At 41.0% G+C, this 135,161-nt stretch overlaps 23 protein-coding genes, 4 long non-coding RNA genes and 2 pseudogenes across 37 annotated transcripts in view; 17 read left to right on the top strand and 12 right to left on the bottom strand.

Moving 5' to 3' along the window:
- LOC135675914 (uncharacterized) overlaps positions 1-383 on the top strand; it is a 1,564-nt gene extending 1,181 nt beyond the window's left edge. The window contains exon 2 of the long non-coding RNA XR_010514052.1: positions 1-383. This exon is cut by the window's left edge and continues 348 nt beyond it. This is a non-coding gene — a long non-coding RNA (uncharacterized LOC135675914).
- A 5,653-nt stretch (positions 384-6,036) lies between these two features.
- LOC135677669 (F-box/kelch-repeat protein SKIP20-like) lies at positions 6,037-7,688 on the top strand. Its single transcript, XM_065190039.1, has one exon. It carries the CDS (start codon positions 6,278-6,280, stop codon positions 7,460-7,462), a length of 1,185 nt encoding a protein of 394 aa, XP_065046111.1. The 5' UTR covers positions 6,037-6,277; the 3' UTR covers positions 7,463-7,688.
- A 417-nt stretch (positions 7,689-8,105) lies between these two features.
- LOC103987168 (uncharacterized) lies at positions 8,106-10,988 on the top strand. 2 transcript variants are annotated; one of them, XM_018827508.2, is made up of 13 exons: positions 8,106-8,313; positions 8,388-8,525; positions 8,597-8,678; positions 8,782-8,858; positions 8,960-9,075; positions 9,180-9,297; positions 9,381-9,497; positions 9,631-9,722; positions 9,838-9,904; positions 10,059-10,140; positions 10,214-10,305; positions 10,417-10,532; positions 10,658-10,988. In XM_018827508.2, the coding sequence occupies exons 1-13, from the start codon at positions 8,140-8,142 to the stop codon at positions 10,758-10,760; spliced, it is 1,374 nt and encodes a 457-aa protein (XP_018683053.1). In that variant the 5' UTR covers positions 8,106-8,139; the 3' UTR covers positions 10,761-10,988. The 2 variants fall into 2 exon arrangements, with proteins under 2 accessions (XP_018683053.1, XP_009403663.1); XM_009405388.3 differs by having other exon boundaries at positions 8,109-8,313; positions 10,417-10,560.
- A 131-nt stretch (positions 10,989-11,119) lies between these two features.
- LOC135675916 (leucine-rich repeat receptor protein kinase HPCA1-like) lies at positions 11,120-16,275 on the bottom strand. The gene is made up of 19 exons (XM_065186567.1): positions 16,067-16,275; positions 15,482-15,602; positions 15,334-15,405; positions 15,170-15,244; positions 15,007-15,078; positions 14,770-14,931; positions 14,619-14,693; positions 14,445-14,516; positions 14,291-14,362; positions 14,132-14,200; positions 13,957-14,031; positions 13,800-13,871; positions 13,581-13,712; positions 12,993-13,480; positions 12,722-12,874; positions 12,511-12,647; positions 12,216-12,435; positions 11,888-12,123; positions 11,120-11,794 (listed from the first exon to the last, which is right to left on the bottom strand). The coding sequence occupies exons 1-19, from the start codon at positions 16,152-16,154 to the stop codon at positions 11,327-11,329; spliced, it is 2,859 nt and encodes a 952-aa protein (XP_065042639.1). The 5' UTR covers positions 16,155-16,275; the 3' UTR covers positions 11,120-11,326.
- Positions 16,276-18,787: 2,512 nt separating this feature from the next.
- LOC103987170 (ABC transporter B family member 29, chloroplastic) lies at positions 18,788-24,387 on the top strand. Its single transcript, XM_009405390.3, has 10 exons — positions 18,788-19,484; positions 19,596-19,682; positions 19,771-19,878; positions 20,016-20,282; positions 21,147-21,230; positions 21,494-21,710; positions 21,853-21,938; positions 22,951-23,138; positions 23,238-23,367; positions 24,007-24,387. The coding sequence occupies exons 1-10, from the start codon at positions 18,852-18,854 to the stop codon at positions 24,157-24,159; spliced, it is 1,953 nt and encodes a 650-aa protein (XP_009403665.2). The 5' UTR covers positions 18,788-18,851; the 3' UTR covers positions 24,160-24,387.
- A 2,156-nt stretch (positions 24,388-26,543) lies between these two features.
- LOC103988270 (uncharacterized) lies at positions 26,544-27,751 on the top strand. The gene has a single exon (XM_018827265.2). It carries the CDS (start codon positions 26,933-26,935, stop codon positions 27,737-27,739), a length of 807 nt encoding a protein of 268 aa, XP_018682810.2. The 5' UTR covers positions 26,544-26,932; the 3' UTR covers positions 27,740-27,751.
- Positions 27,752-27,838: 87 nt separating this feature from the next.
- Positions 27,839-32,517, bottom strand: LOC135675917 (small ribosomal subunit protein uS11y-like; annotated as a pseudogene).
- Positions 32,518-33,701: 1,184 nt separating this feature from the next.
- On the top strand, positions 33,702-34,771 carry LOC135675918 (protein S40-7-like). Its single transcript, XM_065186568.1, has one exon. It carries the CDS (start codon positions 33,840-33,842, stop codon positions 34,548-34,550), a length of 711 nt encoding a protein of 236 aa, XP_065042640.1. The 5' UTR covers positions 33,702-33,839; the 3' UTR covers positions 34,551-34,771.
- A 3,216-nt stretch (positions 34,772-37,987) lies between these two features.
- LOC103987172 (vacuolar protein sorting-associated protein 55 homolog) lies at positions 37,988-41,683 on the bottom strand. 2 transcript variants are annotated; one of them, XM_009405393.2, is made up of 5 exons: positions 41,572-41,683; positions 39,674-39,725; positions 39,171-39,210; positions 39,011-39,095; positions 37,988-38,314 (listed from the first exon to the last, which is right to left on the bottom strand). In XM_009405393.2, the coding sequence occupies exons 2-5, from the start codon at positions 39,704-39,706 to the stop codon at positions 38,131-38,133; spliced, it is 342 nt and encodes a 113-aa protein (XP_009403668.2). In that variant the 5' UTR covers positions 39,707-39,725; positions 41,572-41,683; the 3' UTR covers positions 37,988-38,130. The 2 variants fall into 2 exon arrangements, with proteins under 2 accessions (XP_009403668.2, XP_065042641.1); XM_065186569.1 differs by lacking the exon at positions 41,572-41,683 and adding an exon at positions 39,808-39,868.
- A 1,377-nt stretch (positions 41,684-43,060) lies between these two features.
- On the top strand, positions 43,061-44,059 carry LOC135675920 (photosystem I subunit O-like). The gene is made up of 4 exons (XM_065186570.1): positions 43,061-43,220; positions 43,281-43,353; positions 43,438-43,617; positions 43,707-44,059. Exons 1-4 carry the CDS (start codon positions 43,139-43,141, stop codon positions 43,798-43,800), a joined length of 429 nt encoding a protein of 142 aa, XP_065042642.1. The 5' UTR covers positions 43,061-43,138; the 3' UTR covers positions 43,801-44,059.
- Positions 44,060-44,209: 150 nt separating this feature from the next.
- On the top strand, positions 44,210-49,167 carry LOC103988272 (small ribosomal subunit protein uS5c-like; annotated as a pseudogene).
- Positions 49,168-51,032: 1,865 nt separating this feature from the next.
- LOC135675921 (protein GL2-INTERACTING REPRESSOR 1-like) lies at positions 51,033-51,796 on the top strand. The gene is made up of 2 exons (XM_065186573.1): positions 51,033-51,141; positions 51,217-51,796. The coding sequence occupies exons 1-2, from the start codon at positions 51,074-51,076 to the stop codon at positions 51,656-51,658; spliced, it is 510 nt and encodes a 169-aa protein (XP_065042645.1). The 5' UTR covers positions 51,033-51,073; the 3' UTR covers positions 51,659-51,796.
- On the bottom strand, positions 51,479-55,531 carry LOC135675922 (uncharacterized). The gene is made up of 3 exons (XR_010514055.1): positions 54,215-55,531; positions 52,111-52,230; positions 51,479-51,614 (listed from the first exon to the last, which is right to left on the bottom strand). It is a non-coding gene; the product is annotated as an uncharacterized LOC135675922 (long non-coding RNA).
- A 2,568-nt stretch (positions 55,532-58,099) lies between these two features.
- On the top strand, positions 58,100-59,016 carry LOC135675923 (transcription repressor OFP13-like). The gene has a single exon (XM_065186574.1). The coding sequence runs from the start codon at positions 58,317-58,319 to the stop codon at positions 59,010-59,012; it is 696 nt and encodes a 231-aa protein (XP_065042646.1). The 5' UTR covers positions 58,100-58,316; the 3' UTR covers positions 59,013-59,016.
- Positions 59,017-61,474: 2,458 nt separating this feature from the next.
- LOC103987175 (uncharacterized) lies at positions 61,475-71,596 on the bottom strand. 3 transcript variants are annotated; one of them, XM_018828338.2, is made up of 13 exons: positions 71,374-71,596; positions 70,348-70,455; positions 70,130-70,203; positions 69,910-69,981; positions 69,796-69,824; positions 67,141-67,191; positions 66,653-66,703; positions 65,589-65,648; positions 65,408-65,490; positions 64,205-64,352; positions 63,891-63,941; positions 62,419-62,523; positions 61,475-61,888 (listed from the first exon to the last, which is right to left on the bottom strand). In XM_018828338.2, the coding sequence occupies exons 1-13, from the start codon at positions 71,559-71,561 to the stop codon at positions 61,751-61,753; spliced, it is 1,158 nt and encodes a 385-aa protein (XP_018683883.2). In that variant the 5' UTR covers positions 71,562-71,596; the 3' UTR covers positions 61,475-61,750. The 3 variants fall into 3 exon arrangements, with proteins under 3 accessions (XP_018683883.2, XP_009403675.2, XP_018683884.2); XM_009405400.3 differs by having other exon boundaries at positions 70,348-70,463; positions 71,374-71,524; XM_018828339.2 differs by lacking the exon at positions 66,653-66,703.
- Positions 71,597-72,380: 784 nt separating this feature from the next.
- On the top strand, positions 72,381-74,517 carry LOC135675924 (putative HVA22-like protein g). Its single transcript, XM_065186576.1, has 7 exons — positions 72,381-72,591; positions 72,671-72,702; positions 72,796-72,894; positions 73,262-73,318; positions 73,398-73,461; positions 73,540-73,740; positions 74,182-74,517. Exons 2-7 carry the CDS (start codon positions 72,671-72,673, stop codon positions 74,335-74,337), a joined length of 609 nt encoding a protein of 202 aa, XP_065042648.1. The 5' UTR covers positions 72,381-72,591; the 3' UTR covers positions 74,338-74,517.
- A 323-nt stretch (positions 74,518-74,840) lies between these two features.
- LOC103987178 (transcription factor E2FB) lies at positions 74,841-80,927 on the bottom strand. Of its 2 annotated transcripts, none has more exons than XM_009405404.3 (14): positions 80,312-80,927; positions 78,077-78,269; positions 77,785-77,844; positions 77,585-77,670; positions 77,426-77,514; positions 77,252-77,306; positions 77,055-77,107; positions 76,924-76,974; positions 76,788-76,836; positions 76,620-76,685; positions 76,457-76,533; positions 76,126-76,366; positions 75,487-75,553; positions 74,841-75,387 (listed from the first exon to the last, which is right to left on the bottom strand). In XM_009405404.3, exons 1-14 carry the CDS (start codon positions 80,507-80,509, stop codon positions 75,254-75,256), a joined length of 1,419 nt encoding a protein of 472 aa, XP_009403679.2. In that variant the 5' UTR covers positions 80,510-80,927; the 3' UTR covers positions 74,841-75,253. The 2 variants fall into 2 exon arrangements, with proteins under 2 accessions (XP_009403679.2, XP_018682674.2); XM_018827129.2 differs by having other exon boundaries at positions 77,055-77,122.
- A 749-nt stretch (positions 80,928-81,676) lies between these two features.
- On the bottom strand, positions 81,677-87,485 carry LOC135675925 (uncharacterized). 6 transcript variants are annotated; one of them, XR_010514060.1, is made up of 3 exons: positions 86,060-87,464; positions 82,040-84,057; positions 81,677-81,957 (listed from the first exon to the last, which is right to left on the bottom strand). It is a non-coding gene; the product is annotated as an uncharacterized LOC135675925 (long non-coding RNA). The 6 variants fall into 6 exon arrangements; XR_010514057.1 differs by having other exon boundaries at positions 82,040-84,060; XR_010514061.1 differs by having other exon boundaries at positions 82,040-83,379; positions 86,060-87,463.
- Positions 87,486-90,801: 3,316 nt separating this feature from the next.
- On the top strand, positions 90,802-97,577 carry LOC135675926 (transcription factor LHW-like). The gene is made up of 10 exons (XM_065186577.1): positions 90,802-91,107; positions 91,624-91,827; positions 91,944-92,025; positions 93,126-93,167; positions 93,274-93,333; positions 93,886-95,664; positions 95,781-95,882; positions 96,337-96,477; positions 96,558-96,683; positions 97,007-97,577. Exons 1-10 carry the CDS (start codon positions 91,010-91,012, stop codon positions 97,163-97,165), a joined length of 2,793 nt encoding a protein of 930 aa, XP_065042649.1. The 5' UTR covers positions 90,802-91,009; the 3' UTR covers positions 97,166-97,577.
- A 315-nt stretch (positions 97,578-97,892) lies between these two features.
- Positions 97,893-100,790, bottom strand: LOC103987180 (BEL1-like homeodomain protein 1). Its single transcript, XM_009405406.3, has 4 exons — positions 99,336-100,790; positions 98,899-99,248; positions 98,762-98,822; positions 97,893-98,666 (listed from the first exon to the last, which is right to left on the bottom strand). The coding sequence occupies exons 1-4, from the start codon at positions 100,041-100,043 to the stop codon at positions 98,160-98,162; spliced, it is 1,626 nt and encodes a 541-aa protein (XP_009403681.2). The 5' UTR covers positions 100,044-100,790; the 3' UTR covers positions 97,893-98,159.
- Positions 100,791-103,521: 2,731 nt separating this feature from the next.
- Positions 103,522-106,706, bottom strand: LOC135675927 (uncharacterized). The gene is made up of 4 exons (XR_010514062.1): positions 106,195-106,706; positions 105,704-105,836; positions 104,650-104,734; positions 103,522-104,030 (listed from the first exon to the last, which is right to left on the bottom strand). It is a non-coding gene; the product is annotated as an uncharacterized LOC135675927 (long non-coding RNA).
- Positions 106,707-108,514: 1,808 nt separating this feature from the next.
- LOC103987182 (uncharacterized) lies at positions 108,515-110,581 on the top strand. Its single transcript, XM_009405407.3, has 2 exons — positions 108,515-108,825; positions 108,914-110,581. The coding sequence occupies exon 2, from the start codon at positions 109,160-109,162 to the stop codon at positions 110,414-110,416; it is 1,257 nt and encodes a 418-aa protein (XP_009403682.2). The 5' UTR covers positions 108,515-108,825; positions 108,914-109,159; the 3' UTR covers positions 110,417-110,581.
- A 2,136-nt stretch (positions 110,582-112,717) lies between these two features.
- On the top strand, positions 112,718-116,926 carry LOC135675928 (uncharacterized). The gene is made up of 2 exons (XM_065186579.1): positions 112,718-113,080; positions 116,305-116,926. Exons 1-2 carry the CDS (start codon positions 112,733-112,735, stop codon positions 116,671-116,673), a joined length of 717 nt encoding a protein of 238 aa, XP_065042651.1. The 5' UTR covers positions 112,718-112,732; the 3' UTR covers positions 116,674-116,926.
- A 166-nt stretch (positions 116,927-117,092) lies between these two features.
- On the bottom strand, positions 117,093-119,372 carry LOC135677670 (WAT1-related protein At5g64700-like). Its single transcript, XM_065190040.1, has 7 exons — positions 119,200-119,372; positions 119,055-119,117; positions 118,845-118,961; positions 117,850-118,105; positions 117,622-117,780; positions 117,343-117,494; positions 117,093-117,247 (listed from the first exon to the last, which is right to left on the bottom strand). The coding sequence occupies exons 1-7, from the start codon at positions 119,370-119,372 to the stop codon at positions 117,121-117,123; spliced, it is 1,047 nt and encodes a 348-aa protein (XP_065046112.1). The 3' UTR covers positions 117,093-117,120.
- Positions 119,373-121,666: 2,294 nt separating this feature from the next.
- Positions 121,667-124,230, bottom strand: LOC135677671 (WAT1-related protein At5g64700-like). Its single transcript, XM_065190041.1, has 7 exons — positions 123,975-124,230; positions 123,826-123,888; positions 123,628-123,744; positions 122,555-122,807; positions 122,319-122,477; positions 121,949-122,100; positions 121,667-121,859 (listed from the first exon to the last, which is right to left on the bottom strand). Exons 1-7 carry the CDS (start codon positions 124,145-124,147, stop codon positions 121,730-121,732), a joined length of 1,047 nt encoding a protein of 348 aa, XP_065046113.1. The 5' UTR covers positions 124,148-124,230; the 3' UTR covers positions 121,667-121,729.
- Positions 124,231-127,838: 3,608 nt separating this feature from the next.
- On the top strand, positions 127,839-129,367 carry LOC135675929 (protein BYPASS1-LIKE-like). The gene has a single exon (XM_065186580.1). The coding sequence runs from the start codon at positions 127,975-127,977 to the stop codon at positions 129,130-129,132; it is 1,158 nt and encodes a 385-aa protein (XP_065042652.1). The 5' UTR covers positions 127,839-127,974; the 3' UTR covers positions 129,133-129,367.
- Positions 129,368-129,740: 373 nt separating this feature from the next.
- LOC103988275 (monooxygenase 2) lies at positions 129,741-131,445 on the top strand. Its single transcript, XM_009406824.3, has 5 exons — positions 129,741-130,015; positions 130,108-130,170; positions 130,240-130,411; positions 130,485-130,713; positions 130,796-131,445. Exons 1-5 carry the CDS (start codon positions 129,792-129,794, stop codon positions 131,323-131,325), a joined length of 1,218 nt encoding a protein of 405 aa, XP_009405099.2. The 5' UTR covers positions 129,741-129,791; the 3' UTR covers positions 131,326-131,445.
- A 711-nt stretch (positions 131,446-132,156) lies between these two features.
- LOC103988277 (exocyst complex component EXO70C1-like) lies at positions 132,157-134,376 on the top strand. The gene has a single exon (XM_009406825.3). It carries the CDS (start codon positions 132,289-132,291, stop codon positions 134,374-134,376), a length of 2,088 nt encoding a protein of 695 aa, XP_009405100.2. The 5' UTR covers positions 132,157-132,288.
- A 682-nt stretch (positions 134,377-135,058) lies between these two features.
- LOC135675931 (protein RALF-like 34) overlaps positions 135,059-135,161 on the bottom strand; it is a 635-nt gene continuing 532 nt past the window's right edge. Inside the window, exon 1 of the mRNA XM_065186584.1 lies at positions 135,059-135,161. This exon is cut by the window's right edge and continues 532 nt beyond it. The gene's annotated coding sequence lies outside the window, so the exon portion shown is untranslated.

Raw genomic sequence — 135,161 nt, forward strand, 5'->3', positions numbered from 1 at the left:
ATCAGACTGACACAAGCTTGCTGGGTTGGTTCCATGGAGGGCAGAATGAGGAGGAAGAAACTGGAAAGTGGTGCAATTATTGGGCACAAGAGAACTCTAGCGCATGAGCCGGACCAAAGAGCTACTCCGACAGTCTATTTCAGCATGGAATCGTTTCTGCTGCTTCTCTTCCTCACTGCATCACTGCTGATACTCCCACTTGTACTGCCACCATTGCCACCTCCCCCTTCCATGCTGCTTCTGCTTCCCATTGGCCTTCTCCTTGTGCTTTTGATACTGGCTTTTATGCCTTCAGATGCACGAAATATCACATCCTCCTACCTGTAAATATCTTGTGAGCTTTCCTTTTGCAAATCATGAGTGAGTACATCTTCTTTCCTTAAGTTATTTTGAATCGAAACTGAATATTTCCTCCAACATGGCTGTGATTTCATATCACAAAAGCTAATGTCAGGTGGATGTGTTGCCATCTCTGAACATCTTCGTATAGAATTTCTCCATTAAGAACTACAGATGCTAACAGAGGAGATCATTTTAAGCAAGATGTTGAGAGAATTGTATTATTATGAGCTTGCAATGTTCCCTACTCCTGCTGATAAATATCGGAAATTTGCACTGAGCTTACAAGATCTCAACACTGCCGACAAGCAAATAGCTCCAGCTAAGAAGCTTGAAACAGGGAACAAACTGAATTTATCTGACTCATTTCTCTTGAGTTGTGACAGTGAAAAGCTTCAAGGACTAAAGTTGTCATAGAGAGATGCCATACCGACAAGGAGCTTTTGGTGCTCACGGGTTTAGAGAGACTGTATCACTTGTCTTCTGCACAATCCAAGTATAGTGATTGAGAAATGTCATACAAAAAGAAATTGAACCAAATTTTTGTTAACACTGTTCCAAAATACATATTTGAGCAAACAACACATCTGAATTTATTTGAAAAGACTCTGGTTGTCAAATATTAGTTTGATCATTTTGTTTTATCAAGAATGCAAGAAATGATGTTTCTAATGTAAATCTATGAAATAAAGCATGGTTATCAATAACACATACAGCTCTCAGAAAGATCTCTGAAAGATAAAAGGACACTCAGCCTCACTACACCCTTCCTATTTTTTCTTTTTTCTTTTTTTAAATAGACTATCAATATCATTTCCTGCTACCCTCCTTGTAAAAATTTCTGAAATAATATAATCTTATAAAAAGTTTATTTTGCTTGTTATCAGCCCTTGCAAGTTGCAACCACAGTCGTTGTTCAGGCATCGCGTTTGCTGCTTGAAAGGTACTTCCCTATATTCTATGGAAAAAAACCTGGAACGAATGATTGTTGATTACAACTGGATGTATATAAGTATGGAGTAGAGGAGTTAATATCATTGTAAGGTGAGAGGACGAGAGTCAATAGTTTTTGCTTAAATCTGATTAATTTATGCCTTATTTTTCATATTTTACTTCTTGTACTGTTTGCAAAATCTGATTAATCAATGCAGCTAAAGGATCGACATCCTATGGTCACTGGAGACTACTTCTTGATATCTTTGGCAGCATTGTAGCTTCAGGAAGGCTTCTGAGAGTATCCAAACGTACAGAGCATGCACAAAGGTGGCAGGAAAGACTGCAGCTGCTGGGTTACAATTGTTATCTTGGTAGGTGCAGTTGCTTTTGCTATATCCTGACATGCATACTGTAATCCATCAATTCAGAAACTATTTGGCCCTCCCTTGGTGCAACTCTGCATCTTACCTTTGCTGTGAGATGAATCCACCATTGTCTTGCAGTCGGAGATAACCTGAGTTTTTAGATCCTCAGACACCTCCTGTGTCTGTGGCAGTATACAGAGGGTAGTCAGTGCTATCAGGACACTAGGTCATCTGTGGTATCATTTTCCAAGCTATAATCATCATCTTTTTAGCCACTTCTATATCCATCATGCCACTAAGAATCAAATCAACCACATAGAATTGATGCCTAACAGCACAATTATTTGATCTTTTCAAAATTTTCTTATGTTTAACAGGCAACAATGGTGTGTCAACTGTTGACCCAACTTTAATCCAATTTCAATGCTTCAACTAATTTCTCTTTTTTTCATTCTCCTTTCAACTAATTTAGTATGTAATAGTTTGTATATGTTGAACATCTTATGTTCTTTCTGATGAATATTGATCACAATCAGTTTAAATCTTTACCAAAGCTTGATGGATCTTATTCAAAGATTATAACAAATAGGTCTTAAGGGACAAAATGTCTTTTTCTTAGTATTAGTATCACATGGTAAACCGATGTGTGTGTGTGTATAATATATATATGTATATGTATATGTATATGTATATGTATATATATATATATATATATATATATATATATATATATATATATATATACGTTTAAATATTTTATATTTACTTTCCATATCATAGATTAATCTATTATTACCAAAATAATTATTTTAGTATATTACTATATTATGATTATGGCCATCATGGTTAAGCTAAATTTAATTACTATACTTCAGCTTTTCTGACTCCTAAATTTATGAACCAAACATGTCCAAGATTTTATTATTCTGATTTAGGTTCCTGTAAATTTGAATTTAAATAATGAGCCATAGACCACTTGTGTCTTTTAAATAAGATTATAGCTGGTATAAGATCCACAGTCATGTTTTGCAAGTTTAAGCTTTTGCATCCTCACCAAAAATCTTCTTCTTCCAAATAGATTTGAGGCATTGGTTTGTGAGTACATTCTACCCAAACCTGATGGATCAGTGTTGTGACTGCATACAGATCATCGGTATCCACTGGTCTCATCTTGAGAATTTTATTTCATATGTATGGGTAGTGAAGTGGTCTAGGGAATTGGACATTCTTTCACCCAGGTGCAGTTTTATTCAATCCTGAACATACTCAAACTGCACACTGCGGTGCTGGCTCTTTGTTCTAATAACAATTGCAAAAATGTCATCTCCCAGCTTCTTGGGGTTTGTAATTAGATTCTAACAGGAAAACAAGGATGGTCATCTCAGCTGTAATCATGTCCTATAACCTATCTAGTTGCATGAAGGGATCAACAGGATTAATGCACAAAGTGGAGCATCTTAAAGAAGAGGTTTCTCTGGTCTTAAATCATGGGAAGCGTAAAAGAATCGCAATATGGACTTGGTACAGATGAAGATACTTATGCTACAGATGTACATAAAGCAATGAGATGCTAGGTTAGGACCTCTTACATGGTTTAAGCAATAGAGTGTGGTCAACCAACAGCATTGTAGAGTGTAGGAGAAGGGGCATGAGCTCTTGTCTTTCAGGAAGGGACCGGGCATGAGATCTTAATTGTTTAAAAGGTTCCACTGTTGTGTAGAGATAAACAGGAATCAAATATTTTTACATATTATTATTAGAAATAAGGTAAAAGACCCAGTTTCAGTGTTACAAACAAATAGCGACAATAAAATGAAGGAATACTTTATTAGTCCATGGGTTTTCCCAAGATGAAACCTTTTTTTTTTTTTTTTTCCAGAATATCCAAAATGACAGAGAAAAAGAATATCCTCTTTAAGTTTCCTGCCATGGACAAACAATTACAATTGAATCCAAAATAATAATATTAAAAGCTGAGGAACAAGTTAAGATAGAACCTGATTCAGAAGAGAGAAGGGTGCACACCTTAGCAAGACTCATTCTCATTTTCTCTTTTTTAACCAATCATGTCATAAGAAAAATCAAGCAGAACAAGACCAGAGCCTGAAAAATAGAAAACAAGATGCCTGTGTCAATTGTAGTTTGAATTACTTGGTAGATGAATTGATAAACTTGAAGATGCTCGACTACAATTAAATCCATTTGACACGCTCATTAAGTTGAGAAATTCTTGTCTCTGAATTAACTTTTTGACTTTGAGCTCACCTAGATTCCTGGAAGATGTCCCAATTGATTAAGAGCTCTTCATCTCCTTTTCTCTTTCTCTCTGTGGCTGAGAAGATACTGGATTCATGCTTGACAATTTGTTCAATTTCTATGCCTGGAAAAGGAGTAATCGAACAAATAGAGATCAGAGCAGCCAGTATTGATTTGTTGCAACATACTTGGTACTAATTTCTAAACAAAAGAGGTCTAAATATTTGCAAATGCAGCCAACATCTTTCCACTTAAATAAAACTTACAATAATGAACCTAGAATCTAGCTCTAGTGTATATAAGTAATAGTACCAACCGTTTAAAATTTCTTTGAATTTCCACATCCATGTGCTTATTGTAAAAATGGTTAATAAAGGTGACTGAAGGTTCACCAGATTCTCTCTGATCTTTATTACACTAAGATTTCATTCTAGGTACTGCTCCAACCTTACTATAGAACCACCATAAACATGTTGTTCATTTATATACAACTAACACAACAACAGATCTTCTGATCTATCTAGAACCCTACAAATATTGGTTGTAAATTCTTGGTGCTACCAAGAACTAAAATATAGAAGATTTCATCAGTTACATTCTATACACAATACGGCAGGTCCATCCTATGGCCTTATCTAACAAATTCTCCAACAGTATTAAGTACAATTTCTGGATTCACCAACTTAATACTGGAGGTGTCATGCTTACACCCCAAATTACTAGGGCTTTCACTGTCCATTTTTGCGCAAACTAATAGTCAAAACCAACAAAAGTCCATTTAGGATCAGTTGACATGGCAACAACCAGGCATGTACTGCTACAGAGGACTAAATGAAGTAAATTCGACATCTTCATGATTTCTTCTCCTATTATTGGAAAAAAAAAAAAAGTTTCTGTACATGATGGCTTGCAGAAAAAGTCATCCTGATATCCTCTTCTTCTCATTCACTAGCTAGAAAGAAAGTGGAATCAAAATACAGTATCTCAAAAGGAAGAAAGGACATGAGAATGGACATCTATAAAGAAAAGTGAGGGATGTGTGTGGGAGGACCAGGAAACACCTTTTGTCGGATGGTCCAGGCTCCACCACTGATTATTTGATTTCCACTGCCAAATTTTCTAGAGAAAGAAAAGTAAATGATCTGTTGAGGTCCAATAAATGTATCAGTTGCATGATTTCACACTACCTATGAGTTGTGATTGGCCATGTCCATGAGGACTTTTTAACTTTTATGTATTTTGCAAGTTCTCTATTGATACTTTTACATCTAGTAGGCTTATATCTTGCAGTACTGTCATATACAAGACATGAAACATACCAAAATCATGTTTCCATCTGAGTTCTCTGGTTACATATCCTGCAACTGAATCTAAACTAATGAATCCTCATAAGCTGTTTCCTCCACAGCTTAGAAAAGTCGAGTTCTGATAAGTAAAACTCTGAGATGTTTGAACTCAATAATGTTGACTTTTCTCCTTCCTACTATTGTTCATCAATTACGTCAGTTGATAACAAATTTATGTGTCAAAGAACTGCATTGAGGACAGCAATGTGGTCTTGTGCCAAATGAATATTAAGATGAAATATTTACATGGTTTCACCTGCCATGAAATTTTCATCTGCTTATATATACAGAGACAGCAAAAGTTGAGCTACTGACAAGTCTTTTCTTCTGATTTGATCCTTAAATATGTTTTGATCACAGTATATCTCATGTCCACTTACATATAATTGCAAACTTAAATAAGTTTGAGTCATGATGACAAAATGGTTTAAGAAGGAAAAGTAACGGCAGAAAAAGAAGAATTATCATTCCACACAATATGATCCCCCTATGACATCAAATTTCATGTGAATGGAAGACAAAGTCTCATTTAATGACCATTGGAACTTTTATAACCCCAGAGTCTCTCATATACTCAGTCCAAAACCTTTCCCTTCTTCTCAAGGCAACCAAAAGGCCTTTGTCTTCCGCTATCACCTTTAGATTCTTCAAGGTCAATGGTGATAAAGCTTATGACTTCTCCATGAAGTGTTTCTAGAATCATTCTTCTCTCTTCCAAACTAAAATCTCTCCTGTTCAAACCCTTAAATTATCCAATCCTCCATATTGACTAGAATGCAAAACAATTCACCTTAGCATTTTGTTCAAATTACGGATGTAAATGTCAACCCATGAACAGCACATTCAATTCATTCATATCCACAAGAATCTTCCAATCCCCATGCACTCAACTTGCCCTTATCTAAAGCTCTACATAAACCCCCAATCCCCTTCACATTCAATTGTCACCACAAGGCTTCAGTCTTATAGTGAGAGATTGCTAGAGCAAGATATACACATAGAAAGGCATAGCTGAAAGAGAAGAGAGAGATTAGAATGAAGGAAAAAAGAGGAAGAGAGATGGAGAGAAAAGAAGAGGGAAGGCAAGCTTTGATACCGGGATTACCGGACGACATAGCTTTGGACTGCCTCGCCCGAGTCCCGCACCGATTCCACTCGGGTCTCCGACTCGTCTGCTATGGTTGGCGGGATCTGGCCACCGGCCCGTGCTTCTACCAGCACCGGGAGCGTATTGGGGCGGCGGAGGACCTGATCTTCCTCGTCCAAGCCCTCGTCAAGAAGGGCTCCGGAGACGGCGGCGAGGCTAAGGAAGAGGATGAGGCGGAGAATGGCTGCTCCGCCGCAGTGTGCAGCCCGCCGACCTACGGGCTGAGCATGTACAACGCGACCGAGGGATCGTGGCACCGGGTGGTGATGGCGGAGCCGGTGCCGCTCTTTGCCCATGTCGTGGCGGTGGGCGGAAAGCTGGTGATGGTCGGGGGTTGGGACCCTGTGACCCTCGAGCCGGTGGCAGAGGTGCGGGTGCTGGATCTGGCGCGGGGGGAGTGGCGGCGGGGTGCGGCGATGACCGCGGCGCGCAGCTTCTTCGGGTGCGCGGCTGTGGCGGGGAGGGTGTACGTCGCCGGGGGCCACGACGCGGGGAAGAACGCGCTGCGGGAGGCGGAGGCGTACGACGCCGCGGCGGACCAGTGGGCTGCGATGCCGGCGATGGGGGAGGAGCGGGACGAGTGCAAGGGGGTGGCTGCGGGTGGGCAATTCTGGGCGGTGAGCGGGTACGGGACGGAGGAGCAGGGGATGTTCGGCGGCGCGTCGGAGCGGTACGACGAGGCGGCAGGGGAGTGGCGGAGGGAGGAGGGGGCGTCGGAGGCGGCGGCGGAGGGTGGGAGCGGCGGCGGCGACGCCGCGTACGTGGGGGTGGCCAGGGGTAGGATGTGGAGCGTGGAGTGCGGCGGGGGGAGGAGAGGGGTACGGGAGTACGCGGGGAGTGGAAGGGGATGGAAGGAGGTAGCGCCGCTGCCAGAGGGTGCGATGTCGAGGCCGTGCGCGGCGGCGATGGGCGGCGGGGAGAGGGTGTTCCTGATGGCGGCGACGGCGGAGGGGAACGGGAGTGGGCCCCACCGGGGGTGGATCCTGGAAGCGGGGTCCGCGAATTGGGCCCGAGTCGAGACCCCGGTCCGGTTCTCCGGGTTCGCTTACTCGGCCGCTGCGGTCCGGCTTTAAATCATTAGACGTCGGTCGAACCGGTCCACTCCCCCATCCCCAAATCCTGTAAATTATGCCTCTAATTTGGAGACTCCTTAATCATACTTATACTATAATCACCGTTAAATCCTTCAATCTCAAGCAATTTGTATTTGGGTAAAAGCCACCTGTTGCTTTGATCACTCTCCACATGTTGTAATCTCAATCTTGTCATATCTCATATTAATTCCTTCATTCGAGTTGAGTTGAGCCCAAGACAAAATTAGGAACCAGAGTTGAGTCGATTGCCAGCGTCGAAATAAGCACTTGAATCAGATTCGAATATCGACATGCGTACATTACAATTCAATTCGAATCTAATCTAATTAATCTTGCATCTCCACGTCGAAGATGCAGAAGCTTCGTCTCCGTTTTGCATGATTCCCCGTGGGGTAACTGCTAACCATGCAAAGACAACAGCAAGATATATATGATCCAGCATTTTATATGATCCATCAACTGATGACCCGCGAACGAACGCTTCCAATCTCCGTATAAAACATGCAGGTCGCCTGTCGCGGCTCCGTTCACCCACCGCAGCCTTCGTCATGCCGATCCCACCTGTGAATGAATCCATGCGAGACTTAGTTGTCGTTTGTGCCGGACGGCCACATTTCTATAAATTCCCGGCTTTTCCTTCTTGAGCTGGAGGAAGAATGGAAGCGAAGAAGGAGATCGAGGTAGCAACAGAGAGGGACGCCGAAGTCGTCCTACAAGTCACCGGAGAAGGTGGCAATGGTGGTAAGGAGGAGGAACGAGCAGCCATGGACGTCAGCAGCAGAAGCAGGAGAGTCGCAGCACTGGATGCATTCAGAGGCTTGACTATAGTCGTACGTGCACACACGCACATACACCTCCTTTAGGACGTATGGAATTCGTCATGCTTAGTTTTGTGTCGATGTAGATGATGATTCTGGTGGATGACGCCGGGGGAGCGTACGAGCAGATCGATCACTCGCCGTGGAACGGATGCACGCTTGCGGACTTCGTCATGCCCTTCTTCCTCTTCATCGTCGGCGTCGCCATCGCTCTCGCACTCAAGGTATGGCAACAAGGCACACCTGCAACCTTGTTCTTGTGTTTCAACATATGATCCTTTCCAAATGTTTGCAGAGGATAACACAAGTCTCCGCTGCAGTAAAGAAAATTGTGATTAGAACACTGAAGCTTCTGTTATGGGGATTAATCCTACAAGGTGACAGATCCAAGCATTTTTCTGCATCCCGTGAAGAATTGTTTGTTATCTGATGAAGGTGGTTCTTATCATGTTTGGACTGTGGGCTCTGTATGTGATGAAGGTGGATACTCGCATGCTCCTGATGACCTCTCCTACGGCGTCGACATGAAGAAGATACGATGGTGCGGCATTCTCCAGGTCCCAGATTGCAAACCTAACTGTGTCAGATTCTTACAAGTTTTGTCCATTAATATTGGTTCTTCTTCTTCTTCTTCTTCTTCTTCTTTGTTGTGGAGTAGAGAATAGCACTGGTGTATCTGCTGGTGGCTCTCGTAGAGGTTGTGACAACAAAGATCCATCCTACCACAATAGGCTCCGGGCCTTTTGCAATGTTCAATGCATATCGTTGGCAATGGTGATGATCTCAATTCAATTGTTCTTATAAGTTAGAACAAGATATAAATGATTGATTTAGCGTACTTTCGACGTGGAACTAACTGAGATGTTACATCGTATCAGGATATTTGGATGCGTTGCCTTTGTAGTTTACATGGCCACAACTTATGCACTTTATGTTCCGGACTGGAGCTTTGTTTTCCATAGAGAAGGTGATGTCAATGATGGAAAGAGATTTGTGGTATGTTTGACACTGTTTCCTGATCTTCTCATGCTATCTAAAGCAAACAAGAGTTGCCTGCACAATCGTTGCGTCGTTTTCAGGTGAAATGTGGTGTGAGAGGACATTTAGATCCAGCATGCAATGCAGTCGGCTATGTGGACAGAGCAGTCTGGGGAATCAATCATCTTTACACACAACCAGTGTGGATACGATCAAAGGTAAGTCTTGAGCAATGCAGATTTGGCTTTTCAATCTTCTTAGTGGGAAAAAGGAGTGTGGATTTCAAGTTTATCGAGTGTGAATCACCCCAAGAGGCTTTCCTGCCCATCCCATGTTTGACAAAATGACCAGGACTGTTCACAAAGTTCACCTGATATGGGTCCACTTAAAGAAGATGCAGCTTCGTGGTGTCTTGCTCCCTTTGAACCAGAAGGCTTGCTGAGGTATCTCAGAATTCCCATCTCAAATCATCACTGATGCAGCATTTCTATTTTCTGTCAACATCAAGTTTACAGTTCTTATTGTACTAAAAGATGCATTCTTATCTTCGGCCTGCAGTTCGGTATCAGCCATCCTTTCTGGAACAGTTGGAGTTCATTATGGCCATGTTTTAATCCATTTAAAGGTGCTACTTATTTGCACATCAAATTATGGCTTGGAAACTTTTATCCAACAGTAGATTTCAGTTTCTTCAATGTTCTCTACAATATCTGTGTATCTTTGAGATGCATTTCATCCAAGCATTGATCATCATACATTGGATTTCTGAATCTAATTAGGGTCACTCGGAGAGACTTAAGCATTGGTTGCTGACGGGGTTTGGTCTTCTTATTTGTGGCATCACCCTTCACTTCACAAATGGTACTACTCTGGTGTTCTCTCATAACTAGGCTCTGTTCCCCTTTGCTAACATTGATTTGGCTGCTTGACATAGCTATTCCTCTCAACAAGCAACTGTATAGCTTTAGTTATGTCTGCTTCACAGCTGGGTCAGCAGGCATTGTTCTCTCAGCATTTTATGTAATGGTATCTCTCTATTACAGATCACTAAGCTCAATTTACCTACATTGCTTGGTAGTACAAGCATGGAAGTATCATCAAATCCTCTGACCATATATGATCTTTAACTACTGACAGATTGATGTATGGGGTATCAGAACACCATTCCTGTGGCTGGAGTGGATTGGCATGAATGCAATGCTTGTTTTTGTTATGGCAGCCCAAGGAATCTTCCCTGCATTTGTGAATGGATGGTATTATGAAACTCCAGATAATTCTCTTGTATGTGTAGCCAGCCTTAAGGATCATTCTCAATATTTCATTAAAATTTGGCAGGCGAAAAACATTAATTTTTACCACATATTTCTTCCATCTGCAGGTCCATTGGATCCAAAGGCATGTCTTTGTTAAAGTTTGGCATTCAGAGAGATTGGGGATGCTATTGTATGTGCTATTTGCTGAGATTGTCTTCTGGGCAGTAGTAGCAGGCATCTTGCACAAGCTGGGTCTCTACTGGAAACTCTGAAAAGTGTACATTCAAATGATTTGGACTGCTTTATTCTCACTCTTTGTAATGTGTCCAAGTTCTTGTATCTTACAATCATATCACCTGGTTCATATGGCAAGACAAAAAAGCACAATTCTATCATGAGATCTTTACCTTGGTTGTGTATCTGTTAGTAATGAATGAACTAAAGTAAGTTCATGTAGTGTGTATGAGAGATTTTGCTCACTATACGACATGACCCGATTCGATCGGATAACCGATCCATTAGATAGATTTGAATCATTAGCTCAAAATACTTAAACGGAAGTCAAGATAATGAACTTTTTTAGTCCTTATAAATTCATTCAAATCTACACTTACTTTCGATACGAGACTAAACTAGAATATTATTTATGCAAACAATTGTTAAGTATTTAGCACTCAGACTAACACCATCCGAATCATATACAGCACACAATTCAAAGACTCTCAAACGAGCACACAATCTATATCCACATGGCCGACTTAGATCTCGAACTCAAGATGCAGCTTCCGTTCCTCTCACTTGGGCTCCACTTTTGGTGAGTACGGCCCACCGCTGTAGTCAAAGGAAACATCACTTTGGTAAGGATGGCTCCTGCGTTCCCCTCCGAAGCTTGCAGAGTTTGATTCAGATGCAATGTACGGGTTCATGCCGGCCAACACCATGATGTTCTCGATCTCTTTCGCCACCTCGCTCATCCATGGCCGGTCGGCGCTCGAATCCTCCACGCACTTCATCGCCAACTCCACGAATCGATCGAGTCCCGGCAGCGTGCTGTTAATGCAGACGGCAGGATCGAGAAGCTCACGGAGGTCGTGCAGGTCCGGCGACTTGTTGATGGCGTTCCTCACCTCCCTCACGATGAATCTCCCACGCTCTATCGGCTTCCTCGCCGTCACAAGCTCCAACAGCAGAACGCCGAAGCTGTACACGTCGCTCTTCTCCGTCAAGTGCTGGGTCATGTAGTACTCAGGATCCAAGTATCCCTGCAACAAGAACAAGCATTTGTTGTTCTTTGAGATCCTAAGGTGGATTCTCACAGCGACATGATCTCAAGTTCCACTGTTTCCTGCACTCACCATCGTGCCTTTTACTTGCGTGGTGATGTAGCCTTTCAAGTCGTCGTTCAGTGGTTTGCAGAGACCGAAATCAGAAACCTTTGCGTTGAGATGGTGGTCGAGAAGGATGTTGTTGGACTTGACATCCCTATGGATTATTCTGGGGTTTGCGAGCTCATGCAGGTAGGTGAGACCTCTGGCTGCATCGAGTGATATTCGTAGTCTCTTCTTCCAATCCAAGTGAACTCCAGATTTCCCTGAACGTTAGCAGTGGCAAATCTCAGATCAGAACACAAAGAACCATCCGTGTCTACTTGTTCATGGAGTGAGGAAGAAGGCAAGAAAGTACCTGAAAGACTATCTCTTAGCGAGCCATTAGGGATGTACTCATACACCAGTATCTGTTCATTGTGGTCGAAGCAGAAGCCAACAAGGCCCACAAGGTTCCTGTGATGGACTCTGCTCAACATCTCTATCTCAGTCTTGAATTCATGTTCACCCTGCAAAGATCCTTGTTGAGCTCTCTTTACAGCAATCAGTTGCCCATCATCCAGTGCTCCTCGGTAAACCTGTAAGCGTCAAGTCATTGGACTTCAATACTTGCTAAGATTCACTGAGACTGGAGACAAAAGTGTGCAGATTACTTTTCCATAGCTTCCGGTCCCGAGCACATTCGCTTCTGAGAAGTTGTTCGTGCACTTGGTTAGTTCTTCAAACGAAAACAATCTTGATCCTTTCAGCTGGGGGACGCCGCTGCCACTTTGGCTAGGATACCATGATCCTGTCCAGAGCATGAGAGAATGTCAAGTTGGGGTCTGCAACACCTGAGAAGAGTAGAAGCTGCCACTTCCTTACCAGAAGGCAGACTTTGTTCTGTGGCCTTCTTAACCTTTCTTCGTCGTCGTCGAATTCCGAAAATGATCAAACCTGCTAGCACAGAGGCTAGTAGCAATCCTCCAACTGTAATTCCTGCGATCAAACCTGCATTTTTCGATTTCGAACCTGATTCTGCTCCCATGAGGAGTGACATATCAAAATATCATGTATCAGATTGATTCAGTATCAACGTTAGATATCCAAAATTTGTTGACAGAAAAAGATAGGATGTATGGATAAGTAATTTTACCAGCAAAACTTGGATATGGTTTGGCAATGAAATAATAAGGCCCAAAACCAGGAGGAGCCTTGAAAGTGGTGTTGCTGAATAGGTTTGCAAGTAGAACAACCTCAGGCTCATCAAAGTGAACTTTGCTAGAAGGGAAGATCCACATATCAACTTCGAAGTAATTGTAGAGATTTATTTTTGGGTTTTGCAGGGACAGGGAGCCGACAGGAACCTGGTTGTCCTGAAATGACCCGTAAAGATATCTCTCTAGAGTCTGATAGTATGTGTAGTTCTCTGTATTGGAGAAGGTCAAGAATCTGAAAACAATGGTGCCCTCAAATGGGTATGAACAGATGCAATTGGGGCTCATCTCCTGATCTGAGGTGCAGACACTGGCTCCACAGTTTTGCATGGGAGTCGAATACGTGGCTGCCGGATTCGATTGCTGTGCAACATCGCAGTACTTGCTTACTGATCCTTGTTGATCGCAGTAAGGATTACCTTCAAGTCTGTGAATCCCAAACATGAAGCAGGAAAAAGAAAGTTATCTGAGACCATAAAACAAACATTTCAAGTGCAAAGAACAAATGTCGAGCGCAAGCATCTTACAGCAGTTCATTAGAGTACCCTCCATAATACAGTTCTTGAACCCTATTGTCCTGCACATCGATAAGAGTAAGCTGCTTGCTGTATTGACTGCCCAGGTCCAGTGTGCCATTGATGAGGTTGCTCCTCAGCCGTCTGCCCCGACCAAAATCCTCAGCTCAACAGCTCAAATCATAGTCTCACAAGGCAAACGGAACGGTGGATCACATGAATCATACTTACGCCTTCTGCATTTGGGGAAAGCCGAAAAGAGATGCCGGTATTTGCCCTGAAACCTTCAAGAACTCCAACATTCTGCAACCAGAAAGGATGGTAAGTCATAGAAAGAAATGTATGGTATCTGCCATGCATGGAGAGGAGGATACAGAGCGATCGATACAGGGTCGTCAATGATGGCAAGGTGGAGAACCAAGGTGGAACATCTGATACATCAAATGAGTTGTTGCTCAAATCCCTGCACAACAATTATCGTGGTTAGTGCTTCAGGTGAGTGAAGACAGCCGAGTCACAGCAAACCATCAAAGATGTCAATCTAACACAATATATGTACTCACACATAGGCAAGCGCATCCATTCCTGTAAGGTTCGGCAAGGGGCCACTGAGCTGGTTGTTTGATAGTTGCCTGAGAAGCAAATGTGATAGATACTCTTCAAAGCACTACAATTGCAGCAAAGAAGAGACCTGCTGCATGCTGAAAGAAAGAAGCACTCACAGTTCTGCAAGTTTGGTCAGGTTATTGAGGTTGGAAGGAACAGCTCCAGTCAATTGATTCCTGTCAAGCCGCCTGCGTAGAACATGTATCAGACATCAGATGCGATTGTGAACAGTGTTCATTGCCTATACTGTCACTTCATTCATCCACTCACAAAGCTTCCAAAGTATCCAGGACTCCAATGGTTTCCGGAATGCTGCCTGTCAATTTGTTGCTATCAAAGAGCCTGTGCACAGAAACTGATCACTGGCTTGCAAAGAAGCAATCTTACTCTAGAGAGAGAGAGAGAGAGAGAGAGAGAGAGAGAGAGAGAGAGAGAGCATCATACACATGGCGAACACTGGTATTTGATTGGAAGAGTTCAGGTGGAATGGGGCCGGATAAATTGTTCTTTCCAAAATGGCTGAAACCCAGAAGCAAATTGCTCACTCAAATTGTTGGAAGTCATGATCAAAAGCAAAAGATATGTCGTCACATACAAATGCTGGCATTTCTTGAGCATGTCCAGGCCAAGGTTTGTGCCATCGGAGACAGGGATAGAACCAGAGATCTCGTTGTCTGTGATATCAAACCAGATCAACGATGACAGATTCCCGAGCTCTCCAGGAATGGATCCACGTAACTTGTTGGAGTTCAGAGATCTGCAAAACCAAGTGTAAGATCCTCTGATTCACTTCAACGGTAGTGGGCAAACTGTGATGAGTTCTGGAGCTCACAGAAACGCCAGACGTGAAAGCTTTCCCAACTCCGGTGGAATGAAGCCACTGAAGCTGCAACCAACAAGGACCCTGGGTAGAACAAGACAGGAAAGCTTCAGTTCTGAGGTTTAACTACACATTTCAATCACGCAGCATTTTTTATTGGCCATTCATTACTTACAATCTTCTCAGCTTCACCAAGTTCCCGATGGTTCTGGGAATTGGTCCACCCAATCCTGGATTGAATGAGAGGTCCCTGGCACCATCGACGATGGAATTACAGTAGGTAAGATCTGCTGATTGGACTGAATCTTCAATCTAAAATGCATGAACCAGTAGACTTACAAGTGCACCAACTCAGGCAGGTTCTGGATCTCCTCAGAGAGGCTCCCACTGATGCCCCACCCAGATAGCACTCTGGAGAACAACAATTGCCATTAAAATTTCCAGCTTCTGATGCTTAGGGGATGAAAGAAATCTTTTCAGAACTCACATGTAGATGATGTGGGAATTGGAACAGTTGATTCCAACCCAGTTACTGCCACAGGGATCTGAGCCTGCCCAGTTTCCTGGACTGGCCTGCCACTTACTAGCCAGGCTTTGTAGAGCAAGAGCTATTTCAACAAGGAAAGGGCACATAAGCTGATGATTGTTTTTGAAAATACATCTTTAAGATGAAAAAATATATCATAAAAGTACATCCAATTCAAGGATGTGGGTGTTGTTCATGTAGAATGATTTTGAGGAAAAACAAGTAGATTTCTGAGAGATGGAAAGGACAAACAAGCTAAAACTTGAAATTTGATGTTGGCATTTACCCTCAAAACCTCTGCTGTAATTAAGTTCTGAGTATTATCCTAAACCTACATACCAAGAGAGCTCTAGACTTTGTGATTAGCTGAAGCAAGAGGAGTTTTCAGATAAATACAAGTTAGTTTGAGCTAAGAACCCGATATGTAGTTAATTTTCCTTCATTTGTGCAATTGCAACAGCTACATGCCATGCAATGGACTCTATCTAAACCACAGTTACCAGAGAAAATGAAGACCTGGGATAAAAGAAATAGCATATAACAGACCTTCATCAGGAATTGTTTCTGCTGAAATGCATGAACTCCAAAGGTTTAGGATCAGCACTATCACCAGATACCTCAGTTGCAGAGACATTGATTCTAAAGCTTTAACACCAAGATTCTTCTGGTGAATACCAAATGCCGGTTCTGAGCACTTTGAGCAATATTAATACCAGAGCTGAACTCCATCTTCCTCCATTGTCTGAGGGAGTAGTATGAAAAGAACTACAATTGCATTCTATAATCAGCTATAAACTTTCTCATCTGACTTTGAGTACAAAATATGTACCTCTGGCACAATTGTTTTTGCTGAACATTTCTTTGGACCAATTGGAGACTTGCCTTGGATGCAAAAGCTTCATGTCATGTTTGATTGTTTCAGCATTTCCCCCACCTTCTCTGAATCATTTGTTTATTGCCAGTATCATAAACTAAAGATTTGGGGTTTGGCTGTAGTCTTCCATCAACAGAAAAAAAAAGTCAGAAATCCCAAACCAAGTTGCAGCCTTAAACCAAGTCTTACACCATATTAGGTTACAATTGAAGTGAAAGTCAGCTCCTGTAATACAAACCTTATATTGTTCAGCCTAAGAATAAGGCAATCAATACTTGCAATGCACTAAGTCAATGTACATGGGATACTGGCATAACAAAAACAAGAACAAGAAAAGACAAACATTAGATATTGTAATAGCTACATCAAATGGCTGTGTAGAGTTGACCTTTTATGCATGTGATGTAAGCAATAGGAATGGAGTGGTTCATAAGTCAAGATGACTGTAATGATAGTGATGCAAAATCCATGAGTGAGTTCAGGCCACTGAGAGATTTTAGATGGTGTCATTTAACTAAAGCTCAAGCTGAATGATTCAAAAGCGATACAGTTTCTGATAGAATCAGCTGATCCTATATTTTTGGATAAATGTGAGTCATCCACAATAAACAATGCTCCTTTATAATCCAATTCTTTGTGAACTTTAGTACCAAATGGTGAAAACTGTACATCAAGAAGACATGAGATAAGGATGAAGGAAACTTTCAAGGAAGTTACATCAGAATAACCTACTTTTTGTGACAAGTTGCTGAGTAATTTCCAATGCACACACATTCCCAGTTGGACAAGAAAGGAGAGGAGGCCTGAGGTTGTCATCCTGGCTTTTAGGTTCAGGCTACAGCCAAGTCAACTATTGTTAATTGTAAATATTTGATTGATCTATCACAAAAACAGCAATCAAAACACATCAAAGAAGCATCAAGTTCATGCTTTATGCAGTCAATGAACTGTTGAAAGCTTTTCTTGTTCTTGTTTTATTAGACAAACACATTGAGCCTTCTTTCCAGCACTGCATTAGAATAAAATACCAGAGCATATGTATTTCTGGTGATGTCTGCTGCCTTTCTCATCTGAGACAAGGAACTAGGTTTCCATGGCACAGATGGTTGACTCCTGAGATTGGGAGACAGTTCCAATGAGCCTGACAAAACTGGTTCCATGTTCAGTTTCTTTGCATTGTGATGGCAAATCAAGACAAAGTTACTTTGTTGTGATCATAAGCAACTTTCTCTTTTTTTCTCATTAGACCTTTGTTTCTTAGCACAATCTCATGTTCATAAACCCTAAAAAGAGTTGATTTACACCTAGTGAAGATAGTATTACTCTGCATTGTGATGAGAGGCAACTTTAACCAGAGACAAGAGACTATTACTCTGCATTGAGATGAGAAAGAGACAAGTCTAATCTGATTCCAGCTTTTCTCATTCAGGATGGATGGCATTAAACCTCTTACTGTTGCCAATCTGATTTCTTCACTGAACAAATGTTCTTCTCTTCTCCACACTCATATAAGAACAAGATGATCATCTTACTCTTATTACAGCACCATCAACAGCCAATCTTTCCATCAAACAGGAGACTTCTTATTGATGATTAGGAAAAGAGAGAGAGGAAAGAAGGTTTTTTCCCAGCCATTTTGCAGTGTAAGGACATGCAAAACCACTGTGTAGTTCCATTTCTAATGGTTTGGATAAGGTTGAATCAATACTTATAGATGAATAATGGATGTATATGTTATTAATTTTTGTCAATTTCAATAGAAACATTAGTATTTTGATACATGATATAGTTAATATATATATATATATATATAACTAAATATATACTGTATTATTAAGCAAAAAAGAAAATTTGAACTATAAATTTGGAAAAAGAAACTTCTAAATGCAAACCTCTGACTAGTGTATTTGAATCTCATTATATCTTAAGAATGTTTTTCTTTATTTTAATTTAAAAATTATCAAAATAATATCCTTCATGATCATATTCGAGATCTGTTTACAACATCAGAATTAGATATTAGAAATAGTGACCAAGTAGGAAATTTAAATTAGGATTAACTATAAAGTCGATTAGGAGTAGATAATATATATACATAATTTAGGATTAATTATTAAAAATCATTTTTTTAGTATTTTGGAATTCTCATTAGTGAAAGTATCATTTGATATTTCGTACGGAATCTCAGCAGTTGTGCACGCGGAAAGCATCGCATCGCAGGGTCCGATGCCCAGATGTGGATCCGGTGGACCTCTCTTGGCACAGTCGACCCAAACTCCGCCAACCGCAGAGGCTGGGTCGGAAGTAAGCTGTTTGACTGGCAATGGACCCCACATTTACGAGTAAAGACAATTGGTTGTTTAGGTAGACTGCGCTCTGTATTGTGTACCGAATCAGCACACGCCCGACCCAATTTCCACAACCCCGACCGGCGTTTCGTAGGCGACGTCGGCCGCCATGCTTCTCCGTTCCGCCGTCGCTCCGCCGTCTTGTCACCCTCTTCTCTCCACTTCCCTCTTCTACGGCCCTTCCAGAACCCTAACCCTAACCCGAACAACGCCTCGTCGCTTCTCTTCCCTACTCTCATCATCCATTGCCCCTTCCCAGCCCTTGCCTCTCTTGGCCGTCGCCGCCTCACGCGAGTCCCATCCACGGATCATTACCCTCCCCTTTCCCTTCTCCTCCCCGCTCTTCCAGATCGCGCCCTTTCTCCGTGTCGAGTGGGAGGCTGTCCTGAAGGGATGGCTCTGCAGCATCGTCGCCGTCAGCTGCCTCTGCCGCGCCGTTCCCAAACTCGGCTACCTGCCATCCCTCCTGGCTGACATCCGCTCTCCGCTGGTGCTCCGAGAGGGGGCCGTTCTCGCCGCGCTGGCCTGCGCACGCTCCGCCGCTGCCTACCTGCAGCAGGCGTACCTGTTGGAAGCCTCTACGCGGTCCGTGTGGAGGCTCAGGGTTCACGTCTTCGATCGGGTGCTTCAGAGAGACATGGCGTTCTTCGAGGGCAAGGATGCCATTCTGGCGGGGGATGTCGCATATAGGATGACCGCCGAGGCGGCCGATGTTTCGGATGCTCTGCATGCCCTCTTGAATGTAAGCTTTCTATCAGGAAAAGGGTTTGCCATTATCGCCGTCGTACTTGGCGTTGGTTAACATGATATCTAGTCGCTCTATGTCAATCCATTTTGCTTGATTCCAATGTAGACTACGGTGCCGAACGCTTTGCAATTGGTGGCAATGGCTACTCAGATGGTGGCTGTCAGCCCATTGCTTTCGCTTTTAACGGCATTGGTGAGTAAAGCATGGTGGATCTTGCTATAGCTCTGTTATGTGTTTTTGTTGTTGATCAGAATTGCTATCTGTGTGTGTATTTTTGTAGGCCATTCCATGTGTGTTGCTTGCCATCGCATATCTCGGTGAGATCCTTCGGAAGATATCTAAGAAAACAAACTTGTCCTCCGCTAGACTCTCAGCCTACCTAAATGAGGTATATTTAATTTCATTAGCAGAAGTTTTTGGATGGATTCCTTTGCTTGTATTTTGTCATTAATGAAGAAAAGAAATTATGTTCATTTGACCGCACTAGAATCACTGATGACCTGGAATTTTGGTTGAACTTTCTAGGTACTTCCATCGATGCTTGTTGTAAAGGCCAATGTTGGAGAACCAAAGGAGAGCTTGCGATTTCAGAGGCTTGCTTATGATAATCTGGTATATCAACTGAAGAAGAAGAAAATGAAAGCACTCATACCTCAACTTGTGCAAGCCTTATATGTAGGAGGGCTGCTAGTTCTTTGTGCTGGTTCGGTGGTAGTCTCCAGGAATTCCTGTGACTGTTCGAGTTTTCTCTCATTTGTAACGGCACTGACACTTCTCATTGAGCCTATTAAGGTACGTAACCATCTTAGTGGTGTACCGCTAATTTACACTTTGGGATAACATGCATCCTAAATAACACCACAGAAGTGTACTGCTATTTATGGAATCAGCCCCACTATGAAACATTTTGAAGATTCTTTGAGCCGTCGATTACTAGGTCAATGCTCTTACCAAGAAGCAAGTTTCCAACATAGTGATTTTTGGGTTATTATGTATGGCAGGTCTGCATGCAATTGATTGATGAGCATTTACTGATGAAATCATTCCTCGCAAATTTTCTTAACAGAAGCAACCGTGGTGGCAAACTTTAATAAGCATGTGTTAGTGAAGGATACCAAGGAAGTGAATGCCTTTGTGCAATATGCAGATATTCTTGAGTGTGTATCAGAATGTGTTCTTGCTTAATGGCATCAAAACAACATTAATTTGTGATGACCACCGCAGAAATATGGGGCCAACTCTATGTTCTGAGATAGACAGAGTTCATATTGCCCCAAAAAATTTTAGATTACTGTTGATGAAAAATGACTTGTTACATTTATTTTCCTTTCTTTACAGTCTATGATTATCTGATCATGGCGTCCATGTTTTTTGCTTTATCAGAGAGCTAACAACTATGTATAAGAAGATAAGCCTTTTATATCAAACATCTTTCTCTAGCTTACATGTTTATACATGAGCATGTGAACATGAAAACACAGCTCAGGAACGTGGCCTTTTTTTTTTTTTTAATTCTTGAACCATTAATAGGAAGCTAGTTTGGCACTTGACGGGCGGATGGTGATGGTATTCGATGCTTATTGTTTATCTCTTTTTGTTCATTCTCCATGAAGTATTTTCTTTATGAATGTTATGTGTAACTTTTGAAACTTATAGGGTGTGGGGAAAGCATACAATGAACTGAAGCAAGGAGAGCCAGCAATAGAACGCCTGTTGGATCTGACAAGGTTCAAACCCAAGGTATTTATCATCATAGGATACCACCTATGTTCTGCAAATTTAACATTTTGTGCTTCCTATAGTTAGAGTTATTTGCAGTACTGTAAGAGTTTTAAGTCATTAAGCACGATTGCTTACTGATCTCTAAGAAGTTACAGGTCCATATCTTGCTAATGTTTAGTCAGAACATATCGGAGATTAAGCACAACTTCTAGTTTGTGGCATATTTTATTTGTTCGGTGCATACCTTCATATACTTGTTACTGATCACTTTTTGAATTTAGGTGACTGAGAAATCAGATGCTATTGATTTGGGCTATGTCGATGGAGACATAAAGTTCTGTGGTGTTTCATTTAGATATGGAGATGACATGCCATATATCCTTGATGGACTGAATCTCCACATAAGACCAGGGGAGAGGGTTGCACTCGTTGGGCCATCTGGAGGAGGAAAGACAACTCTCAGCAAACTGCTCCTTCGCCTATACGATCCTCAATGTGGTTGGTGATCTATACTGCTTCTTCATGAATAATTAATTGCCAATTCTAAAAAAGTCAAAGTTTGCTAGGTCTCTTGAACGTATATATGCTTTGCCTGTTAAGTAGAATTCCATATCTTAAGCTATGTGTATCTTGTTTCTAGGGTCTATTCTTGTGGACAATCACAACATTCAAGATATCAAATTGAGAAGTTTGAGAAAACACATTGCTATTGTGTCACAGGAATCAGTAAGTCTATGAACTTCTTTCTTTGAAGAGAGCGGAAATATATGGCTCGTCATTGTTTAGCATCATAATATACATTCTAAAGATATGCTTGTTTATTGTACTTGGACAAATTACCATAGCCACCTATGGTAGGTAGAAAAGCTCATTGAAAGTTATTGGACCAAAAATGACTGATTTTGTTGCTTGATCCTTACAAAACTTTCCAGAATCATATTTTCAAGATATGAGGATAAGTATAGCATGCATCTTGGTTGAAATTTACCACAAAATAACCAGCATATTATTATTAGGTAAGAATGCATCTGGAAAATCTACGGATGACTTTTCATGCTCCAGATAAGTTAGAGGATTAGCCAAAACTGTCTGTATGTATGAAAATAATAAACACTAGATTTGTTGTGATAATATTACTTGAAACATCCACATGAATGCACAAAGATATAGAGCAAATTTTGATGAGATTTTAGTTGTCTGTCAAGTTTTGCATATAGGTCATTGAACTGGTATATAGACAATGTTAAGGTAGCAGTAGATAAGTTACAGGTGAATCACAACAGGAGGGGAAAAAAATGAGAATATGGCAGAAAGAAGTTAGCCGAGTTAATGGTTTCTAGTGATGCGTGAGCAACTAATGTTCTACTTTTCTGTTTTTTATTTCTTGACCTCTTAATTCTTAGTTATATCCGATAGTGTCACATGGATATATGCTGACCCTGCAATTGTACCTGTATGTGAGCTCTGGGCGAGGCTTGATCTGCACAAGTCTCCGTTGGTCGTCCATTTTCAAAGACAAGGCTAAGACCTTTTTCATGTTTAGCTTCAAGCTGCAGATGCATGTTTGTCTTGCAACATCAATATGCGCATCATCCTTTTACTGTTGACTGAAAAATTAGATCTACTTAGCAACTGACAGTAACAGATGACGTCTTTGTTAACACGTCATTGCATGTCATTTCATGTTAAACACTATGGTTTCTGTTTTCTTATATTAATGTCCAATTTTGTGTTTTAGATGCTCTTTTCAGGAACAGTGGCTGAAAATATTGGCTATAGGGATTTAACAGGACAAATCAACCAGAGGAATGTTGAAAATGCTGCTAGGATTGCTAATGCTGATGAATTCATTGCAACACTTGCGAAAGGCTATGCAACTAATATTGGACAAGGCGGCTCTCGTCTTAGTGGAGGTCAAAAACAGAGGTGAATAAATTGTTAAGTGTATTTGTGTTTAGCACTGATACCAAATGTTGGGAAAGTTCTCATGGCATATACATTGGAACTTTTTTCACTTGTTAACAGGATAGCCATTGCAAGAGCACTGTATCAGGAAGCATCAATACTAATTTTGGATGAAGCAACTTCCGCTTTGGATAGTAGGTCTGAGCTGCTCGTCAGACAAGCCTTGGAGCATTTAATGGCAAATCACACTGTAAGTCTTTAAAATATCCAATCTTGTGAAGATGTGTATTCATTATTTTTTGCTGAATTTTCAGTTCATTCAGCATCCATATCAAGATATATACTCACATCACATGCTCTGTGTGAGTCAAATAGGAAGCTTTTCTCTTGAGAATAAAATGTAGATAAGTCTTTGATTCTGCTAAAGCAATTGTCTAATTTTCCTATATGGCAAATGGAATGCTGATTAACTCGTGTCGTATTTGGTTCTTAAAATTAATAAAAATTTCAGATGATCCAATATAGTAAAAAAATGCTGGTTGTGGATTTACGATGAAGATTTCATTGCACAGAAACATTTGAGATTGGATATTGCAATTTCTACAATTATCTATTCTTTTTCCATGGAAGTTGCTAAATCTTCCATTAGAGGAGTGCATCTCTCATAAATTCATGCTATAGTTTAGTTCTTATGCTTTTTTTTTTCTTCGTGCTGCTTATTAATGTTAGGCTTATGACCAAGAAAGAATTTGAGTTGCACAATTTCTTGCTTTACTGTAGCCCATCCCAAAAAAAACCTTTCATACTTTACATGCTCACATTTTCCTACCGCATAGGTAATGCATAATGGAATCATAAACCGCTATGATGTTATCCAATTGGATTTCAGGTTTTGATAATTGCGCATCGGCTGGAGACAGTTCAAATGGCAGATAGAGTTCTTGTGTTGGATAGAGGCAAGCTGACAGAGGTCTCAAAGTCATCTTTCCTTGGACGAGGTAGTCACTGCGACTCGCATGCATTGAACGAGCTCATTATTTGATGGAGAGAGTTTGAAGGAGATTGATTACACGACATATTTCATCGACGGCTGAACCATCCAATCTTTGGTGGATTTATATCCTCCACATTGCTCCAACTTAGGATAAGTTCTTGAGATTTACACATCACTCACAGCATTTTTTATCAGTTATCCATATTATTTAATTAACTGTGGTATTTTGTGTGTATGTATCCATATATAAGAAGAAAACATTGATGAGATGAATCAGATATGGTGTGAATTGCTCAAGTTCACAATTTACTTTTGAACTACTAACATCCGATGCATGATTCTACTCGATGAACCCTAGATTTGTTAGATCACTATAGTTAACAAGAAGATGCATTCATCAGGAGAATAATCCTATGAACTATTTGAAGCACAATCAAGAAATCTCGTTACGAGGCTAAATTACATGCTGACAATTAGTAGGTGTTCTCAAAGAAAACATAATCATATGATGACGAAATTATAATTCATTTTGATTATATATATATATATGCTTACGTAATGTATTGATTTATAATAAATTAGTAATATAATGATATATAATTTAAGTTAAAAGAAAATATATCTTGTCGATGAAGAGAAAGTGACGAAGGTCATAGCGGAGAGACAAAGGTAGAAGAGACTAGAGGTGGAGGTGAGGGAGAGCTAGACTATCACGTCGTAGGCGAGATGGGTAGGGGCACAGGAGAGGACGAAGTGAGAGGCGATAGGGACGAAGATACTCAAGAGGAGGAAAAGGGATTAGGAGACTATTGCATAGCATCGGACTAATCGACGCACATGCACCTGAGGTAGGATCGAAAACTCTTGAGCTTGTCGTCAGCACGGGAGAGGCTATGTGCATATAATGCCCTTCTAGACAATAATGGCTTAATGCTACTGTTGGTGGTCGCTTCCATGATGATGCATTCTCTCGCCATTGATGGTGGTATCAATTTTTTTAATTTAAATTATACGTATTATTATATTAATAATTTATTATGAGTCAACATGTAATGGAAGCAGACTCTAACGTCTGTTAACTTAAACTTAACAAGAGGAGCTTATATGTTGTGCTTTTGAAAATGTAGGAGTTATTTTAGATATGAGCAAAACCACAAGGCTTAAGTAGTCCATGACCAAAATCACAGAGGTTAAAATAGATATTTTTTAAAACTTAAATTATATGTGTCATTATATTAATAGTTTATTATGAGTCAGTATGTCACGTAAGCATACTTTAACGTCTATTAACTTAAACTTGACGAGAGGGACTTATATCCTACGTTTTTTAAAATGTATGGGTTATTTTAGACATGAGTAAACTATAAGGGCTTAAGTGGTCAATGACCAAAACTACATGGGTTAAAATAGATCTTAACCCTAAATATACGCTAGACATAAGCCTTAATATATATTATATAAGCATAAAAATATATTATACGTATGTATATATGATGACATGTGATATGAGAGTGTATGGATATATTACGACATATGATGTACGCATATGGTATAACATGCGGTGTGGTAATATACGTATATATTATAACATGTGATATGAGAATGTATGTTATGAAATGTAATGTGAGAATGAATGTATATATTATGACGTGTAATGTATGAATACACATATATACTATGATGACGTACAATATGAGAGTGCATTATATGTCATGATATGGGGTGTAAAAGTCTATGAATATTCTATGATTCCTATATGTGTATATAAGTACTTTGAATTATTTCAACGTAAAATTTTATTAATTTATTATGCATAAACTATGTCACGAGGTTATGCTTACTAATGAAATCAAGATGTTTATCGTTAAATATCTTATACCTATGATTTTAAAATGTTATATATAAAACATAATGCATACTCATCTAAATAAAATTATAAAAGCTTATACTTACTGAATGATTACTCGCTATAAATATTATTTTATATTTAAATATATTAGTATCCCATCCAAATAATTGAGCAGGGAAATGAGTCCGTGTGAGCCATTCAAACATAGATATGAACAATTATCTATGAATATTTTTTAGTATAAAATTTGAACATACTATATGTGTGTGTGTTTTTTCTTAGAGGTTATAATTATCCACGGAAGTTAAAATCTTTTGTGTATAGGGAAACCTTATTATTTTATTTAATAAATTAACATATTTTATTTTTAAGACTATTTATCTATTTTTACTATACTTCTATTAATATTAGTAATTAAACTGAAAAGTCACATCCTACCTTAGTAATATATGTAAGGTACATGTGAGAGTAGAAGTAAGGAGTTACATAAGCATACATAATTTGCACACAAATTTATATTTGTAAACTTGATAAGAATTTATTGAGTCGATAATTATCATATATGTATTACTAATCTTGATAAGAAATCATTACCTAATCATATGTTTATGATTTGTAGGGAGGATGGTCTCTGCATGCGTCAAACCCACGTTGGCACTCTGTTGATTCCATGGCCTCTCGGTTGACCTGCTTCCCCTACACTTTTATATACTCCGATACTGCGCGAGCTCGGAGTTGATTCTCTTCTGGAAGAAGCAACGGAGGAACGAGAGAACAATGCGCGATGGCGGGTAGGCGTTTATAACGTCGGCAAGCACCAAAGTCAACCTTCCATTTGGCTCAACAGAGGCCGATCGCACGGCCAAAGCTCCCAAGCTGATTGAGACGTCGAGAATACGCTTCAGTGCTTTAAAACTCCCGCACCCTCTCCCGTCTTTCTTCGTCTCCGGCGTTGTCTTGTTGCCTTGTCTGATGTCGATACCGCAGGTCGACCGCGAAGCACTCGCCTGCTGCGACGGGAGCGATCCGACGGTAGCCGACCGCATCGTGGACCTCCAGCTGGAGTCTATCGAGGCGCAGATCGGCCGCGGCGAGGGCGCCTTGACCAGAACATTCGCCCCCGTGCTTGAGCGCAAGGAATCCGCCAAGGCGCAGGCTCAGCAGCGGCCGAACGCCAACTCCATCCCCAACCCCAAGCTGCCGTCCTACTCGCAGCGCTTCTCCGGCTGCCTTCAGGCCATCCTCCCTGGCATCGACCTCGGCCGCAAGTTCCAGCATCTCGGCGGCCGCCTCGGCCGCGGCAGGCGCCGCATCAACAACGTTTCCATCTTTCCCAGGAAGCTATTCCGCATCAGCGGCAATGGCAGGCGGACCTTTGTGGTGCCTGACGAAGAGCCCGGGTCACCCAAGGTTTCGTGCTTCGGGGAGGTCCTGGTCGAGGGGGACGGGGTTCGGAGGCGGTCCCGCCGATCGTCGAGGGAGGAGGGCGGGGCGGAGCATGCAGGGTGCTGGCCGAGCTTACCAGCGGCGTTATGCTGCGGCAGCCGCGTCGGAGACGGGCCGTCCGTGACTGCCGCTACGGAGACGCAGCCGGCGGAAGTGCCGGGGACGCGGAGGGTGGCGGCGGAGCCGGCGAAGGAGCCGCCAAAACTGGGGCAGATGTCGCGGTTCGCGTCGGGCCGCCGGCCGACGACGTGGCTTGGGGACCTGGACTCGAATCATGTGGTATTGATTGTACTCGAATCAAATGATATAACGAAGCTTCCCAAGTTCTCTTGATAACACGGACGACACACTTTGATCCAGTCCGAATGATACGATGCAGATTTAGAATTCATGGCTTGCAACCAAGCAGTCACTGTCAACATTCATTCCATGTTTGTGGAGATCGATCGACATGAAATTAGGATTATGCACATTTCGGTCATAGCTTCAGCTAAATTACAGATTTCAAAGCGTTGTTCATCGTTGAACAACTAAAAACCCTTTGGTAGCAACTAAAATAAGTTCACCAAGAAAAATGGAAGGGAAGAGAACAAAGGTTGATGAACTACAGTCTCCCTCTTCTTCCGCCCTTTCTGCGGGTGCTGCTGTCTGTAGGGATGGGAGTTACATCCTCTGCGATGCCACATAGAAACACAAAGTTAATCCAGTTTGGATGTGAACGGGACATGTAATGTTCATTAAAATTATTCTGTACAAGATACAAAATTCTGTACAAAAAGGAAAAAAAGGGTTCTACAAAGACCTTATGTTATGCTAGCTCGGAAAGGTGTAAATGTCAAAACCTTATTCTTTCGAGTAATCAGTAGAAAACACTTCTTGCTGGATGCAAAAGCCAAAGCAGAAAGTATATGATCCAAAATGACCCGATAATGAAACTACTACAACAATATAGCTCTTAATGTCCCAACTACGGAAGTCACATAATATAGAGCATGTTTCCGAGATTACGTTGGAAATTAACAACTTTGATCAGACCAGCGACCAAAAATATATATATATCTAGAACTACAATCTTGCTGTCCGTCTCAAATAGGCATGAACCATCACCTCAACTGTAAAATAATGTTCAAGACACGGTAATCGTACTACGACATAGAACAACAAATCAGAAGAGCAAAAAATATGACATTTTTATAGGGAATACAAACTGATAACAACAACTTGACAATGCAGAACAGGAACCTAATACTGATGCCAAAAAAAGCAAGCTGGCATTAGTAGGCTGTATATTCTGACAGGTGGAAAGCTAGAAGGTGGGTAACAAAACACAAGTGACCATAACACATCACAAGCTTTTAATGGTCAGTCATACAGTTATAGCATAGGATCTTACCAATGGATTGCATCACTAACATAACTGGAAAAATACAAATTGACAAGTTAAAGTTGGCATAACTATACCAATTGATTAATGTGTTTTGGAAAATAACAAACATGTTAAGCATAAAAAAACCATCAACAACCCAGATAACATACCAATTGTCTCACACAACACAAAGAAAAAAGCAATAGTGAAAACATAGGATCTTACCAATGCGGCCAATTTTCATGCCAGAGCGAGCAAGGGCCCTAAGAGCAGATTGAGCACCAGGACCAGGTGTCTTTGTCTTATTCCCACCAGTAGCTCGCAGCTTAATATGTAAAGCAGTGATCCCAAGTTCCTACAGGAAAAATGGAGAATGAACACCATTTCAACAAGTCAATGGAAGTATCAAGAATGTACACTACAAAATGGCAGACCTTGCATCTCTGTGCAACATCTTGTGCTGCAAGCATGGCTGCATATGGAGATGATTCATCCCTGTCAGCTTTGACCTTCATAACACCTGCAAATGACAAAACATTCACATTACAACACACTTGCAATAAAAAAATAACACAATCAGAGAAGAGGATAGAGACAGCCAGAGAAAACAGGTGTCCTGTACGTGATGTGCATGCCTTATGCAAACAAGATTGATACACAGTGAGACATCCTAAGATTGACCAAGACACCAATTACATATTATGTGTGTTATGTCATGGACGTATGTTATTAAAATTACCCAACACATTCTACACATTGTTATTCATTTAAAGATTTTTTTTAACCCTATATACTTGCATCAAGAGAGAATGGAAAAGGTAGTTTTAACTTTTGACAAATTTAGTACAGTGAAATTTAATGATTCTTCACTGTCACCGGAGAAAGGTCTTTTCTTTGTCCCTGGTTCCTCTGTGAAGCAGATGTTATTTGCATGTATTTATTACAGCACTTAATGTTGCCTTCCAGGAACTCAAATTCAATCACCAAGATGACCCTATATCATTGAAAATGCCAAATAATGGTAGAATTTTATATAAAAAATCATTTATTGATAACTTACTCTACACGACCACTTGATCTATCAAATCACCATAAAATTGAACATTTTAAAGTAACAGCATAAACTAGCTTTTAATAACATACACATATCTTATTTAAATTACTAAAAAAAGATTCTATTTGAATCTAAATGTCTTCCTATTCCACAAAATAGGCACTTCACAAGAGCATGGCAAGAGAAATCCACTGTGACAACAGATGAGCCATGGAAAAGAAGTGCAGCTAACTCCATCGTTCACATTTGAGGAATATAAAATGCCAAAATAGACAGCCCAAGATTAAATGGAATAAGGAAAGGTTTCACAGAAGAACTCTTTGATACCATGCCATTCATATTGTGTGACTATGGCTCAAAATGCTTCCATAAGGTATGAGGAAGGTGATCTTAAGGGCCACGCTTTGAAAACCAAGCACAAACATCAATTACATAAACACGTGCATGCATAAAAATTTTATATTATATTATATTATATATATATATATATCTTGAATAAATGCAATACATATTTACTATTTACACATCAGCTGACATTCATGACTGCTTAATTATCACCTTTTTTTTTCACTTCATACTATACTTTCACAACTATTTAGTCTACTAATTACCATCTTACACTGTAACCAACACAACTTTCTTATTACTATCAGCAAGATATTCAAGGCCAGTACAGAACACCGTAAACATGATTCAACAAGCCATTAACATTAAATGTCATGGATGACCATGTTACACTTCTTTTTCACTTCATGGACATTTCTGATGATCATGCTTGATTATCACTTCTTTTTCACTTCATACTATACTTTCACAACTATTTAGTGAAAGTCAATTATTCTTCAATGTCACTGGAAAAGACAGTTCTTCCACCAAGCTACACAATTTCTAACCTTTCTTAACTGTCAGTCCCTGGTTCGGCTGTGAAGCAGAGGTTCTTAGCTTGCTTGCATGCATACATATATATATTTATCACAGAGCTTAATGTTGTCTTCTAGGAACTCAAACCCAATCACCTAGCGGATCCTTCCAAATTATTTAAAACTACCAAATAAAGGAAGACTTTTGTTAGAAACAAAATTCATTTACTATTAACTTACTACACAGCAACCTGGTCTATCAAATCATCATAAAATCAAACATTTTAAGCCAACATCATAAACTAGCTTTTGATAACATACACGTCTCTTTTCTATATTACTAAAAAAGGTTTTGTTTGAATATAAATGTATTCCTATGCCACGAAATAGGCACTTCACAAGAGCACTGGCAAGAGAAATCCACTGAATGACAACAGATGAGCCACAGAAAAGAAGTGCAGCTCGCTCTAGTGTTCACATTTAAGGAATATCAAATGCCACAAAACAGAGCCCAAAATCAAACGGAAAACGTAAAAGTTTCACAGAAGAACTCTTTGAAACCAAGCTATTCATATTGTGTGACTATGACTTGAAACGCTTCCATAAGTTGGGAGGAAGGTGATCTTAAGGGCGACACTTTGAAAACCAAGCACATACATCAAATTACACAAACATGTGCATGCATGAAAATAATTCACATAACCCCTTGATTGAACTTTCGAAAGCTGACACTATTTAGATAAATGTAATATATTTACTATTTACACATGAGAAGACTTTATCACTGCTTAATTATCATTTCTTATTCACTTTATACTACACTTTCACTATTTAGTCTACTATTTTCCATCTTACACTGTAACCAACTCAACTTTCTTGTTACTATAAAAAAAAAAGATATTCAAGGACAGCATAGACCACTATAAGCCTAATTCAACAAGCCATTAACATTAAATATCATGGATGACCATGTTGCTGACTTGCACAATAATAAACTGACTAATCTAGTGAAGTAGGTAAATATTTTTCATCCTATCTCATCCAAGGTAAAACATTGTAGAAAGCTAGACATAACCTGTAATACGAACTGAGTGTTTCCCTCCCCGATAAATCTGTAACATGCTGCAGATTTACAAAAAAAAAAAAAAAAGAGAATGTTAATAATGCAGAATGAATAACATTCATTGTATAGAACCATTCATTTAGAAGAAGAAAAAAGGCATTGTGACCCACAATGAAAGTGTCATTGAATGATGCAAAGATATGAGCAACCCCGAATACTTGCTCTCCTTCCCTCACAGCTGGCCCAAGCGTCACATTTTCCTCCTTCGGCTCCCTAGTCTTCCTTCTTCCAGACTGCACATCCATATCCAATCGATAAGGAATAGAATTAATGCCAAATTATACTTAAATTAGATTCAAGCAAAGCAGAACATATGGATTCATCTAAAGATATAGACCTCCAAATGCCATTATAAGCACATAACTAGACAACACTAATGGAAACAAATAACGATCCATAATCCATCCAAGGACGAAAATAACAAACAAAACTGAGAAGATGTAGAACCCCACTATGGATATCCAAGCATATCAGAGGCTGAGACACGTAAAAGTTGTTACTTGGAAGATTGAGATCAAGCGCACTGTGGATACACAAAGCGGCGGAGGCCACAGAAGAAGCGGAACAATTGAATACACGCGATGAGACGATTCGGATCGCTCACCATGGTCGCGGCGGGAGGCAGGAAGACGACGCCGACAAATCCAGCGTTTCCCCCGCGGGAGCAAGGGCCAAACCCTAATCCCCGACCCCTTTTATCCGGCTCGCCCTTCTTTGCTGCATGTAAGGTGCTTCAAATGACCATGATACCCCTCCGGAACATGCGGCCCATACGTCATATCACGTTGTCACTACGGAAGCTGGGCTATAGTAAATGAGCCCATTCCGGTGCTTAAATGACTATAATACCCTCTCCTGTGATCAGCATTATGTGATGTTAAACCCCTTCTAATCCATAATTTACGAGGCTGATAGGTCATTAGAGTTGCTTTGCGACGTTAGGACTCTTAAAGATTTGCATTAAAGACTGTAGACGGCCTTTGGACATTTAATATTCCCATAATATAATCGACAACCCTTTCACATTCACATCCAATGCATGATGGTGATGTTTTACGAATTAAATGGCACAAATGAGATAAAGAATTCCCACCACCAACATTTTGGATTAGGTTAACATCCAATTGTTTTTTGGTTTAATCTTGCATTGTTGGAGTGCACAGGTCAGGTGGCATGTTACCATCAATATCATCTCATGTTGAAGTGGTCGATGTAATGCTAAATAAATTATCATTTATCCATGCAATTTATGAATAATCTATAATTTCGAAAGTGACACAATTGGATAATATGAGTGTCATTTTATTGGTTCCCATTGCGACACGAATCCGCCCACTGCATGTAAAGGCCATGCACGGGGATGCGTCCCGCACGTCCTCTTCTCCTGCACACAGCACAACCGTTGATTCATGATCCGACGGCGGCGAGGCTGGGGACAAACGATCTGAGCCGTGCGCGCTCCTCGGACTCACACCTCCCGGGTGACGTAAGGTCAGCTCGCCGTTGTATCCGTCTGCTTGCAGCGTTCATGAAAACATATGTACGTGGCTCCGAATATGCAGAGAAAAATTGTGGGCCCAAGCTTTGATCGATTGAGATTAGCACACGTTATGCATCGAAAAAGAACGCTGTTCGGGAACAGACAGATGAGACGGGCTTCCTCGGTTCCAGGGCCAGCGAGAAGGCACCGTGCACGTGAGATTATATGCGAACAAGATCGTCGCCGTTGGTGACCTCGAACGGGAGAAAGGGAAGGCATATGATGTAACCGCGTATTGGTTGATATGCGGACGTTGTGATAGAAGGCGTACGTGGAGGGCCCCGCGTCCGACGCCTCTGCTTCCGCAACACGTCGGATGATCCCCTCACATCCGGCATTTAATCCCCGTCTCGGTCCCCCCTCCGGTCCGTATTCCAGTCTCGGTTCACGTCTCCTCCGCCCGTCCTTTCTTATGATGGTGGTGGAGCGCAACAGGAGCGCCACCGACGGAAGCCAGAGACGCCGCCGCTGACGCCGGAGGGCGAGGGTGATGGAGACATTCCGCTCCCAGCGATCCCTCCTCGCCGACCGCTTCCTCGGCCTCTTCGCCGCACCTCCCCGGTCCTCCGCCCCGGCCGGGGACGAGCTCCATGAGGACGACGTCTTCTGGATTGGCTCCGAGGCCTCCCCCTGCGACCCGATCCGCGACGGCTCCCCCAGACCCGTCCCTCCCGCCGTCGTGGGGACCCGGAAACCTAGCCGTTCCCTCTCCGCCCTTCCCGGCGCCGGACCATGCCACATCTCCCTCCTGAGCTCCGGCATCCTCGCCGCCCTCTCGGAGGACGACGAGAAGCTGCATCCGTTTGTCCACCGGAAGGCCGCCGTCGCTCCGTTCCCGCCCTCGGCTGAAGCGTCCCCTGTGACCTCCGCCCGGATGATCCCGGTGACGTCCAAGAAGAATTTGAATTGCTCGTTGTCGATGCCCGCCGGGAAGATCTACCAGCAGTCAGCGCCGGTCAACGTGCCTGCGGTGTCGCCGAAGGTGAAGAAAGGCTGGGAAGAGTTCCAGATAGAGGGAGTGGACGGAGACGGGGACGAGTACGAGATGCTTCCGCCGCACGAGATCGTGGCGAGGGCTTCTGGGAATGGACCGTCGATGATCCCATTCTCGGTGTTGGAGGGAGTCGGGAGGACGCTCAAGGGGAGGGATCTGCGCCGGGTTCGCAATGCTGTGCTGCAAAAGACAGGTTTTCTTGATTGAGTTCCGAGAAAAAAGGTTTCTTGCACGCTCTAAAAAATTTTGACTCTTTTAGTTATGGAAATGAGGAGTACGTGATGTTCTGGGGAGAAATTGGCGAGCTTTCGATGATTTAGCGTAATAAACGAGAATGCTTGGCCTCTACCTCCGTTTTCGTTAGGCCTCGATCTCCATTTTTGTTCATCAAATCTCATAAATGATAAATGCTTGGCCCCCTTCCTCTATTGTTATAATTCACCCTCGTTCTTTGCATTATTTCTTCCATCCTTTAAATTGTTATAGGCCATTTGGAATTAATATGCAGAATGGTATAAAAAGAGTTCAAATTTCTTGAAATTTTAGGGTAGAGAGAGAGAGAGAGAGAACAACTTTCCTGTTGGTGATTTAGATCCTGAGGAAGAGCCATCATGGTTAGATCGGAGAGTGCTTTCTTGCGCTTGCTTTAGTTATTCAAAATTCAAATACAACATATTCCTGTTTATTGTTTCTGAATTATCTATCAACATAATCTACCCTTGATGTAAAAGTGAAAAATGTATGAACATGGTTTTGCTCAATGCTAGAGGAGACTGAAGAAGCTTACATTTTTATTCTAATAAGAGGTTACTTACCTTTGATAACCAATGTTAGAACATGAAAATTCTTCTAACTAGGGGCTCATTGCCTTTGAAATGTTTAGGTAATGGCCTCTCTGTTACATATAGTCGTGTTGTGGTGGCATGTGGTTGGACATAGGATTTTTGGAGGATAGAGAGAAAAGTGTTTTCTTTTGTCAGTGAAACTTTGGTTTTTTACTTGTGTTTTTAATGCTTTTCTATAACTCTTCATTCCTGTCGCAATCTTTTCATTCAAATTGGTTACAATTCAGCTACTTTTGTATTAATCTTAAAACAACTGTTTCCATTAGAACCTTAAAAAGTATTGTGTATGTAACTTTACTTTTCAATGTGGTCTAGAAACCAATTATATTTTTGCCAACTTAGTACTCTAGTCATAAATGTCTACTGTAAAATTTTCTTCCCAGCTAAGATACCTTTTTGCAAATATCTTCATGAATTAGAATTATCTGTTGCCAGTTGAATATCAAAAATATCAAATGCCCAATCTATAAGACGAAAGAATGAAAATGAGGCCAGGTTTCCATTTGACATCTCAAATAAGGATCGCTGGCTTGGAGAGCTTGAAATGCAAAGATATTTCGGTCATCTATTTGTTACTGAACCATGATAACCATCGGATGGCTTGATAGTTGATAAAACAAATATTTATATCTTCTCATATTGTAAATGCCTTCTTGGACTGTAATGTCTTCTTCTAATTGAAGATGCCAACAAATATATTATGCAACGAGTTGGATGCTTCAGAGCAGGATAAATCGCAATATCTTGGCCCCACTCTCTGGAGCTTCTTTTCATTTTTACGTTGAACTAAAGTCATAATTTTTATCATTGATAATTTTTGTTGTGATTGATGAAATTATCCTTATACACACAAAAATGTACATCTGCATGGATTTTGGTGTTCTAGAGCAGACCGGATAGCCATATTCTTACCTGACCTTTTGACTGGAGCAATTTCTTAAACTACTTGCAGGTTAGTCATTAAGTGTCTACAATCTATATATATTTTATAAGGTTATTAAGATAACCAGTGTAGGCATTAAATATATTGTTTGTTGCTGCTCATGCACACACATGATGTTCATATGTTTAAATAACTAAAAGCTGTCAACAATGCTCAGAATAGGTTAAATTGTTTAGCTGAAGTACCATACCAAAAGCTTGACAGTGTTATATGGTTTTCTGATCGCTACTGTTCAATTTGGATCAAAATTTTGAATACTTGGAAATCACAAATACTCTCCTTTTCAAGCACTAACTTTCTTTGGGTTTAATTGTGAATTTTTTATGACATGAAGACAACCGCATGAGCAAAGATATCAGTGTAAGTCTTAAGTTTTTTCTTCATTTATCAGATCAAGAAAAAAAAGACATTTACCTTGGTAACTTTTGGCTCCAAGAGTACAAGAGCCATGATAAATATGCAAGTAAATGTTTATGTATCTTTGAAGACCTCAAGTAAGTTGCCAATTACTCTTCATTTGTTATCACAGATGATACAGAATGCTTCAGTATGTGATTTTCTATTATCTGACATGCAAAACTGGGTCTCTTTAAGAAGTCATATCATCTGTACCTTTGTAGCCATGTTTCTACTGTTGGTCTCATGGATCAAGAAGTATCAAGGTCTCTAGTCTGAGCTTTAATTTTTTTCCTCTTTTTGTTTTTTTGCTGGAGTTCTATCAATGATATTGCATTCATTGGAAACAATAGAACCACTTCCTTTTATTGTTCAAGTAGTTGGGACTTTACAACTTCTTTTTATTTTTTATTGTTCCATAAATTGTACGCTTCAGTTGGCATGTTTTTTCAAGTTATTCAAGTGTGAGTATCTCCATGTTCTGCTTTTGGTGATGGATGTCACATCTAGTCTTTTATTTTGCATGTGTTGTAGATGCAAGATAGTTAAACAAGAGGTGCTTCTGAGACTATTGTTATTGCTGTAACCTAACAAGCCTTGTCCCATATACATGTCTTCTATCTGTTGTCATGAAACTCCTTCATGCTTGTGACATAAAATGCATGTATTTGTTTAAAATGTGATAACAAACCAATCATACATAAGATTCTTCTTCACTTCTTGCCAACAAGCTCATGTAAAGTCCTGACTTGCTCAATCTCAGGTTAATTCATGGTTCATTAACACCTTTATTATGTTATTTACTGGTGTCATATTAACCCTATTTGCTTAATATCATAGATGAGCTTTTGGGTAACTGCCCTGCTAATAATTTTGTGACTGCTGTAAAGCTATCTTTAGCATTATCTTCAGCATATGATAACTGCTATGGTTGTTCTGTCAAGTGTAATTGTTGATGGATCTGTGGCTGCAGCTGGAGGTTTCATGATGGGTCTATTTATGTTTCTATGGCAGAGAAAACATGATCATATGTGCAGTCAGTATCCTCAGATGGAACAACATTAAGGCATAGAGGATGAAATACTTAGGAAATTTGGACCATGTCCTACTGGACAAAACTTGATTATTCTGAATCATCATATGTGTTGACCAAAAGCTACTATCATTTGATGGACAATGCCAAATGTAAATTTATGGCATCCTTATCCTTTCATGTATCAAAGAATGGTTTGCGGGTTCATCACAAGAGATGCCTAGGTCAAAATATAATCAATCTATTTCAAACCCAAAACATGTTCCATGAACAATGAATAGAGCAGTGGGATGGAACACTGCTGTTCATTGGGAGGATCTTAGATGGATGATGAACCTATAACACAAGCACACCACCAGACTACAAACCATACGTATCATCACTTGCCATTTTCTCTGCTGAAACATGCATAAAACTTGCAGCTTAGTTGATGCAAACACCATGATAATTTGATGATGAAGTTTTGAACAGGCTCTCTGGCTGCTAAAAATTGGGTACATTGTCGACCAGAGTCACTGATACATGGAACATGGTTCTAGTGTTTTTCTGTCATTGGACTCAAGTACAGATTTAGAAGTCTTCATCAAGACTAACACGATGGAAACAAAGAACAGTGCAAACAAGGATGAAGAAAGATGTGAATTCTATTAACATGGCTCCTGTCTCGATTAGGTGGGCATGCCTCAGGATTGCTGGAATTGCTATGCTCCCCATAGCTGATGCCCCAGTCAAGAACTTAGCAGCATTAATCCAGCTGCAGAAGAAGAGAGGCAATGTCAAGATAACCCAACATGAAAAGAAATGAAATGAAAAAAAAAAAATGGAGATATCTCACTAATACGACCAGTAAAGTTTGTGAATTATATGAACAGTTCAGAGTTTGAAAATCTGCTGATATTGTAGTTGCTAGTTAAACTGTAACTGGATGGAACATGGAAACATTGGAAATTGACAAAAGCCATGCGCAAATTTGCAAGTGCTTACTACAAACCCTGTGGTTTTCTTTGATTAGTCATGGTCACTGGCTTAGCTTATATCATGTAATTCTAAAGACTCAATCTATACTGAAACTATTGCTTTCCATAAAGAAAAATGCAGCTAAAATTCGGGTTGAAGTGGTGCCACAACTAGATAGGATTGAGCTGTTAAAAATGGTAAAACCAAATTTCCAATAAGTTGACCTAACCAAGACTCCTGCGATTTTATGAATGGCCTTATTAGGAGAAAAGCCTAATGTGCCAAAGTGAAGTTGACCCTGGAGTGGGCTAAGTATCCCGTCCCCCTTCTTTCCAAATACATGAGCCAAAGTGAGGGAGCAAGAAAAAAGATATCATCATGCTATCCAGATTGATGAGCTCAATTGCTTGATCAAGATGAAAGAAATGCAAGCTTTTTATAGCTCAGAAATTCCGAAAATAATGTTGAAACGATGAGATCAAAGTAAACTAACCCCCCTCCTTCCCTGGTAGTCAGGAAATGTGTTGAACCATCTCCAAAGAACAGACATGGCATCGGCAATAGCACATACATGAGTGCTGCAAATCAACCAATAACATTTTATCAACACAACCATCCAAACAACCAAACCAAGCAATGTGTTTATCTTTCACCTGATAACATAGGCCACCAATTGTTGTATAAAGCACATGCCTGCAACATAAAAAACATCCACAGAAACATTGGTTTTAGAAAACTAAACCAGAATATGCCGCAGCAGAGATGGTCAAGTAATCAACAAAGCCTGTAACAGAGAAACAATCAATTGGCTACAGATTGGCTCATATAATCAAATTTCGAAGATAAATGAATCTAAGCTTTCTTGGGCATTCTCAAAATATTAAAATGAGTGGGGCCTGCAAAGTAATTTTAATGTTATTTAAGGAAATTAACTGATATCTCTATCAAAAGGGTTAGACTGCTACAGACTCTATCATAACAAATTAGTCTGGAATAAAGTTTAAAACTTCAAGGAAAAAAAAAAGAAACACGGAACAGATTGAAGTTTTCAATGCTAAGTGACAGTTAACCGCCTAGAAGTTAAGCAATTGAAATTTCAGAAATCAACAGGCCATGTTGCTCAAAATTTAAACATAGTTGGAGAAGGAAACTATACCAGAATTTGCAATAAGATGCTAGCCGAGAACATAAAAGCAAGGCCAGCAAGCCTGCATTTAACAAGAGTGAGGTAAATAGTACTTGTCACACGGTTAACAAGAAAAATTCATGGTATCAGAATCTTGGGCTTACACTGAAGCAGACAATCCGTGTCAAATGATCAGCCAAGGCAGCATAAACAGAGGAGGAAAACAATACAAGAATTAGACCAGATAACACAAATAATAGAAAAGAAATAAACCAGACAAGTAACTATAGTATAGCAGATTGGAGCTTGTGCATGATATACAAATGTTCCTAATTGAGAATTTGAATAGTTAGGTAATAATGCACTTAAAAGTAATAAACTTTCAACAGAGTCATTGGACATGAGTTATCACTCTTTCCAACACAAATAAAGGATTATCCAGGAATCTGAACATCAACAACTGCAGAGCTGTCTATGCCCTTAGTTATCAATCAAGGTTCACATGCAAATTAAACATGGATTTTGCTGGCTCTGGTTGACAGACAATACAGCATTTTCAGATTTCCCTCTCAAAATATCATGTTCGATTACAGATAATTTGGTGATATTATCCTCCTCCTTGACATTTATTGCAAATTTAAGCTCTTGTTTGTGCCTTGCTTACTGTTCTGACAGAGCACAAGATACTGGTGGCAGAGACCATGACCAGTTGGGCCATGTTAAAACTCACAGCCACCTGGGCCAATATTGAGATAAATTAGCCATTAGAGTTATTTATCACATTAGATAATTTTACTATAGTTCCACTTATTCTTTAGGGTGCCCATTGCTGTGGAAGTCCTATTTTAGTTGCAAGTCCAAAGCTGCCTAGAACATACTTTTACACCCGTCTGTCCAAAATTTCCCCATGCAATAACATCATTTTGCTTGGTTCCGCTTCATTGTCCAACCATTCAATATATAGACTGTCAAGGCCCTAAATATTGTCTACAAGGTAAACTTATTAGTTTTTGTAACTAAGTCAACCAAAGATATCTTTGTAACATCTATCAATCTTATGGTTGGTTAGGAGGGAATAATTTCTTTCTGTAATCAGCTTACATAAGGCCATTGCAGTTGCACACAAAGCTTGTAAGCGCCCATATCTTTGTCCACCAATGTCAACAATGATAACATTCACAATTCACAATTCACAAGAATCCATCACCAGAAAACAATGATAACATTCAAGGAGTTCATCTTAAACTATTTCACTAATTCAATTTAAGTAGAGCACATTAAGGAGTTTTCTCCTTTAGTGTGAAAGCCTCGCCCATGACAACAAACAAAAACATGAAAAAGGTCGAAGTAAGACAAATCAACATAACAAGTGATGATGTGCATTAGATCATCAACCTTTGAGAATAAGATACCCAAAATAAGATTGGAAAATCACGGAATATGCTGACAAGAATTTCCAATCAAAGTCCCAAACATGATTGAACTCAGAAGCAGCTCAGAATCCTAGATTTCCACTTCAACTATGAAAGAATTTCGGTAATGAGAATCCATATTTGACCAAAATAATCAAGAACGTATCGGATTATGGTGGTTGAAGTTTCACCAACAAAGAAGGGAGGGAAAAAGAGGCAATTTGATGGGATTAATGTGGAGCGATTATACATATAACCAACGAAAGACACATTAATCCCAAGATCAGCACAAAAGGAAACCAAGCAACAGAAAGGCGCTCCAAAATCCAATCTTTCGACCTCCCAATACCCCTACCGATCCCTAAGATCACCATAAAAGAGAAACCCTAATCGTTCCAATGACAATCGATTCCAGTCCATAAATTCTAGAACAAAACATACAAACGGATCAAACTACGAAACCCTGGAATTTTTGCAACGACGTGGAGGAGGAGGAGGAGAGATCGAATCAATTACCTTCGACGGTCATCGCCATCTTTTCTCTCCACCAAAAGTCCGAAGCTGAGGCGAATGATCGAAATAAAGCGCAGCACGGTTGGGTTTGGGTCGGAGACTTGTGCGACCGCAAGTACCTCTCTGTATGCCACCGTATACATATACATATCTATACATGTATATATATATTAATTTCCTCAATTATTCCCCTAAATTCATAGACTATTACAAATATATATATATATATATATATATATATATATATACATATATATATATATATATATATATATATATATACATATATATATATATATATATATATATATATATATATATTAACTTGTACAAAAATCGAGATCGAAGGTTTTTGACGTGATCTCTCTAGTCAATCTCAAAACGGAAAGTGAGAATTTTAAGTAAATAGTAATTGACCTTAATTACTATGGTATAATATTTTTATAATTAATTTAATTAAAATTTTATAATATAAGTAAAATATTTCTTTGATATTTTATATTGAGCCTAGATTGTAAAATATTTTACAATCTAAGATCTTATCTTTTTCATCCTAATTACTAATTTTGCTGTTATATGTCGAATCATAATTGGATGAATGATAGAAAAAATTTGATGTTACTCAATATATATATATATATATATATATATATATATATATATATTTATTTATTTATTGAGCTACATATATTACTTGAAAGATACTTTAGCTACATTGGGTGATAAAATGATAGAGAGTCGTCTAAGATAAAATTAAAATATGTTTTAGCTGGAAGAGATATCAAAATCAAGGTTCGCAATACTGTATCGTACCAGTATTTCGACCTGGGCTCGGTACCGGTACGATACAGTATAACGAGCGGTACATCCAGGTGTACCGAGTACTGTAGCACTGTTACAATACTACAGTACTCTCGGACCGGTACGTACCGCCCGTATCGGGCAGTACGGCTCGGTACGACAGACCCTGATCAAAATTAATATTAACGATATTAGATTTTTGATCTCTATATTACTCCTAGATTGTCAGGACATTATTGTTTGTTGTTGTTAGTTATATGATTAGTCCTCTCCTTGTTGCTGAACATCCTCTTCTTTCTTTCCATCGACATGAAGAAACCAGCAGATGCTCGTATATCTTTCTGTAGATGGTGAAGGAATGAGCTTCTTCGTCATGCATCTTCTCACCATAGTCGTCGAATCACACCATAGTCATCTTCTCCAATATGGTTCTCGAACTCACTTAGACAGCAGAAATGGTGGTCATCAATCATCCTGAACACACATTGGATGAGCCAAGGGGACCCAGCAATTTAGCAGGGTGAGATATCCAAGCGCAAAGGAGGGCGACAAACTATGGAGCACATCTTATCCATATATCCAGTTGCCATAATCCCATTCGCCACCCAGCTTGCGGTGAATCCACAGCATCCATGAGAAGTGATCCACATCACAGAAAAATGCACTTCTCTCCATATCTCCTTCTTCCTCGCCTCCACATGCACACACATCTTACTTCTTTAATAGCTGGGAAGGACCAAGTGACCTGCAACGAAGGCCACTCGCAGCCATGGCAGCGACCTCCTGTGTTGCAGGCTTGGGATCTCCTCTCTCCCTCGCACGCCCTTCGTCAAAGCCTTCCCTTGCCTCCGGTACAACCACTGATCATGGCCTTTCGCTATCTTGGATAGATCTAACCATGGATTCAACAGGTTTCATCGGGACTCGGGGGGCCGCAAGGAACCCTCTGAAGCTGAAGCTCGCTTCGGGTGGAAGGTTCACCTGGTAAGGATCACACTATCCCCACCTTTGAGGACTGCAGATGGATGTTTACGTGTGATTTGTCCTTGTGCATGGCTGTGGGAGAAGCTTCGAGAGGAATTGGCTGCGCACCGACCTCAACGTGATCGGGTTCGGTTTGATCGGGTGGCTCGCGCCGTCGAGCATTCCGGCGATCGGTGGGAAGAGCTTGACGGGGCTCTTCTTCGAGAGCATCGGCACTGAGCTGGCTCACTGGCCGACAGGCCCGGCTCTCACATCGCAGTTCTGGTAAGAACTGGTTCCTTCCCGAGGACGACTAGGTTAGATTCATGGCTCATCTTCTTGCTCTGATCGAGTTGTCTGGGATGATGCTGCAGGCTGTGGATGGTAACATGGCACCTGGGGCTGTTCCTTTGCCTCACCTTCGGCCAGATTGGATTCAAAGGCAGGACCGAGGACTACTTCCCATAGAAAGATCTTGTAGACTCGGTGGTGGTTCCTCTCTTTGTATATGAGACTTGTTTCTCTCTTCTTCCTCTCCTCCTCTTCTTCTTCTTCTTCCTCAGTTATGCCATCTCTGATATGTTGAGATGTAAGGAGATACAAATGGACTGAATGCATACTACAGATGAGAAGGGCATCAAATCTAAGACAGGTGTTGTGAGGTGTTATTTTCCACCAGTATGTGTGTATCTCTTGGCCTATGATAATTAGATTATTGGTTCCAAGATGCTTCAGATTCTTCAAATATTAGATCTGGAAATGCCATATCAATGGATGTCCAAATAGAGATCAAAAGCCAAAATGAGCAGATTACATCTTTATTAAGATAAATTATTGTAGCAGCCACCCACAGGTTTTCTTCATAAGCTCATCAATCTGAAGAGTCAGATTAGTGCTTTTAAGCTTTGAGAGATGTGAGTGACAATTTATAGATTAGGCAATTTGGATTTCATATTTATGGATTCCAAACATTGCCTGATTTATAGATTAGGCAGTATGAAATCCAAATATTTGGATTTGGATTGTTAGGCAATTTATAGATTTAAGTAAAATTCGTGAGTATTTTATCCATTACAATCAAATTTTTATAAAAATAAATAAATAATTTTTGAGATAATTAAAAAAAATTCCTTTAGAAATTAATTAAAAACCTTTCTAAAAATATATATTTAAAGAAATTGTGGGTTTAAAATGAGGTATTGAGATAAGACAGTCTCTCTGCTTTCCAAAACATTCCCACGCCCGACTTCACAACACACGATGGCCTCTTCTGCAGCGGCCATCGCCGCCGCCCTCTCCTCCCTCTCCCTTCGCCCCCCTTCCCATCGCAGCAGCCTCCTCCTCAAACCCCTCCATAACCCCCCGCTCCTCTCCTCCTCCGTTCCCCACCGAATCCTCCCCAACTTGGTCGGCCGACTTTGACACCTCCTTCTTCGACAACGTCAACCCCAACGCAGACATCGTCTTCGACCCCCCGGCTCCTCCGGAGGGATATGTCCCCCAGCCCGCCTTCGACGAGCTGCCCCATGAGTCCGAGGAGGAGGTCGCCGCCGCCCATGAGGAGATCTATGGCCCCGCGTACAGCGGTGAGTCCGTGCTCGGCAACGACGTCTACGTCATGGAAGCCAAAGTCAAGAAGGCCTGCGGCCTCCTCGGCCGGAAGAATCGGGACAGGCCCAATGACGGGTTCGAGGAGCGAGTCGTCCAGGTGAGAAGGGTCACCGAGGTCGTCAAGGGAGGAAAGAATCTCCCCTTTCGGGCCATCGTGGTGGTCGGGGACAAGAAGATGCAGGTTGGCGTTGGGGTCGGGAAGGCCAAGGAGGTGGTCGATGCCATCGCCAAGTCCGCCGTGAACGACCTGAGAAACATTGTGTCGGTGCCCGTAACCAAGTACTTGACCTTCCCTCACAGGTGAATTTCTACTGCAAAGTTAGAATTTTGATTCATGATTTCTTGTTACAATGTTTGCTTCAAATTGCTTGTTATGTTTATTTCAAAAGAAATTGTTTGTTGTTATAGTTGATCTGTTTGGAGGAATCATAGAAGTTACATCTAAAGCCAACTCTTTTATGTCAGTATGGTGAAATCGCACTTGGTGTCAATGCCAAGATGTGTTCGATATTTGAGTGTTAGTATCATGTCTTTATGTTGTATCTGATGATTTTGGGACTGGAACGAGAGCAATCTTGAGGAAAATAAAATGCGATGACTGATGCTTAGGTATCACGCCGCTAATGTCTTTAAAATGTTACAATACTTAATCTCATATATGTTACAAAAGCTGTAGACATATCTCAATATGTCTCGTGAAAATGATTTTTTTGCTTCTGTTGCATATTTTTTATTGTTCCATTTTGAATGACTTTTGCATGCTATAAATTTCGATAATGTTGGGCATGAGATAAATAATATGACTATTTGAAGTTTTGGGTTTTTTTGTCCATTCTATTTTATTTCTATTTCTTTCTAATCATTGATATTCTTATTCTTTCCCCGCAAAGTGTTTCTATATTCCAAGTTACTATGGTCCTAAAATAACTTCTTTGTTCACACTAGTTTAACATATTGCCAGAATCATATTGTAGTTTGGACCTCCTAATTAGTCCGTTTTGCTTTAGCACATTTGAGTGATGAGATTTCTTGCATCTCTTTTGGATAATGATTTAGCCATATAGTGAAATCAATTAAGATTCAAGCTCATGAGTTTTGATAAAAGTTATATGCTTTCATCAATAGCCTAGGAAAAACATAGGTGAATGTCATAAAGAAAGGGAACAATTAAGGATTTTCATTTGCGTGGACATTGTTCCAAAGATCTTTATTCACCAACATAGATCCAAAGGCATCCTCCCCAGTCCAAGACTCGGCCTAAAAGGCTTACAAAAGCTAGGTCTATCAGTCAAAATTGTCAGCCCTGATCCTTAATGGGCACAACACTTTGGTGGTACACTGTAGTTCTTGATGTCCATTCAGTACTTTTTATGACGCAACGGCCTCATTATTGTTATGTCCATCTATGCTCCTGATAGGATGATGATCAGACACCAGTTGATATGACAGCAGAGCTCAGGCTTACAAAGGCTAGGTCTAACAGTCAAAATTGTCAGCCCTGATCCTTAATGGGCACCACAACACTTTGGTGGTACACTGTAGTTCTTGATGTCCATTCAGTACTTTCTATGACGCAACAGCCTCATTATTGTTATGTCCATCTATGCTCCTGATAGGATGATGAGCAGACACCAGTTGATATGACAGCAGAGCTCAATTTTACCCGGAATAGAAGGTTGCAGCATGATCTTTCTTAATTAGATGAAGCCTTCAAATTGAGTCTAAAGCTGATAAGATGGGAACATAGTTTATGCCACTTGAGTGGCACTCCTACTCAAAAAAAGGCTGGTCAACCCTTGTAAGAAGGGTTCCAGCCAAACCAGGAGAATTGACTGGGTGCTCACCCCTCCCCCACTCCCAGCAAGAGAAGCCGGCACACAACCCCTGCCTTAAAAGACCGTGGTCAATAAAGATCAGTAAGTGTTGGCTAAGAGGATGAGGTAGTGGCTATTAGTCCCACTTCACTTGGAAACATGCGTGAGTTAGAAAGATAGTTCGTAATGAAATCATTTTGTTATCCTATGAGGCATCACAACTTGACACACTTCTAGTTATCAATATTCTCTTTTTTATAATTCTTCTCTCTCTCTCTCTCTCTCTTCTATCCAAAGAAGAAGGTGCTTGATATGTGGTGTTATATGCTGTCATTATGTCTTACCATCATCATGCACATTAACAACTTCTGTCCTACATGGCTTGGGTAGCAAAAAACAATATACAAGAATTTCAAGCAGCCAGTAACTAACTGTTGGAGTTGAGACCCGACAAGCATGAATATGATGAATTCCTATTTTGTTTCATCAGTGTAGCTACCATAAAAGAACTTGATGTGAAACCCAAAATGTGAGATGCCCCAATCCTAACTTAACATTGCATTCTATGCTGGCAAAACTGATGCTACTTTTATCTGTATATCTTCACTAATTAGACATCGTATGATAGACGGATTTTTTATCATTTGCAGTTGGCACATTATGGCTTGTTGTTATTGTTGTCGTCATATTTTTTTATCAGTTGCATTTATTTTTGCTTTAACTAATAGCTGGAATCATCCGTCTGGGGTGCTGTGCCCATGCTTTCATAGTAATAAGTTATTAATAGCTTTTCTTTACTATTTGCCACTTCAGAAGTTGATAAAGTATCATAGATCCTATGGATGAACATCTCCGAACTTTTCATTCAGTTAGAATATAATAACAACAACAACAAAATCGTAAGTCTGACTATTTGGGGTTTACTACATGGATCTTTTGTTGCCACTAAGATCTGTAAAAAATTATATGTTTAGTTAAGCTCATAGTACTTAAATATTTATTTATAGTTTCTATTAAAGTCTTCTAGGTTTTCCTCTATCACTCATTGTACCACTAACATTAATTATTTTACTTTTTCTGACCATTGCATTCAGAGATCTCCTCATCACATGCCTATACCATCTTAAATGATTTTCATTTATTTTATTCTTTATCGAAACGATATCTAGTTGTTCACAAATAAAAATATTTCTTTTCTTATCTTTCTTAGTAACTCCACACATCCATCTCAACATTCTCATCTCGATAACACAAGTTTTTTTAATATATTTTTTCTCAACTGCTCAATACTCAATTAGAATAATCTTATAAAATTAAATCTTCAATGTTGTGTAACCGTTTGTTTTGCTTTCGTGGCAAGTGAATGCATTTTATTTTTCTAATTATTTAATGTAGGTAATTATCTAACACATATGATGCATTTGATGTTTCTAAATATTTTTATTCGTAAACAACTAAGTATTGCTTCGATAAAGGATAAAAAGAGAGAAAATCATTTAAGATGATATGGGCATGTGCATATGAGACATCCGATGCGATAGTATGAAATAATTAATGTTAATGGAACGAGAAGAGATAGAGGAAGACCTAAAAGACTTTAATAGAAACTATAAATACAGATTTAAATAATCTGAACTTAATTGAAGATATAGTTTTTTACAGATTTCAATGACGGCAAAAGATCCATATAGTCAACCCCAAATAATTTGGACTTACAGTTTTATTGTTGTTATTATTGAATTATCTAACATACAGAACATATATTATGCATGATAATTGTTTATTTATTGCATTTGAACCTGTGGATGATATAGGTGAATATGCAAACTTTCTTGACAATCTTGGTACTTTTGATGTGAAAAGAGTTGCAAAATGAACTATTCTTCAATTTCCATACGAGGGCACTGCAATTTGCATCAAACATCTCTTGATACAGGATCCTCAATTTTCATTACAGGATCCAAGCGTTGTCTACTCAATGCGGTTATGCAGGAACACAGGCTATCTGTAACATTCTCAAGAGCCTTCCTGGGTTTTAGCTGAGAATAACTTTGAAATGGAAGTTTGGATTATTTCCTACATAGCATTTTATGCGTGATAGATCCATGTAAGTCATGTAAAGGAGGTTAAATTTGAAATTATTGAGCTGCATATACCTGGATGATGGTGCTGATAATATGACATTAAAATGCAACAAAGACTAGACTATGTAAATGGTATGTATAGTGCAAAATGAAAACCCTTGGAGCTCTGTGGTAACAAAACAACAGCAGATGTCAAATATGTAGCACTCTTTGTTACTCCATGAAGGAGATGATAATTTTCTTGGCATACCTGGATTTGATATCCTTGTTGCCTAAAGAACATATCTGTTGAATGCTGATGATGTCCAGCAAACTGTGTTTTGTGATTTCTTTTGGTCTTCCACAATGAATTTAATTTGGTTTGTATGATACCATAAGAATCTGTTTGTTGAATATGAATGTCTAGCAAATTGTGATTTATGGTTTTTGTTTTTGACAAGGAAAAACTGTAACTATCTAATATTCTTAATTTTATTCACCATCATTATCAGGAGATCAAATCTAACAATTACTAACACCTATATAGTAACTAATATGACCAGATTATTGATGAACAGGAGAAATTATTGAAAACTAGTTCCACAACCACAAGTCATAAAACTAAAAGATAAAGGTAGTTACTTAGCTAAAGCTTTTGGATTATGATGACATCCAAATATCTTTTGCTTTTGTTTGAATCCATATCTAATGCTTTTAAAAGCTGCCTAGGATGAACCCATTTAGTTAATGCCATGTTTAGCCCTCTCAGTGACTCCCTCAAATTTCCATGTATTTGCATGCATGTTTACAAGTTGTCATGAGGTGTGTTGCCTTCATGGGGGAAAAGATGACCTTCTACCATTAGTTCAAGGCAAAGCCAAATAGATCTGGACTCATGATGAACTTTTTCAATGCTTTGCATCTTGGAACCATGCAACAATGCAATCCACTCAATTAATGGCTCATCAAAGTTCATCAAGATAAAGAAAGATTGAGGCCAATCAATGCCTTGGAAGTTTTCCCTTCCCCTCACATTAATATCTTTGGCTCACTACCCCTTGATGAGCCATCTACAACCAATGACATTCACATTCTATATGTCCTTCCACCACTACTCCTTCTCTACCCCCAAATTAAGTTACACCTCCAATTAATGCCTTGCATGTTTTTTATTCCCTTCCACCATTAATCCTCTAATTAATTTCCTTAAGTCTTGTGGAGACATAATGGATAGCACATGGTGGGTTTTCCCCAATATCACCAACTACATAAATACCCACTATTTTACCATTTCCATCATCAACTCAACAAGTGCTTGAGTAATGAGGATGACTTGGGGGGGTCATCTTTAATTTCTGTCCTAAGTTGATGAATCATGATGGGTGACATTAAAAAAGTTTGGCCTCATAATGGATGTGCTAACCTTAATTTTCCTTTTTGTTTTGTTTTGTTTGGGGACTAAGTACTGATGCCTCATTTAAATGACTAACTCACCCCCATGCACTTATCATAATTAATTGATCACATGGAATGAGACATGTAAACATTATTTTTTTAAAACTCTATAAATCTTGGAATTGATTGGAATATGAATCAAAACAAATGTCATGATATATTATTTTTTTATTCATTATTTGAGAAATCTCTCCATGTGAAGGACTTTTTTTTTATTTTAATCTCCTACATGATCTTTGACTTTTGATATATAGCTTATAGGCCTATCTATGCAAATGAACAAGGTCAACCTTTGTGTCCTAGTTGCACTTGGTAATTCAACTCATGGCTTTATTTGTGATACCAAGAGAGAGAGAGAGAGAGAGAGAGAGAGAGAGAGAGAGAGAGAATGACCTGGCTTTGCATGCACCAAAGTCCACACCGAGTGACATTAATTAGTGCTCAGAGAGACAGAGAGAGATTGACTTGGCTTTGCATGCACCAAAGTCCACACAAAGTGACACTAATGAATGCTCGTCACTTCATCGATAAGAGAGGACAAATCGAGCAAAGCTGCACGACTTTTAGCGCTACATTAAATTGGAAGCAAAGACCCATTTGTTGGTGTGCATAGCTCATTGATTGATCGAGTGATGCATGCTCTACACAACAAAGAAGACCACATCCCACGCTCACAAACAGAGAGAGAGAGAGAGAGAGAGAGAGAGAGAGAGAGAGAGAGAGAGAGGGTTTCTTGTTATGATTGCGTGACTCGAAGGGAAGTCTTCTTTTTTCCGTTCCTTTTCGTGAGAAAAATGCATGAGTCAACTCTGCACGTTGTTGTTGCATGAAGAAGGAAGGAAGGAAGGAAGGAAGGAAGGATGGAGGTAGAAGAAATGGAGTACCTGTAGCTTTGTATTTAATAGAAGACATTGACGCCTTCCATTTCCCTCTATATTAAGGCTGGCGTTCTTCTTGGATGTGGAGCATTTCCGCTTGGTTGTGGATTCAGAGGGAGGAGGAAGGATGAGCTGCAGCCGGAGAAGCGAGAAGGTGGACCTGAAGCTGAACCTCTCGCTGCTGCCGACCGCCAGCGGCCGCGACGAGGCCTCTCCTCAGGGGTACGCTTCGTCCTCATCGTTGTCGTCTCCGAGCTCGTGCTTGTCCTCGGAGGCTGAGCTGGGGCTGAGGTCCCCGGTCAGCCCCACGGCGGCGCCGTCCATGGTGCTCGCCGGCTGCCCGCGCTGCCTCATGTACGTCATGCTCTCCGCCGCCGACCTCAGGTGCCCCAAGTGCAGCAGCACCGTCCTCCTCGACTTCTACGGCGGCGGCGCCGCGGCCACCACCACTACCACCACCACTGCCACCAAGAACAAGAAGGGCAGGATGAGCTACGATTGTTAGCATGTCTCTTCGATGTAAATGGGACCTTTGTGTTTGCTTCTGCAGGAGTCAGAAAGGTTTTCCACAATAGCAACTCTCTTATCTGTGTTTGGTCTTAATACTGTGATGCAGGATTCATGAAACGAGCACTTCTCTTCATATTCGTGCTCAGATTAGATTTGTAGAAATAGCTGAAAGGAGAATTGATGCATTCAAGAAATCCTTACAATAATATAATTCATGGATGCAATGAAAAAAGACATATATTTCTTAAGCTATATAAAGAAGAGAGATTTATGTATAACACAGATTGTTGTGTAAAATGAGATGCAGTCTGGAAGATTAGGGACACTGAAAACTTTAATGGAAATCAATCAAAAAAGAGAATTTAATGTGCTAGCAATGGACAGACAGAGTTGAGAATATTATTTGTGTAGATCAGATGATAAATTCAATCCATTTGCACCCCTCACCTTTCTTTCTTCTTCTTCTTACACTCCACTTTGGATATATACAAAGCAACATCATTGATTGCATGTTGTTGGTGTTCCACAGTTGAACAACAGCTCAGATTTTCTTCCTTCTTCACCTCTCTGTATAAATCCAAAAAAAATAAAAAAAATCTAGTTTTGACTTTTGAATGCAAAATAACCCACAGCCATAGATATCCATCCTTTCAGGCAGTGCCTAATTTTTCTTTCTGCTATCCTCCCCACAAGTAGTCTTTAATTTTTTTTTTCTTTTTTTGTCATTGTAAACTACAAATAGAATAACAGAAAATACAAGGAAGATACATTTTCACCATCTATATACTCTCAGATTTTCTTGACAATTTTCCCTAAATAAATCCTCTTTTGATCCAAAGGGCATCTTTGTCACCCACCAACCCATATTTCTGCAAACTGCCCCACTTACCAAGACTTTGGTTGGACCATAAGTAGATACTTTTGACATAACAAAACAAGTGATGCAGATCAAAGAGTTCTAGTCAAAGAACATAAGTGGTATATACAGGATATTTTTCAAGGAAGAACATGAGCAAAATTATAGCACAGCTGTCTGAATGTAACATACACAATGTAGTTTTCAGAGAAGACAAGAGACAAGTGAAGTCACATCCACCTTTGAATATTTGTTATATAGGCATTCATTTCACTGGAAAATATAGCACCACATCAAGATAGGAAAAGAAAAGGAACTTCTATGTGCACCACAAATCAACATAAGATTAGCTGATAAACCAAGAGAGAGCCACATAGCCAACCATGCAGATGACTACACACACCAACTAAGAAGTCCCTTGTAGGAAACGTATCTGTTTTATCTGGCTAGTGATGTGTTAGTTGAAAGAGAGAAATCAGAGACTTCAACTCTCCCCCTAAGAATGCATGTCCCTAACCAGCAGTTGTACAAACTACAAAGTGCCATGTCGCCAATAACTTGCAATTTCGATTTCATCCTTCTATATAGTGAAGGTCAAACTCCTGATTTCATCCACACGAATTTGATATGGATGATGCCAGAGGCACCACATGAATCACACACACATCAGCATAAGCACATCAATGCATCACATTATGCCAAAGAATTGAAAGAGGAGGTACCAATTGATTATTCATCCATTTGGAGCATTTAACAGGAGTTTGACCAATGGTAACATAGATGTAAATAATAGAAAAAGTTCTATTTGGTCATAACATTAAATCCAAGTTGCCAGGATGACAAATTAATGGTTGATGTGACATGACAGTGGAAAATCACAGAAAAAAAAACAAAAAAGAAGCATGAAAGCAGGCTTAGTAACAGGTACAAGAGTAGATACCAGAGACATTGAAACAGATAAAGAAATTCGTAATAACTCATCATATCAAAAAGCTTCTAATCATTTAATTTCACTTGTCCTTCTCTCAAAATGAATTTGTTCTACTTCCCTAATCAAGAAACACCTTAACTTTTATATATAAAACAGAACAGATGTATATCTAACAAGTGCATATATTTGAGAAATGATATTGCATATATAAATCCTTTTTCTCTTCATTCAGATCGAGAATTTTAATACTTTCAAGAGTGACCAAGTAAAGTTGGTTCAATCTCTCTTAAGAGTCATTCTCAATTGACCCCGTCACTTATGAAGAATACTCATGCTTCTTCCCTGAAAATAGGCATGTTTACTATGGATTGTCTTATTTAATATTATCCATCTAGAAGGGGTTAGGCAAATTCACCATTTACCTTGGCAACACACTCAAATTAGGACAAGGAACTAACTGGTCATAGGAGGCACAAGCGCAACTGGACTATGAGCTAGTTTCATGCAGCTAGGGAGAAAAGTAAAAAGGACTAGATCATCAAGATTTAAATATATATCTGGTTCAGGCTGCTCAAAATCTTATGAAAGGAAACAAAATGGATGGAAAATCTGCCTTGCAAAAACTGCAGTTCACAAGTCTTATAGGCAATGTCATCCAAATGGCTATCACGCTGATCTCCAAAATATGAAGTTTCAAAAAGGCTTCTCATCCGGTATAGGAACTTACATTCTTAATTGAATTAGATCACAATATATTCTTTTACCTGATAATAGATGAGGATTGCAGACTCGATGAAATTTGATCTACAGGCATCAAAAATCTCCTCGTTCAGTTTCTCTTCACCAATGGTTCCCTTTCTCAACTGCCTATAGGTGATGGCTGCCCACTGGAAAATATCATCAAAGCACTATCTACTATTAAGTGTGTTTGGCCCTCCTAGAGTTCTTCCAGCTCAAAAAATCTCAAAGCCAAGAACTTTAGCTCATTACTTTTAAGAACTGATTGCCTTCCCTTTGTAGCTGCCAGTCGAACTACAAACGGAGGGTTCCATGCTGGTCATTATTCCTTCTTGAGTGCTATTTTTGCAGCAACATATTCCAGCTTATTTTGTGGGTCAATGATCCAGCACCTATACTTGCATTTGGCCTTACTTTTCCAATTAAACTTGTTACTTCTCCCTGTGGGTTCCTGCTCTAGGAAGATAAATGCTATTGCAAGCTCACAATTATAGGATATTTCCTGGGTTTTTCTAGAGGTTCCTGTCAGAATCATCATTATAGTTCTCTCCGCACACGAAAAACCCCACTTTCCCTGGATCAATACAAGCTATCATCTGGATGTTCTGATTCCAATTCCCCTTCCAACATAACGATGATAAGATTCAGGATGGTCAAATTCATTCCATCCTTTATTTTATGATCATACATCAGCTTGATCAACAGTCAAGACCATTTACATCACACTCATTTAATAGAACCCTCTTCCATTTCTACGCATTATCTTCCTCAACTTCAGCGATATCTTCGATTTTTCTTTTGGGTCCATGGAAACTGCTTCTGCTAAGCACTACTATGGTTAATTCATCTTCCATACAACAGAAAGCAACTTATATGAATCACAATACCATATTCCAAGGAGAAACGAGAATGGTATATATAGAATTGGAGTAACAAGACGTGATAAAAGCTAAACTTTCTTCTTTCCAGATTCCTTTCTTGCAACAAAAAAATCAAAATCAAGCTTCAAGATATCTCCGCGAGAGGGACATATCCCCAAAAGAACCCTTTTTTATTCCATCTTCATGCATCTTTCCAAGAGTTCCGATCCACGAAAACCCTAGTTCTTGTCATCAAAGGAAGTATCTTTTGCACCCCCACTTCCTCGACGAAAGATTGACGTCCCTCTTCTTCAAAGAAAGCAAAATCGATGTGTAGTGGTAATACCTAGTAGACCAAAGGTAAAATCTTTTCGAGCAAAACCCTAATCAGACAAATCGGCGACGTCGGCGGCGGATGGAAGGAAGGGCGCAGCGCAATCATTCCTTAAGAGGCCTTCGCATGGCCGTGAGCGAGTGGCCGAGTCGAAGGCTCGGAGCTCAGACAACCTCGGTTCGGAAAGCAAAGCATTATAACGGACGTTATGATCGTTACTCATTATATCGGCCGTTATGTTCCAAAAAATTAGTGTTACAATTGTTGAGGTCGAAGAAATGATGCCATGTAGAATAAATTGGAGCAAAATATTTCTCATCCATTATTAATTCTCCCGATCTTAATATGATATGGAGCTGAAATGATTACATATTATGACCATTGTCACAAGTCATTGGCTATGATTTAGATGGGGAAACCTACTATATATATATATATATATATATATATATATATATATATATATATATATATATATATCCTTCAGCCTTACCAAACACAGAGTTGTTTAATTCACCAAAGAACATAACACACTTGATAATATGATCAAGTGGATGAATAATCTATTCAGAAAACAAAGGCAAAGGCTTGTCTCATCTTCCATACAAAGCATGATGTTGATGAACAGAGAAAATCTTTGTTGAGCTCTCAAAAAATGCTGAAATGAACTGTTTCCTTGGTAGTCCACTCAGATGAAGATGTTGAGAAGTTTTCAGATACAATAATGCATTAGTTGTGTGCTTGTTAGATGATTGATTACAAGGAGAAGGAGAAGAAGTCAGCTCATGCTGCATTGAGTCTGATAATGGCGCTTGGCATCACCTGCAATTGCATCAAGCTCAGCTTGCAGAATAACTTCTTCCTGAATCAGGCAATGACTGTTCTACCTCAGACAAAAATGTCTACTCCAAAAAGAAGTGTCATGCCATGGAAGAGTAGAATCTCATCTGACTTGAAAATTACCTGAGCTCAGTCTTGTATGACAGAACATTGTGCCTACTGCTTCTTCCAATTGTTTTACTGTTCTCTCACCTCTGCCCAAAAGAATGCATTCATTTCAATCAACCATACATGGATGGTCAACTGAGCATGTGGCAGAGGAAGCATGTTAAAGATGTCTTTAGGCTGCTGCAGGACACTCAACATATGTGTGTGTGATAGAGTTTCTTAGCTCACAAGAGAGTGGAATCCTGCAAAAAAAAAAAACACACAGGTGGCCTCTCTGTCCATGAACATCTTTTCCTTTTGAACACATGATTCCTAATACAACTCCCTGTATCTCTACTGGATTTGAAAGCTTTTAAAGTAGAAGAGTTATTTGAGTTGTGTACTTGTCTCCTTCATGGGGTGTAGTTTTGTACTTTCTAGGAGTATCCAAGGCACATCCATGCTGCCAATGTCATCTCAATGTCATTCATTTGATGCATGTGATGCTCATGACCTTGAAACAAGCAAATCACATGCAGAAATGGAACTCTTGTCAGGAGATAATTAGGATTCAATTTTTTGTATTGTTGATCCATAGATAACAGAGATTCCACCTACTGATATGTTAAATATGGAATTGTGCCACTGTTAGCCATGACAAAAGGAATTTTCAATTGTAATAAAAACATGACCTGTAAAAAGCAAAAAAGGAATTAGTCTTGTTCTTCCACAAATATTCAGAACATAGAATCATCCATGAAGAAGATCACAAAATATAAGATGGTGTGTTGGAAGAATCTCACTATGTAGTTGAAGAAAAGACTTGAGGTTTTCTTTTCATGATCTCTGTTTCTCTTTTTCAGCTTGCTTATCAAAGATGAATTCTTCTTCATATCTGAGTTGTCTGATCCATAGCTACAACAGGATGAGAAGTAGGATGTGACATATACCTTACAGTGGTTTAATGACCAGGCCATGAATTAATTGAATATTCTAAAAGGAAATAAGTTGGAACAGGGCAAGAGAAGGTGAAGCAATAAACTCTTTTTCTCTCATCTATCCATCTAACTCTCATTAATGCATCAGAATCTGAGTGCACAGAAGCACTCCTTTGGTTTTCTCAATCTTCTTCTTCCTACCAACTTCATACACAAAAGAAAAAGAAAGTTAAATGCATTGTCTCACAACATATTCAACTTTTCCTGTTCAGACACAAATTGAAAGCCAGGCAAAAAATTGATGTGCCTTGAATGCTTACTCAGAAGAATGATTGCAAGAGTCCATGATCACAACATTCAAGCTGTTACTCCATTTGTAACATTTGGATTAGATGAAGACTGATCAATAGAACTTAAGCTATTGCTACATTTGTAGGGTTTAGAACAGAAAATCCATCACAATAGTCAATATGATCCATCTTTTTTCCTGTCCATCACTGGTGAAAGTGATCACATTTGAGGAAGTGAAACAATGACTGCCCCTTCAAGACCCTTCTTTGTATGTGATTAAATCCAAACCTCATGCACTTGTTTTGTAGGAATATGTTCCTACGATTGAAAATAATGTGATTGGTGAAAAATAAGCATGCAAAAGAGGACAAGATTGTACAGAATCTGAACTGAACATGATTGGATGAAATAAAATAAGTTGGCATCATTGATGTTCTTACCAAACATTTGGACTTGTAGACACAGCTCAAATCGATGGCTGAAATAGATAATCGATAACCATTGCAACAGCTTCTTCTTTATCATTTGCCAGTAGTACTCGATGATGTATTCAGTCCAAATGAAGTCCCCAACACCACAGTTAATGCTCACACGAGCAGCATCCCCACCACCCCTCCTGCCTCTCTCTCTCACTCTCTCTCTCTCTCTCTCACCCACCCCTTCTGTTTTAAAGGCAAATAAACTCAAGTTTTCTACTCCTTCACACCCTCCATTAATGCATGCCACAGCAAAACCAACTTCTCCTCCTCCTCCTCCTTACCGTCTCTGAGAGAACCAGATGGGCAGGAAGCTAGGCTTGAGCTCTCTCTTGTTCAAGCTCAGGGACACACCGAAGCCTTCTTGCTACTCGTCTTCTTCTCCTTCTTCTTCTTCTTGGTCGTGGCCCTCATGTAAGCAACCGAAGACCAGCTCCTTCCGGGACGTCGACGGCGACGCCATCTACAAGACCGTCAACTCAGTGTACTTCGACTCCAACGAGTCATGCTTCTCCCGTTCATCGGAAGAGCACGAGAGCTTCTCCACGGTGTCGGAGGACTCGGGCGGTGGCTCGCTGGAGACGGTCGTGCGCGGGGTGCGGTCGGACCGGCTCTTCTTCGACCCCGGCGGGGCGAGCTCGATACTGGAGGAGGCGAGGGCCAGCGAGCCGCCGTTCGAGGGCAGCGTCGCGCTGGCCGTGGAGTCGGACGACCCCCACCGCGACTTCCGGCGGTCGATGGAGGAGATGGTGACGGCGCACGGGCTGAGAGACTGGGAGCGGCTCGAGGAGCTGCTGGGTTGGTATCTGCGGGTCAACGGGAAGACGACTCATGGGTTCATAGTTGGAGCCTTTGTGGATTTGCTTGTAGGCCTCGCTTCTTCTTCTTCTTCTTCTCCTCCTCCTCCTCCTCCACCTCCTCCTCCATCTTCTGCATCATCTTCCAACTCCTTTAAGATCGAGGAACTCAAAGAGGAGGACGCCAGTGGATCAAGTTAGCTTCCTTTAATCCAACAAAAACATATATATATATATATATATATATATATATATATATATATATATATATATATATATCATTAGATGAGCACAGATGTCTCCTTCATCTCTTTCTGCTCTCGGATATCAGAGCACTGAGACTATATGCTATCTAAGCTGATATTATTTATTGGAAGAGTCGTTAGATGAGCACCTTGTGTTCATGGCTTCCAACCTCGTTCTCTGATGGAAGAAGCCAGCGGTGCGTTGTCTCCTTGTAGAGTCTGCTGGAAGGGCCACCACAGTGGTTCTGTGAATCATAGACATCGGCATGTCACCAGATGCTTCTATCAGAGCAGGACAAGTGCTGCCATGGATTAAATGAACAACACTGCTGCTGCAGCAGATCATGACAACTGCTTGCACTGCTTCTGGTTGATGATTCCCATCAGGTTATGGCCAGCAGGGACAGATGCGAAAGTTATTGGGCTAACGTCCTTCTCCAGTAGGAGTTTGGGAGAACTGTAGAAGTTAGATGGATAGACGATATCAGTTGTACAATTAACATGTCCTCTGAAGAGAAAAAGGAGTGCACAGTGGGTAGTGATTGCCCCCTTTCTCGAGGAAGGTCGCTTACCATTGCTTGTAAGTTTTCATTTCATGGTGGTAGACTTCTTGCAGGGTTGAACAAGTTGTTTGCCTGATTCAACATCATACCGAAATCTTGAAACCAAAATAGCTGTCAGACAACTGGATTCTGTACCGAGCATACCTCTTGTTGTTGGATGCATGCAGCACAATTACCAGCTCATCCTAGAAAGCCAGCAGTCAGATGTTCATTTCAGTGCCAATAAAATGTATATTATTCTCTTATCCTATAATAACAAAGTCAATTATTCTATATGATATTTTTACACTTTTAAGATAATTATTCTGTTATACCATACATACATGGAAATATATGCCACAAAAAGATTAATTAAGATGAACTATCCAATTCTGTCAGAACAAGTTATCACAAGTCAACTATACCAAGAGTTCTACAAATATCTAAAAATAAAAAGAGGAGGAATAATTGCATTTAAATAGCATGTGAATGTCCAGAAAAAAAACCTTTTCTTAAATAGTCAAAAAAAAAAATCTTGTTTTTATGACTAAAAAAAGGAGAATTATCTGAGTTCAGAAAGCAGGACAAACTAAGGTGACAGTTGCTCTTGCATTATTGAAGCTGCCTCAAAACTTTTGCCTGGTGCCAGCGACTTGACAAAGCTTTGCACATGGAGCCTCTGTTAAACTTTTGAGTGCATGAATCTCCATGACTACTTTAACTCGGAGAGAAGGACGAGTAGGCCAATATAAATTGCATTCTTGTCTGTGGTTTCAACTGCGAAGCTTCTAAACCCATGCAAAACAAGCCGTTGTTTCCTGTGCAATTAATGCTTCTTGGTCTGACTACCTTTTCAACATATGACAACACTGCTCAAGAAACCTTACTATATTCCACATCTCAGCTCGACAAGTTGCAACATTGTTTTGATCACCTTGGAGATCACACAACCATCTGATGATGTACCACTTGTTGCATTGTTCACATGGCGGTGGATGCCTCCTGTGGGTTCTTGATAGACATGGGCATTGCATCTTGATTAAAGTAAGGTGCCCATTATGACTGCTCTAGACCCAAAAAGTATGTTGATCTCCTTCCGTATTTTGCAACAGGTTGGAACTGCAGATGTGTGTTGTGAGAGCCAAAAAAATTGATGTGAATGTTGATCACGAGAACTGTCCCTGCAAAAGACATTGAAGGGAATGGCTTTTGATGAAGACTGGAATTATGGGAAATCACTGTGACTGAAAGCAGCTTCCTACCCCCACCTTGTCACAAGAGATATCCATGCTCGACAGCAGAGAATCCAACAAGTGTTGGGCTGCACAATGCAGTAATATCAGGGCCAGTTCTTGATATTTTAGGTTGCAGTGTGGATAGTTTGAGATCGAGTTTACCTGAAGAAACATGAAAGAGCATGTCTTCTCCTTCACCACCCCTTGCAGGATAGAGAACAGCTTCGATGAATCTGATCGCGAGGAGATAAATAGCACTGTGGCTTTGAAATCTTGATTCAGCAGGCCAGTGTTCAAATTTGAAGTCTTTATTCAACAAGTAATCACAGTGGCTCAAAATGCCAAACAGGAAATAATAATTCATACAGGAACATTAAATAGAAAATAAATGCCATAGCCAACCTGCAAATACTGAAACAGTCAAAAGCCAGCACTTGAAACCACTGCAGGACCAGAGGTTTAGGAATCATAACATGGGTGGTAGGGTTCCCCTAGGTAAGTATGCCCAGAGGTGCAATGTTACATTTATTGCAGGTAAGAGAGGACCATTGACCATGACCAGTCAAATAAATTGGCCCATTGCATGCAGATACCAGCCTGAACATGTCACAGACTTCAACAACTCCATTTAACAAAAGATCTGTATCTTCAGTTTCCATTGACCCAAATTTGTCTATATTCCAGCAATAATTTTTTTCTGAATAAATATTTAGATAGGCATACATAAAGAGTTCACTCTACAGCAATTTGCTGGAATGAATGATGCTAGAATCAAGGCATAGGCGGGCTTGCCCTGGTGGAAGGGGAAGAAACGCAGCCCACAGCTTGATAGAGCATCAATTTGCTGGCATTTCTTCAGCACCATTAGTGATAAATCTTGCACAAAGAACAATGAAATTACCTTTCATTGTCTCGTTTCACTTTGCAATTTGATTCTTGATTAAGGTTGCTACATGGTGGCCGGCCCACGAGGAGCCAGCTTCAGTGCAGCAGAAAGCATGCATGTGGCCCTCTCTTTCGATTGATAAAGCAAGACCTGGCACCATCCGGGAAACCTGCAATCATCCAGACAATAACTTCAATTCTATTCAAATAAATAGCAAATAGAATGTATGCAGATAGCAAATAAATAGCAAATAGCAAATACAATAACATCCTTGTGGTTAGTGCACTTTTGCATAAGTGACGGGTTTCTGGTTCGAGTCCATAATTGAATATTTTGTACAATGTTTAATGTGATGAAAATTTCTAATTATTTTTTTAAATTATATAGAAAATTTAGTATCAAATAAAATAGATATCAATTATGATACAAGTCAGTGCACGTATCCACTGTGCCGAATTCCTTTTCACATAAATACAATTGAACTTCAAGCATCCTCTGTTTGTCTAATTTTGCCAGCAAAATATTGAATACAAAGCAACCTTGATTTGTCAGCAGACATTGAATACAATGTAACCTCGATAAAGCATAAATATATCCGACAATAGTTTCTATTGCCAATTCCAAAAACAGTATAAAGAAATTCAGGTACCCAATTTGATAAGTCTATCTAATAAACTGAAAAGTGAAGTATATATTCACCTCTTCAAAAAGTGAAAGTGGGCCCCAGTGGTCATCAATGCCAAAAAGAAGAGAGATTTGGTTATGTTTCTTTTTCACAAACATCCAGTCTGGCTCTTCTGACAACTGAAATAATAAAATAAGTAATGAGAAGAGAACTTTAACATCCTATGTTATGTACCTACAACAGAAAATACTCTACATCAACTGGGAGAGTACATGATCGGAGTCTGACCAGTCACATGTTTATGAGTCATGAGACTGAGACTGAAAAAGAAACCTGTTACTAAGACATTATTGAGACTTATGATTGGATGTCTTAATATTGTTTTATTATGTTACATATTTTATTATTTACTAATATTTATTCATGATATGTTATTTGTTTTGTTATATGTTTTGATAGTATGTTTTGTTGGTTCCTACTTTTGTTTCGAGAGTGTGTTTTGGAGGTTTCTACTTAGCATTGATGATTTCAATTATTTTCGTTTTCCAGAATAATCTTTAGTTTCTAGTACTAATTCCAGCATAAAGAGAGCCAACGTCTAACTACTAGATAGCGCTGGGTGGGAGACTTTAGCTCTTTATGGTTTAGTATTAGCCATTGAGTATTGGTTTCTCTATTGTCAAACTTTATTATTTAAGATACATTCGAAATTTAAATTAAATAAAATTAGCTATTTTATTATCTCATTTTAAAAGTACATATTTTTTTAAAAAATATTGGGCACAGATATGACAACGATATACATAACAAAAGAATATAATACAATACAACCAACAATGGTTAATCCCATGGTTTACCGTACCGGTGTACCGCCCGGTACGGGCGGTACATATCGGTCCGACAGGCTTTCGGTACGCGGACCGCCTGTTACCGGTCCGGTACTGTAGCACTGTAGCACTGCTACAGTGCTCGACACGCCTAAATATACCGCTCGGTACACCTGGGTGTACCGAGCGGTATACCGTACCGTACCGGTACCGAGCCCAGGTCGAAACTCCGGTACGGTACGGTATTGCGAACCTTGGACTTAATCCTATCAATATAAAAAAGCACATAGGCATACATTTTTTTTTTAGCAACATAATCGAACCACCATCATAGCAATAACAACAAAGTTGTAAATCCCAATCATTTGGGATCCTCTACATGAATCTTTTACCACCATTAAGATCCGTAAAAAATCATATGTTTAGTTAAATTTAAAGTATTTAAATCATTTATAGATTCTACTAAAATCTTTTTCTATATTATTTGAAGAAGAAAAAATCAGTTGATTATCTAATTCTTTCATAGTTGTTGCAGATAATCTTCAAGAAAATTGTATCAAATAAATGGTAAAAATAATTGAAGAAAGAAATATTTGCCAAAAGAACTAAGCATATACCAATCAAATTGTTAAATCAAATATACAACAAAGACCTGCAAAGAAGCAACGACAATCTTTTTCAGGATAAATGATCCAGTAAAAAAATCAGTTTAACAGTACCTTCTCAAACTCTGTCATTGCCATGAAAAGCATATTTCGCATCGTATGATACTGCAAATTTTAAAGCAAAATTAGTAATGCTATGGTTTAAGTGACAACTTAATGGTGTCTAGGTTCAAAGATTATAATCCAATATTTCTTTCTTCAACACATTATGACAGCACTAATAAAGATGCTCCTCATTCAAGGTACAGTAAACAATTAAAAAAAGAACAACAACAAAAGACAAGTGCAGAGTGTCCTCTCTCAGACATTAACAAACTTTTTGTCTTACGAGTGAAATCTCACATCTAAATACAGGAAGAAAAACCAACCTGCAAAACATGACTGCAAGTAGCATCAACAGCTGTAGAAGACCATGACTGCCCAAGGCACTTTCTCACCATAGCAACTTGAACCCGGGTTGGTAATGACCCCAAAAATGATACAAAATAACTAATGGTTGTACTTACAATGGAGGATCTGGAATTTGCAAAACATTTACAATGCAATTAATGTAATATTAAAATATATAAAAAACCACTGGAGCAACAAAAATTGCAATCAAGTTTAACCATCATCCAACATTAAAAAAAATTGTCATGAATATATAGAATGCATAGATGAAGATATGGGATTCAGGTAGGTCACCTCTTAGATTTGTTTAGTAGACTAGGAATGCAGTGGCCTATATAGATAACATCTAAGGATCCATATCATGCTGACAACATCTCAAAAGCTCCACCAATATTTAAAAGCTTGACATGTGGACCAATCATAATGCTGAAGAAACAATGCTAAAGAAGAAGCTTGACAAGTGTGATACGACTTTTTCAACGAAAAAAATGTCATATGACTAACACATAAAGAAGCAAAGTAAAGCATCATCAGTTCATTTAGATAACTACCACAGGTCTTTTTCTCTTTTGGCTGTATGTTGGTTGAAGAAACAAGCAAGCAATTAATTAATCTGCATAGCAAGACATATCTAGCATCTATGTCATGATGACTTTAATTTCATTTGCTTTCAACAACTGCAACACTGCTCTGAAGTTCCATAAGCTGCACATAGAATGGGATATATATACATTTTGTGTATGTACACATGCATTTCTTATTTGTGTTCTCAGAAAATATTAATAAAGATGTGTTAGTCTAGATGTCAAGGCACACCCATGAAAGCCAGTGTACAATGGCAAGTGTAGAGAATTAGAATGACAAGGATTTTGTTTTCTTAATTTAGTAATGTCTGCTTTAGAAAACCTAATATAATTAGCCTTAAGCTAATTTGAGAAACATGAAACCATGCTTGAGATAGAGTTAACTCAGTGTAGAAAGATAGAGTAGACTAATAAATGCATTAAAAAATAAGCACAAATTTTATTATCCGATGACTACAGAAAACTTCATAAGTCTTTGTTTGAGATTCAATGATAACAGAACAAAAGTCAATTGAAGGAAAAATCTATAGTTAGAGTAGGAAAAAAAAAAATTTAACTACAAAAGTTAAAGCAATAGAAACCAACAAAAGAAAATACCTTGAAATTAAGCCAATCATTGATTGCTTCAAAGAACTCTTGTTCAGTGACAAAAATGGATAAAGACCTATAACATATTTCACCTTCAAAATCCATTGAAATATCTTCACTGGTCATTTAAATGTTTTAGCAAAAAGTATAGGTATAAGAAATTGAGCGTATGTAAAGAAACATCTTTCACCTGTTGTTGAAGCCTCTTAAAGATTTCCAAACATATATATGATCCAATAGAATGTCCAACCTTTGCAAAAAGGAGAAAATAAGGCATATAGAATAAACTTCGGACAAGAAAATAGCACAACTATTTTCAGTACATAGCATAAAAATTATTTGTTGCAGGTATATGCTCAATATGTAATATGCAACAGATGGTTCCAGCCCTATGACAAAAGATGACATATTCAGAGAACTCCATAAGAAAGAGTCCTTAAAACTTCAACAGCAGGTTCCTGTTAAGTAGCTGTAGTAATAAATTAAAAAGAAATTCAGAGTTATAAATTGACATCTAAGAGTGACTAATTAACATCTAAAAAACTTCAACAGGAGGTTCCTGTTAAGTAGCTGTATTAATAAATGTTTTAAAAAAAACTGAGTTCTAAATTAACATCTAAAGAACTCAGAGTTCTAAATTAACATCTAAATTTTTAAAAACTTGTGTAATTAACTTTAATCCATGAGCATCTAAAAGTGACTATACCATTATGGTGGCTCTAAAGTATCCTCTGATGATTTTGAACCACAATTTGATACATTAAAAAAAAAATCCTATTCATTGGTGTTATCTGTTAAAATTAGGTCAACAAATTCAACATATGTTCCTCTTCCAGGAGAAGCACATAGCACAAGAATGGTAAAATAAGATATTAAAGACTGAATTAATTCAATTTATCATATTACTAAGGCTATTCATATTCAATATGCCTTGGAACGAGGTAAATTGAAACTAAGTTCCATACTAAAAAGCAACATTTAATTCAGGATTAACGTTATCCTAACAAACATTCATAATAAACCTCAACAACAATCAAACTAAGCATCATTAAGCATCAGTATCCATTCAAGATATTCATTGTAACAGGTTGAATCGGATGCTGTGTGCAAGTCTAATTCCTTGTTGAACCACAATGGATGCAACTTCCGTGGTTAAAACAAATTACATGACAGTTCCAAGTTACAACAATATATTAGTTAGCAAAAGCAGAAAATCTTCTTGTAACTGAAGACGGTTGATCAGTAATATACTACCAATATAAGTGGATGTTCACTATTCTGGTACTCTTGTTCAATAAAGTCCACCTGAAATGTTGAATACACATGTACTGGATCAGGGAAAAAAAACTACTAATGAAAAGAGAAAAACAGTAGGTTCTGCTAGTTATGAAAATCAAGAAAGGAAATATACACAAGCTTCATGTAACTCCCAGTGCAGGAAGAAGGCATGAAATTATAGCTTACATACAGGAAGCAAAAAACTAATTTTCCTATAAGTAAATAAAATAATAAATCAAAATCACTATTTTCAGATTCTTTTGGATGAAACATGATGGCATTCGGAATTCCTCCATCAAATATAAGGCATATTACAGTATTACACAATATTACAGCTTCAGATAGAAGAGAAACAAATATTTGATCAAACACAATAATATGCCTGTCCTTTAGATTTATGCAAGTGGTCATCAAGTAACAAAAAACTTTTTGCTAACCGTAGCTATAAGGGATATTGAAAAAACCTTATGATTAATTTGTTCTTCCAATGAAAACATCCTTCCATGCTCCCGATCCTGGTGAAAAAATCATACTCATCAACTAATGTGTGATAACCAAGCATCAAATGCAAATAGAATAACAATTAATAGCAATCATCTCATAAAAATCAAAACATTTATTGTGTGGCTTTTATCTATCTTAACAAAGAGAAAATGACATGTAAAGCGCATCGATGCTTTAAGAAGACAATTAATAGAAATCCTTTTATAAAAACTAAAACATTTATCATGTGTCTTTTATCTGTCTTAACAGAGAGAAATATAAAATGCAAAGCACATAGATTCATGAAGAAAAAACAACACACAAAAGAAGCACATTTCAATAGTAATAGTGACTCCATAACCTACAAGTTCTATCATGGTGATGAAGTTGGCATCTTAGCAAATTGTATATTCATCTGGTTCCTAAGAATCATAGATCCTCAATCCATAATGAGTTTTAGACTTTCCCATCTACCAACCTTCATTCAGGTTACTCTACATCTCTTGTAAACTCCTCCCCCACATATTTGAGAGTCTAATACGATGTTTTGAAAGGCGCTAGGTGCTAAGGTCTCAAAATATTCGAGGTGCTAAGCACTCACCCAAGTGAAGCGAGTCGTACTAAAATATTAAAATATTAAAATATATATTATAATTAATAAATATGATCATAAAAATAAAAAATGCCATATTAAATTGAAATCAAATAGCCGACATGAAATATATATTACAGGATATAATTTTTGACTACTATGCCTAAGTTGACTCATAATTTGAGCTCAATCCCATTCGGTAGGATGATTTCTAACCCAAATCTAGAAATGGATTAGTCAATTCGCATCTTGACGCAATGAAATTAGAACAAGAGTGCTATTTATTGCGATTTAATACTTAATGCACTACTTATTGCTACTTAGTGCACTACTTATTGCTTTTTACAGCGCACTAAGTACCACTTATTGCTACTTAGTGCACTATTTATTGCTGCTCACAGCACACTAATTGCTTCTCACGTCAATCATGTGTCGGGTCTTGGGTGTGAGAAAAGGTAACCATGAAAGGAAAGTGAGAAGAGAGAGATCACATCAGCCTTCTGCCCTCCCATCCGCCCCTTCAAAACCTTATCTTTTCGTCTTCCAACAAGATCACTTTTGCCCTCCCATCTGTTGTGTATTTTGACCTCCCATCCTGCCTTCAAAACCCTAGCTTTTTGCCTTCTAATGAGATCACATCTTCTGCCCTCCCATCTGTCTCCGAGCATAGTTCGATTCTCCACCTTCAAGCACTAATCGATTTTGTTGTATTCGCCTTCAGATCAGTGCCCTTCTTTTAGCCTAGACCCTTTTCTTTTCTAATCTCATCCTTTTTCTTCCAATTTCTTATGCTACGCCACTTTCACTCGGGCACTCGCCCAAGGCACACAACGCCTGGGCTTAGGCGAGTGCCCAAGCAACACTTTAGTAAATCACTTCGCTTAGAGGTCATGCGTGGCACTTGGGCCTCTCACCCAAGCGCCTATTAGCCAAAAGTGGTAATTAGTGCACTATAAAAATCAATAAGTAGTGCACTAAGTAGCAATAAGTAGCGCATTAACTATCAAATCGCAATAAATAGCACTCTTATTTTCATTCTGTTGCGTCAAGATGTGAGCTCAAATTATGAGTAAACTCAGGCATAGCAGTCAAAGAATTGCATCCCATAATATATATTTCAAGTTGGCTATGTGATTTCAATTTGATGTGATACTTTTTTATTTTTATGATCATATTTATTAATTATAATATATTTTTTATATTTTAATATTTTGAAGCGTCTCGTTTTGCTCGGGCAAGCACCTAGGCGAGCACTTAGCGCCACGGGCATTTTAAGACCTTGGTGCCTAGAACTTTTCAAAACACTGCCTTCTAGATAAGAAAGGATCTAAATGAGAAAGGACTATATCTTCCATGAAGAAGCCTAATCCATATTTATAACAATCATCATAACTAATAAAGAAGAATAGTATGCACAATCAAATAATGAAATAATGTAATTCAAAATAGATAAAATAATATCAACTTTATTCTGATAATTACCAGTTCTAGATAACATTTTAACTATTTTACTGAGTCACACATCTCTAGATGTTCAAAAGATATCAAACGTGAAGACAATTCATTAATATACATACAAACAGCATGCTAAGTGACCCATAATACGTTGTAGCATGTTTATTCTGGATAGCATGGTACAGAAACAAATCTGCATACAGTAATGTGAGCTAGCAGAAACATATCACTTGTGATGTTAGATTGCTGCAAGTGATATAAGAAAGCAAGTCAGAGGTTCCACAGATGCAATCATGAAGCATTAAAAGCACACAGCCTAATTTGCCTTAGAACTAGGTCATGTACAAGATCTTTGTTTTTACATAGTTTTCTAGTTTGTGAGTTGAAGTAGCAATCAGTTATTGTAAAAGCCGCTTAAGTTAGAGAGAGGACTTTAACAAATAACAATTTCTTCTACACAAAGGCCCTTGATACATGGAAAGTTGACACTATTGCAGTTAAGCTTAAATTTCACTCATAAAACCTTTGCTGCATGAGAGATATGCCAGAATACTGATTAGAAAATAAGTTTAGATTGTGCTCAAGATACCTTTGCTGCATGACAAATATGCCCAATTGCTGAAAAAAATATTGATATTAGAAATCTCATCAGCAAATTTCTGGGTTCAGAAAACTTTGAAATGCCCAAGTTGGTAGTCCTTGCCTGTTATAGATGCCTGCCCTTCCAGTAGTTGATAGATTGCTTCGACAAAGTCCTTATAGTACAATACAATACCTGTTATGCACCCATATACAACTATTTTCATTCGAGAGAATTCACGACCATAATAAGCAAATTAATATTTAGAATGATAACAACAACAAAAAATATCAGTAAGTAGCTCATTAACATTTTGGAATTTAAGTGTCTATATCTACAACACCTGGGTTTCCGGGGATTAAAAGAATATGCAATGAGGATTCTTCAGAGCGCATCTCAAGCAACTCAATGGGAAAGCTGCAAAACAAGAGTGATTATTCCTAAAACTGTCATAGTGACTTGTTACTTTTTTATTCCAAGCGGTTACAAACAATTTAAGAGTAAGAAAGCAAGCATTTCTTTAGAATTCAACAGATATAGCAGGATTAGTTAGAACCATACCCAGAGACGGTGCACGTTCGCACTGTTGCTTGCTTTCTCCCACAATGTGACAATGTTAATCTATCCATTGACCCTGAACACCTTGGAGAGATATCCTTTCTGATGGACCTATAGTGCTTTAAAGTGTTTAAGGAAGAAACATTAGCATTAATTAGAACGTATAATTACATATCACACATAAGTAGCTCATGTTGAAGAAGAAGACAAGAACTGTCGAGACTGGAAAAAAATAGTTAACAATCGCATCTCATCTCGTTGATGATTGTTTTTTCCTGGTTGCGCACAGTTGGTCAAAATTGATATTGACACTAGAGCTTCAAGTGTATGATTGAGAATACAAGGAAAAAATTTTTAAAAGAAGCATATAGTCAAAAAAACTTTAAAAGACCACACTTGACACAATTTTGATTTCCGAATAACAAAAAGGGAAGCCTGGTGCACAAGACCCTCAGCAATGCACGGTCTGAGGGGGGTTATTTATACGAAACAAAGTAGAAACTTTGCCACTTAACAAAGAAATAAAAATAAAAGGTGAATATCAGTTCTCACAACATAACAAAGAACTTTGTTGTGCTCGTCAGCAGATCCTCATATTGACACGACAAAAATGCTTTAATGATTGAAGGCGTTCATTATTCCTTCGACTACAACCGATCGAACTCCAATACTTCCCTTTCTTTTCTATTAGGGTTAACAAAATCTTGATTGGGCACCACTAGTCAAAGAGGGATCTCCTTCCTTCCGGACAAAATCTTGATTGGGTTTCGAAAATCCCAAAAGCTTTAACTGTTAGCAAAGGATCCAATCTTCTCATCCAACAATCACATTAACCCCGGAACCTCGCTTCAGTGGAAACAAGCGCCGATTCATGACGATCCAAACACCAAATTAAATTGACCGTAAATTTAAAACCCCAAAATCAAGAGACCAAAACACTAAGGAAAAGTCACAATGGAAACGACGATGCTACCCTAAATAACAAGAATACGAGAAGCACTAGAGAATTCACAGTAGAATTAGCGCTACCTAAATCGATCGGTGCCGAGAGATGGTTTCTTGGTGCCAACCAAATTCTTGTTTATAAAAGGGGAGGAAGCGCAAGAAGAAGAGGAGAAAGCTGGACGCATATACCGCGGCGATCTTGGAAAGAAGGTTGTGCGGAGAAGGCGAGAAGCGTGGCGGACGGCGACGTCGGGAGAGCTCACGCGCCACATCGCTTCACTAAGAATCCTTTCTTCCCTTCAATCACTGGGCCGAACCCAATCAAACGACCATCGGGCCTCCGTATTATTGAAGATGTTTTTCCATCTCTGTCCTTGAAAAGTTTTAGAATTACGAAACTATCTCCATATTATATATATATATATATATATATATGAAGGAATGAAAGACAAGATGAACAATGGAGGAGAAAAAACAGAGGTCAGTCAACCATCAAGATTCATAGACTGAGATCACAACCTTAGTCAACGTTGATGTCTTCCACCTTCATCTAGATCAAGCTTACAACACTTCTAGAAAAATCTTTGGTAGAAGAATTCAAGGACCACAATTTCCATTTTTAAATCATAAAAGGAGAAAATACACAGAGCAAATAATCCCAAAAATTAATTCCGAGATTCCTAAATGCCAAGGCATTGATTTTGACTGAAAGTCCAATGGCATAATCTAATTTGAACGATTCAATTGTAGATTCCTTGGGTGGCAAGTTGACCCGGACCAGGTCAAGCACACCCAATTTGATCGAACCGGACCATATCAATCTGAAATCAAGATAGGCCGAACCCAATTGGGCTACGAACCGGGAGAGGAAGAGTCGAACCGTAATGCAGAAAATTACAAATTTACCCTAGTAGATGGTATTTGAGTTAAGTGTTGGGGGTAATGTGGGTATTTTAGTCTCAAAGGTGGTAGATCTGACGCGATCTATTCATCCTTGCGTGTGGATTTTTCGCGGGAAGCCGTCCCGCGAAAGCAACCACCGCTTCTTTCTTCCCTTCTCCGCTAAGTCAACCCAAAACAGAGTCAGAGTCGAGAAGAGGAGAAGGAAAACAGATAAATATAGCAATTGTTTGGCTTCCGGCTTCGAATTCTCGACCCACCATTCCCTCTCTCTCTCTCTCTCTCTCTCCCTCTTCCTCTTCCTCTTCCTCTTCTCCTGATCTCCTCGAGCTCAGAGCCAAAGACTCACGTCGTCTCAGAAGTCAACGCCAACCAACCAGAAGACAATTCCTCTGCTTTAAGGTGCACACGAAGAGCTTGGCTTAATTCTATTCTTCTTTTTCTTCTTCTTACAAATTTGGGTTTTCATGGTTCATTGAAGATGTTGGCAGAGTACATAACCAGACTTCTCGTGTGAGTAATCAATGTTTCCTTCATTCATTTTTTTCATCTTCAATCTCAATATATGAAAGCTTGAGCTGAGGATTGCAAGCACAACCATGGCAGGGTGGTGTTTGGATATGCTTATCCAGCTTTCGAGTGCTTCAAGACATTAGAGCAGGGTCAAGGCAACGCACAGCAGCTTCGATTCTGGTGCCAGTACTGGTAATTACTACATCTCTCTGATGACAGAGGAACATAAAACTATCATTTTTTTTGTCTGTCCTGTTCATATGGTTCATCAAGCAGATCATGATTGAAGATAATGCAATACTTTTGGATCCTTCCTTTATCTTATACAAGGAATAAAGTCAGGCAAAAGCTCCTAAAGGGGGTTGGTTTTGGTGAAGGGAAGTTGGCCATCCTCTGTCGTATAGTGATAGTGTGTCGTGTAGTTTATCTACCTCTGATTAGGTCTGCTACCTTCAATCACATCCACAAAGTCTTGGCGGGCAAATGTTTAACGTTCTTTAATCGTCATGTTTGTTCGATTCGGAAGAGTTCTGATGGCATGAAACGTAAAACTTTGCAGGATCATTGTGGCAATACTAACAGTCATCGAGATGCCAGGCAATTTCCTTGTTTCATTGTAAGGATGATTCACTCAGCTTTTACTGTTCTTCATATTTTTTTGCTATGTTTATGACTCGTTTTCGAATTCGATGAAGGTTGCCAATGTATGGAGAAGCGAAGCTGGCCTTCTTGGTCTACCTGTGGTACCCAAAGACGAAGGTAATTTAACCTGCACAACCAGATGAAGTGAAGAGATCAGCATTGGATGTTTCTTCCTCTCATGCGTGATGTGTGCAGGGAACTGATGTTGTTTATGAGACCTTCCTCCGGCCGCTGGTGATGCAGTATGAGCCTGACATCGAAGAGAGGTTTAGGAACCTGAGGGCTAAATCTGGGCAACTGCTTGTGTTCTATCTCAAGAACTTCACAGAGAAAGGGCAGATTTTGTTCTTGGAAGCCCTCCACTATGTGGTTTCTAAGTCATCAGGCAGTACTGAGGTAGCTTCTGATTGCCACTACATAGCTAGTGATAAAGATCTGCATGATAGAATCACAAGTTCAACACTGGAAATTTGATAGGAATCAGAAATCAAACATTGATAGATAGTATAAACATCTTTCTGAAATGTAGATGGCATCTCTCATCATTTTAAGAATTGAGTAGTTGGCTTTAGATTGGTTGTCACTACTGGCACATTTATCAGACAATTAGAATGCACAAGAAAAGAGACCTACTTGCACAGTTATCAGACCAAACCCATTATACATCCAACAACTTCACTGAAAGAATCATAAATGAATCAGTGATGGAGTCTTGCAATGATTCTTACAGCAACCACTCCACTGCTATCACAACATAATTTCTTACTTTTTTCTTTTTTTTGCCTTTTACATCGCTAAGGATTTTTTTTTCTCTTTTGCTGAATTTTCTTTCTTCAGAAAACAAAACGATCATCATGGATGAGCCGGTTAGTCGCCAACAAGAAACAAGAGAAAGAAGAAAAAGAGAAACCAGGAGTAGAGAAATTGGAAGAGATTGCGGATGCTCTCCTTGGCGCCAACCCAAAGCAACGGCGATCGCGTCCACACAAATAAGAGAGGAGAATAATGATAAATTTAGCGATATATATGGAAAAGAAAAGAAACATAATGTACAAAAATAGTTGTAATTTCACTTTTCTTGTGTTGCAGCCAACTTGATTTCTTGCAAACAATTTGAGTCAGTTAAAAAAACAATAGTTTCAGAGGAATATTAAACTTATAATTCCGACTTGAGACCGTATGCCAATGCTCGCATTATATGTGTCGATCAAGCCGTGTGATACATGCAGAGTACATGACTATGGAATTTGAGATCCATGCTAGAACAATCGATCTGTCTATAAAGGTGGCAGATCTATAGTTTTGGTTGCATGAAGTGCTCATAGATTTTAACCCTGGAAAGTTGCTCATAGAGAACACTCACTACTTAATTGCGCATGCATCACTCATCTCAATCATCAAAATGCACCCAGATAGTCACAACTATTGATCATCATGCAGGTTTTGAAAGGAAGAATAAGAAAGATTACATATTGAAATAATAAGAAAGCTTTCAAGAGGCCAAAGCACATTTTGAGTGATAGCTTAGATTTCATGAGAGCTACACATCATCTTGCTCGATCTAAAGTCTATATGATAAACAGTAGAGCCAAGGAAGATTACATATTTCCAACATGTTTTAATACGGACTGCTCAAGTTGAGCACAGAGAGATCTCAAGTGAAGTAAAGATGGGGATCTAATTTCATGCATGAACAATACACTGATGGATTACTCAACCATACACAACAACTGCAGCCGTTCCATCAGGTAATGGAACAGTATTCTTGCAAATAGCCTCACCGCTTGATCGCTTGATCGTCAGACTTTCGCAGCTTGACCTAACGGCAATGACATTGTGCATCTCGGTGGATCTGATTGTCCCCACCAGAAGACAGATCTTCCATTTCTACATTTAACCTGTCCTGTATTTATCTAGGAGTCGAATTTGCATTAGAGGGGACATCAGTAACACTGGATGGAGTTTGCGGCTGATATGTGCTAGCACTACCCATAACAAAGTCATCTGTGTTGAATACATCAATTCCATCCCATTGTACCTCAGCTAAAGACTGAGCTAAGGATTTCAAGCGACATTTAAAACATATTTTAAACAAGTACAGAAATAAGAATGAAACAAGTGATATCTTAAGAAGAAGGATACGTGCAGTCTTCCACATATCTGTAATGCTAAATCCAGAATCTGATAGAAGCCAGTAATCAGCATCAGTCTGCAAAAAAAGAAAAAAAAAATCACTTTAAATGGAAAAGGAACGTTAAACAGGTGATGCTGTATCTTATCCTTTTCAACAGGTAGGAGCAATAAATTGCAGATGACCATCAAAATATAAAAGAAATGAAGATCATCAAAAAACCTCAGATGAGCTTCTCTGATTTCACACCTTTGAGATGTTAAATTAAAGCAGCAAGGAATAGAGTGAAAATGTCCTAATAATTAATGACAGATCAAATGTTCAAATAATTGAAAGCCAAGCATATGCAAAGAAGTTATAGCCAGCAAAATTAGTTAATGACAGATCAAATGTTCAAATAATTGAAAGCCCAAAAATAAACAAATTAGAAAAAGCAATCTCTGTCTATTGAGATTGTTTGTTCCTGTTACATAGAGGGGATCCTTAATGAATGGTACAATACAATTTCTATGATTCAAACCACACAAGTGAGTTGCATATGTGGACAATGACTTAAGTGGAAATTGACTTAGGTGGTCCTTAGAAGTTGTCACTAATAGGCATAAATTATTAATAATGTCAGTATCTGCATATTCGAAAATTGAGCTTACATCAACATCTGAAGGAACGATCTTCATCATGCCGCTGCCAAAATCCTGTGAGGAGTTTACGTCAGGGAACCCCCTCTGACTATCTTGATTATTTACTTGCAGTTCCTTCTCTTTGCTCTCTTCTGTGGCAACAGCCAGCGTGGGGTTCCCAAGAGTTTCTGGGTTTGCCATTGATTTACCAGAATGGAGCTTTGGAGGTGTCACAACACCACTCACCTCCTCAAACTTCTCTTCAAATTGACTAACGACATAAAGTAAAATATCACCAAGGGGCAGCACATAAAAGACAGTTAATATTATAAAATGATAATTAAGAGGGAATTACTATTACCTAACAAGGTAAACATCTATCGGACCCATCGTACTTCTTAGGACAATCCTGTATCTCCTCTGTAGATAATCACCAGCCTGCATGCAGAGGAAACAGATGCTACCCGATGCACAAACATACTAAAACTAAAAAAAATCTTTGCCAAGACCTTCCCTCTTCTTACCTCATCAGGATCTGGAACTTCCAGGGTAGTACCATGAGGCGCTTTTATTGCTATTAATGTTTCATTCTGCATATAAGAGGCACGAATATAAGGTAGCAATAATTGTAATGGAGAAGCAGCCAGTATCTTATTGCCATTCTCAGAGTAAACGAGCCAACAGACCAACACCTGAAAGCATGGTAGACTTTTGATGTCATCTTCGGTCATATACAGCCACCTGAAGGTACAAAAACTTACAGCATATGGTTACTACATGGTTGGAAAACCAACAAATCTAAAATACAAATGCAAGAAAAACACTTACTTCTGATTGTTTACATCTTCACTAAGCACCCCTAATTTTTCACGCATTTCACTGTGAAAAGAATTGTTAGTTTCAGCATAATTGGTAGAATGTATGACAGCAATAACCTAGTAGCTACAACAAAAATTAACCTGATACGATCATCTAAACTGTGCTCTTGCAAAGCAAGTTTTTCAACTTCTGCCTGAAGAAAATGAAACTAGGAAAACTTAGATGAGTTGACTCATTTCACTATAAAAAATTTCACAACATGGGCTCAGATTAGACAAATCTAGAGTGAGAACAGTGCTTTTTAGTCCTGGAAAGAACATGCATGTGTGCATCATACCTGTAGTACTGAAAGATCATCATCAACTTCTCCTGGTCTTGTGTTATCTTGTCCTCTGTTATGCAACGAGCTAAGAATTATGTACCATGCAAAAAGCTCCTCATTTTGCAAGGAGAAAATTTGAGTATAATGGGAAGAACAAAATAAAACTCTGCCAGCAAAAGGATGAATTACTTCCAACGAATTTTGTTCTTGAGTTTCTTTTCTATAAGTCCAATCCCTTCAAGGACATTAGTTATGTCATAAATCCGCCTCTTTTGCACCTACACAATATAATCCTTGTTTTAGTATAAATAAACTTTAGGTAATTAAAATATTAGCCATCTGCAGTACCCCAAGTGTTTCCGCAGCATTATTCAAATCAAGGATGCCATCGTGTGCATGTTTAAGCAAATTAATGAACTTTTTGGTCAGAAGTCCTGAAAAGAAAATTACATCACACAATCGTCAGAGACAAGCAAAGGCAGTTCCCAGTATATTCTAAGATTCAAACTTTTCTAGACAGAATTTAGACAAGCCATGACTTTAATCACCTAGAGAGCTGTCATAACGGCAAGTACCAACAGGAGTGAGAGTATTGCCTGAAGGAGAACCTGCAGCACCAAAAATGATGCTGATAAAATTTGTATATGCAGATCAAATGCAGACCAGAGCCTTCAATTGGAAAGTAATCTTATCTAAGCTTGATAATTTAAATAAAGATAACAACACCAGATCATTAGCCAGTTGCCAATAGGTGCATGTATACCATAACTGACGAGTGAGTTTTCCTAGTGCAGAGATTAACCCGTTTTTTGATGGTAATGGAAGGGCGAATTTACTCACCAGCATTTGACATTGGGGTATGAGGGCCAGACTTATTGTACTTTGCAATTTTGGATCTCCCAGATGTCTTTCCTCCTTTTCCTGATACCGGTGTGAGAAGAAGATTATTAAGTCCTTCAGCATAACCAGGACTAGTCATCCACTCACTTGATTCTCCAGCTTCATTATCTTCGTGTTCACGCTTCCGCTTCAACTAACATGTGAAATATCATTTTTCAATGAATTACAACCAGTAACTCAAACTTTCAAATTGATTTAAAGACGATGCATCTCAGGAAATTTGATGGCACAATATTAAAGTACCTCATCATGTGATTAAGATGCACCTAGATGGGAAGTTCACATACATCTAAGGGGTATTAAGTATAAGATCTAGAATACTGATAAGAATCGCAAAACACGCACACACATAAACTAGACCAACAAGCATGATGTTCCATTCCTCAGCGTCGATAGATGTGGATAATTACCTAACAGCATGAGTATTCAAGACACTATATCTATCACACAAGAGTTTCTGCATTCTGTCATAAGGACAAAGACTAAGATACTTGAGATGGATCCCTATACTTTTCATTAAATAAACTATATTCCGTGCTGCATGAAGGTCAATGTCATAGTCATCTTTCCTGATGACAAGATGTCTTGGTTGAACAAATATAAACACTGTCAAATTTGAAGGAGCTCTACAAGTACTTTAGTCTCAACCTACTTCTAGAATGCATACATTTTCTTTTAGCAACGGGCAAAAACAGAAAAACCAAAACCTACTAGCAGTGTCTTCCAATCTAACCATAAGGAACTTGAAAACCAATCCTGAATGAACGTGTGCATTTGTTACACCACTATCAATCCTTGAAATTTTGTTAAACAGAGAACATTCTCAAATAAAACTTCGAATGCTTAAGCACAACTTGCTTGAGTTAGTTACATGACCCTTCAGAATCACCTATGATTGAGTCAAAAGATCAAGTCCAAAGATCCTTAATTTTCTGTTCTTTTCTAGTATAAAGCTAATATCAGAGTATTTGCTTCAAATCAATGGCACTGGAATGTTAAGCACAGAGACACGGTATAATGGTAATGACAGTTGTCTGAAAACAGTAACCATGCTGTTAGCTTAACCTATATGTTGCTTTCCTTTATGCTAGATCTTAAAAAACCAAAACCTGTGTGAAAATCACACATATTCTTATCCTCCACAATACAAATGTAAAGATGAAACCAGCCGAGATTTGGCCTTTTGGGACCTTATCTTGCTAAGATGGTCGAAAAGACCCGATCAAGCGGTGAGCTTGGAGAGTAGAGTCGAGGTAAGGTCAGGAAGGATAGCATACAAGTGAAGCCCACTTGAGAGAAGTTAGCTGGGGTTTTCCAGAAGGAATCGAGGATGTATAGAATGGAGATTCACTTTCTATGGATTTAAAAGTGGGGCAAGGACCATCCTTGCACATGCACAAAGGGGTGGAAAATGCGCTAATAGTGAGCGGGCAGAAAATCTCCGAAGAAAGAGAATGAACACTATTCTTTCTAATCGATTGTACACCAGCAGGCCTTAGGTAGTCCAACAACAACAACAAACTGTTATGTCACAACAATGTGGAACTGGTTACATGGATCTCCCTGCCATTGACTTCCATGTAGGACAAGAGGAAGTAACCATATAATGAATGATTTCCGACGCCATAATGTTCCAAACATTCAGAGTGAGCTACCCAGGTCCCTTGAAACATGTGATCAAGTCATCATATTTATTATACTATCATTTGCCAGTACCTTGAAAAAAACATTAGTACCATTTATACTCAATGGTGTCCTTCAGAAGCCTTAAAGTTTATACCTGTCTCTAATTTTACTTCCACAAAAGCTTAAAAAATCATTAATTGTTGCTACATAAGATGCTTCTGTGAAACATGGCCCAAATTTACGTATACCTAGATCCTAAAGAGGCTCAATCTATAGCATGCACAAAATATTAGACCAACAAAAGCTGCACATATCTTCACCATTCGCGTCAATTTCTCAGCTTCACTGAGCAGCAACAATAGTCCCTAGATTTAATATTTCAAAGAATCTTTAACCATGTTTTGGCGCTAAAACATCATATGAACACAAATCGTCATCTCTATTTCGCTCAAGTATCAAAAAGCCAAAGAAAAGGGGAAAACAATCAATTCCATCTGAAAAGACACAAAAGGGAGAAACAAAATAAGGAAACGAGACGAGAAAACTTACAGGCGTTTTGATAACCAGGGCATCGGCCGTCTCATCGCCAGCGATTCCCCGCCCGTCGGGGCCCGGGAAGCGATGGTACTCGTCCGGGGCGAGGAACGGGGGCCTCGTCGAGGGGAACGGCAGGTGCCGCTTCGGCGGCTGTCGGATCTGCCCCGTCGGCTGTGGCGCGCGACTCCCAGCTGCTCGGCCACCAGACATCGACCCCCAAGCCAAAACCAACAAAATCACAAGACGAAACCCCACAAATCACCGATCTCCAGGACGGGACAAGCAGATCGTTCTCCGATACGGAATCCGAGAACAAAACCCTCTTTCCTGGACCGCTTCCAGCAGCGGGGAGGAGCGGATCCGATGGCGGCGCCGAAGCGGCGGCGGCGGGGGATCGGCTGCGTGGGGGCGATTGGGGCAGGGTCTCGAATCGGGCTGTCTACGATCTGTAGATTGAGGAGTAGAAGGAGGAGGGAGAGGCAGTGGAAGGCGTGTGTGGAGGTGGGAAAGGTGGAGAGCAGGAAACGAAGGAAGCGGAGGGAGGGAGAGAGAGAGAGAGGGAGGGAGGGAAATTGTTGTGTTCGGAGTTGGGATGGATATGGAGGGAAGACGCGAACCCTCTCTCTCTCTCTCTCTGTCTCTGTCTCTCCTATTATTAATTAAGTAATTTAATTATTTAATTAATTAGTATTTCTCCGTGTAAAGCCATAAAACAATCATGTGTTAATTGCGTAAGTACGCCGCCGTAAGCAACGATGCCCCCCTTGGAGGTTCCATCATGTGGGGTGGACCCTCGGATCGCATCTCACGGTCGTCGCGTTTGAGATGGACTCGATGAACGGTCGAGATGTTCCGCTCGAGCAGGTTGCTCGTGTCACATCAGAAGCGGTGTGGAGATCAGCCGTTCGAATCTGCGATGCGCGCCAAATCCTCGCGAATTCTTTCTCTTTTGTTTCGTAACGGGTCAAGACCCCAAGGAGAAGATCCGCTCCGTCGAGCGACGACCGTCTGATGTGACCGCGCAGCCTTCCAGGACGGATCTGGACGGTCGCTGCTGGCAAAGAGACGCGTGCGCGGTCAAGGATCCATTTTGCTGGTTGGGTGGGTGGAGCAGCTTCTCGAACCCGTGATCGCACTGGGGAACATAGTCGGGCCCACGATGTAAGAGGCCGTTGAGAGGAGACCATGTCACCCCGGACATTTCTCGAGGGTGATTCAGTCGGACTCCACAATCTGGGGGCGAAAACAAAATAATATTTATTTATAGGGACAAGGATAAAAAAAATTAGTAAATAATAGTAATAAAAGGGGGCAAACATGTCATTTGGTTGAGTTTCCCGAAGATAATGCTAAATTATATGGGAACAAACCACACACTATTCATCAACATTTGAAGATTATATTTGCATAAGATCAATAAGAGAAGAGGTCATAGCTAAAAACTCTCCCAAATTGGTTTACAAGTTGCAATCACATTGTCTTCTGTGCCACTCACTAAACTTGCTTATTACCCCCCCATTGACAGCACCCAACAAGTGGAATCAAATCCAGAGCTCACTACTGACTCTCTTACCATAACCTACAGATCCGTACTCCAAGAATCTTCTCTGTTGCCTCAGAATGGAGAACAGCTTCCTCGAAACTTAAATCAGCAATATCTACAACCATAAGCTACCAATCACAACCCTTGTAATGTAGTCAGGAACTCCTGGCAGCCAACAGGATTATTTGGCAACAAACCTTGTTAGACAAGATTGTGTCAGGGGATACTACAGTGTATGCCAATCTTTTGAAGTGAGACATCAGTGCTGGGGTACTGATGTCCTTCATTGCAGTTGAGCAATCCACATTGTTGACAGAGCAGGCACTCCCGAGTACATGCAAAGTTGGTAAAAGAAGTATAATTGATGACCAAATCTTTTTAGAGTTTAAGATATTTACCTGTAGTGAATTACTGCAAACATGATATGATGATCCTGGCTATGAGAGCCATAGTAGTTGGGTGACCAGAAGCTAAAGAACAGTTGAAACAATTGGATATAGTTACACTACTATAAAAGAGAACAGTCAGGTAATTAGAATATTTCTCACTTACAAGAAAATAAAAGAAAAAAAGAAGGTAGTCAAAAAGACTCTACCAGAACATATTCCATCTTCGGACCTACATATTACTTTTCTGACTTGTGTTCTGCATTTCAAATAATATGATTGTCTTCCTCCTCCAATGTACTGTAAAAGAAGAAGAAATGAAGTTGCAGCCTATAATGTTGATACTCACTTAACTACCAGGGGAAGACACCTATGTTATTACTCGCATCATCAACTGATAAAGATGATAAACTAGTTAACCATATATTCCAGTTATGGATCATCCATGTCCAGTTCCAGGTGGCTTCATGGCATAAGGATTTCTGTCGACAAAAGCATGTAATCTTTGGTCACAAACCATCTATAACAAAGGCTGGCTTCAGTGGAGGCATGACTCTTACCAAGATTTCCTGGCTGTTATTTTCTTTCCTTGCAGGCTTATTTCTCATTATGAGATACCAGATTATGATTCTGCTGGAGCAGGAAAAGAGCAAGACATAAATGTAAAAAATGATGTCAATTAGATCCCCTTTTTACGTGATTAAAAGGGAAAGCTCGCTAGATTAAGCAGACAAAAACACTGACAAACATTTGATGCATCATTCAAAAATCATCACCAAAAGGAGCTTACATAAAACAGAACAAGAAGACTAAAGTTCACTTAACAGAAGAAGACTTGAGCATCATGAATATATAAAACTCTTCACTGAAACCATTAAAACTAAAGCTTCCCTATCACATAGAACAGCATGCTCATCTTCATACAACTCTATGTGACTTAGGCTGATTGAACTCTTATCAGAAATCTGGAGGTATCATCACGATCACTATTGGGCGCACTCCCAAACCAATAAAATAGGTGCAAAATTGCGGAGGGTTACGTAGCCTTACCTTGCTAGCGACAGTCTTGTGGCATCAAATGAGAAGACTATCGACCACTGTCAGGAATGGCCGAGCAGCTTTAAGTCGAGCAACCAAATATGCCAAGTGACCTTTTAGGTTATTACCAAAAATAAGTGAGTTATTTTGTCATGCAATTCTCACCAGGCTCATCATTTTGATAGAAAAAAAGCACACCAACATCGATTCCTATCTGTGAAGAAACAGATGTGACATCCTCTAAATCTTTAATCTTAACCCTCTTTTAAGGTATTTGTTAGTGTCCAACTATCGTCAACACTCGACAGGTTAACTTTGTACATTAAAAAGCATCAACTAGGCATATCCATGTTCTGAAACCAAAATGAAACCAAAAGGTAACAAGTAATCTCATACTTAACTCTATTATTCTTTAAATTGAAGAGTTAATAACAATCCCTAAGAAATATCCAGAATGACCAACGGTTTTTAGATTCATGATATGCCCACTTGTTAGGTGATATGGACTGCAGCAGTACCAGTTGTCAAGAATAGCCATGAGAGGCATGATCCAACACTGTGTGGGCAGAACCCTCTACTCAGTGGTAGTATGCTGGGACATTAAATTTGTGTACCAAACTGCATGATTTCTTGGGTTCTTCAAATCCAAGGTCCCAGTCCATTCTGTGCTGAGTAGGTCTGAATCCAATCAATTTTGTCCATTCTCATCTGTTCCTTAGAGAAATGGATCTTTCGACATGTATAGTGTTATGATTTGATGGACTTTAAGAACCCACATCGTATCATGCTTCCTGCTATAAGAGAAAAAAAATACAATTATTGATTTTTTTTATGTAGAGTTTATGCGTTTGGTCTTTCATAATTATGTGATATAAGATACTTGTTATTAGCAAAAAAATTGTTACTGTTTAACTTGGATCCATTGCCACATCTGCAACAGCCCACTACCATATCATCTTGTAGATTCACTATCATGTCATCGTGGACAGCTGACATAGTGGGCTGCCACTGGAGCCTATATTGGATCTAGGTGGACTGACCTTGAGTGGTTTAGCCCAGTCAGCCTTACAGCCCAAATTAATATAATAGGCTGGAATCAATTGAACCCCATTTAAATTTGTATCGAACCTTAATTGATGTGACTTAAGTCTGACTTGAACCTAACCTCAAATTGATTGAACCAAACCAATCCCAAATTGGTGGAATCCAACCCGAGTGCAATCAAACTCAGTGATCTGACCTAACAATGTTGCAAGTCGGCTCCTTGCTCGGCCCAACCTAAGCACCCTGGACCTGAGTGGGTCCCCACCTAGGCCATGCTTTTGTTGATGTGTCTCCAGTCCAGGCAAGAAGCTGGCCTATAGCTCGGACGGGCCGCATGGTTGAGCCTTAATGCCACCAAGTTCGACCACATTAGGAGTAGAATTCCATCAATTTGAGATTGATTTAGTTCAATCAGTTTGAGGCCAAATTCAAGTAAGACTTAAGTTACATGAATTAAAGTTCAAACAGATTTAAATGTTGTTCAATTTATTCCATTCCAACTTATTTACATTGATTTAGGCTATAAGGAGGATGGAACCAGACTACTTAACGTCGATCCACTTGATCCAATATAGACTGCAGTAGTGGCATGTTGTGTAAATGGTTTCGCTAACACAAGGGGTCTGCATGATGACACGGTAGTGGGCACTTGCTGATATGGCAGCAGACTCAAGTTAAATAGATTGAACCAGATCAATTAAGGCTGGTCCACTTAGATCCAATATAGACTGCAGCAGTGGCATGTTGTGTAAATGGTTTCGCTAACACAACAACAGGTCTGCGTAATGACATGGCAGTGAGCACTTGCTGATATAGCAGCAGACTCAAGTTAAACGGCAAAATTTTTTTTTCTAATAACAAGTATTTTATATTAAGTAATGATTAAAGTCTTATCATATAAACTTTATATGAAAAAGTTATGGATACCATAATTCCAACTTTCATATATTTTCAACATGTAAAACATAATATATAAACTTTTTTTCTTTTATAACAGGATGCACAATATACACACACACAAATACATACATACAAGGTGGATCACATCTGCTATCAAATAGTAGTTGTTGTTTTAACCAAAGATAAAACCATACTTTAAATGACTGATTTTCCTTTCCAATTATAAAACTAATAACAAATATTTGAAAATCATACATCAAAACTTGTCTCTATGTTGGTTTCATACTTAAAAATGATTTCTTGTAATTATAGGATTCATTCGAGTGCATGTTTATATATATATATATTTATTTATTTATATTTATATATAGCCGAAAACAACAAGAAAACAGCCAAATTTACAGAGACGAGATAAATCCTTTAAAAAGCATGAAAAATAACACTAAATTTAGCAAATCCAGAACTTGGGCATCAAATAGACCGTGGATTTGATCTGCCTCAAACCAAAAAAATCAATAAGCAATAAACCTAAAGAGAAACCATCAGAGTCTTCAACCCCAACCGAAGGATCACAAATGCGTTAAATTTGTCACCCATGAGCGAATTTGGAACATAGAAGACAAAGTTTCGAACATAGTGGTACGTGAGACATATCCGAAAAGATCATTTTTGTTACCGCAAGAAAGAAGAAAAGGTTAAATATTCTAAAATCCAAAGGAACAAGAAAAGAAAAGCAAGCATTTCATCCTACGAGTGGAGGCAGGGCACCCCATTTATCGGTATCCCAATACTACAAAGAGAAGAAAAGCTATATACGATCTCGTAGAGATGGATTGGGAAAACACTGACACAATTTGAAGAGGTGAGGGATGATGAGGCCGGCGATGCCTCCTCCTCCCGGATTGCTGCGAAACTTGAGGTATTGGACTTCCTTCGCTGGTAACCACTCAAGTGTTCTCTCTGTTCGTTAAAAGCAAATAAATCATGGGGGGAGTCGACGAACAGAAGGCGAGATTTGCAGCCCTAATTTCAAGCCGATCGAATGTGGCCGTGGAGGGAGAGTGGGAGCAGAAAAAGGTAACGGTTGTGCTGGATAGAAGAACCAATACTCAAATTTACACCATTGGCTACCCGCTTCCGTGATTGGATCATGCGCCGGAATCTCTAGGTGGGTCCCACTTTAATTTGCTTTTGAAGAAGGTGAGACTTTGGGCTTGTACCATTTTGTCGCCGTGGCTGGCTCGATCCACGCATCACGTTTGGCGGTCCGGCCCAGTGAAAGAGTCCGGAGGGTCGGGTCAGGTTGGGTTCGCGACATTCTTGGACCGACCGGGGACCAGACGTCGATGTCGTCGCGGCCATGGTAGACCGGAGGGATGGCGGGGGGGTAGGGTGATTTGCTGGTCCTGGTAAGTGGCATAGACGTCGCCGCCGTCGTAGCAGACGCCGACGCGGCCGTCGGGGTTGTGGAAGGAAACGGTGGCCTGCGCCACGGCGGAGAGGATGTTGTCGGAAAGGGAGAGGTTGAACTTGTAGACGGTGGTGTTCTTGAGGTGGAAGCTGGGCTTGGTGGGGCGGAGGACGAGCCATACGATGACGACGATGAGAAGAACGACCAGGACGAAGGCGCCGACGGCCCACGCGGCGATGGGGAGCGTGCGGCGGTCGCAACAGTCGGAGCATTTGCTGCACCCACAGCAGCTACTGCGGTGGCGGCCGCAGTACTGTCCCCATTGTTACACAGAGTGCGAAAGAGGTAGGTGGTGGAGACTTGGAGAAGGAGAAGAACAGAGGAAATGCATACGGATGAAGAGAATTAAAGAATAATATATATAGATACATAGATTCTCTCCCTCCTCCTCCTCCTCAAAGAAAAAGTTCAAGACCTTCTTCTCTTCTGTTCTGATGGACAAACAATTACAGCAATTCTACCATTTGTTCTTGTCATGCTTGTTTAAAGACTATTGGTGAGGAACAGCTAGGCATGTATTCTCCACTGTGCTCACACTCCTACCAACCACAAGAGACTTCTCTCGATGAGGAGGAAGAGTCGGCAGCAGCAACAACGTTATCAGATACAAGTTGGCCATCGCCAATAGCTGTCTTCTTGATCACAGGATCAACTGCTTGACATTCCCTGACACGAGAAGCCAAGATTTGCATCCTGATGCAGCTCATAGTTGCCAATTGACCTGCAAATTATTGCTGAATGATAGTTGAGGGATGACTTCTATTAGTGTCATGCTTCCCTAGTTTCTGGTTACCGGTAGGCCGCTCTTCCTTGCCTGTGATGCTGTTCTGAGAAATGATCCATTGCACATGGTGATGATGAGGTCAAAATTCCAGACTCTGACCCAAATGAAAAGTCAACTGGTTGAAAATTTTAAGATATAATGGACTGGTGGAGTTAGTGGAGGAGAAGATTTCCTACATTTCAAGGCACATCCATTCTTCTTCTTCTAATTCTTCTTCATGCAGATGACTTTGTTTCATGGATAAGGATCATTCAAGAGACCAATGTGTACATGTTCTTTGTCCTCAGATACCAAGTTTTCAACAAGGTTTGAGTTGATCAATAACCTGCTAAGCCTGTGGAGATACATATCATGCTGTGTCCTCACTAAAGCTTTCAAGCTACAACCTCTTTCCACTGGGCAGTGGATCAGCCACTAGGTTTCCATGTCACAACCTAATCAAATGACCTCTTTGTTGTGAAAGTAGCTAAGGTTGACTAAGACATTTTGGACTCATTGTGAATGATTGCATTCAACTTGGGTAGCATGTTTTATTTGCGGATTCTTTTGAGTGCCACAACAAGCAAGACAATATGATTCATGAGTATCTATGTTTGATGGTCAGATACTGAATAGCATTTGATGAGGAAGACTTAAATTCCATATGAACATTGAATTGAGCTTGAAGGGACTACACTAAGTGTCTTCTTGATGCTCAAAGTTGATGCAACATTGCCTAATATTCAGCTTTAATATCTAATATTGCTGCTTTTCCAAATAAAAAGATCATTTTACAGGAAGAAACAAAGTCACATAGGTGATTCTGTCCAGCTAGGCCAAAAAACCTGACTGATGGCAGCCAGGATGGTCCCTAACTTAGATTTCAGAGTACAGATCAAGAGATCCTTGTGATTTAGTAGGGTGAGCTTTTTGTCTTGTTGTCTCTTTACCCTCATCAAGGAGGATCCTTAGCTTTGCCATGACCACGCATGGTTCAAAAAATTTGCCCACAAAAGAAGACCCATTTTGCCAATCAAGTCAAAGTGGACCTCCATTTGTGGGCAATGCCATCAAAATATTCTCATCCATTAGAGTCTCCCCATGTCAATCCAAACACAATAGATCCATCTACCCATCAAGCACATGTAAGTTTCCTACTCCATGTCTCAAGCTCCCCTGTAGGAGTTTTGTTGTGGCTTGTCCCAAAGGATTTGGCATAAGCCACAGGGGGTTTACTATTTGGCAGAGAGAGAGAGAGAGAGAGAGAGAGAGAGAGAGTGAGAGGAGTAGGATTGGAAGACTGATGCAGCAAGTAAGAGGAATTGATTGGCTATCTTCTTGTTTGTATGTGCTAAATGAGTTGTAGAAGCAAACAAGAAACATCTGCCAAATTGCTGAAATCAAGAGATCAGACAAACCAGAGTGAGATGTAAGAACTGAATAATGTAACTTTACTGGAGGAAAAAGTTACACTGTACCATCAAGCATTTTTTGTCTTGATTGCTTATTTTGCCTTATATATTCATCAAAGTTTATCAAAATCAGACTTCTCACAAAAGTAGTAGTTGCTTCATCTTTGTCTAATCTCAACTACTGTAATTGTTTAACCCTACAGTAACTCCAGTCAACATTGCATTTTCATTTTCAGAATTTATATACTCTTAATCTTTCTTTTTTTGATCAATGAGCTTAGATAAGGTCCAGACAAAACATAGCCACATCTCAATCTCCATCATCAAACAGAGATACTTTTGGCTGAGACTTCACTGACAAATCTAAAAAGAAAGTGGGATCCATCTACTTGCCTTTCTTGTGACTAATATCACCTCTCCAATTCCTAGTGGGCCAAACATCAAATGACTGGCTTCACATCAAAAGGAAGGGTGTATAATTGTAAAAGCCAAGGTCAAGATTCTCATACAGATATGTCTTTTAGTTGGCTCTTCTCTTTAAAGATTTTTCTCTGTGTCCTCTTGCTGAAGAACTCAGCATTTTTGACATCCTTGACATCTCCATCATGATGCTTAATCTCTTACCTCCCACAAATGATGGTTCTTTTGGTGGATTAACGCAGCTGATGCCCATCAACTGTTCTATCCTTCCAAGGCCATTGCTGGATATGGTTTGACTCAGTTAGAATCAAATCTTCACCTTTTACGACATCAGAAGGTTTGGAGCTCCCCTTATTTTGGTTTCAGATCTCCTCCTCTTCGTTGGTCAGACAATTGAAGCTTATCTATTATTGTGTTGTGGCTGTTCAACTGCAAGATCTCTTACCTACTCAGGTACAGAGACAGAGTAGACATCATCTCAAACTTAACAAGGATTATATGTTCATAATTAGACAAACAAAGATGGTAGGAGAAGAATACAGGTCTACATGGCCACACAAACACACTCTTGAGTTCAGTGGCCAGCTGTGTCTGGATCCTATTCGCAAACCACTATCAACAGCGGTGCCACTCAGTCGTGTTTGCGTTCTTCCCTGATTCAAAAATGACAGAATTCCTGAATGATCCTATGGCTCAGGAGGCAGCTTTTCATGATAGAAGCCACTGTAATGACATCAGTAAACAGAGTCGTGAGAAGAAGAGCTACTGCTCTTTCAACCTTACATCATCAGGATGGGGGTTTAAACAAACACTAATCAAGAACAGAAGAACAGAAGCGTCACAAGCTTCATCAAAAGGAGAACAGGCAAATTGTTTTCAGCTAAAACTTATCAGTAGTTTAAGCAAAAGGAGGTGACAGCCACTGGTTGTGTGTCAGCCTTTCTTCTTTGTCCTCCTCCCAACACCTCAGCCATCACTCGGAATAATAATTAACCCCATCCTTCTGCATCATTAAAAGACTACATGGCTTCCTATTATTCAAAGCAGGAAAAAGACATGCCTTTTGAAGGCCCTCCTCAGTGGCTCCCTCGTAAGTTCCGCTCTCGCCTCTATCTATCTCCCCAAAGCCGCGCACGAGATAAGTACGTATCGATCTCACCGTTCATCATCGTCTGATCGAATCTCAAGCGCCAGTGAACGGCTTGGATGTGTGGCCGACCCACGACTGGAGCAGTGGCTATGTTAATTCGATGAAATGCGGGCTCTATTATTAGAATGGATCCGACGGTCTACATTTGATGGAGATTAATCCCGCTTTGGAATACTTTACTCGCCTTAAGTACCTGTTTTTCTTTTGGACAACAAATGTGGGGTCCAAGGGTTCTCTGACACTAAGGTAGGTAGGTTGTCGACTAGTGTGATTTTTTTTATGTATAATTTGTGACCTGGGTTTCCGGTTTTGCCCCAGTGGAGTTGGAACGATGGCGGTCGAGTCTTCAAAAGAAGATGGCCTCCGCTACTGTTGGCTTCTTCTCTCTCTCAACGTGCGCTTTTCGCGCTCTGAGAAGGTGCTCTCAAAGCTCTTTTAGGGGCGGTGGGCTGCAGGTGGGGTGGGGCTCTTGGCGCCGCAGCTAGGTCGTTCTTGATAACCGGAGATCTCTTTTGGTTGTTTGGATTCGGCGGCAAAGTTGGGTGTTTTTGGTCGATCGAGTGCGCTGGTTGGGGTTCTCACTATGGGGCTGCCGCCGAGAGAGGCGCTGAGGCGACTCTGCCTTGAGTTTGGGTGGTCGTACGCCGTTTTCTGGAGGGCCGTCGGTTTCGGAAGTCGGATGTAAGCTTCATCTCTCGATCATTGTCTTTTTATTTCGTTCGGCAGTAGGGTTCGTTAAACTCGCATTTGACGAGCTTGGTAAAGGATGGTAAATTACGAAAGATTTCTTCTTTAGGTTTGTTTCTCGAGTTAATTGATGGAGGCCTATTATCCAAACTTCTCTTCTCATGGGTTAGACAAGGATAATATATGCTTGTTTGTTTATCCTTGGAATGAAAAGAGGTGTCTTTTTTTACTTGATTTCGTGTTTCTTTGATTTTTCTTTCCATTTTAATTGGAAAACAGAAAGCTATACGGTGGTTTTGGGAATATCTTTGACAGAGGGCAAGTGAAAAATTGTGATCTTGATAACACCTCTTGCTTGGATCATGTGATGATAACTTTCTGTGGGGATGTTGTTTGTCTGTGGTTTTGAAAAGTGTGATGTCTTGCTGTTCTGGTTGAATCTTTTCTTTAAACCTTTAAATTAGATGTTTTGACATTTTGTTTTATGGAGAATATTGTGAAATTTGGCAGGCATTTGATCTGGGATGACAGATATTATGAAGAGAAACTGGGTATGTCAAGGTTGAATGTTTCAGATTTGCTACTAAAGGAACAGGCTGCGGCTAAAAATAACAAGAAGCATGATTTTTTGGAGCTAAGTTGTCAAGCAGATGATGCAATAGGTGTCCTGGTTGATAAGATTATGGCATCACAGGTTCATGTTGTTGGAGACGGGTGTGTGGACTTATCTGGTCATTCTTGGTTTGACATTTCTTTGAAAATTTCTTTATGGAACTTGCCATTGGGTTATTTTTTCTTGTTTATGTTACTTTATGGACTTCTCATTTCAGGTTAATTGGACAGGCAGCTTCAATGGGAAAACATCAGTGGATCAGTAAAGATTCCCTTGATAAATTTGGTTCAAAACCAGAGGTAGAACTCTTCATAATCTTGTTGTCTAGTTAAAGCTTAAACAAAAGATCATATAGCTTAAAATGATTTCCAAGATGCACACTTAATGCGAGACCACAGTTGTTGTTACCCATGTACCTCGGTCATATTGTCAGCGGTTTAACATACAAAACTTAAAAACTATTTTCTATTAGTTATAGCTCAGTGAATTTTTTCTGTCTAACATCTAAGGAATAGATATGCGGTGGTCTCAAGCCCTTAAGTGGGAGAGATTATAATATATTGATTTAGCTTTATACTGGAAGTGTACAGGAATTTGGATTGACTTAGGTCTAATGGGTGTTCTTTCATTAAATCAAGCTTAAGTATTTTGAACCAGTTGTTTAGTAAATGAAGTCAACGAAGTTAACCGGTTAGTTATCCCATCGATTCGGGTCGTGACGTGTACTATGTCCACGGATATCAATTTAAACTAATTTTCTTCCTCGGATAAAATCTTGAAGCTACATATGATGTTGTGTAAATGGATCTTGGTATAGTGAAAAGATTGTTCTCTTACGACCTGGGAGACTAGGAGATTAGAGTTCGAGTGACATAAATAGTCTCTAAATTTAGAGGTAAGATTACATTGACCCTCCCCACATCCCATATTCGCAGGAGCCTCGTGCATTGGGTATGCCATTTTTGCTGTGGGAATGAACCATGATATCATGCTACAAGCAATATAAGTTGTTTGCATCTATTGTTTCCATGGAGATTAACGACAATCACCGGATTCATTTCTATTTTTTTTCCATGGTTGTCTTATGCATTACTCAATGGTAGAAAAGATCCTAATACAATGCCAAATAGTTGGGACATAACGACTTGTTGTTGTTGTATGCCAATGTTAATTTATTATCAATCTGACATGAGTTTCTTTGATCAGAGATATGTGCTTTTCTAATTTATTGTTGTATGTCCCATTCTTTTGCATGTGTTTTCCTATATTAAACATCTGATCTGATAACACTACTTGCCCAAGCACTTACTGAATGAATCTTGTATTTCTTGTTTTGGACTAAACACTTTGATCAACAATATATTCTTGCATTCTAATGGATGTTATTGTCCACTGCCAGGGCTTTGTTGAGATAAACTGCCAGATTTTAGCAGGCGTGCAGGTGAGACAGTTTTCTCTTGAAACTTATTTTCACTTCTTTCTTCTTCTAACAATTCTAGTTATGGTCATATCATATATGAAGTACTGATGAGTTGCTTGCATTGCAGACAGTTGTCGTTGTTCCGGTGCTTCCATTTGGGGTGATACAACTAGGTTCTACCGAAATGGTATATTGACTTCCACTGTATTGAAAGTTTAATGTAATAACTGTGAGTAGATATTGATCGTTGTGAAAAGTGGCCCATCCTGTGTTTCCAACTGCAGTATATATTTTCTTGTTCTGGAGTCTGGACAACAATAGACACAACTAAAAAATGAAAAAACAAATTTTGGGGTCTGATCAATAAAATTTCATGGATGGTTGCACTTCCTTGCTGATTGGGAAACATATACTTGCTCATTTTTGCTATATATTTGGAGACTAGTTGAAACTATTCCATGGGACCTGTGATGGTTAGTCCCATATGCTACAAGATTATTTTTGTGAAAAATTTCATATGAACTTGAATTTCATTATAAAGAGTTAGCACACAGAAGTTAGATTCATTTTTCTTTTTGTTGCATTAATGAGTATGATGCTGATGTGCTGCTGGAATGGCTGCTCCTGTCCTTGAACAAATAGTCCCATGAGATTTATGCTGATGGATTTAGATGAAGTGTCCTATGCTTGGAAAAATGTTCTTCTCTGTGCTTCTGATCTTTGTATCTGTATCTTGCAGGTTCTGGAAAACATTGCATTCGTTAATCATGTAAAAGGTTTATTTTTGAAGTTAAATTGTGGATTAGGATCTCTTCCATCTGATACCACTCAGAAAACTCTAAAGGAAAAACGTTCAATATATTCATCATCTGGCTTGGTTTTAGGTGACAAGTCTACAAATGCTTGTACTAATGCAGACAACATATTGTGTGTTACTGATGATGGATGCAGCCCTGAGCTGGTGAGATCCCCAGCTCCACAATCTATTGCTGAATCCTTTTCTGCAGTACCATGGCGGTTGAATAAAAAAATGCAACCTAGTGCTTCTGAAGTGATGTCAAGCAAACAGATGATAAAGACTGCACATCCTTTGGGAAAAATTATTGTGCAAGGTACTCAGGACCTGTTTTCCAAGCCAGTTATAGAGTGTACCCGGAAGGTACTGCCAATTGATACAGGCTCCAAATGTCAAAATGATCCTTCTGTTTTGAACTCCATTCTATTGTCTAATAGTTTAAAAGCCCTGGAAGAAGAGCTCATGTTCACATCAGTTGTTGGAATGATAGAATCTAGTCACAACTTATCTAGTTCGTTTGAAGATACCAAGGGCTTTCCATTAAATGTTAAAGGTGAATCATCCAACAAAGCGGATGAAATTAGTCATGTTGGTTCTATTTCACGTGGCCTGACTGAATGTTCAAGCTCTTGTTCTAAGTTATCTGTAAGCGGGGTACCTCCAATTTTACACCAGAGAAGCTATTCACTCAGAAATCCTGGCATTTTAGATGATTCTAACAAGGACCATCCTTACCCTGTCGGTACAGTTCCTCTTCCTGTATCAAATGAAGAAGTGCTAAAAGGAAATGATGATTTTGTTCAAGATTCTCGTATCTTTTCCTCAGAGTCTGATGTGCCAATGTGTTGCTCTGAGATGCTTGCTGACATTGGTCAAGAAAGCAAACTCTGTTATTCAAATACTCTTCAGAGATACGAAAGATGTAAAAGTGTTAATTATGAGATCAATGGTTCTTCTAGATACAAACCTCTGCATACATTAAAGAATGACACTTCACTACTTTCTGTGGATTTTGCTTCAAGCAATGATCTCCTTTGCATGTTGGATTGTGACAGTAAATCATGTTGCTCAACTGGAACTTTGGATGATCTTTTAGTGCATAAGAGCAGTACAAATTCTTGTAATTTGGGTACCAACAGACCTAAGCTCCCAAGTGACTCAGATGCATGTCCTGTCTTTGATTCATTGAATGATCAGATTTCTTATTCTGGGCTACTCTTCCTAAATGACAGTGATCAATTACTGGATGCAGTAGTCTCAAAGATCAATTCAGGTGCCAAGCAGGTTTCAGATGACAGTGTTTCTTGTAAGACTTCATTAACACATATTCATAGTTCTCATTATGCTGGACTTCCCAGTCATAGTGAAACATTTTTGTCGAAGCACAGGAAAGATGATATTATTGGTTTTCCAGCAGTACAAGTGAAACCAGAGCCTGCATGCTCAAGTTTTGACAAGTCTTCGTGCAGCTTTGTGAAAGACGGAGAGTACTCTCAGAATACTGGGCTTTGTAAATCTCAGATCAGCCCATGGGTTGAAAATTATCGAAACGTTAAATATGATTATGTGTCAGATTCAAATAGTAAGAAGGTTGTGCAAGTAGGTAATCTGAACCGGAAGAGGCTTAGACCTGGAGAAAGCCCTAGACCAAGGCCGAAAGATCGACAAATGATACAAGACCGTATCAAAGAACTTCGAGAACTAGTGCCAAGTGGGGCAAAGGTGACCTTGTTCTTACTTGAAGCTTCAAGCATGCATTAACTTCTCAGTTATGCTTTTTTGGTGTTTAACATAAATGCTAACATTTTTATCGTTTCATGTTATTGTTATCGGAACAGTGTAGCATTGATGCTTTATTGGAAAAGACCATCAAGCACATGCTTTTCTTGCAAAGCATATCAAAGCATGCTGACAAGCTTAAGGTTGCTGGAGAACCCAAGGTATCTGATTTGACTGTTAACTTGTTGTTTGATGTATATCTTGACTCGTTTAAAACTTCTTAAAAATTATTGGCTGCACCTTCTTTGGCAGCCTGCAAGCTAAATAAGAAACACCAATATTGAAAAGCATGTGTATCATTTGTGGCACAAGTTTTTTTGCACGACGAAATAAGGTGTTTTTACTAGTGAAGACTTCAATGTTGGTCATAGTTTTCTTATAGCTAGAAGCATATTCAAAACTCTATTTCTAAATTGTGCAAATATTAGAGATTTGTGTAATTCCATTTGGTATGTATGGGGCTAGTTATGCAATTTCATTGGCAATTACCATTTGTTATTTATTTATTTATTTTGGTAAAGGTGGTTATCAACTCCATCTTTGGCTACACCTTTAGCTGTCACATGCTTTGTGATACCCTTGTGTAAGTGTATCATTAATTTGGCGTACCTACAGATCAGCAGTGAGGAGGGTGGTTTGCTCTTGAAAGACAACTTCGAGGGTGGTGCAACATGGGCATTTGAGGTAGGAACTCAACCAATGGTATGTCCCATCATAGTGGAGGATCTGAACCCACCTCGTCAACTGCTGGTAGAGGTAAATACAGTTTCTCTTGTTGCTCGTTTTTAATCACTTTACATCAAGGAAGAGAAAGTCTGATGATGCATTTCACATAGATGCTTTGTGAGGAGCGGGGTTTCTTTCTGGAGATTGCTGATTTCATCAGAGGACTGGGATTGACGATATTGAAAGGGGTGATGGAAGCACGAAAAAATAAGGTCTGGGCACGCTTTGCCGTAGAGGTACTTCCATGACTGTTCCAGGTTACAAGTAATTTGCTGTTAATCCGTGCCATTAGTCTGGTAACATGTAGACATACTTCAGCAATGCTATTATCCATGAGCATGCATACAACTTAGACATGACCTGAGTTCACATTGCACTGAATTTTTTTATTTTATTTCATGTTTACGTTTTTACTTTCCTACCATGATGCCACTGTGGCACCTATCATTTTCGAGCACACAAACACCAACACTTTTAAATTAATAGTTTATATCCAAATGCTTTTAATTCGTAAATCATGTGGCAATCACTTAAACAAGGTTCCTTGCTTTGCGCACAGGCAAACAGGAATGTGACTAGGATGGAAATATTCCTTTCACTTGTACAATTGTTAGAACCCACAGCTGGAAGCAGTATGGCACTACCAAGCGTCAGTGGTAACATAAACATTCCGCATGCCATTTTACACCAAACTTACGTCCCTGCAAGGGTTAATTGATCGTCTTCGGTGAGTCATATGCTCCATGATTCCACCTGGAAAGGCTAAGAGCGCGGAGAGGCTCGCTTGCCACGACCAGCGTTCTAGCATCGATACGGGAGACAACTAGAGTCGACATTTTTGTCTAGGGCTATTCCAGCTTCATCATCTGGAGGCATGTGGGCTGATATTTTGATACTTCTTGTGAATGTTGATAGCAAGCTAAAGGCTTTAGCATATTCTCTTTCCTTTGTAATAATTATCCGAGTATGCACCTCTTATTTGCCCACCTGTTTGGAATGCCAAAGATGTAAATACTAGGGCAGGACTCTGAGATTAGGGTTCTGTATGCTTATTGTTTTAAATTCCTGTACTAGTTTGGAAAGCAAAAGAAGTCAAAGAATTGAAAACTGAATGAAGAATGGTTGAAATATGACAATTTTTGCTCCCTTTTTATTTATTTATTTATTTATTTTTTTCTGTTAATGATGGATTGGAAGTCCCACATCCTTGTATTGTTTGTAGCATTAACCTCAACAAAACCTCCTGTTGTCTGCCATGCATTCTGTGTTATTAGGTTTTATCACCTGTCAGTATTCTGCTTCATGGTCTTTCCATTGGCATTATTGAGTCAACTTTACACTGATTTCTTGTAACATTTTCTATAATCTTATCTCAAATATGATCATTGAGTTTGCTTTTAAGAATAGATAGATCTACATTATGATCCACACATAAATGCACCATGTATACAACATATATCTGTATTAGATTCATCCATATCTATGATTGATATGTGTCTCATATGAGTAAGCTCCCTAACTATTATGTTCCTAAACCTTATGGACTAACCTCCTAACTCACACACCATATCCAATAACAAGCTTCCATGCAGTATGAGACCCTGTGATCAACTCCTAAAGCACTCAACTCTGAGGAACAGAGATGACATGGAGATTTCTGGCCATGAATGCTGCATTGTTGAACAAACTGCAGGAGTCTGTGGCCTCACTGCTCATCTCCATCCTCCTGCCCATACGCTCTCGCTGGATGGAATGGATGGCAGCGCTCCCGACAGCGAGAGGTTTCCACTGTTTTGAAGGCCAAGCGTGAGGGAGACGCCATTGCCTGAGAACCTCGAAGCAAATGTCGGATAGGCCTCATGATCACCTCCTTGGCTGCTGCTGCCTGCTATCAACGGGTATGCTTGCTCCTCAATCCTCTGCCTCGCGTCCATGAACTTCATCAGCAGCTCTTGGTTGCTCAAGGCGTCCAGCTTCGGCTCAAATGGTGGTGGTGGTGGTGGTGGTGGTTGTGCTGCTGCAGATGGTTGCTTGACGTCGTTCTTGAGGCTATCAGTCATCCCTGTGCTGGACTTGGATGTGGAGCGTCCATTGGCGTCAATCTTGGTTACAGTCTCATCGGCGTTGCGTTGTTCGTGGTGCTTCGTCTCTTCCAGGTAAATTTCCTCCACCATGGGCTTCCATAGGCGCACTCTCGCATTGATGAACCAATTCGCGACCTGTGGCCGTGAAAGAACACCACATTCTTCATCATAATCCTCAAACATTCCTACGAGAGAGAGAGAGAGAGAGAGAGATGTCTTTTGTGATCTACCTGACTCCTCGTGAGTCCTGTTTGCTTGGCCAGCATAAACTTGTCCGAATCCGTTGGGTATCTGCAATCCACAAGAATTTAGAAGGCGGAATGACATTTGTAATCCGCGGGAGGAGTTCTGCGACCAGAGCACTCACGGGTGGAGGAAGTGCTCGAACAGCCAAGCTCGGAGAACGGAAACAGAGCGTTCAGGGAGGCCTCGCTGAGGTCGCCAGGCATTCGGCTGGATCATCTGCCTCTGCTGTCTCAGATGCTGATCGATGAACCGAAGCCTCGAGTTCCCCAGCTTGGTGTCTTCCTCCCCCAAAGTCTTGCAGGTTGCTCGAATCTGGCCGACGATGGCGTCTCGGAGACACCGGAATTGCTTCGATATGGTCCGCTGAGCGAGGACGGTGTATGTTCTTGCAGATCCATGGCCAGCAACAGCTTCGAAGGAAGCGATCACGGTTTGCATCTGGTGGTTGTACTTCCTGTATCTCTGTTCCGCCTTCAAGTTTCAGAGAAGGAAAGCAGGACAAGTGAATTGTCAGCTAAAGCAGAGGAATCAATCAGGAAGACGACAATGAAGAGTTACCTCCTCGAGCATGCTGATGAGCTTGGCCTTCTTCATCTGCAGCTCCTGCCTCTCAGCTGTTGTCAGATCCGCTCTTTGCTTCGTGCTCGTGGTTTCTTCACCTTTCTGCTCTGTGTTCCTCGACTTAGGCCCCTTCGCTGCCTCGTCTTTAATCCCCTTCCCGACGTCGACCACCTCGTCGAGCAACTGTTGAGCTGCCTTCAAGTACTTGGAACCCATCAAGAAGCTCCGCCGGCCTGAGACGCCATTCGCGCCACCTGCAGACGCCGCAAACTTCACCTCGTGGGCGCTCGCCGGAGTCATCGCCATCTCATGTGGCGAGAGGCTCAGAGACAGTCCTCGCCGCCGGGGATTGAACTGGGATGCCACGTCGACGGAGTTGCTCGTGGGCGTCGGCGTCCAGAGGTTGTGATGGAGGCGGGGGAGTACCGACGCATCATGGGACGCGTGGATCGGTAGGGGGCGGTCCGAGTCACGGAGCCACGCTGTTGGTTGGAGAGGGATTCCGACGAAGTCCTGCTGCTGCTGGTTCGTCTGGCCTGTTTGTGCGAGAATGATCGGATTCAATGAATTCATCGTGGAGTTGAGTAGGACCATGTTGGCCGGAGCTGCTGCGTCCATGTAGCCAGCGTAGCCGGGGTTCATGAGGAAGAGGGTCTGCAGCCCATCCGGTTGCACTTCCGGAGCTCCATGAATGAACGTCGCCATCGAAAGAGAGAGAGAGAGAGAGAGAGAGAGAGATCAGCTTAGGATTGTAGCTCGATCGAATGCCTCGGTCGACGCAAAATGCTCATGGAGAAAAGCAAAGGGAAGAACATGGACGATTGATCGAGTGAACCGAAGAAGCCCACGTCGAACAGTCGACACCACTCGATCCATCTTCCCAAGTGCTCTCTCGGTAAAAGAAGTACTCCGTCATATCAAGCAACTACGCATGGCTTCTTAATCCTTTAACCTGTGTACTGAAACCACACACAACTTCGATGGAATCACCTCCTCGAAGCAGCCAATCAGAGACTGCTCGCTGTCTTGGGATGACCCGATAGCAGAGTCGGAACTCCCCAAAAGACTCTGCTTTTCTTCCTCTTTCTTAGAAGCTCCAACATGCAGCGCTCGATCTGAAAGCTGTATCAGATGCAGTTTCCCTTCTATGTATCCATCACAAGCCGTCAAGCAGAGTCTAAGCTATCATGATGCCCTCATGAAAAGAAAGGCAAGATTTGGCCCACCTCTTCTCCCCGGCATCAGATGTAGCAGCACGAGAGGGATCGAGAGACATAGCATTCTACGAAGACGTCAGTATAATTCTGTGAAAGAAGCGACACAAGTGCCACAAGGAACAAAGACCTGTCTAAAGGCCGTGAGAGAGAGAGAGAGAGAGAGAAGGTCGGCAGGTGCTTTGTCTCTACTTGTTTTGTTGCGTACTCGATTCTTCTTCTTCTTCTTCTCCTCGCTGCTATCTACTTGTTGTGTTCATTATTTATGGGTGGATGATGATGCTGGAAGATAAAAAGGCATTGAAAGCTAAGCAAGCCCGGCAACGACAGCCATGACAGCAGCACAGCGAGAACGTTGTCTTCTTCTGGGCAAGACTAGACTCGATGCAGGCGAAAGTCGTGTGGAAGTCTACCAAGTGTAACCTTATCTACATCTGGTTCTGATAGCGAAGGATGACGCCGAAGCCCTCGAAAGCATCCACCCACCCAATGCCCTCTTGTTCCGAGCGTGCCATGGCACAGCACGAGCCATGGTGTTCATCAAGGTCATCCATCTTCCTGCACATCGACTGTAGTGTTCGAGAGAGACACTGAGGTGGCAGAAACATCATGTGATGGAGCAGATTTCCGTGTCTCAGAATCATCAGAACAGTCAACAAAAGGGAACTCCCCTGCGTCAACAATGCCTCGAGGTGTTGGAAGTGGAAATGGTGCAAGTAAATTCGACATTAATCTCTATCATTCTGTTAAGCTGTTCTTATCAGAAGCAACCTTTTGATCGATTAGCCATTGAAATTATTTCTCCGAGGAAAAGGATATGAAATGTCACACTCTCCTGCATGCACGACATGAAAGTGGCCTGCATTTTTTGTGTTAGCGCTGTCAAAGAAAACATTTAAATTATCATATTACCTTTTATCTATCTTTAAATTTCCTTACTATTTCTATTTTACTTTTTTTCTTTTCTTTTACATTTGTTGGTGGATGGAAGAACGTCTTCTCTGATTCTTCTATTGAACTCGAGCGAGTCACTCGAGATAGGTGAGGAGGTTAAAGAATAATAAGAAAGAGAGAGAGAGAGAGAGAGAAAAGAATCAAGGAAGGCATATCTCTCTCTCTCCCCAATGTCAATGAAACGTGTGTTTGGACTGTGTGTTGTGTGATACTTTTTCTTCTTCGAAGTCGTCCTCGAGACGCAACTCCTCCGATGCGTCTCCATAGTTTATTTCTAGTGGCCTTCGACAGCCACTCCTTTTGTCTCCTTCTTCTTCTTCTTCTTCTTCTTCTTCTTCTTCTCTTCCTCATTTGGATCTTCTTTCGCCACACTGTTGGTGTCACAGACTTTTAAGCTCACCATTGTGTTACAGAAGACTTTACATGACACCGCATGTTTTCCACGACTCATGAGAAAAATGCAAAGTCACAAGAAAAAGTATCCATAATAGTCAGTACACCTTTCGTTCTCAGCAACTTTACACAATGAATGATGGTGTTGGAGAAATCGATCTTTATTCATGATGGGGAGCAGCATAGACTCTTACAGACATAAAATTATTATGAATATTATGCAATTATTTACATAGTGCATTACCACTATCTTCTCATATTGATGACATGATTGACGTCATGGCCAATACCTTAATGCTCGGTTATTATTATCTCAGTGCCAATTGACCTGATATCTCACTATTACGTTGACAATATGTGGTTGACCATTTCGTGGATTTGACACACCATGATCCTCCACAATTAACCAGCTCAAGATCCTCCAATTTGTCGAGCTCTCTTCGAATGTTTGAGATCATCTCTACGAGACAGATCAAAGGCTGGAAGACACTCGAAAGAAGCTAAGCAAGGAAAACAACCTAGTCCTACTTGTGATCTCCTTTCGTCAAGAGCATCATGGAGGAATCCATGTCACAAGGGTTCTATCTACTTACACTGGATATGTACGAGACGAAGTTGGATCCATTGGAGTATGTGACAGCATTCACGTCACAAATGACATGACATGGGACGACTGACTCTCTCGTGTCCCACCCTGCAACGCAAAGTCAAGGAAGGTGGCTAACCAACGGGAGCACCGCCACCCCTCCCCGGACCCGGTGGCTCGTCAGCGGCGGGACCGAGTGAGTCGTGGGGTACAGAGACTGGTACGTCAGACGTGCAGCATACACGACGAGATCAGCCACCTTAAACATGTGGAAGACGACGGTGGCGATGAACACGAGAGATTTAGAAGCCAGGTCGGTGTCTGTGTCGGCCGCTGCGTCCTTCTCCTTCGTTTCTTGGCTTTGACCGAGCGAGCCAAGCATAATAAATGAGATACAAAGTACATGGATGTTAACATGTTAACGCATGGATTAGGCAGAGAGAACAAGATGAATGAAATGGGAGAACAAGATGAACTCTATAGATTCCATATGCTGACATCCAAACGACGGTTGAATCATTGGAGGCATTTGGTAGAAATCGAAACCGGGAATTGAAGTCTTCCTTTTTTATGTTGTTCTCAGAGACCGACGACACTTTCACAGCCTTGTTTCGACCTTTAACAAGATCGTGATGGTGGCTATTGTCATCCGATGTGGTTGAAAACTCCCATCATTCCAAAGTATGTTTTGCATTTTCATTCTGCATGAAATATCACAGAGTGTTAGCAGCAATCTTTGATCATTTTTAATGTAGTTGACGAAAGATGCTCACATCCAAAAGGCTAGCAAATGTGAGAGATGCCATGGTGGTTGATTCGGTCCCAAACAGCAAAACTATAAAGAGTGACATACTAAACCAGCATATTTAACTAAAAAGAAATTAATTTGCAATTTTTGGAAGAAATGGTTTCCAACTAAGATAATTACACTCCATGAATTGAGGCTAAATATTAATAACCGATTCGCAGCACATTACTTGTGATACTGCTAGTCCACACGAATCGCATACATACCACGACAGAAACAAAGGCTTGCTTAAAAAATAAAAGATGATATTTCTAGAACACATTCATCGTCATGTCAACTCTGTGCAGAATTAACGACAGCCATCAGACTGTTCACTTGAAACATACCAATTAGAGACATAATCTAAAGGAGAACAGCTCTTTAACAAGGTAGTATAATCTACATTCAGCATGAATGACCTTTAGTCTACCTTATCTCATCACTACAAATCTATCTAGAACTCGGGCTTGTAAATGTGCTATGTATTGTATCATATTGGTGACCTTGGGCTCACATGTCCATGGGATCATTAGGGGGATGAACACTGGGTGACTGACCACTCGAAGAACTTTGCGTTTGAGATGGATGCGGATGCTGTGCTTGACGCCCACTCAGGGGAGGTAATTGCTGTGGGTGAGAGTAATAGTTTGATGCATGATGCAGAAGCCCTCGGTTAAGAGGATTTCCATCTGCGGTTGGAAGTTGTCCAGTTGCTATCTTAAGCCGCTGCACTTCTTCTCTCATAGCTTCATTCGGAGCTGCATAATAACAGAAGATTATTGATCAGTAACCTAATGCCACCAAGATAACCTTTAAGATTTGTGCCTCTAACAACCTTATATTAAAGAGGGAGGATTGCCAAGAACTTTGTGACTATGAAAACCTTGTATTAAAGACGGAAGCCAAGCTACCAAGCCCTTGGCATCTCATGCCACATTGCTGATTGCGGGTGCTATGTCAACAGTTGACCTTTTATAGTTCTTAGAAAGTCTCAAGTCCATAAAAAGAATTTGCATGGATGGTTGATAAGTTAGCGCAAATCACAAAAAGACACCACCGGTTTATGTGCCTTACACAATAGAAATTAATTTTTTGCATGTATATCCCTATAAGAGGATTGCTTGTTTTCAACTACAAGGAAACTCAATTCGATGTGCATCAGTAGCCTCCAAACTGTCATCAGGCAGATAATGCTTCATCTAGTTAGATTACTAAAGAGAATCAATGTAATCTTCTGCCCATTCAACGGTATATCTAGCTAGGTAATTACAATCCTTTTATGTTAGTCAACATCTTAAGCTTGAAATGGAATAATAAAAAGCCGAATACTAATTAAGCCTAAAGAAAAAAACATCAGATAGTGTTTAGGGCACATACCATCACGAAGTTGGGCCTGTTGCTCCATAGCCTGCAACCGCAGTTTGTGTTCTCTGTTCTCGGCATTCAAATTTGTATTGTCCCTCTGCATTAGCATTAAATCATTGTGAACATCAAATAAATGATTAAACAAGAAAGTGTTTTAGTTTTGATCTTGTGGAAACAGCAAGAAATGTGATATAAACAGAGATCAAGATTCATGTTGTTTTCTATAATCCCAAAACTTTGATGAAAAATCATAAAATTCAGAGAGATAATCCTTGGTGCGATCTTGGTCTTTAAGTATCATTCCGAGTGCGAGATCTCTTTTCCCACCCGAGAACTCCCATTGGATGGAATCCATAGTGTCATGAGGGCTTAAGAGGGCAAGATAAAATCTCACGGGATGTGATACAATAAGCTACGGGAAAACCTAAATTATCTTTATGTTTTAATCCCTTCTATATCATATGCAATTAGATCCAGAAAAACATAGGGCATTACAGCATAAGATATTGATTGGTTAGTATGTTCTATTTTTATGTATTGCAACCAAACATTTCAAAACCTACACAATCTTTGACTTAACAGTTATGCAATTCTTTTTCCGTAAAAGTTCAATGTTTTTTTACATAAACAGATTTGGCATTCAATTCTCTTAGCTGCAAGTTGTCTCTACAGTGCCACTGAAATCATCATCGGCATATTACCAAACACACAAATTTACCTTAATTGAATAGATCAAAGTTTCCATTGGTCAAAGTAGATGAAATTACAACTCCAATCTCTAATTATGCAGAATTGTGAATATATCTCAATCCAAGCGGAATCAATAAATCCTAACTATTCCTGAATGAAATGATAAGTATGCATATACTTTCAATAGAAAAGTCACTGACAGTACTGTGTCCAAATGAGATCAAGCAAAGTCAGAGCCGATCATGAAGGAAATCACCGAGAGCAACACCAATCCAGCTTAGCTTATGGTGACACAGAATCAACAAATTATATGCAGCACAAAACTTTTGCCCATCTCCAAACCACAAAACTGCAAAAGCTAGCTGCTAGCTCATACCTGCAGAAGTGTGAGCAGGCCAGAAAGAGTGGTTGCCTCTGTCTGAAGAGTTTGCACCCTTCATTCCAAGTTCACTTGTGAAATGAATCTTCCTCTCCTTCGAACGAGCAGCGGATTGCCTCTTCAAAGAATCCTATAACAAGAAAAAAGAAAAAAATATCTTAAAATTGTAGATAAATGCAACCTAAAAAGACTAAAACACAAACTCAAAAAGAATACAGATGGTTTTATAGTATTTTAGGGAATAACAAGATCATATTTTTTTCTACAAGAACTTCTAAAAAGAACTAAAAACAATCACATTCCAGTAAATCTTACTGGAATCAACCATAGTTCGAGAAAAAGCCCCGATAACATGTAGAAATTAGTAACGAAACATCCATAGATCGACTAAAAAGTCGAATTAAACAGCGTGGAACGCAAAGAAAGGCCATTTCTTGTGAGGTACAAAAAAGGGGCAAAGGAATTGAGAGAGAGAAAAAAGAACACGCCTTTTTGCTCTCATGGGATCGATCAACGCCAACTCCGCGAGCTTATCGGCCGTCGTCATGGCCTTCTTCGCGTAATCCGAAAGAGGAGGCGTCGACTCCCCATCGAACGGCCATATCGAGCCGCTCCGCCGATTGGGCCCCTTCCTTTCCTGCGCCCCGCCGCCACTTCCGGCCACAGTGCCCGCCTGGAATCCCAAGCTATCGAAGAACGCGGCGCCCACCGAGAAAATGCGGAGATGGGCCCCGGGGACACGCCTACACGCGGCCGCAGGCTGATCCGACATCCCGGGCTCCGCGGAAAGCCCACCGCCCACGGCGCCTGCGTCGCCGCCGGAGACGTTGTCGTCTGAGAGCGAGGGGAAGTCGATGTCGGGATCGGTGTCGAAGAGATTGTCGTCGGGGAGGCGGAGGAAGGTCTAGGAGTGAGCCCGCCTGTTTCGGCGGCAGGTGGCGCGCCGGTCGCCTCCATCGCTCGGGTCCACGGCTCGAGTAAGTCCATCGGAACCGCGTGCGGACCTGTAAGCAGCCGCATGCGAACGCAAGCACCGGGCAAATAGCACTTCTTTTGCCTATCATCTTCGCCCTACTCCCTCGGTCACCTCTCCTGTAATTGGAGGACAAGTCGGACCCATTGGGCCCCACATCGCCTCACTAAGGATCACGGTATATTTCTGGCAGTCAAAACTGCGCGTCAAACTTGGCGCCATGCACAACACCGCTTCCTCGGCGACGTAATCATGGACCGTTCGATCAGAGCGACGAGAGGTGAGGCGGGAATGACTTCGGGGACTCCGATCCAAAGCGATCTCGATCGGACGGTCGAGATGAGAGAATGCGGTCCACGTGTTCATCCCACGAGTTGGTTCAACCAAACCAGGAAGCCGCGAACAATTCGTACTCGGAATCGTACCGTGGTCAACATCTTGGCACGTCATCAGTAGTTACCTGAGACATGGAAGTAATCTATTATCATCTGCTGCCTTCTTCAGAGGTCAACAATGTTCCTGAGAGTTGCTATCAATGGTCAGTGTGTTTACTAGCTGAGCTAGCACACATCTTATATCATCCATTTGTCACTCATCTCATGGAAAAAAATTAATATTGCTAATTTCATATAATTATTTTTATTAAGCAACATATATATAATATATATTTGTATCATTTAAAAATCATTATGATGATAAAAACATTATAACTACTTTTTAGATATTCTATGCTTTGTATGTATTAGTTTAACTCAAACTAATTATTCTTTATCATAGTTAGAAGTAATTACCTTAAGTTCTTACATTATGTATATAATTAATGTGCAAGGACAACTATATCTAATAGTCTCACCAGTCTAAGCAAAGAAAACATGAGTTTCATGCATCAGCAGCAGCAGCAGATGAAATGGGTGTTTTCATGCAGAAACTGAAGTCATTTCTGTGATGGCTCAGCAGATTTCATGGTACAAAACATAATATTTTGTTGGCCACTTGCATGCAGCTTATTCATTAAGAGAGATGTTTTGTTGTGATAGATATAACATCACCCACTTGGTATTGTATATGCATTGAATGGCATCATCAATGAGGTGAGACAAACTTTAAACTTTGTAATCTAAGAAGAGTTTGGCAGCCACAAGCCTCCTTAAAAGAAGTCCAGTTGACCAAATTAATTGACTGTTCCATGCATGTCTTCTGCAGACATTAACCCTAGTTTTGTATTTGTTTGAGGAGGAGAAGGTGGATGCATCTGCTACTTTTGACTCCTCAGCTGATGCATGGCTGATAGCAAGAAGTATCATTTGAAATTTATATTTATATTGGAAGTTCAAATTTAATATTTAAGTCCAGATAAAAAAAGATGAAGAATTATATTAAATTATCAACAATTAATATAATATAAAATTATATCTTATAAGCATGAATCTCAAATATATTTTATAAAATTAAATGATGATTAAAAAATCCTTATAATTGAGTTGGGAATGAGAGTTAAACTTATTTGAAAAAAAATTCCCTTTTTTAGATGTTTCTAAAAAAACAATGAAAAACAGTAGTTTTTAATCAAAATCATATTTTTATTTGCCATTGATGATGGCATCATTTTGGTAGGGAGGGATATGTTTTCCATGGAAATTTGGTGAGAAAAGAAAACAAGGTGCTGTGTTGCATGGAATTCACTACTAAGCCATGCAATTAGTCTTGGTTGGACGCCACAAGGAGTTCCTACTCGTACAGGGTACGAGCATCACGTGTTTCTTTATTCTACGGACTAGGAGACTTCCACAGCACCGCGTACCTTATTAGCGTAGTTTCAACGCGTGGTAGTAAGATTTCCCCGCCGCCCGCGCCCCCTCCCTCTCCCCTCATTTATCGTTCCACAGGGGAGTAAAAAAGCGTTCCTTTTTGGCACGATTCGCTCATAGGCGGTGAATCATCACATTCGTCCCCCACAAGATCGCGATTTTGGCTTGCTCCCGTAGCGAAGGCGTGGATTGGCACCTTGCGGAGTCCACATTCGTTCTTGTCTCCTCGATTTCCGACTTGTTTCTTGGGTTCTCTTAGCGTGTCGGTCTTGGCGCCGTGATCTGGAGTCAGGCCGAGGGTTCTTCGTGGGAATCTGGTTCTGAGCTCCGGAGAGCAGGTTTGGTGGTCGTCTTGATCGAATCCTAGCCCTTGTTTGTTTTTCTTCGCGTAAAGTCCTGATTTTTATGTGATTTTCCTGTGCTTAGTGCGCTAGGGTTTGATCCTCGCTCCGAGAATGAACATTTGATGGATGGAGATGGTTCTTTCTGAGATGGCTAGGTTGATATGAAGAAATGTGTAGGAGATTCAAGAAAGGTGGAATCTTTATGCGATATTTTTGAGTTCTGAATACTTTGGGGGAACTGTAGCTTTGCAAGGACGAATTATCGATAGATTTAGCAGGAGGAAATCGGTAATATCGATCCGGAGGACTTGTTTCTGAAGGCCAACAAATGGAGGAAAACTTGCCGGCTGGAAGCATGATGCCAGGAGTTTCTTATGGTGTGCTAGGTTTGCAAGGACACATGCACAGCCATCAAGGCTCGATGATCCACTCGTCGATGCATGATGCTTTCCCCACGTCAGCCCAGGAATTTAATCATCGAGGATTCATGGATTATAATGAAGGAGAACGTGGTAAGACCTGTGTGAGCGATGAGGATGAGCCAAGCTTGAATGAAGATGGAGTTGATGGTCAAAACGAGGCTGGAAAAGGGAAGAACGGCTCCCCATGGCACCGGATGAAGTGGACCGATGCGATGGTGAGGCTTTTGATAACTGCAGTTTCTTACACAGGGGAAGATGTTGCTTCTGAGTGTGGTGGCAGGAGGAAACATGTGATACTGCAGAGAAAGGGGAAGTGGAAGGCCATATCAAAAGTGATGGCCCAGAGAGGTTGTTATGTCTCACCTCAGCAATGTGAAGATAAGTTCAATGATCTCAATAAGAGATACAAGAGGCTCACTGATATTCTTGGTAGGGGCACATCTTGCAAGGTTGTCGAGAATCCATCACTTTTGGACCACATGAATAACCTCTCTGAAAAGTCAAAGGATGATGTGAGGAAGATTTTGAGCTCAAAGCATCTTTTCTATGAGGAGATGTGCTCATATCACAATTGTAACCGGTTGAATTTACCTGCCGACCCAGCACTTCAACGATCACTTCAACAGGCACTTAGAAGTAGGGACGAGCATGACACGAGGAGGAGCTTGCACGAAGATATCGATGAAGGAGATCAAGGTGCTGACAGTGATAATGAGGAAGGTGATGTTCTAGAGCGTAATGCATTGCATGGTGACTTGGTGGCATCGTGCTTTCCGAAAAGGATAAAATTTGGGGTTGACCATCAAGAAGTGGTTCTAGGGAACCCTTCAGGTTCACAAAATTGTTGTAGAAGCCTTCAATCTCCAGGCTTGACTGTAGATATGAACCAAGTATTTTCAGAAGGATCTCAATCCACACTGATGCATCACCGGTGTAATTCCTATCCACTTCAGCTTGAAGAGAAGAGATTGTATATTCAAGCTCAGATGCTGGAACTCGAGAGACAACATTACAAGTGGCAAAGGTTTAGTAAAAAGAAAGACAGAGAACTAAACAGAATGAGGCTGGAAAATGAACGAATGAAACTTGAGAACGAACACCTATCCCTCGAAATAAGGCAGAAGGAGTTAGAGTTGGATGTTATTTTAAAAAGACAGCAGTGAATCATCGTTATTTGATGGAAATGATTGAATTTCAAGTGTTCAGTAAGGTAAGCTTACGTGAACCGAGTAGTTAGCTCGTTCTGTAGACTTTGTTTGGTGTTTTTGCAAAACAATGTACCAACAGGGGAATTTATGATAGTAATTATCAAACTTCCTTATTTTTTTATGTTTGCAACTATTGCACCCTTGATCCGAGTTGTTCTTTTTTTTTCCCTTCAATTCAGTTATGGAGACGTTGGTAGTTATTTTGACATGTTTGTTTTTGCCTATTAAAGTTACAATCAGTTTTCGGTTTAACGTAGTTCTGCTAATTGATCTAGAATTAGGAAGACATTTTTTTCCTCCTTGTTCAGGTGCAGACATCATAGCACCTTATTATGTCAACCAGGTTCCAAAGGAACCTGCATAAGTATATTATAATGAATTACCATGCACCTGAAAATTGTATTGGACGATGTCAATTTTGGAAAGATATGTGGGCTGAAGCAGAGACTCCTTGAAAAATTGCCAACGAGCTGGCAATATCGATGTCTAATATTTGGTATTTTAAGAGTTCAATTTTCTATCTCCGTATTCAAAGTCGACTAAAAGCGCAATGAGCTCTTCCTCATTTAACTATATACTATCTTCTTACTAAAAGATAATATCTAGTGCATGGTGCTCTAAGCATGTTCTTTCATATTATCATATTTTTCTCATGTAGCAGGCTTTCAGATACTTAGATCTCTAAGCTGTTCAAGATTCAATTCATTTCCTATAAATTCTATGGCTTGCTTACCTTTCTTGCATTTCGATAGAGTAATCTCTATTTATTTATTTATTTTCTTTAGCTTTTCAGGACTAAAAAATTTCTGAAGTACCTGTTAGCAGGATTTTTGGCGTAACTATAGAGATATTTGTGATTACCTTACATGTGACCACTTTTTGTTTAAAGCGACAACCTAACAAAATATCTTGATTTGTTATATCTTTGGCCAAGGATGTGGCAACTTGAAGTTATGACAGAATGCTCTGTTGGAAGGTGGAAGTATCATATCTTCTGATCTGACAATAGGTTTATGGAAAATGTGTGTGATCTTTGTATTCAATTATTATGTGGTGAGGCATAATGGCTTTGAGTTGAATAAGTTCCAAGGAGGCTTCAATGAAGAAGATTATTTTGCTTGAGAAGGTTGAGTGTATCCTTACCTGCTGATGTTCTACATTCTGAAACTTGGACTTGTCAATCAAGTTGTTCTACATTCTACTCTGTGTCAACAATATCTTTTGTGCAGGCAGTTATTAGCCAAATATCGCGATAAAGAAGGTGTAGAGGTTGTATTTGTCTTAAGTCATTTGTAGATCAAAGCATACTGCATATGGTTTCTATTGCGCATTGTGTGATTCCAACACTGGTAAGATGAAGTCTGTGTAATTACCCTATGGAACTTTTGTTTCAGTGATATGTTCTGAATGCAGAGGATGTCTTTTCCCACCCTGTGATGAACTCAAGACACTTTGATCAGCTTCCAATTCCAGAGGCAGCACCATCTTCTCATCACTTCAGCTGTTTACTTACTACTTGATATGAAGCATTCAAGCAAGTAGAAGAGCCTCATTGTGATGTGGCTCACATTAGATTGTGTTCTTTTGGTTCTTAACCAAGAGTGTTAGTGAACTAAAGCACCGTGGCCGAAGTTTGGTCCACAGATTGATGTCGGGAGCTTTGAGATCGGTTGGGCGAGGCATCGAGGGTGGCTTCGTCCGCAAGTCGAGATGCCGACGCCATATGAGGGAAAGCGCTTCACGGTCGGGGCACTGGCATCGTCTTCGGGGAGGTCGTCTCTCGGTCGGGTAGTCGCACTTCCGGGGTAGCAGCGCTCCTACACAGAAGGCCCTCGTCTGGGAGTTCCCGACTTTGGCCTCTCGACGACTGAGTTAGTGGTTGATTCTTCGTTTTCTTCTCTTTTTTTTTTTCTCCCTTGGTTAGATGTCGATCATGCGCTTTTATACTACTACATAAGGACCGATCGTACGCGAGTTTGGTGCAGTGATCGATTCCCGAGGGGCAAGGTGGTACATTTGTGCGGTCGTCATCCCGTGGGACGACGCCAGGCGATGTCGTCCCGAGCTTTTCGGGATCGGACGTACCGCCCTCGTGTCGAAGTGACTGGGCACGGGTGGTGACGTGGCTGGAGTCCAAAATATATCTTATCAAAGAGTATTAATACAAATTCTGTATTATTTATTGTCTAATGAGGGCTTAGTCGTATGAACAGTTCGTATGTATTGACGATGTCTTCGGTTTATTGTCGTATGATACTCGTATGCCGGTAAATGTACTTTTCTGTCTACCCCATTTGCACCCAGGCAGGGTCCCAGGCCGTGGCCCACCTTCCACTGAGGTGGTACGCTCTTGGGTGTCTCCCGAAGTGGAGAAACTTCGGTTTCCTTCGTCTATATCACCTTGGCTTGCTGCTTATCGAGGCGGGGCGGGAGTCTGAGCGCGAGAAGGGGAGAAGCATGGGAGCGTGCGCGACGAAGCCCATGGCGCAGGGTGACGCGCCCCCGCCGATGGAGCCGGATCCCCAGGTGGAGGATGGCGGCGGAGGGCAGGAGGTCGAGCAGGGGCCGGGCCCGGCGCCGGATGACAACCGCCGGAGATCTCTCGGCGAGCTGTTCAAGGTGCGCGTCGCTGCCTTCCTTCCTTCCTTCCTTCCTCCTCCTCCTCCTCTGATTTAGGCGTCAGTGGCTCTTTTTTCTGATGAACGAGGAAAAAAGTTGCGATCTTTATACCTCTTTGGCATCTTCTGAAGATTCTATCTCGACTTTGGATCTTATTTGGTGCATTTAATGAGGGAAAGTTCTTAATTTGTATGTGATCTCATCATCTCAGATCTCCAAAACCACCAATCGATTACAACCATTGGCCGCTGGTAAAACTTCACAAGCAGCATAGTAAATATATATATAGATGAGGGTGACAGCAAGCAAAACCTCTGCCTTTATTGTGTTAGGCAAGACCACATGCTTATTGAATTATTGACTGGCTTGCTACTTTGGAAATATCTGGATGATGTAAAGTTCTCGCAGTAGAAGCTCCATGTCGATTTTGTTGTGCAATCAACCTAATAGTCTTCTGATACTATCCCATGGATTTCGTTGAGAACAGGAAAATTGCAAGTTGCTTATTGATGTCAATGTTTCAGCGTCTGCTACCATGAAAACTATTAGTGTGACTTGTTGTTGGGTGTGCCGTGAATTCCAGTCGCATCAGGACTCCGCTACCGACAATGTCATGAGAAAAAGAAAGCTAATTGGGGTGAAAATAAGTGGTCTGAGATAGTAGTGGATGGCTTGAGCCTGTTGGTCCAAAGTTTCTTGTTAGGTTTTCTTTTGTATTCCATACTTGGGATTTTGGGGTCATATGTGTGTCCATACTCTTCATCTTCTGAGACAATGCACCTTCTTCATCTTCGCCCCAAAAATATAAATTTATTGTTGTTTTCTCTTCATTTATGTCATCTCTGTGCTTTTTTTTTTTTGAACTTTGACTAATGAGACACTTGTGAGCTCAAGAGGAAAACCTTCCTTGCAAGCTTTCATGCTACTCAATATCCCTCCTAGTTTAAGTCTCAAGAGAGCAATCATGAGATCGGAGTATGCTGATTTGGACCCATCACATTAGAAAAAGGATACTACTTTCATAGGAAAGTGGTTTACATGCACATAAAGATTCTGGAAGGTCACTGCAAATTTTTTATAGGCTCCTAAGACAAATATATTCCAAGTAGGTGACATAGCATTTAATTCTATGGTGTGACAAGGCCCACCTGATAGGTGCTCCTTGTCACCCACTTGCAGGTAGCAACAAGTACTCTGAGATGAAACTTTTTATGTTGAGGTTAGTTCCAGTTTGGGTCTTTCATGCCCTTTGTGATCAATGTGCTAGAATTTTTCTTCAAAGAGCGCTAGAATGCAAATCTAACATTGACATCTAAATAGCAATCTATAGTGAATGTGGCACCCTTGCTTCCGAAGATGTTTAAGACTGCAAAATTAAGGTGTTTCTCTGCTAATTGATATAGGCAATTCCTGAGTTTTCTATACAAAATGATTGACACCCAGATCTTCATTGGATTCTGCAATAGAAGTTATAAATTGCATTGCATTGGCATTTATGCCCACCCTTACAAAAATCATAAACTGACAAAATTCACTCTGTAGCCAATAAGTATCCCAAGCTTTAGTTTTGTCCTCCACCACTTCTGAACTTCTCTTTCATAAGTGGAACTCATTAGATCTATTGTCAGTGCGAACTCATAGATTGGCTGTTGGATGTACTATGTGCCTTATCTTATTTCTTCCATTTTCAAACCTTACTGAAAGGTTATGTTTTACACATGCTTTTCACATTAACAATGAATCACAAAATTGGCATAGAGTATATAATATTGGCAGGAAACTTATTAAATGGTTGGTCCTTTATTGCATGATGCCCTGATGAAGGACAATCTGTCTGCTTAGCAAATAAAAAGATTCTCTTAAAGAACCAGCTACACTTATTTTGTTATTTTATAAAAGCAGAGGAATATAGCTTTAATCTGAAATGTGAGAATTCTTTGTTTTCATTTTTGGGAGATGATTGTACATGCCTTTTCTTTTAGGGTTAATAATGCTATCCTTAATCCAGTAAAATATCTGAGCATTTTGACAGTGACCACACAATTAATTGGAGTTTTTTTCTTTAGCTTTATGAAGGAGACTTATTCTTTTAATTTTCTCATAAAGGCTGGTGGTTGTCTTTTTAGCACATGCTCTCAGGACCTCGTATGTTATTTCAAGTGCCAGCTCTTTTACTTTTTTCCATTCATCTATCAAATTGAAAGGTCCAACCCTTCAGATGCTTGTGCCCACCTACTTTATAGCTTGTGGTTTACATCAAGGGTTGATCCCACTAGATATCATTACTGTGACATACTCCACAATCATGCCTGTACGTGATTAAAGTTATACCTACCTTCTGTTCTGCTTTAGTATTCTAGCACTCATGATCACTTCCAACCATAGGTTCATCTTCATTTTGTAGCCTTTTAATGTATGAGGTGTATCACTGTGACTTAGAAGCCAGAAAACCGAAGATTGTCCAGTTTTATCATTAGTTCATTAACAGTAAGGCATGGTTAAAGCTTGTACCAATTTATTATAACACACATCGTTTAAACCTGGAGTGTGTAAACCCTGTATGTAGGTTTAGAAACTTCTGTAAAATTTTTTGACATAAAAGAGGCATTGAATCATTCATTCATGGGATAAGAAAAGTATAAGCACATAGGATGGATGATACTTCATTCTACATACAATCATCATAGCACAGAACACAAATAAAGAGCAACAGCTACTGCGATGTCAGTTTAAGGCTTTCCACGTATACAGGATATAACCCTGGTAACTCGAAGTTAAATGAATATGGCAAATGTTTTAACACATATCACTCTTCTCCAACCTGAATCTCACAAATTTGAAAATCTAGAGTTATCCAATAAGCACCAAAACGATAGAATTTTATTTTTTTATGGCCCTTGCTGATGTGTAATCTTGGTGGTGCAATTTTCAGATCGGAGGTGCTTCCAGTTGAAAGTAACTCTCGGCGACTCCCACCATAAAATTCTGTGTCCTGGATTCCATGTCTTGTGATACCCATGAACTTCTCCGTCTAACTATATGAAATTATTTCTGATCTAAATTCCATCCTTCTCGTTAGCGATTTGATAACTGAATATAGATTTCATTTATAGGTCAGAATGTGCATATGTTTTTATCTTGTCTATTCAATATGACGACAGTACAAACTTTACAAAAGCTATACAAATTCAAACTAACACTAATTGAAAATGCTATCTTAGCAGAACGAAGAGGTGATCAGATCCTCTGAGACTGATAAGAATGTCGTCTCAGAGACTGTTACACCAGAACCTATGGAAGTGAAGGAAGAAGTAATTGACAACAAAACAATCGATGAGGCTGTACTGCATGAAGCAGACAAGCAACCCACCGAGGTACCTAAAGCCGAAGCAGAAGCTGCTGAAGCTATCTCAAACTCGACCCCACAGGAGACGTCTGTTCTTCCTCCGGCATCGGATTCTGAAGTAATCACAGCAGATGTGGAACCACTGGGTTCAGAAGTGAAAGCCCAAGTGGATACTGGCAAGGTGGAGGCTGTGGAATCTAGCCCGACGGAAGGAGGTCCAGCTGCCTTGGAGAAGAAAGATGTGTGAAGGCTTGTTTAATGTATCGATGTTGCATGTAGCTGCTGCATCTCACCATCTGTTGTCTGTTCAATTGTGTTCTTTTCTTCTGATTTGAATCTCGATTGCATTGTAAAATTCATTGTTGTTATTATTTATTTCGCCTTCTCGCTTTCCGTAGTAAAAAAAAGGCTATTCTCAGATGTATCACGATACGACCTTTATAATTAATTCTTGTAAATTTTCCTGGTTGAGGAGAAGGAAGCTCTTGAATTTGTACTAATCTTACATGTTGATGGTTGAGGTTCTCTAAGTTCCGTTTAAATTGGTATGTCCTCCATCACTTCATCACAATGTTTTGATCTTTTCTTTTAATTCTTAAACCAATGGCTATTGTGTTAGCTAATATAACATTTCCATTAGATTTCAAACATCATTACATATCTCATTGTAAAGATAACATCAAAGTGGTTCAATTCATGTTGCTTCCTTCTGCGATTGTGAATTTCCATCTTCTACTGAGGCCTCACGGGTGACACTCTCCTTGTTCTTTCCCCATAGAACACAATAAAGGCCTCCAACCATTAGCAGCCCACCTAAAATGCTGAAACCCAAGTGTTTATCAACACAACAGTTAAATCAACTAAAATGATCGATCATCATGCAAGAAGGAAATCAACCAGGTCATGTGTTCTCTACCTTCCCAGAGAAATCATCTCTCCTAGAAAAATAGATGAACATATGATGGTGAAAACAAGAGATAAAGGTGTGAAAACTGCCAGGAAGACAGGACCCTTCTTCTCTATGCACCAAGTTTGTATGTAGAAAGCAACTCCTGTCACCACAAACCCCTGCCATGCATTCAACGTATGATTCATACTGTCTTTCTCGTTTTGAGGAATGCAATGGATGACAGCAAAAACAACACCACTTTGGCTGGCAACAGTATTCATTCATCCAATATTCATCTACACTTACACAGTAGAGGATGGCAAGCAGGCCGACATCCAGCTGCAGCTTCCACTTGGAGGTGTCTCTCTCAAACGCCATGGCAACGAAGATCGACTGAAGTGTGGCGAAGAGGCACTCGAGAGTGGTGAAAAGAAGCTTGGAGGGGTACTCCCTCATCAAGATCCCCTGTGCAAAGTGATGGATGGTTAAGTAACACCATGGAGATGGAGATGGAGGGTTGTGGCGGCTGATCACCTGTAGGACCAACCACAGAGACCAGGTCATGGTGGCAGTGATGACGAAGAGAGTTCCTTTGATCCAGGTGGTCTTGGAAACAGCAAGCTCCTCATCTAAGTGGCTCATCCTGTGGTGGCCGGAGGGGAAGTGGAGGTTCAAGGGGTGGATGCGAGGTCCTCTGTAGAGGGCAGTCATCACAACTCCGGCCAGGCAAAGCGCTACTCCCAGTGCTTTGCCTACTCCCGAGAAGCTCTTCATCTTGATGCTCTCCATTCTGTGGTCACATCAACGAAAACCTGCGTTCGAGAGAGAGAGAGAATCTACTACAACATGATGCAATGGAAGTATAAGTTTCTGATGCTTGCTTGGCATAGATGATCAACACTGCTTGCAATCTCAATCTCAGGGCTTCATATGAATAAAGCTAGAGAGCATTATCATCACTGGACTATACTTCATAAATACTAAAAATCGAATTTTTAACTCGAGAGATTATAATATCTTGATTTAGTCTAAACCACATTAGAATTAAGAGATAATCTAAATAGTTTCATAAGGATCCCATAAGCCTAGCATTAAGTATAGTGAGAGAAACAACAAAGGCTTTGTTTCGGAGTAGAATCCAAAACAAAATATATATGTGGATCATGATGTACTTGATTTGACTCTTACCTAAATCATGTTTTCCTGTTTTCTTAGCTGAGCTAACCTGTTTTGATCTGACCTGACTCATTAATTTTTGGAGTGGTGAGACCACTGAAAGTTAAAGACCACAGATAGATGATCATGGCCACGTTGATTAATAATCACCTGCCCCACAAATGATTACCCTTTTGGAGTTACGAAAGCTGACCACCTTTCTTCATCATTTCTCATCATGATGGAGAAACACAAGTTGTCCGATTTCCATGATGATTCCCTCTACCCTAATATATAATTCTCTCTATCATTGCATCGACGTGATCTCTTCGATATATAAGCGAATTGTATGATTAGAAGAGCAAGTCACACACCTGAAGAGCACAGCAAAAAAGAAGGTAAACACTGGTACTGAGTTCGTAGTTGCTGAGGCCACCGATGCCGAAGTATACTTCACTCCCACGTTATACAAGTTCAAGCTGAAGGTAATCCTAAAACACCCCACACGCACCCCATTAATCTCTGTCACAGACACACCTCAAGTAGTAGCAGAAACTGATGCCGATTAGAACGCATGCACGTACCCTAACATTGCATGCATGAACAGCTTCAACGCTGTCATCACCGTCAGTGGCGGAGACCTCCTCCTGAGATCGGGAACCGAGCTGATGAGGGACTGCAGCTACAGCAAGAAGAAGAAACAAAGAGGGCGGCAGAAGAACTATATACCTCTCGAAGATGACAGCGAGCGGTGCAAGTAACAGTGAGGCAGCTGCATGCCGGTAGAAGATGAAGACGAAGGTGCTCAAGCCCTTGTCGAAGGCAGCCTTGGATATAACGAAGTATCCGGTGGACGTGAGCTGTAAGAGGACTGCAGCAACATAGGGTTTATGTGCAGCCATGGGTGGCCAAGAGGCGATGAGTGTCTTCCTTAAGTAGAGCGATGAGATGACCCGCTTCAACTTGCACTCAACATTGAGCACGCATGGAGATTGCACTCACAAGACACCATGGTGCTGCATTGGACAAGATCGGAGAAAGCTGTTCATGCATGGAGATTGCACTAAGCAAACTGTGAATAGCAAGAGACCACCATAGCGCTGTGACAAGATTGGATAATGCTTTTTGGAGACCTAATATTCTTGAAGAATATGTAGATAGCTTTATGGTTTATAAACAATATTTAATTTGCATTGTGCATATGTTCTTAGCTTCTGTGGTCAGATACAAACAAGAGCGTTAATTTTCCACAGACAAAGAATATGCTGAGGAGATATGTTTGATTTGCTTCTATTTTTTTGTTGGCTATTCTATTGCTCATGTTCTTCCACATTGTCACATACAAAAAAATCCCTGATAGAAAAGGCCATGATTTGCTGTCTTTTATTAATGAATTCATGCTAATGTGCTTTGCTTCCCTAAATTAAAAATCTACTTTAGTCTCTCAAAGAAAGAAAAGAAATGTACATTAACATCTCATGAAAAGAAGGCAGAGAAGACAAAGGGAATATGTGGATAAAGAATCCAAGCAGAATCTGAGAGAAGATGTGTTGAAGAAATAGAAAAGAGCATAGGATGTGTATAAATTGGATTGTGGGACACACATCACTTCTTTAAGAGCACAAGATGCGTAGAAGATATTGACAGGATCTAAGAGAGCACAACTGTCTGGCATTGTCGGATATAGAACTCATGGAATTCATGTAAAACCCCCCAAAGGACAGTCAATGCCTCCTAAGAAAAGAAGATTAAGTGAAGAAACTATGGTGCTAATTAGCATGATCACATGTGATGACAAAATTAAACTCCCAGCTTTTGACTTGCAATCTTTTGATTAGAGCTTACATAGATATGCTTCTATATCATAAAGTAGTCATTAGAGAGAGAGAGAGATTGGAAATCATTAGTGTGATCTTCCTATTTGATCTAATTTGCCAATCTATATCATGCAATATGATTTGGTTTGGATCTCAAAAGAAAATGATTTAAATTTATAATTCTTTAAAAACTATTGATGGATTATTCTTGCTTTCTGAAGAATCAAATTTATTTTAACCTTTGTTTATATTTAAAACTCCACTGTAATAATTGGTTTTCTTTGGTCATTATCTTCATTATTCTAATGTCTCAACTTTGTTGCAGGCATATTCAGTGTGTTTGATTTATAATTTTCCAAATGGGACATCTAATCCTTTTTCTTAAAGGCACCATATTAGATACCACCTGAGGAAAAGAATTGTCTGATACTTTTTGATAGGTGTTTGTACATGGTGAAGAGAAAAATCTTCCTGTCTCACTCTAAGCTTTGGGAAAGATTCATGGTGAGTCAGTCTTCTTTTTCTATCCCTTGGTCATGGTTGTCTTCCTCACCTTCCACAATGAAAGGAACAGTTGAGCACCAGTGGCAGAGTGTTGAATGGGAAGGACAGAGAGGGTGAGTACTTGCACATGGAATCCACAAAAGGAGGTGCACTAAGAAAGTCAACCAAAGAATAATTATAGAGATTATAGGATGTTTCATGCACTTAAAGCATGGCCAGAAGCCAAAACTAATGAGAGAGTTGGGTGTTTGGGAAGATAATGGTGACAGCCATCGAGTGGTGGACAGATGCCTCATACAGTTCTGACATGGGAGACAAAGCACAAGAACACAATGCCAATCGTCTCTCATTGCTCCAACTCCAAGATTCTCTCACATGTTTGGGAAGGGGTTCTCAAGTGCTGCTACCGGATTGAAAGGAGCTTCTGCTACTGCCGTTGAAGAAGAAACAGAGCTTTTAGACGTCGACAGAGCTTTTACCTCGGCTGATTCCATTAGGCTTTGGGTGGGGAGTGATGAAAGGTTCTTTCTATCTCTGCTTTAATTATACTAACCTTTTTCCTTTTTATATCTGTGAGTGATGTAATATTGACTTCCTTTTCAGAGATAATTAGCAACAAAGAGATGGGAGTTCAGTGGTGGCATTGGTTGCAGACACCTGTAGTTGCAGTGCTGTTGATATGTCATATGCTTTAGATGATGATGTTGATATGCATCTATTACATGAGAAGATTAATAGGGATTGTTGTTAGTGTCAACACATTATAACTTCAGATTCCAAATAAGTACATATTATATATATATATATATATATATATATATATATATATATATATATATATATATATATATATATATATATATATATATATATAACTACAAATACTATGATAAAGGCTTGCATCACTTGTTGCTAACACAACATCAAAGTGGTTTAGTTCATGTTGATTCCTTCTCCTGCACAGGTGGTTTTCCATCTTCAATTGAGACCTCACAAGTCATGCTTTCCTTACTCTTGCCCCATAGAACACAGTAAAGGCCGCCAACCATTAGGATTCCACCTATGATACTGAAATCAAAATGATGACAAAGGATTAGATCACATAGATTGGATGGTGAATTCCAAAGACAGAATGAAAGCAGGCATGAAGAGCTCACCTTCCAAGATAAATCATCTCCCCTAAGAAAATAGTTGAACATAACATGGTGAAAACAAGAGCTAATGGTGTGAAGATTGCAGCAAAAACAGGGCCTTTCTTCTCAATACACCAGCTCTGTAAGTAGAAAGAAACTCCTGTTATGACAAGCCCCTGCCATGCAATCAAAGTAGAATTCATTAGTGACGATCGAATCCAATTGACACCAATAATGCTTTTTCTTGCTCTGTCCAGCGAATTCCTTTCCAAAAGGATAATTCACCAAAGAATCTCTCTTTCTTGGGGAGGCCATCAGACCGTGTTCACCAATAAAAAGGTTTCATCCACTAGGATTAGATAAGATAAAGATTTGCAGTGTTGAGAATGCTTACACAATAGAGAATAGCAAGTAGGCCCATGTCCAAATGCAACTTCCACTTTGTGCTATCCCTCTCAAATGCCATTGCAACAAAGAGAGACTGAAAGGTGCTGAAGAGACTCTGGAGAGTGGTGAAAAGTAGCTTGGAGGGGTACTCCTTCAACACAATCCCCTGTCAAAGAGATGTGGGCTGGTATCAAACACTCCTATATTGCTGTCTTTAAATAGTGCAATGTGTGTCATGGATACCTGTAAGACTAACCACAGGGACCAGGTTAAGTTGGCGATGATCATGAAGAAGGATCCTTTGATCCAGGTGGCCTTGGAATGAGCCAGGGCATGATCTTGGTTGCTTGTACTGTGGCCATGGTGGGGGAGGAGGTTGAAGGGATGGATATAAGGGCCTCTGTACAAGGCAATGGTGACCACACCAGCCAAGCATACTGTTACCCCCACTGCCTTGCATATTCCTGAGAGGCTCCTCATTTTGATGCTCTCCATTCTGGAAAGCAAAGTTGGACAAATCATGCATTATAAACCACATGTATGTCTGTGTACCTCAAAATCGACCATGAAGCTTTGGAAACAGAGCTTGATTCCACTGAATATGATGTATGATTTTTAAGAACATTTAGAAATCAGTGTGAGAGAGAGTTTTTGTCAGAGATGAATGCATTTCACTCATAGCCATTTGAGTTGCTCGAGGCTCTCAAACTTCCATGTAGGATTCCATCTCTCTTTGATACTGTACATTATCCATTATTATGACAAGAGAAGACTGAATCTTCTCATTGGTTTCCATGTAGGTTTCCATCAAAGTGACAAAAAAGGCAGTGAACAAAATGAATCACAACCAATGCTTGCACATTAAGCCAGTGATTAAAGTGCCTCATCCAAGTTTGTCGGATCCTTAGGTTTGACAGTTTGATGCAAATGTTCTATCAACGATGACAACTCGTGAGAAGTGAGAGAAAGAGAATGATCGGTCAACTTATATGCCTGCTTTCTGATTCCATCAAATGAGATTCACATAGATAGGTGATTAGAAACTTTGCAGCGTTCACTCCATTTCCATGTTAAGTCAATCTCTTCTTCAGACAAATGTATTGCTTACTCCAACAAGAACAGCAAAAGGCTCTGCCATTGGCCGTAAGATTTCTATTTGGAAATTTTCAGCAATAAAGAAAAGTAGTCGAAAAGATCGATATCTAGCATAATGAAATTTGATCCTCCTCTTGTCTGCTGAAAATATTTGAATCTCTCTTTAATTCTAGTATTGTCTTTCTAAGTAAGCAGATAAAGTCGGTACAAGAGTCACAAACCTGAGGAGCACAGCCAAGAAGAAGGTGAACACTGGGATGGAGTTTGTAGCCGCCGAAGCCACTGATGCTGAAGTATATTTCAGACCGATGTTATACACGTTAAGGCTCCAAGTAATCCTGAAATGAAGCAAATCAACATTACATGGGGGGTTTATACTGACAGAAACCAGCAGCAGCTTATCCAGATCAAGAACATACCCAAGTAATGCAAGCAAGAACAGCTTCAATGATATCTTAAAGGTCAGCGGATGAGAGCTTTTCCTGAAATCAATAACCAACATGAAGTCTGCAGCTAAAGAAAGAAGAGAAACATTTCGGAACAAGTTCAAATCGCGATACATTTCCACCTTTCAAAGATGACTGCAATCGGCGCGAGTAGTACAGAAGCAGCAGCTTGCCGATAAAAGATGAACACATATGTGCTCATACCCTTGTCGAAAGCAGCCTTTGATATCACATAGAACCCAGCATACGCAAGTTGTATGAGAACTGCGGCAACATATGGCTTGTTTGCTGCCATGACTCTCGAGCTTTTGCCTCACAGTTTCAAGGATGGAGCGCTCGGAGAAGAGGTGGGTGGAAGTGAGATGGGTGTCATCCTTTTGTATAAAAGGAGCGCTGGAAGGACCCACTTCGACTGTATATCTGTGATGTGCACAGCATTTTCGCTGCTTTGAAAACGCCTTCGGAGCAACTTAAATCCCATCGATAGATTTACTTGTTCTAATCACTTGCAAATTTTCTTTGCTTCAATTATTAGATTTCCTTCATTTTTCTCGTCCAGCAGCATTCGGAGAATGAAAGCACAGAAAGCCCGGATATGTTGCTACAGATGATAAGCAGATAGGAAGCACTGTTCTAGCTATCACGTTTCATGCCAAATTACTCCTGCTTGAGTCCAAAGCAGCCGGCGATCATGGCTGTGACAGCATCGCAGACAAAGGAGTGTGATTATAATGCACCACATGGTAGGATGGCTCACAGTTTTTGGTACCTTTGTGGGACATGAACTCAGAAAACATAGTGGGTCGCAGCACCTGAGCAGCACTGCAGCTGCAAGCTTTCCTCTTTTAAGTGCATCGATCATTGCGATTACTACGCAAAACTGGTTATTTTTTAGAATTGGAATCTGCTGATCGGAGCTTAAGCCCAATTCTCGACGTGGATTTTGCCACACAAAGTTGCTTCTTCGACTTTAGTTTACATCATCATCATCATCATCATATTAGTCTTTGCTCCGCTATGACCCTCTCTCTCAAATATATCATTGATGCTGGTGCACAAGGCATCAGGTTGATATGGTTTGATATCCTACAGATAAACTAAAAGGAAGAAGACAGAAAAGAGAAATGAGAAGGCAGGATTCTTCTCTCTTTATCAAGAAAGCTTTTCAGTAAAGAAGAAAATGTTCTTCAAGAAAAAGTATATGGACCATTCATGGAACTGGCCAAGCTGCTACAGACCAAGGTGAAAGCAGCTACCTAGACCAGCTCCACTGCAAAGAAGAAGACTCATTAGATCTGTCCACACAAGTGCCAGAGGAATGTGAAAGGTGTGTGAATCAGAGGCCTTCCTTTTGGATTGCCCGAAGCTTGAGTTTGAGTGGTGGAGAAGAAGACTAATGACAGACTGGTAGTAGTAAGTGGTCAACTGGCAAACCATCGCAGCAAAACTCCTAACATTGTCACAGCATCAAACTCTGAGATCTCTATCAGACTACAAAGCTTAAGTGGCGATCAACTGAAAAAGATGTGTCATTACCATATTCTCATCATATATGATGACAACTAACATCGATGCAGCCCCTAAATAATGTAAGCTTGTAAGTTCTCGACTAGGGTTGGACCTACATGCCTTAGCTAGCCACTAACTCGTTCGCACCACTACATAGTGTGTGCACCTTTCCATGATCATGATGCACAGCACTCATCACCACCATCGCCGATCGGGATCACGAACGCATCTCGACGCACCCATCGCAATCGTGATCCGCACCACACAGTGCTGCACGAGGAGACAACCACGGGTTTCAACAGCTGCGGCCACTGCGGAGGGGGACGTTTTCCTCAACGTGATCGAATCGAGCGGCCAGATCCGAAGTGGGACGTCGATCGTGGCCGTCGGCGTCGAAGATAGTGGCTGGCTTCGGTTTGGCTGTCCCTGTTATAATTCACCAGCTTCTTCATCTTCTTCGTCTGGTCCTGATCCTAGTACGGTGCTGCTGTTGAACAGCATCGACTTGTCCGCGACATGGCCGCCAGATTCGCATCACGCAGCTCCGACAACAGCTCAGGTGCCCCTCCCCCAACCTTCTGGTCTCAGAGTCAAGCATCAATGATGAAGCACCTCCAACAAGACGACTGACAACATGAAGACGATGATCACATACACAATTCGGGAAGGTTAAAGACGACATGATCCATGTGCTTGGGTGGCGCAAGAGACCCGATTCGACATGATCCATGTGCTTGGGTGGCGCATGAGACCCAATTCCAAAAGGTGCGATGTGTTTGATTCTGCTGGGCTGGTGGTGCGTCGAGGTTGCAGCAAGGAGTTATCTCCATTACTTTCACCTGCTTGTTTCTAATCTTGGCAACCCTTGCTGCTAAATATCCAGTGGCACTGAGAGAGTAGTCGTTTTGGAGCACATCGGCCACCATGATTGGAGTTCTTCTTCATGCCCAACACTGCTGTCCAAGGAAAAAGAAAGAAGCATGAAGAAGAGTTAGAAAGAGAGACAGCTCAAGTCATGCGAGATACCACCACATGCAGCTGTTATCGTCATCGATACTATTACTACAATGGCAACAACAAGTGATATGGGCTTTGTAGCACCCACATTAGCTGACATGCGTGCACCGGAGATGATCTTCTCATTTCTCTTTCTGAATCCTTCCACAGCTTACAGGTGGATGCATTAACCAAGACAGTGCTGCCAAGATTTTTTTTCTTATCAACTTAGTAATGCAGATCACAGAAATTCCACAACAGATGAATCTGAGATACTAAATATTCAGCAGATGTATTATATACACTACTTTTCTCCATGAGCTTGACTCTATAATTCACTAATATAGCAGACAAATTAAAAGCATTGATTCAGTTAGAACCTTCAGATGAAGGGACAAAATGGTTTAAACCTATAAAATCTATATATTTTTTGGATTCTGATGAACACTCATCAGCGCTATTCACATTCAACCCATTCTCCATTTCGCTACTCAACAAGGACGAGGCATGAAGACAAGTGCAAGAAGAGAAGGAAGATGAGAGAGAGAGAGAGAGAGATTAAAGGCATTCGGGCCGGGCTTGGGATTTGCAGATCAAAAAGCTGGGTTAGCCATCATAGATTGTCTGCAATGAACAGTAGAGGACGAAGAGAGGAAGAACATCTTCTTGGACGAATCTCTTCTCTTCTCTCTCTCTCTCTCTCTCTCTCTCTCTCTCTAATGAGCATCACTCATCACCGACGCAAGATCGGACAGTCAACGGCGAACGAATCTATCTTTAATTAGCCATTACAACGACTAAATATATCGTCGTAGGAGCCCCCACAAATAAGGCCGAATCAGAAAATGGATAGCGGAAGGGGTCAGTTCAAATACGAGCGGAAGCACTTCTGTCTTCCTTCCGACGATGACGTGGACGATCCGCTGACCTCTCGTCCTGTGGGACGCAACCCATCGGGGTCCACTCTCACCTCATCGGTTAAGTCGTCCCCCCAACGTTATCGTGGTCACCGATTCTTACTTCGCATCGCCCGGGGTACCGATTGAATTGTCCACTATGCCCTTCGATGGTGCCCTACGTCGAGCAAAAGGGTCTGGAGTATTTTAGTCAAATCACATCTTTCCCGATGACCAGGACTCCGTCCGTTCCGCCCAACGCGTGCGACGAGTCCCGCGAAGATAACGTATGCGACGATATCTCAGCCGTTAAATGGCATTACTTCGAATCACAGCGGTCTGTTTCTAATAACGACGCCCGTTAAGGGTGGCGGTCTACAGTTAACGTGGCTGAACCGTGTCGCGCCCGTGTCGAGTGTCACGGGAGACCCTTCTCTATGCGGTTAATTAACTCCTATTTAACCGACCATTAAGGAATTAAGCACGATTAAGAAGGAATAATCTTGTGGTTGTTACCCGAGGACGAGACGATCCCTTTGCCCACGGCGATCCAACAAAACTAGGGTTTCGAGCATCCGCCATTGGAAGACCTTTGAATCGACTTCCCTTCCTTGCCTCCGATCTCTCTCTTTCCCCGCGTTTCGGCCTTCTAATTTGATCACATTCGTTGGTCGTTTTGATTCTTTTGGCTTCGGTTTTGGGGGGATTCGACGGTGCGACGATGCCCCCTGCCGACCTGCAAGGATCATCGGCTCCTTTCGCTTTCGGCGCCCTCTCTATCCTGAGCTTCCGGCGCGACCAGCCACTGATGGACGCCTACTTCCACGGCCACGACGCCGGCGGAGAGCAAAGGGAGCTTGTCGCCTTCCAGCGCCAGATCGCCGACCTCTTCCAGGACCTGGCGTCCGGGGATGACGACGTCCTCTCTATTTCCTGGGTGCGGCGGCTCCTCGACACCTTCCTCATGTGCCAGGAGGAGTTCCGCATGATCCTCTTCGGATACCGTTGCCCATCGGACCCTGTCGACCGCCTCGTATCCGATTTCTTCGACCGCGCCGTGAAGGCGCTTGACATCTGCAACGCCGTGCGCGATGGCATCGAGCAGATCCGACACTGGCGAATGCACCTCGAGATCGTGCTGGAGGCCCTCGGACCGCAGCAACGGCCCCTCGGCGAGGGACATCTCCGCCGGGCCAAGAAGGCACTAATCGAACTCGCCATCCTCATGCTCGACGACAAGGACGCCGGCTCGGTCCTCTCCCACCGCAACCTCTCCTTCGGCCGCAACGGAGGCTCGTCATCTTCCTCGTCGAACGACCGCAGCGCCCACTTCCGCTCCCGCTCCTGGAGCATCTCCCGGTCCTGGTCCGCGGCGCGGCAGCTGCAGGCCATCGGGAGCAACATGGCCGCGCCTCGAGGCCACGAGGTCATCGCCGTGCCGGTGTACACGATGAGCTCGGTGCTCCTCTTCGTGATGTGGGCACTCGTGGCCGCCATCCCGTGCCAGGATCGCGGTCTCCAGGTCCACTTCTCCATCCCGCGCAGCTTCCCGTGGGCGGCCCCGATCACGTCGCTCCACGAGAGGATCATGGAGGAGTCCAAGAAGAAGGACAGGAAGAACTCCGTCGGGCTGTTGAAGGAGATTCACCACATCGAGGAATGCGTGCACCACCTGCTGGACCTGATGGACGCCGTCGGGTTCCCGATGGCGGAGGACACGGAGGCAGAGCTCAGGCAGGGGGTGCAGGAGCTGGCCCAAGTCTGCGAGGCTCTGAAGGACGGCCTCGATCCCCTGGAGCGCCAGCTCAGGGAAGTATTCCTTCGGATCGTACGAAGCCGCAGCGAGCGGGTGGATGGCACACTGAACGATGCCGAATGAGATCATCACGTCGAGATCTCCTCTGAAGTGGAACTATTATAGGTGTGGATTCCAAGCTGCATGTGGAAACAGAAGAAGCGCATGCCTTCTTCTTCCTGCAAACAAATTTCTGCTGGTAGTGCTGTTGAAATTACCAACTTACGTTCTGTAAAATAGAAAAGGTCGAATTTTGTGATCATGATGACGCTGTTATGTTATATTATAGTGTCTTCGGTGTACATTTTTTTTTGGTTCATCCAAATCTACTACCATTCTCGGACATAATGCATCAAAATTTTCTATTCGCTGGGCGATGAATCGATGTTTGGCATGAAGGCTCAAAATTTGGCTGACTTATATTTCCATAGAATTCTTGCACGGGCATTACAATCGGTCAACAGAAGGGTACATTTCTTGGATCAGCACTTGCGTCTCCGCAAACATCGAATCACTAGCAGAAGCTTCGTGATTCCGAGGAGAGAGTGATGTGGAAGAGTCTGGGAAGAAGAAAAACATCTTACGTTGTGTTCAAAGGTTCTAGTCAAGATCAGCCTGCGGAAACTTATGTTGAATCCCCAGGAGACGTAGCCCAGTGGTGATCGACTTCCTTCCTCGGACACACATACATAACCAGGCCATACGGCATCGTCAGCTGCACCAGGTTTCGATACTCTCTAGTGATGGAGGAAGAGCAGCATGAGGTGGTGATCGTGGGAGCTGGAATCGCGGGGCTGGCGACGGCGGTGGCGCTCAAGATCGTGGGCCTGCAGACCCTGGTCCTGGAGAGGTCCCCTGAGCTCCGCGCCACCGGAGCGGCCATAGGGCTGTCCTCCAACGCTTGGCGCGCGCTCGAGGTCCTCGGCGTCGCCCACAAGCTCCTTCCCTCCTGTCCGACCGTCCCAAAGTATGCCTCGGCTTCTTCTGTTCATGCTATTTCTCCGAACACCTTCAGCACTACTAACATATGATGACCGTGAATTGTCACTGCTTTCCCAGAGCGGTTGTCACAGACCTCCCCACCGGATCAATTCAAGCGGTGCCCTTCACCCGGTCGCAGAGGTACTCGTTTCTTACCACCGTTAAGCTTGAAGCAGATCGACCTGAAGGTGTTGTGCGTTGAACTCACAGGGGTGACACGGCAACTCGAATAGTGCACCGGAAGGATCTGTTAGAGACGCTTGCTGAGGAGCTGAAACCGGGAACCATAAGGTTCTCGTCAAAGATAACCTCCATTGATCAAGACGCGTCGTCGTCTGTCACGGCCGTGCACTTGGATGACGGATCCGTCGTCAAAGCCAAGGTATATGCGTCGACTCTGTTACTGCACTTGAATGATCTCAGTCACATGATACGATCTCGTGATCGATGTGCAGGTGCTGATCGGCTGTGACGGTGTGCACTCGGTGGTGGCGCGGTGGCTGGGGCTCAGTGAGCCGGTTCATTCCGGTCGGTCGGCCGTCCGAGGCCTTGCGGTGTTTCCTGAAGGCCATGGGCTCAAGAACGGAGCCGCGCAGTACGTTATTGATGACAAGAGGGCTGGGTTTGCTCCTCTTAACAGCAACGACCTTTACTGGTTCATCACCCACCCCTCCACTGCAAGAGGCAACCCTCTCTCTCTCTCTCTCTCTCTCTCTCTCTCTCTCTCTCTCTCTCTCTCTCTCTGATTCTTCACGAACTCATGCAGAGAAAGAGATAGAAAGAGACCCCGAGCTGATCCTGGCGGAAGTGACGGAGAAGCTTGCCATCGACTTTCCACCCGAGTTCCAAATGGTGGTGCGCCACGTCGACCTCGCCACCCTGAGCTGGGCACCGCTGGTCTTCCGACTCCCGTGGGACGTCCTGCTGGGCCGGATCCACAAGGGGTGCGTGACGGTCGCCGGTGACGCCATGCACCCGATGACGCCGGACCTCGCGCAGGGCGGGTGCACAGCGCTGGAGGACGCCATCGTGCTCGCGCGGAACCTCGCCGGGGCACGGTCCCGGGGCCAGCTCGCCGCGGGGCTGGAGAGTTACGTGCGGGAGCGGCGGTGGCGCGCCACGTGGCTGATCGCCGCGTCCTACCTTTCCGGGTGGGTGCAGCAGGGAGGAAACGCCGGAGTGTGGCGATCGTCGGTGGAGTGGTTCCGGCGTAACATCTACTACAAGTTTCTCCATTCCAGGATCTTCTTCGCCGTCCATCAATACGACTGTGGGGATTTGCTGCCAGCGGAGTAGCAGACCCTTGCCGTCGACGTTACAATGATGGAGCTGTTGCTCCTATCAATTTGCTCTCTGTTGACTAATAACATCATAGCTATGTGATGTACAAATAAGGATGGCTTCATTCATTCACCACTCACTGTCTCTTTGTGAAATGCCATGCACTTGATCATGGTCATGATAACTATTCATTTTGAGATAATTAGATATTTTGTTTGTGTAAATATAAGGCCGCAATGGTGCATCAAATGCACCATTGATAACTATTCATTTTACAAATTCTCATATTTTTATCTTAAAAAAAAATTATAACAAAAGATTCTAAGATTTGTTTGAATAAAAAAAATAATTAAGAATTGATTACTAAAAGAACTAATAACTTAAATTAGTAAAAAGAATGCTGTAAAGCTAAATTTATACATTACAAATATTTATGAAAATGCTTTGCAAAGTCAACGCAAAAAAAAAGTAGGGTCCAGAATCATATCCCCCTGAAAAAAGCAGGGCAGCCACTTCTTGTTCTTTATGACATAAAACAAGTCTATCTATAATTATCTACTAAACTAACCATTGGTTAATATACTTTGAGACCATCCTTAATGCTATTGTTTACTCCCACATGCGTACCAACAGACACGTCTAAACCATGGCTGCTATATTTACGTGGCTCCAACTTTTGCCGTGTGTAGAGACAACCAAAGGAGACTTAGTCCAATTAGCTTAATTTGCTACCTCTCTCTCTTTCTGTCTCTCGTGCAATTAATGACCATTTCAAACCTCCTTCACGCTTCCTCCTCGGTTTCCGCCACCCTTTTCTTATCCCTCCTCTGCTTGGGTTCATCGTTGACACCCTCTGTTTTCCTCCTTTTCCTCTCTCTCTGCACCACCCTTCTCTCTTCTACTTTGCCTCTAGTCAGTTTTAATCTTCTTTTTGGTTCTTGAGACGAAGAACACATCAAATAGGAGAGGTGGCCATTGATGGAGGGAAATCAACCTCGTCTTGCACAGAAGTCCAGCAGCTTCACCGCCAGTCGCGATGAGAAGCATCACGAGATCGACCGCAACCTCTCCCTGGGATCCTTAAAGCTGGAGCAGTATGGGAAGAGAGTGACGCATGGTGTGGACACGATAGAAGAGGAGGAAACCGAGGAGAAGCCCATAGCAGGCAATGCTGAGGAGCCGCAAGCCAGCTTCTTCTTCATCTCCGAGAACATCGATGTATTCCTCACCGTTCTTCTCTCTGTTGAAGAAGACGGCCGAGATGAGAGCCGCGAGCCGCCGGACATCCCTGAACCCACCGTCGAACGGTTCGTCACTTTGTTGGAGAAGGAGATCGGTAGGTACGAAAGCGGCGAGGCTAAATGGTGCTCCGACAATGACGAATTCCCTCTTCTTGATGCGATCGGCAGGGTGTCGAAGCTGACGGTGGCGGTGACGAGGTTCTCGTCGGACACCAGGTATAACCAGGCGATGAACCGAGCCGGCGGCGTTCTCCACCACGCCATGTGCTTCCTCGAAGACGAGTTCCACTCATTGCTTCAAGATCCCAGAGCAAAGCATGATGCCGGCAGCATCAGCTTGAAGGCCAAGCGGCAGCCGTCGTTTAGCCTCAATCACGATCCCGACCGCAGTGTACGGCCCTCGTCGGAGTCCATTTCCGGCGAGTCTCGGCCGCCGTATCCACCGGAGACCGTGGAGAGGCTGCACGGGATCGCGGACGCCATGATCTCCGCCGGGTATGACATCGAGTGCTGTCAGTTGTTCGCCATCGCTCGGCACAATGCCTTCGAGGCGGGTTTGCCGAGCCTCGGCTTCGACAAGGTCAGCATCGAAGACGTGCTCAAGAGGGCTTGGGATTCGCTGCAAAGCGAGATCGCGACGTGGATCAAGGCCTTCCGCCACACCATCACGGCTTCCTTCGCCGCAGAGCGCGACCTCTGCGAGGCCGTGTTCGCCGGTCACCCCGCCGTCTCCGATCGCCTGTTTCGCCGCTTCGCCCGTGGCGCCACCGTCCAGCTCATCACCTTCGCGGAGGCCGTCTCCATGACCAAACGCTCGGCCGAGAAGCTCTTTAAAGTGCTCGACATCTACGAGGCCTTGCGCGACGTGACGCCGGCCGTGGACGCCCTGCTACCGGAGGGGGCCGAGCAGGACGAGTCCTCCATTATCGCGGACCCCAAGGCGGAGATCGCCTCGGTGCGGTGTCGTCTTGGGGAGGCCGCCGTCGGCATCTTCTGCGACCTTGAGAGCTCGATAAAGGCCGACAGCAGCAAGACCCCTGTGCCGGGCGGCGCAGTCCACCCTCTCACTCGCTACGTCATGAACTACCTTAAGTACGCCTGCGAGTACAAGAACACGTTGGAGCAGGTCTTCAAAGAGCACAAACATTCCGAGAAGACATCATCCTGTGCGGCGGACGGCGAGGCTGCTCGGGGAGGCGGCAATGGCCGGAACGGTAGCAACGGCGAGGGCCATAATCCATTCGCAGCTCAATTAATGGAGGCGATGAACTTGCTGCACTCGAACCTGGAGTCGAAATCAAGGCTCTACAAGGATCAAGCGCTGTGCAACATCTTCCTGATGAACAACGGGAGGTACATCGCGAAGAAGGTCAAGGGGTCGCCAGAGATCCATCAGCTGCTGGGGGAGACGTGGTACCGGAAGCGGTCGTCGGAGTTGCGGCAGTACCACAAGAACTACCAGCGGGAGACGTGGTCGAGGGTGCTGGCCTGCCTGCGAGACGATGGACTGCAGGCCAAGGGTAGCGTCGCGAAGCCGGTGCTCAAGGAGCGGTTCAAGAGCTTCAACGCCATGATCGAGGAGACCCACAAGGCACAGAGCTCGTGGGTGGTGAGCGACGAGCAGCTGCAGTCGGAGCTGAGGGTGTCGGTGTCGGCAGTGGTGGTGCCCGCCTACCGCTCCTTCCTGGGCAGGTTCTCGCAGTACCTCGACCCGGGGCGGCAGACCGAGAAGTACATCAAGTTCGGCCCGGATGACCTCGAGACCTTGATCGACGAGCTCTTCGACGGCAACCCTTCTTCCACCGCAAGCAAGAGGAGGCCATGATTGGGGGGGGTGGGGGGGGTGGCGAGATTCTCAAACTACCCAACCTTAATTTTCGTGCTACTGTTCGTCTTCCTTATTGCCTAAACAACTCTGTTAGAGTTAGATACTGCCACCCCATGTAATCTAAATCTTTAACAAATCGAAAGCAACTTCAGTCAATTAGATTTTAAAGAATCAAGAACTACTTCATTGAATTTAAGATGTAAATGTAGATTTCGATCGTCTGGTAATAGAGGAACAGATACTAGAAATCCAATTGTTCATGTAGCCGCATCATGAGAATAGGGAGATCTATATGCACTGTAATCATGTGAGGAAATATAGCATGGACTGCAGTGATTGCAATCACGAGTGATGTTTAGGATCTCAACCCAGTTCACGGGCTACCATGCAAGAACTAGACAATGCAAACACCAAAAAAAAAGGACAAGAACAGTCTCCATGTCCAAAACTTTAGCTTTCTGCAGTGTATTGTTTCAGTAGCCCATGCCTACATCATAATGTCATTCCAGATCTATCAAACACGGCACAAGCTTTACCAAAATGGAGTCAGAATCCACTAAAGATCATAGTCAGGTCAGGATGATCTCCACATGAATCCGTACCGTCTCCCATTAACTTTCAAGGAAAATAGCGCTGACAGATTAACAGATCTAACAAGCACGAAGAGTAAGAAATAGCATAAGAACAACAGCCATTTCATAATCTCCAAAGATCAACTGCATATTTATCAGGTTCCAGAGTCCTCGAGCCATACAGCCAAATCTACCAAGACACATACACAC

This window comes from Musa acuminata, chromosome BXJ1-6 (assembly GCF_036884655.1).
Source record: "Musa acuminata AAA Group cultivar baxijiao chromosome BXJ1-6, Cavendish_Baxijiao_AAA, whole genome shotgun sequence".
Classification (NCBI taxonomy): Eukaryota; Viridiplantae; Streptophyta; class Magnoliopsida; order Zingiberales; family Musaceae; genus Musa; species Musa acuminata.

Bases quoted from the DNA above. Each gene is read 5' to 3' on its own strand.
- LOC135677669 (XM_065190039.1), top strand. From the start codon at position 6,278: ATGAAGGAAAAAAGAGGAAGAGAGATGGAGAGAAAAGAAGAGGGAAGG.
- LOC103987168 (XM_009405388.3), top strand. From the start codon at position 8,140: ATGGAAGCGAAGAAGGAGATCGAGGTAGCAACAGAGAGGGACGCCGAA. The intron at 9,498-9,630 runs GTAAGTCTTGAG...CAAAATGACCAG, and splicing joins CAGTGTGGATACGATCAAAG to GACTGTTCACAAAGTTCACC. The intron at 10,306-10,416 runs GTATCTCTCTAT...AACTACTGACAG, and splicing joins TCTCAGCATTTTATGTAATG to ATTGATGTATGGGGTATCAG.
- LOC135675916 (XM_065186567.1), bottom strand. From the start codon at position 16,154: ATGTCTCTGCAACTGAGGTATCTGGTGATAGTGCTGATCCTAAACCTT. The intron at 14,932-15,006 runs GTGAGCTCCAGA...TTGGTTTTGCAG, and splicing joins CTTTCACGTCTGGCGTTTCT to ATCTCTGAACTCCAACAAGT. The intron at 12,124-12,215 runs GTACTTTCTTGC...GCTAACGTTCAG, and splicing joins GCTAAGAGATAGTCTTTCAG to GGAAATCTGGAGTTCACTTG.
- LOC103987170 (XM_009405390.3), top strand. From the start codon at position 18,852: ATGCTTCTCCGTTCCGCCGTCGCTCCGCCGTCTTGTCACCCTCTTCTC. The intron at 20,283-21,146 runs GTACGTAACCAT...TGAAACTTATAG, and splicing joins TTCTCATTGAGCCTATTAAG to GGTGTGGGGAAAGCATACAA. The intron at 21,711-21,852 runs GTTGGTGATCTA...TCTTGTTTCTAG, and splicing joins CCTATACGATCCTCAATGTG to GGTCTATTCTTGTGGACAAT.
- LOC103988270 (XM_018827265.2), top strand. From the start codon at position 26,933: ATGTCGATACCGCAGGTCGACCGCGAAGCACTCGCCTGCTGCGACGGG.
- LOC135675918 (XM_065186568.1), top strand. From the start codon at position 33,840: ATGGAGACATTCCGCTCCCAGCGATCCCTCCTCGCCGACCGCTTCCTC.
- LOC103987172 (XM_009405393.2), bottom strand. From the start codon at position 39,706: ATGTTCTCGGCTAGCATCTTATTGCAAATTCTG. The intron at 39,096-39,170 runs GTGAAAGATAAA...GTTGATTTGCAG, and splicing joins TTGGTGGCCTATGTTATCAG to CACTCATGTATGTGCTATTG. The intron at 38,315-39,010 runs GTTAGTTTACTT...CTTCTTCTGCAG, and splicing joins ACTACCAGGGAAGGAGGGGG to CTGGATTAATGCTGCTAAGT.
- LOC135675920 (XM_065186570.1), top strand. From the start codon at position 43,139: ATGGCAGCGACCTCCTGTGTTGCAGGCTTGGGATCTCCTCTCTCCCTC. The intron at 43,221-43,280 runs GTACAACCACTG...TGGATTCAACAG, and splicing joins AAAGCCTTCCCTTGCCTCCG to GTTTCATCGGGACTCGGGGG. The intron at 43,618-43,706 runs GTAAGAACTGGT...ATGATGCTGCAG, and splicing joins GCTCTCACATCGCAGTTCTG to GCTGTGGATGGTAACATGGC.
- LOC135675921 (XM_065186573.1), top strand. From the start codon at position 51,074: ATGAGTCAACTCTGCACGTTGTTGTTGCATGAAGAAGGAAGGAAGGAA. The intron at 51,142-51,216 runs GTAGAAGAAATG...CTCTATATTAAG, and splicing joins GGAAGGAAGGAAGGATGGAG to GCTGGCGTTCTTCTTGGATG.
- LOC135675923 (XM_065186574.1), top strand. From the start codon at position 58,317: ATGGGCAGGAAGCTAGGCTTGAGCTCTCTCTTGTTCAAGCTCAGGGAC.
- LOC103987175 (XM_018828338.2), bottom strand. From the start codon at position 71,561: ATGTGGCGCGTGAGCTCTCCCGACGTCGCCGTCCGCCACGCTTCTCGC. The intron at 70,204-70,347 runs GTATGGTTCTAA...CTTGTTTTGCAG, and splicing joins CGAACGTGCACCGTCTCTGG to CTTTCCCATTGAGTTGCTTG. The intron at 62,524-63,890 runs GTACTGTTAAAC...TTATTATTTCAG, and splicing joins CAATGACAGAGTTTGAGAAG to TTGTCAGAAGAGCCAGACTG.
- LOC135675924 (XM_065186576.1), top strand. From the start codon at position 72,671: ATGTTGGCAGAGTACATAACCAGACTTCTCGT. The intron at 72,703-72,795 runs GTGAGTAATCAA...CAACCATGGCAG, and splicing joins TACATAACCAGACTTCTCGT to GGTGGTGTTTGGATATGCTT. The intron at 73,741-74,181 runs GTAGCTTCTGAT...TTCTTTCTTCAG, and splicing joins AGTCATCAGGCAGTACTGAG to AAAACAAAACGATCATCATG.
- LOC103987178 (XM_018827129.2), bottom strand. From the start codon at position 80,509: ATGTCTGGTGGCCGAGCAGCTGGGAGTCGCGCGCCACAGCCGACGGGG. The intron at 77,123-77,251 runs GTATGATGCACA...AAGTTTTCCTAG, and splicing joins ATGATCTTTCAGTACTACAG to TTTCATTTTCTTCAGGCAGA. The intron at 76,837-76,923 runs GTAAGTGTTTTT...TTGTACCTTCAG, and splicing joins GAAGATGTAAACAATCAGAA to GTGGCTGTATATGACCGAAG.
- LOC135675926 (XM_065186577.1), top strand. From the start codon at position 91,010: ATGGGGCTGCCGCCGAGAGAGGCGCTGAGGCGACTCTGCCTTGAGTTT. The intron at 91,108-91,623 runs GTAAGCTTCATC...GAAATTTGGCAG, and splicing joins GTCGGTTTCGGAAGTCGGAT to GCATTTGATCTGGGATGACA. The intron at 95,665-95,780 runs GTGACCTTGTTC...TTATCGGAACAG, and splicing joins TAGTGCCAAGTGGGGCAAAG to TGTAGCATTGATGCTTTATT.
- LOC103987180 (XM_009405406.3), bottom strand. From the start codon at position 100,043: ATGGCGACGTTCATTCATGGAGCTCCGGAAGTGCAACCGGATGGGCTG. The intron at 99,249-99,335 runs GTAACTCTTCAT...TGAAACTTGAAG, and splicing joins TCATCAGCATGCTCGAGGAG to GCGGAACAGAGATACAGGAA. The intron at 98,823-98,898 runs GTGAGTGCTCTG...TGTGGATTGCAG, and splicing joins TTCGAGCACTTCCTCCACCC to ATACCCAACGGATTCGGACA.
- LOC103987182 (XM_009405407.3), top strand. From the start codon at position 109,160: ATGGAGGAAAACTTGCCGGCTGGAAGCATGATGCCAGGAGTTTCTTAT.
- LOC135675928 (XM_065186579.1), top strand. From the start codon at position 112,733: ATGTACTTTTCTGTCTACCCCATTTGCACCCAGGCAGGGTCCCAGGCC. The intron at 113,081-116,304 runs GTGCGCGTCGCT...CTATCTTAGCAG, and splicing joins CTCTCGGCGAGCTGTTCAAG to AACGAAGAGGTGATCAGATC.
- LOC135677670 (XM_065190040.1), bottom strand. From the start codon at position 119,372: ATGGCTGCACATAAACCCTATGTTGCTGCAGTCCTCTTACAGCTCACG. The intron at 119,118-119,199 runs GTATATAGTTCT...TCCCGATCTCAG, and splicing joins CTCGCTGTCATCTTCGAGAG to GAGGAGGTCTCCGCCACTGA. The intron at 117,495-117,621 runs GTAAGTGTAGAT...AATGCATGGCAG, and splicing joins TGCTTGCCATCCTCTACTGT to GGGTTTGTGGTGACAGGAGT.
- LOC135677671 (XM_065190041.1), bottom strand. From the start codon at position 124,147: ATGGCAGCAAACAAGCCATATGTTGCCGCAGTTCTCATACAACTTGCG. The intron at 123,889-123,974 runs GTGGAAATGTAT...TATTGATTTCAG, and splicing joins ATTGCAGTCATCTTTGAAAG to GAAAAGCTCTCATCCGCTGA. The intron at 122,101-122,318 runs GTAAGCATTCTC...ATTGCATGGCAG, and splicing joins TACTTGCTATTCTCTATTGT to GGGCTTGTCATAACAGGAGT.
- LOC135675929 (XM_065186580.1), top strand. From the start codon at position 127,975: ATGCCCCCTGCCGACCTGCAAGGATCATCGGCTCCTTTCGCTTTCGGC.
- LOC103988275 (XM_009406824.3), top strand. From the start codon at position 129,792: ATGGAGGAAGAGCAGCATGAGGTGGTGATCGTGGGAGCTGGAATCGCG. The intron at 130,016-130,107 runs GTATGCCTCGGC...CTGCTTTCCCAG, and splicing joins TCCTGTCCGACCGTCCCAAA to AGCGGTTGTCACAGACCTCC. The intron at 130,412-130,484 runs GTATATGCGTCG...ATCGATGTGCAG, and splicing joins GATCCGTCGTCAAAGCCAAG to GTGCTGATCGGCTGTGACGG.
- LOC103988277 (XM_009406825.3), top strand. From the start codon at position 132,289: ATGGAGGGAAATCAACCTCGTCTTGCACAGAAGTCCAGCAGCTTCACC.